The 110,268-nt window shown below is 34.5% G+C and overlaps 9 protein-coding genes across 16 annotated transcripts; 5 read left to right on the top strand and 4 right to left on the bottom strand.

Moving 5' to 3' along the window:
* Positions 1–516: 516 nt before the first annotated feature.
* On the top strand, positions 517–10,124 carry LOC127807669 (bet1-like protein At4g14600). The gene is made up of 4 exons (XM_052345699.1): positions 517–786; positions 5,793–5,916; positions 8,887–8,943; positions 9,815–10,124. The coding sequence occupies exons 1-4, from the start codon at positions 728–730 to the stop codon at positions 9,974–9,976; spliced, it is 402 nt and encodes a 133-aa protein (XP_052201659.1). The 5' UTR covers positions 517–727; the 3' UTR covers positions 9,977–10,124.
* Positions 10,125–13,695: 3,571 nt separating this feature from the next.
* On the bottom strand, positions 13,696–18,206 carry LOC127807668 (pentatricopeptide repeat-containing protein At5g27460). The gene is made up of 4 exons (XM_052345698.1): positions 17,904–18,206; positions 17,569–17,824; positions 14,528–15,817; positions 13,696–13,838 (listed from the first exon to the last, which is right to left on the bottom strand). Exons 1-3 carry the CDS (start codon positions 17,936–17,938, stop codon positions 14,585–14,587), a joined length of 1,524 nt encoding a protein of 507 aa, XP_052201658.1. The 5' UTR covers positions 17,939–18,206; the 3' UTR covers positions 13,696–13,838; positions 14,528–14,584.
* A 2,403-nt stretch (positions 18,207–20,609) lies between these two features.
* Positions 20,610–38,082, top strand: LOC127807665 (chaperone protein dnaJ 1, mitochondrial). 2 transcript variants are annotated; one of them, XM_052345696.1, is made up of 19 exons: positions 20,610–20,900; positions 20,980–21,073; positions 21,712–21,804; positions 21,951–22,042; positions 22,877–22,960; positions 26,284–26,322; positions 26,476–26,586; positions 26,676–26,717; positions 26,819–26,906; positions 28,606–28,670; positions 28,832–28,894; positions 29,027–29,099; positions 29,750–29,841; positions 31,249–31,320; positions 33,409–33,465; positions 33,678–33,726; positions 33,835–33,904; positions 36,265–36,354; positions 37,288–38,082. In XM_052345696.1, exons 1-19 carry the CDS (start codon positions 20,838–20,840, stop codon positions 37,313–37,315), a joined length of 1,365 nt encoding a protein of 454 aa, XP_052201656.1. In that variant the 5' UTR covers positions 20,610–20,837; the 3' UTR covers positions 37,316–38,082. The 2 variants fall into 2 exon arrangements, with proteins under 2 accessions (XP_052201656.1, XP_052201655.1); XM_052345695.1 differs by having other exon boundaries at positions 20,611–20,900; positions 37,324–38,082.
* Positions 38,083–38,192: 110 nt separating this feature from the next.
* On the bottom strand, positions 38,193–41,267 carry LOC127807667 (purine permease 3-like). The gene is made up of 2 exons (XM_052345697.1): positions 40,419–41,267; positions 38,193–38,980 (listed from the first exon to the last, which is right to left on the bottom strand). Exons 1-2 carry the CDS (start codon positions 41,136–41,138, stop codon positions 38,633–38,635), a joined length of 1,068 nt encoding a protein of 355 aa, XP_052201657.1. The 5' UTR covers positions 41,139–41,267; the 3' UTR covers positions 38,193–38,632.
* Positions 41,268–44,940: 3,673 nt separating this feature from the next.
* Positions 44,941–56,032, top strand: LOC127807664 (protein DETOXIFICATION 27-like). Of its 6 annotated transcripts, XM_052345691.1 has the most exons (9): positions 44,941–45,348; positions 45,520–46,061; positions 46,169–46,255; positions 46,353–46,409; positions 47,761–47,892; positions 49,523–49,761; positions 49,891–50,009; positions 51,137–51,223; positions 51,311–56,021. In XM_052345691.1, exons 1-9 carry the CDS (start codon positions 45,028–45,030, stop codon positions 51,359–51,361), a joined length of 1,635 nt encoding a protein of 544 aa, XP_052201651.1. In that variant the 5' UTR covers positions 44,941–45,027; the 3' UTR covers positions 51,362–56,021. The 6 variants fall into 6 exon arrangements, with proteins under 6 accessions (XP_052201651.1, XP_052201650.1, XP_052201649.1 ...); XM_052345690.1 differs by having other exon boundaries at positions 47,791–47,892; positions 51,137–56,021; XM_052345689.1 differs by having other exon boundaries at positions 51,137–56,021.
* Positions 56,033–64,588: 8,556 nt separating this feature from the next.
* LOC127807663 (protein DETOXIFICATION 27-like) lies at positions 64,589–70,388 on the top strand. 2 transcript variants are annotated; one of them, XM_052345688.1, is made up of 8 exons: positions 64,589–64,944; positions 65,283–65,824; positions 66,091–66,177; positions 66,288–66,344; positions 68,928–69,166; positions 69,296–69,414; positions 69,510–69,599; positions 70,119–70,388. In XM_052345688.1, exons 1-8 carry the CDS (start codon positions 64,651–64,653, stop codon positions 70,179–70,181), a joined length of 1,491 nt encoding a protein of 496 aa, XP_052201648.1. In that variant the 5' UTR covers positions 64,589–64,650; the 3' UTR covers positions 70,182–70,388. The 2 variants fall into 2 exon arrangements, 1 of the variants encoding a protein (XP_052201648.1); XR_008024775.1 differs by lacking the exons at positions 69,510–69,599; positions 70,119–70,388 and adding an exon at positions 66,966–67,122.
* Positions 70,389–75,669: 5,281 nt separating this feature from the next.
* LOC127807662 (E3 ubiquitin-protein ligase ATL15-like) lies at positions 75,670–77,199 on the bottom strand. Its single transcript, XM_052345686.1, has one exon. The coding sequence runs from the start codon at positions 77,022–77,024 to the stop codon at positions 75,780–75,782; it is 1,245 nt and encodes a 414-aa protein (XP_052201646.1). The 5' UTR covers positions 77,025–77,199; the 3' UTR covers positions 75,670–75,779.
* Positions 77,200–84,941: 7,742 nt separating this feature from the next.
* LOC127807661 (endoglucanase 10-like) lies at positions 84,942–97,249 on the top strand. Its single transcript, XM_052345685.1, has 6 exons — positions 84,942–85,387; positions 85,817–86,100; positions 89,281–89,718; positions 90,335–90,476; positions 96,357–96,523; positions 96,650–97,249. The coding sequence occupies exons 1-6, from the start codon at positions 85,168–85,170 to the stop codon at positions 96,977–96,979; spliced, it is 1,581 nt and encodes a 526-aa protein (XP_052201645.1). The 5' UTR covers positions 84,942–85,167; the 3' UTR covers positions 96,980–97,249.
* A 1,462-nt stretch (positions 97,250–98,711) lies between these two features.
* Positions 98,712–101,524, bottom strand: LOC127807660 (probable cytokinin riboside 5'-monophosphate phosphoribohydrolase LOGL10). The gene is made up of 7 exons (XM_052345684.1): positions 101,171–101,524; positions 100,620–100,717; positions 100,500–100,530; positions 100,290–100,389; positions 99,846–99,916; positions 99,271–99,414; positions 98,712–99,049 (listed from the first exon to the last, which is right to left on the bottom strand). The coding sequence occupies exons 1-7, from the start codon at positions 101,309–101,311 to the stop codon at positions 98,954–98,956; spliced, it is 681 nt and encodes a 226-aa protein (XP_052201644.1). The 5' UTR covers positions 101,312–101,524; the 3' UTR covers positions 98,712–98,953.
* Between the last annotated feature and the right edge of the window lie 8,744 nt (positions 101,525–110,268).

The following is a 110,268-nucleotide window of genomic DNA, read 5'->3' as shown; positions in this document are numbered from 1 at the left end:
TTACCAACCTACCATTTCAGTCGGTTTTAGATGTCATCTAGACTAGATACCTATACTAAAAATCTATTTTTCAATATAGTTGAAATAGTATTATTCATATTTTTAACAATTTCACTCATTTTCACGCTAATTAGTAACTTCAATAGGTTGGTTGATGGACAACTCTTAAATTTTGTAAGTTTTTTTTTAATTTTAAAATCAAAACTAAAAAATGTCATAATTGTTGATATATTTAATTTTTTTATTTTATTAATTATTATAGTTAAAATCACTAAAACTATTAGACTATAATTTGGGTGGTTTCAAATATATTATTATTAATTTTTTAATATATTATAGCTTATTTGTTATTATCAATGGTAAGTAAATGAAATTGTTGAAATTAGCGATAGGGGATTAATGTCTTTTTGTCAAACTTTAGGGGGTACGACCTCGGCCGAAAGATACTTTAGGGTCTAGATGTAAATAATCCTCCCGCGTAACGACCCTAAATAATACTTTAGGGTCGCGTATATTGTTGCAGTTTGCACCCGTTGGTTCGAATTCGGATTCGACCCGACTCCTTGAATCAATTGAAAAGCAGCAGGCCAGACGACGATTCTCACCGTCCGGTTTTCTTTCTTCAATTTGTCTGGTGACTTGGACGGTTATCTGATATCTTTATGGATTAGGATCTCTTGCAGTTCTGATTTCAAGCCCTTGTTTGTCTCAATTTCTTCTTTCGGCAATGGCATCCGGTTCGCGTAGAGGCGGTGATTTCTATGGAGCCTCTCCGTACAGATCGAGGTATTCATGTAATCCCCAGCGATTTCATCTCAAATTCTTAAGTTCTGTTCGATTCTCGAGAATTTGGAAGAAAAAGAAATATAAACAAAGAAACCGGAGTCTTAAATCGAGATTATCATTGAATTTCACTGTTTACTTCCTTTCTGGTTCCCTTTTGTTGATTTATAGGGTTTAGGCTTTCAGATTTAGGTAATTGCACGTAATATGCATTCAGCAGATGTAAAACATTTAAAATCATTTTATCGCGAAACAGTTATAATGCGTTGAAAATAGCTAATGGATTGAAATAGTTAAATTAAATAAAATTAATGAAAACTAATTCATGTACTGATAGTGGATTAAGTGATAGCTAGCATTGGCATTTTTTCCCTCTAGCTCCTTAGAATGTTATGCAATATTCAGGTCAGTGTATGCACTTGTGCATCTTAACATCCGCTGACCAGTTCAGCAAGCATACTGGGCAGGCTGTCCCGTGTGGCGCTGGCATGGCGGAGTTGTATTTTACCAAACAGTTTTTGATTTCAGTAATATTTTGTTAATTTTTTTGTATAGTTTTAAGAACCTCTAGTTGTGTACGTAATAACATGCCAGGACCCGAGATTTAGAATGGAATTCAGAAGAAATTGAGGGAGAGAGAAATTAGAAGAACAAGGGAGTCAGAAAGAACAGAGAGAGAGAGAGAGAATAGGGAGAAATCAGAGAGAATTTGGGAGAGAATTGACGAACTAAAAATCTGTTATCATTCAACAGTTTTCTCGAAACTGTGGCATAGCTTTATATATAAAGCTATTCAGCAGTTATTTACATCTTTACAGCGATTACCACTTCCATTTCCACTACTCCCAGCTACTCCTAATTCATAACTGTAAGAAATAACTACAACTGCATTAAACTACGGTTACTAGTATATCCTTGGGGTCGTGACAATCCCCCCTCCTTGAAAGATTTCTCGTCCCCAAGAAATCCAATAATTGGACCAATATTTCATCATCCAATCCCTGCTTTCACTATCTAATTCACCCATCTTAGATTCTTCACCATCTATTTTTCCTCCTTTTCTTTTTCTGCTCTTCCTTTCTCCTTCTTGACTTTTTCCTTGGCAAAGCTCTCTTCTCCATTTGCACAATATTGATAATCTTCTCGCGTTGCTTGTCTAAGACCGCAGGTTCTACAATGACTGAAACATGACCTCCATATCTAGGTTTAGACCACCTGTAGTGATTTTCTGGAGTCCGTTGGTCCAAAATTCCTAGTCTTAGGACACCATCAGCCTTACAATCAGTTTCCTTCGGGCCAATATAAGATTGTCCCGGTCCGAATTGCCCAATCAGAACTTCTTTGGCTGCACGTGGAGCATCAAAAACTTGATCCAACCTAGAATAGATGCCAAAGGCATACATCTCACCAGATGCATGAGAGATCTCTTCATTGCAACTTTCATCTCCGACATGATTTATAGCCGAATTATCTAATGGATCAATATTTTTTTTCCAATTTAGATTGTTCATGTCACGACCCTAGGGTAATCTTGTAATTACTTATCTCTTGTAAACCGTTAGGGGGGTAGAAGGCGGGAAGAACGATTGTAACAGCTAGCATTAGGCTGTTAAGTGGTTAGGAGAATTGTTGTATGGCTAGAGGTCCTTTTGATAGAGACCTATGGCACACAAGGAGGATTACCAATTGAATGAATGAATGAATAATCATCCTTCTCTCTCTCTCTCTTACAATCGGCATTACCAAAATTGCCAACCCTAATCCAAGGGTTGGACAAAGTGGTATTAGAGCCGGCAAAGTGGGTTCGAAGGTGAGTCAACGGAGTAGGCACAGTCAAACCAGAAGGGCGTGATCGGAGCGGGAACCAATGCCAAAGGAATAGGTGGTGGCTTGTGGGTGGCATCACGGTGAAGGGTGAGCGATGGAATTGACGGACGAACCAACTGTGGGGTAATCACTGGTAGCAGTCTTGATTGAAATTCGGAAGCGAGGAGCCTAGGCTTGGGTAGGCGAGCACAGGCAACGACACTCAGTCCAATCTGGAAGTGGTAGTCACAAGCAATCAAAGAAGCAAGTTCAAGAAAACGGACACAAGCTTGGGTGATTGGGTAAGAAGTGGTCGGTGATTGGGAGGCTATGACTATGAAGATTCTTGGGGGTCGGAAGTAGAAGGCGAAGCAGGAGGTAGTATTACGGTAGTGAATTTCGAAATTTTCTGCCCACAACTGTGATTCCAACAAGTAAGGGAAGCAGAGCCAGATGATCTGGTTGTGGGAAGACCTGCGGTAGCCGTGCCATGGCGGAAAAAATGTCAGAAGAAGCAGGGTGCTTCGGTGTGGGAAGGACAGAACGCACGATTGAGGAATTCAGTGCATCTGGGGATCAAGGTGCCATGGCCGAGGGAACACACTTGAAGCAACTAGAGATCAAGCTGGAGTCTGTGGAGTTTGGGATGACCCACACCCAAGAAGCCATACGCCAAACACGAGAGGACTTGGTAGAATGGAAAGAAGCCATGCAAGCGGCCACAAAGAAGCACCAAGAAGCCATGCAAGCGGCCACGAAGAAGCACCAAGAAGCATTGGAGAAGCAACAAGAAGCGATGAATCAATGTCAAGAAATGGTGGGGTTGTAGAGACGGAAGATCGACATCATGCTAAGCATGTTGTCTTCCCTACCCCAATTCCAGTTACCATCGAAATGTCCCCCAAGATAGGCCTCTGACCCGATTTGGCCACACTAGGGCAACCATTCGAGCACACAAGGAATTCTTGACAGAGTAGATCAGACTGCAGCTCAAGAAGTTCTGGTGAAGAATTAGCAACAATGGACTCAGACACATGTTACGATGCCAAGATTGGAAATTCCGATGTTCGAAGGAAAGAAACCACGATGGTGAATAAGGAGGTGCGAAAGATTCTTCCAATTTTACTGGATCCTTGAAGATCAAAAGATAAACTTGGTGGTGGCCTACTTGAATGAAGGGGTGGATTCTTGGTATCAATGATGGGTCCAATATGAAGGGATGCAAGGAAGCGGGGCAGAATTTGCTGATGGTTTATGTGATCGCTTCGAGGAGAAAAACATGGCAGATGTAGTTGAAGAATTCAGCAAGTTAAGGCAGGAGGGGACTATGGTGGAGTACCAAGCTCGATTTGTGGAGTTGAGATCTATGGTGTGCATGGTGTAACCAGGACTCACCAAGCAGTATTTGGTATCATTCTTTATTAGCGAATTAAGGGAGGAATTGCGGCCCATGGTGAAGATGATGACCCTCACTTTTGTGAAGCAAGCTGCATAAAATGACTTTAGAGGCCATTTTTACGAAGCATAATGTTCCCTACAACCCAAGTCTGTTGGCTGGATGGTATGGGGAAGGGAGTTCAAGGCCCTTGCTTGCAAGGCCTAATCAACCAGCAGCTAAGGCAATAGTAAATAATAATGGCGGTAAAGGAAATTTGAGGGAATAGAGAAGGCAAATGGGGCTATGTCTCAAGTGTGGAGACAAATATAGCCCTAGTCATCAGTGCAACAAACAGTTGATGAATATGGAGGGTTATGATAGGGAAAAGGAAGAAGAAGAAGAAGATGTTTCCCACGAGGAAATAGATGAGTGTAGGGTGATCACTTGAGAGGAATCACAGTTTCATTCTATATAGACTGAAGTGTTTGAAGGAAAGGTTGAAGCAACAGAAACAGTCAAAAGTGGACGATGCTATGCTTCTACTACTCAAAGGGGAAAGGCAAAACAGTAAGAAGAAGAGAAGGCAACATCAAGTGTTGAAGGTAGGAATTGGTTGAACCATAGCCATCGCTGTCAATTCTTGGGGACAAGAATTGTTTAAAGGGGTGAGGATTGTCATGACCCTGGGATAATCTTGTAATTACTTACCTCTTGTAAACTGTGAGGGGGTTAGAAGGCGGGAAGAACGATTGTAACAACTAGTGTTAGGCTATTAAGTGGTTAGGAGAATTGTTGTATGGCTAGAGGTCCTTTTAATAGAGACCTACGACACACAGGGAGGATTACTGATTGAATGAATGAATAATCATCCTTCCCGCTTGATTTCTCTCTCTCTCCCTATTCTCTCTCTCTTGTTCTTACAATCGGCATCTCTAAAATTGCCAGCCCCAATCCAAGGGTTTGACAGTTCCTCAGTTTCCTATAAGTCAGAAGTCTAAGGAAGACTCCAGCACCAGTTTTCTTGCAGATGAATGATCTTTCAGTCGAAATTACATGATCCAGTATAGGTAATTCATCATCTTCTTGCAAACTGGAAGCATTAGGTAGGATTCTAATGCCTGCTCGAATCAATTATACAGGGGAATTTGAAAGAAATTCCACTGGTAGACTGACTTGAAATCATAATCATTAAGTCGTCTAGCTTTTTATTAAATTCTTCCTTGAATACTTTCTCCAGCGACTGCATTCTCTCAAGAGTTCCTTTGGCCATCTACACAGTTCAAATTCTTCAAAATTTACTCCGCTCACCTTCAATAGGAATCGCCTAAATCAACAGCCAAGAATCGCCTGCTCTGATACCAAATGTCAGGAGACCTTGCCTAGGGGAAATCGGAAGAAATCAAGGGAGAGATAATAGAAAGGGAGGGAGAATTCAAAAAGAACAGAGAGAGAATTGACGAGAGAGATGAGTGGAAATCTGTTATCATTCAGCAATTTTCTCGAAACTGTTGCATAGCTTTATATAGAAAGCTATCCAGCAGTTATTTACAGCTTTACAGCGGTTACCACTTCCACTACTTCTAATTCATCACTGTAAGAAATAACTACAATTGCATTAAACTACAGTTACTAATATATCCTTGGGGTTGTGACATAACATCACTTCGACTTCAACTAACCACAAAGTTTATTAGTTTAGCAGTCCTTATGTTGTATACTATGATATACATATTTGAAGAGTGGCATATGAAATGAGTGAAGTCAAGTAAGATTATGAAATGGGTGACATATCTGAATGTTTCACTTATTTGCCCTTGAATTTCAGAGATGGACTTAGCACAAGACAATCTGCTAGTTCTGATGAAATCCAGTTACAGATTGATCCGATGACCGGGGACTTGGATGAGGAGGTTACAGGTCTTCGTAAACAAGTTCGACAACTGAGAAATGTATGTGTTATCAACTTGGTGTAGTATTTCTTGCTAATTCTGCTTGGACTACAGGCATGTAGGACATGTATGTATCTGTGGTTGTCAACTTCTTTAGAATATGCACTTTGAGCTCCATTTTAGTTGATTAAAATACTTTTATCACAAAATATTTGTGTTTAAAAACTTTCTTGTTAAACCCCCCCCACAAAACTATAAAAAGGAAAATATTTTTCAGCCAGATTCATTGGAAATTGCAGCAGAGGGATAACCATAAACCAGTTGTTGCACACATGGTGCTCTGGTAGCCTGTCCAAGTATCAGTTGGCTGCTTACCACAGGGCCATTTCACACACGGCTTTGATTCAGTTAACCATGATGGAATCTCTTGTATCCTCTATTCATGGGATATATCACGCTAAGGATATGGGATATATGTGTGAAATCCATTCCCAAATTGGATATGAATTTTACATCTAACAATGTTTGAATAAAGAAGCTTACGTTTGACAGTGAGAAAATATTTCAAGACTTTGAAGTTTGAAGAGGGAGAAATCTAAATTTTTCATGAGTTCCATTGATGTTGCTGCAGGGAATATTTTATGCAAGGATTATGGTATGAAATACAAACTGGAAATAAAGTTGTAGCTTTCTACAGAAATCATTTTGTTGTAGACCAATTAAATGGAAGTGGCACATTTTGTTAGAGCATTTGCTTTACGTAAAAAAATGTTACGATCATCTAGAGATTAAACTTCAATAGAAACTAAGCCTATAGGTTTGGAGTGATAAACTTAATAAAATATATATAGCATAGCTGGTAGGTGGTGAGACATGGATTTACCACAAAATTTAGCATCATTATAAATAATTTGGAGAGAAATCAATAAAATCATGATTAAGATATAGCACATAATATCAACGTGCCAAGGTTTTGAAAACATTGATGTATCAAAGAAAATTTAGTAGATAATATCAATGCACCAAGGTTTTGAAAATAAGGTGCGCAGCAATTATCTCAGATCCCTTATTCCATGAAAGAACCATTACTTATAAAATAAAATATAAATGAATTACTTCTTTTTATTTTTAAAGGAAACATATTTGTTATTGAAGTAGATTGATTAGCAGATATTTTGACTTGATATGCTACTTTTTTTTTCCATTTGTGTAATTATATTATATCATGTCATGATATAAGTTACAGTAACCTGACAAAAAATATGGTCATGGATAGAATTAGATAGAGATCTAGAATTCATGCATCCAACACTGCCTAGTGGGATTAAAACTTGTGATTGTTGTTGCTGTTGTAATGCTAGTTATATCATGTATTGTTTGATGAACAACACGATCATGGTATATTACATTCTTTAAGCAATTATAACATGTAGGGTAAATTATACCATACCCTTACCTCTGTAGAAAAGACACAATCTAACCTATAATTTAAAAGTCTATAGATAGCCTCTATGTGTTTGGACTAAAGAGCAAAATGAATGTCGTGTAACAGATTTTGGAGAAATCCAAGAAATGGATGTGTTGAGAATCCCACATCGCCTCCACAAGGGAGATCTGGGCTATATATAAGGAAGAAGATCCCTCCACCTATTAAGCTAGCTTTTTAGGTTGGAGTTCTACCTCTAACTTCTCACATGGTATCAGAGCTAACCCTTGGCTGTCGTGGTCATGGACCAGTATCCTGCCCGATCACCTGGGCATGTATTAGTTACTGGAGAAGTTTCGGCGTGGGAGGGAGTGTTGAGAATCCCACATCACCTCCACAAGAGAGACCTGGGCTATATATAAGGAGGAGGATCCCTCCACCTGTTAAGCTAGTTTTTCAGGTTGAAGTTCTACCTCTAACTTCTCACAGGATGAACACATAATCCCTATAATATTCACTAAATACACTTAACTCCCGCATAATTCAAATATTTTTTGGCAAAATAAGTGTTTGAAAAACGTGCTTTGTTGAATTTACAGGTTTTGTTTTAGCTGCAGCTAGGTGAAATTATGGGTGGAGTGGAGTGGGGTGGAGTGTTCATGTTAACCATTAGAAGGTTGTCTGTTTTAAATGCAAAGGGGAGTAAGTAATATTTATACTAGAATTTAATATGATGTGCAAGAGACATGATGTTAAGGAACAACAAAATGGAGCCTTTCTTTGAGCATGCAAAAGTGGCTTCAAGTGCTTAGATAATGTGTGGCAAGTGTATTCCTTATGTAGACTTGTAACTTTATTGCAGTTTTGGCGTCTTCTCTAAGAAGCTCTATCTGTTCTAATTCTGAAAGAAATCAACTGTCTAAACTCCATATATAACCATAACTGGCTCCGTTCCCAAATAGTTGGGAATCAAAAGGAAATTAGGGTTGTCTTTATCTTGTGGATTTCTTTAAGTATGGAGCAGAAAGTTTATTCCCTAGGAAATTATAAGTTTCTCCCATAGGAAATTATAAGTTTCTCCAAAGGAAGTGGAATAATTTTTCTTAGATATGAGACTTAGTTTTTTGTTTTCTTGATATGATAAGTAGGAGTCAGATTATTCTAGACTGCTGTTGTTTTGTTACATGGCCTTCGATGCCATGCCAAGATCAGTTGGTACTGGAAGATTTTTTTTTGGTTTTGTTTTTGTATTGAATTATCTTCAAGACAAGGGACTTATGCCACATGAAGATGCTTCGTGGTCTTTTTTTCTATGTTGGATTGAGCATAATGGAATAGTTTTCTGATTTAGATCTTTCAAGTTCATTTTGGACGGCATGAAATATTATCTTCGTTCTTAGTATTTATTATTTATATAGCCATCTCCATGTAGGGGATTAAGGCTTGGTATTGTTGACGTGCAAACTCGCATTTGCAGCATCTTCATATGACTTCAATTTTCATTTCTACGGATTTTAGTGTTATTGTCATTTGTCTATCTTTTTTTTTTTTTTCCTTTCTAGTTGTTCTATTCTTTAAGCTCTTATTCAAGTATGGCATTGCAGGTAGCTCAAGAGATACAATCAGAGGCAAAGTTTCAGAACAACTTTCTCAATGAGCTGGTAAACTATCATCCTTGGAGCCCTTTGCTTGATATTTGGTTTATGACTTACATAATTGGACTATAAGAAACTCTAAAGTTGGATACAACATGGACATCTCAAAATTGTCACTGCGAGTCTTTGGAGACACATCCTTAGATAAATATTTCTAATTATATATGGCAATATAGATAGATTGTGAGGTCTGCAACTATCAATTTGGATTTTCTTGGAATTCCATTGCTTTCGGGTGAGCATAGTGTGGCCTCTCTTCTTCTTATAGGTTTCCCTTTTTTTTTTTCCCCCTTTTTTCCCCTGCGTTTTTCTTTTTCTCTACTCTTCCATCAGCTGTTCCTACATTTTTCTTCTTGTTGAAATTTATGGATATCATTATGAGTGTTAAGAATAGTGTTACTGTAGCATATATTAGATAAAACAAATATTTATAAATATGAAGAAAAGCTTGGACAAGTATCCCGCATGACTGAGAAATGTCTGTCGAGCATCAATGTCCGGCACAGTAAAATACACCTTTGTTAAGGTGTCCGTACTTAACAAGTCAATAAATCATGATCTTTTGTACAATTTGTGGTAGTTTATAATGCTAAAATAGGCAGCAATTGCAGTTGGGATCAACAAATAATCCTACTCTCAGAGATGTAATTGTTATAATTTAGCATTGAATTTAAATTCTGAATTTAGGATTAACTGGGCAATCTTGCATAGATCTCTCTCTCAGCTTTTTTTTTTTTTTTTATGAATGACTTTCTCTCCTAATTCACATCAAGATAGGGCACTTTGCCTAATTTATGAGGACAAAATGCAGTGGCATTTTGATGAAGTAAGTTATGGGTTTCTTAAATGTTGTTGTATTTATTCTCATTTGTAACAGCAAATGACACTGATCAAAGCTCAAGCAGGGGTGAAGAACAACATGAGGAGACTGAACAAGCGCATCATCCAGCAGGGATCAAACCACGTGGTTCACGTTGTTGTTTTTGCCCTTGTTTGTTTTACAGTGGTCTACTTCTGGTCCAAATTTTCACAAAGATAGAGAGCTCAGCTCTATACCCTCCACAAAAAATCATGTGGCCTACCTACCACTTCATAGAAAGACCTGGAATATCAGTTCCTTCCGTTAACATCCATGTTCAAAAATGAAAAACCTTACCTTCTAAATTGTACAGCACTACTGTCAACTACATCCTGAACTGAACAAAGGGCACATAAGCAAAGTCAGAATTAGTATAAACTACTGTCAACTACCATTCATCTATCTTTCAAATTATCTTGGCTTTAATCCAAAGGAGTTCGCATTTCCCCATGGATATATCCTCATGTCCCTAGGGTAGCTAATGATTTCTGACAAAAATAAAAAATTAAGTTATATATTTTTTTAATAAGAAATTCAAGTTCTAACCAATAACCATTCAATAGAAAGTTAAAATTAAAAAAAAAAAACAAACTATTTTTATAATTGAATAGGCCATGTGGTTTTCAATTACATCAATTTCCTAGGAGTAATTGATGTAAAAAAATAAAACTATTTTTAACAAATAAGAACAAATGAAACTTCAACTATTAATTCATTCCAAATAAAAGTTTGTGAAACGTAATTAAATTTTATATTTTAATGTGTAAGAATTATTTTACAAATTAATTCTAGAATCCAAATTCCAAATTTTGAATTTCACTTAATCCAAAAAATTAGAAAAAAATTTTTATTAAAACCCTAGTTGAAGATATGCAAGGGAATTGGAATAATAAGAAGTTAAAATTCACTTCGCGCATTGTGATTTATCTAAAAAAATAAAATCAAACTTGTTCAGCGAAGTGTTTAATTTATCTAATAAAGAACATTTTTTATATAGAATACGTACAAAGTAATTATATTTCTCAATAATATGTAAAATACGGTTTTAAATTAAATTAAATAAATTATCTTTATTAAATTAAATTTTTTCTCTTTAACAATTATGGTTAAAATTATTATTATTATTTTCAAGGGATTGAGTTCACAAGCTGTCAGAAATTGTGAGGAAAGGAAAGAATAAGTTGAGGACACAATCATCATTGCAATTATAATGGGCAGCTTGTAAGAAGGATGCATCATTCTCATGGCTCCCAGGGCTTCAAGAATCCTCTTCCAGTTGGTTGAACAAAATAAGTTCAATCCAAATATTTACCAAATAGCACATTATACACCACCTTGATAATGATAACCGCCCAATAAAAAGGGGTCATGTGACACTAAGCACGACCCAACAAATCCCTTATCCCAACTCGTTGTGATAACTAACATCTCATCCCCGCATGATCCCTTCTACATAAAAGAGTCGACTTCTACCATATTTATATACTTGGTCTTGGTTTCCAAATAGATTTAAGCTGTGATCGTTGCCCTGTCGAACAATGTGACAACGGACGCACAGGATGTCACCATCCTCATAGGCCTTTTGAGTTGGAGGACAGCCCAACTTTGCTGTCTACAAGTAGACCAATAAGGATGGCAACATCCTGTAACATGATGCTAGCCGTGCCTCTTATGGTAAGGTGGAATGTGTGCCTGCCTTCATCACTCAACTAAGACAGTGATCAAAAAGCCCACGATAAGGTAGAAGGTGCGGCTTCATCGCCGCCTTGGTAGAGAGATGGGGGCAAGAAACACAAACCTTTCACCTTATCATAGTCGAGGTCACCATCATGCTATAAGATGTCACCATCCTCACAGGCCTTCAAGCTGGTGGGCAGCCTTATCATGCCCTCAACTTGTAGGCTCATGGGGATGGTGACAACCTATAAGATGATAGCAGTCTCGCTCATGATAAGGTGAAAGTTGTGTGTTTCTGTCCCCACCGCTCGACCTAGGCGGTGATCAGAGCCCAATTCATCTAGAACCCAACAATGACTATGAACATGGTAGAAGCTGGAATGCCGGGTTTCTTTGGCTGACGAAGATTAGAGAGAAATTGGTTTTGGGGTTTAAATCACGAAACAAAGGAAACAGAATCGTTTCCTTCCTTCCACTGTGCTCTGCATCCCGCTCATCAATAATGCTGCTTCGGTCTTCTTGCCATATTTAACTGCAATTTGTAAATTTGCATGGAAATAGCTCAGTATTTGATAATGAAAACTCAAGGTATAAAGTTCTTTGAAAGACAAGATACGCATGTACACATTAGAATCTGTTAACACTTTCATGAGAATCAACAAAAAAAGGCTCCGTTATAAGTCAAAAACAATGGTTTCTCTGGAAGGAACGAGATCAATACGCTTGTGAGAATATCATTACCAAGTTGATGAGATGTGCCAGAATCAGATCTCTTAGTAAAAAGGGTACAGAAAGAAGAACAAGTTTTAGCATACAACTACTCCCCCTACTATCATCCTGAAATACAAAGAGTTCGCCTTTTATTTTTCTTCAATGAAAGTTACTGATTTCTGTGACATAAAATTTCGGCAATTTAACTTGGACTTGGGGATGTTATCCACCTGGGCAAAGGTAATAAGTTAAATCCTTGTGAGAAAAAGTTATACCTTTGTGATTAACTATCACACCAGGAAAAGCCACAGCAGCAGACATATTTTGAAATAATAGGTAATGATTTTGAAATAAATGACAGGTACTAGCAAAACTTCCAAGTTTTTTTTTTTCAAAATAATATTATTTTTAAAAAATTACCGTAACAATATGGGGTTGGAAATAATTACCAATTTAGTATCAGTCACCAAACTTAAAATTTGTGTCTAAGTGCGGGAAACAATAAACGCATTTGGCAAGCGCGTTTATTGTTTTCACAAAAAATCACACTAGTCAAGTGCATTTTTTTGATAAAACAATTAACACTCTTGGCAAGCATGTTTATTGTTTTGTTAAAAAAACGCAGTTGCCAAGTGTGTTTATGCATTTGCTTTTCCAATACTGATTGGTAATTATTTTCAACCCAGCACAATTTCAGGACTTTTAAAAAGTATATATTATTTAAAAAACTCCAAAATTTCCAAGCTTCGACCTTTTCTGGCAGAAACAAACTCTGGCTACCAGTGACAGGACACCTATCTAGGATCGTTACATCTTTTTGGACAGAAACATCTGTTCAAAATTCTTAAGGTTAACTTCACAAGAGGAAAAAATCTTATTATCAGCAAACTGAAGATGAGACACTCGAAATCTATTCCTATTGCCTGCAGTCTAAGGTTTACGTATTGGCGTACAAAGGACATCCACCCTCAAAAGTGAATTACAAATGTATTTGTGGTATCCTCATTTCAAACCTGTAGAAGTTTAGATCAGCCTTATTGTGAACCATCACCAGAACATCCAAAGACAACAACCAATTGATTATCCACGACCTCCCACACACCAAATCACCTTTTCTTCCCTAACAGAGTCAAGGAGTTCATAGGTCCATTATAACTTTTCAAAGTCCACTGCACATTTAGTTCCTTCTTAGAAAAACTGTCTGATGGAGAAAGTCTCTTAGAAAAAGAAGACAAGTTTTGTTCTACTAGAATCCTGTAAATATATTTTCACCCCACTACACTATGGTGGATATATGGAGTGGCAGGAATTAGGGTAGGCGGATGACAATATCATCATCATAAACTTATTTGATGTTGAGATGGAGAAATTAGATATTGATGCTTATCATGCTATGTTAAGGTTGTGGAAATTTCAGCAGGAGAACTACTAAACTTATTTTGGGTCACAATATCGTACATGGGATGGTATATGATAAAAAGAATTACGGGATAACATATCATGAGGCTTACTTTTTCCTGTGATGAGATCTCGGCTAGCCATTTATTAGAGTATCCTTGTGAGCCCTGAGGAAAACGTCTGCCTTCGCAGCTGCTTGGTTGACTTCCTCCTCCCTTTCTTCTATCAACTTCATGGAAAGTTTATAAACAGAAATCTATTCACAATACAAAAAGGTAAATTAATATCCTTTTCCCGGCAATGAAAATAGGTAATGATAAATGAAGAGATTGAGAAAAAAAAAAAAAAACACGGTGATTCACAACAGTTCCTCCTGCTGTTTCAGAAATTCATAAGAATACCAATAACCCCAGATAGAAAGGGATATTTAGCATCTTAATATATGGCCAGACTATGATTTAATTCTTAGTGTTGTGGATCAAAGAGATGACAGTCAGTGAAATGTAAAAGATAATGTCAATGGTATTAATTGGAGGAGGAAAATACAGGTAGATCCCTATTTCATTCATTTAATAAGTACCACACTATGTTATTCTGAAGTGAAATATTTAAAAAATAGTACAAGAAAACAGAATTGTTGTCATATATGCACACCAAAAAGCCTTCCTTACTGCCTATCGTATATGCTTAGCAACAAAATCGTTCTCATTATCTGCATTCTTATATACTTTTTGTTTAACATTTAAGCATATATGTGATCTGGTAGATTAAAGTTGCCAAATTTTATTTAATAAAGCACAAAAAAAGTATGCTGTGCACAAATTGTTATTTTGTTCTCTTTTCAGCCAAAAAAAAAATATTGTATAAAAATAAAAACCGCACTTAGTTGAAACAACTACAGTTTTTACTTGGTGCCTGTCATTAACAATTTCCTCAGATACTAACCTTTTATTTGAAGAACATCTAGAAGCCGCCAAGAATAAATCTAAAGCAGAGTCTTATTTACACCTTGAAGGGCTGAAGTAGTGCAGAAGTCTCATCATCTATTTCTATTCCATCCTCCTCCATCATTCTAAAAATTTCTTGAACTGGCTGTTGAGTGGAGGCATGCATTCTAAGCAATGATTTATATACCGGCAAATTAGCAAGACCAAAACGCCTAGTAACCTTGAGATAGTGCTTGGCATCTTCAAAATTTCCACTCTTTTGGAAGAAGTCTGCAATGGCTACAACAATAGTTGGCGATGGCCTCCAGTCACACCGTTTCAAGAGAGCAAAGCCTTTTTTCATAGCATCTATGGCTTTATCCATATTCTGGCTTCTTACCCAACCTTCCATGAGTATCTCCCATGTCTTATAGTTTGGAGATCCACCTTTCTCCAATGTGCGGTTATGTAATGACTCGGCTTTCTCCATTAATCCATTCCTCATGTATGCACCTAAAAGAACATTGGAAACTCTAATATCATATTTCCTACACTCCGATTCATATTGCATGAGAACCTTCTCAGCTTCTCCAATATCACCAAGCTTTACCAAACATAACAAAATGCACATGTAATTGGCAGAAGTTATTTTCCCTTCCACGGCTTTGGAACTTTCCCAAAGGCGAAGAACCCCATCTTTATTTTCTGCAGAGGCATAAAGTGTAATGAGGAAGAAATAACCAAGGCGCTTAGTGGTAGATAGCTTTCTTTCTGCATTTTGAAGGGCCAATTTAGCCTTCTCGAGAAATCCTGATTTTAGGTAGATATCAGCCAAAGTAGACAGAGTGCTCCATCCAACTTCAACATCCTTGTCACGCCTCATTTCTTTATAAACCATCTCAGCTGACGCAACCCCAGACACCGCATAACAAGCACCCATCCAAAGGTTGTAAGAGAGGACATTTCGCAGTATATTCTTTTGCTTCATTTCCAGGATTACAGAGGGCACTTTCCCAAACTGAGATGTAGCCATATAAAGCTTCATCATCTCATTAAACGGATGAGGATTCACAGTCAGACCCAAGCCACTCATCCTTACCATGAGGGCCTCAGCTTTTTCAGTGTCCTTTTCTTTAACACAAGAGCGAAGAAGAATCGGATAGCCAGCTTTCTGGGACACATAAGGCATGTTTGCAAAATACTCCTCACCTTCCTTTAGATTACCCATTTTAATGATCAATTCCAGCTTCATGCCATGATCAGTAGCTGAAATACTATATCCATTGTGAACTTCCATCCATGTAATTATCTACATTGAAATAGCAAGATATTTTAACCACCATTCTATTGGTCTGTCAACTTAAATTGTCAATTGGCCACATGCATGCACACACGGTTTTTTTTTTTTGGGGGGGGGGGGGGGCGGAGAGAGACATTGTAGTAGCAGTGAAAGATCTGGAATTATTAAAAGAAAAAAGGCAGTACGTCACAGCATTTCAGTAGTCAATGCATTTAACAGAGAAACCAACAGTTGCACAGCAGAGTCACAGCAACAACTTTAACACACAGACATAAAGCATTTAGTTAATAATCCAACACACAAATTGTATGAAATCAGTCAAATATATTTGACTCGGAAATTCTCTCTAAGTCTGTCACAGTATAAACAAATTCAAAGGCAAAACATATTAATAAGAATGGCTAGTCAAGTTATCCTCAACAAATCCACAATCAAAATAACCAAGCTTAAAGTTTAATAAGATGAAATAGTTGTAATTCAATATATCTCATCAACAATGCACATATATTGTATAAGGTGCGCAATTTGATTGAGAAGAATGCATATATAGCTAAAATTATCGAAACATGGAAAAAGAATAAGAATTTTGAAGAATATCAACATTAATAAGGGAGGAGAAAAGGCAAACAAACCAATAAGAGGATCTTCGAACTGGATCAGTAAACATTTGATGTGAAAGAAAGGGGAAGAAGCTTCTTAGAAGTGGTGTAAAGGGGATCATAGGGCCATTGTTTCTGTTGGCACATAACCTACCACGGTGCTGCACAATCTTAAAGCAGGTCTCCTGTTCACCATCCATTCTGTGTGTATGTATATATTGATGAGTATTGAGTATCTGTATTACCAAACTATATTCCTTCGAGCTCTTCCTACAATCTAAGGCTTTCATACTAGTCAACTTTAATCAATTATCCACCATAATTGATATCATCATTTTTCTTGCCTACACACAATTAAAGCACTTTGAAGCTCCATTCATCATTTATTTGCCATGGTGTCCTTTAATGAATGTCAAAATCCTAATGATACTGACTCCATCATCCAACAAGTCCACTCACTTTGTTAGTCTTCCCAGTATCATTTGACCATATTACAGCCCTCATCTTGATTTTACTATAAACTTGTGCTATTGTACTATTATTCATAGCTTCTCATAAGTAGATAAATCTAATCTATTTTAGGATGCTGGAAGAACAAAATAAACTTTTGCAAAGGAGATCAATGCACTAGTTAGTCACAGGAATTAATTTTGTGCTTTGGCCATAGTGACCCCCAATTTTTATTTTGTAGTGTATTTGACAATCATCCCATCCTGCACACTCAACAAGAGGGAAAAACACTTTATTCTCTTACTTATTAACTTCTAAGCAGAGACTCAAATCTTTCTAGCAACAATTTAGTGTATAAAAATAGTTTCCTAGTATTTTAAGTCAGAATCTTCACCAAGATTAATAAATTCAGTCAGATTTAACATTCCCTATAGTCAATCATCTTAAACACCACTCCAGCGACCCTAATCTGAAATTGGTGCTCATTTCAATTTCTGAAATTCAAATTTTACAGCAAGAAATCTTGAGAACTCTTAGCAAAATGAACCACTGAGCAATTGATGACCTTGAATCCACCTTTTTCACAATTTATAAATCATAACAGCCAAAACAAATTTCCGACCTGGGTTTGCTTAACGGATTGCTCAAGAAAATGCTAGTTAATTTTTATATCCATAAATAAGTTCCGAAATATAGCATGAAAATCCAAACCTCGAAAGCATGTTTATAGTGGCGGCGGCTCATGAGTTGCCTGGAGATACGGCGAAGCTCAGAAACCAAAACTTTGCGGCCTTCGTCGACCCAGTTCTGAAGCACGGTCGTTGCGCTCCCTCGGGAAAACGGAAGCCCACAAATTAGGTCCTTAAGATGGAGGCCTCGGCGGCGGGAGATTTTGTTAGGCGGCGATGATTGGCGATACGACGATATGGACCTCCACCAGATTCGGCCAATAGTTGGACGCACGTTGCTGCAAATTAGGTCTACAATTCTCAGAAATCGATGAGATCGTATTTACGTGCATATATTAGACCAGAAGATGAACTTACCGATTGAGATTGTGAAAGAACGAACGCATAGCCATGGCCGATCGGTTCCCAACACAGGCCCCAATTGCCACTCTGCAGCCTTTGCTACATCTTCCCCTTTTCGGTTAATTACGCCGCCCCTTCGCCAATTTGATGCAACGGACGGGAAGGAGTAGCAAAACCAAGTGAAAATTTGGGCTAAACAATATGGAATCGAATAAATATTTGAAAATTAGGGTTTAACGAAAACCCCAAATGTCATTTTACCATGTGTTTGTGAGTTTTCCAATAGAGGGGAATTAAGAGTTTATAAATGTAAGGAAATGGACGAGAAGGATGTGGAGGTCCGGTTTGGGATTGAGGTTTGAGTGAATAATAAATTTATTGAGTTAAATTTATAATTTTAAGTGACTACAAAATATGTATAAATATATAATTAATTATGAGTCAATACATATGTATATATATAAAAATTATAAAACCTTCTTCTCCTAGTTTGAGAATTAAAAAAAATAAAAATAAAAGGGTAAATTATTTAAAAATATTAACTTTTTGACTTTGTTTCAATTTTATAACAAATTTTAATATTTTCAACAATATACCAAACTTATTATTTAAATTTAATATTATAATGAGATAAATTGTTCTTACTACCTCCATATTTATATATTTTGTGTAATCATAATTCATATATATCATAATCATATAAATGCATAATAAATATTGTAAATTTTATATGATTTCGTACTAAATTATGTAATGTTAAAAATAAAATTGGGTACAATAGATAATTGATGATAAGAATGCTATCTTAAGATTTAATAACACTTAATCTAAATTTAATCAGTTTTCTCTTCTTACCTTAATTGCATAAATTATTATGATTGTTTATTTTTTTTGTGAGTTTTCTATTAGTTTATAGAAATATAAATGATCGATAATTGCTTAATGTAACGGTTATAGGTAGTTCATTTCGGCGAGATAACTATTGTCATTCAGTACTCTACTATCCCACTTGATCAGATCATTTAATAGATTTTTATTTTACATTTTACACAAACACCCATTAATCTCTTTTTAATTAACGATTATGTATAATTTCTCTTTATTACTAAGACATGTCTCCATTGCGTTTTGACACTAGTATGTAAAATACAATTTATTAGAATTAAAATTAACTTATTGATCACTATATATATATATATATATTTTATAAAAAAATATCATATTTACAAGATTATTACCGTTATAAAAATGAATTCAAATAACATATAAACAACAAGATATGAGTTATTTGGTGTCTCCAAAACACTAGCCAATTAACTTGGTGTCAAATCATTCGCAAAATATCACTTAATTAAATTTTGATATATATTTACTTTCACAATAAATTGTCCACTTTAAGATAATTCACTATAAAATATACTTTTAACAATTTTTGATTAAATTATATATTCTGACTAATATGTGACACTGATATTATGTGTTTAAAAATTTAGAATTTAAGACTTAAGATTATTGACATAATATGACTTACACTTTGTTTGGAATTAATGAATTTTATAAAATTTTGTGAAATTGTATGTGTATATTTATTTGTTTTTGGATATTTTATTATATTTATATTTTGTTAATTTGAAGAAGATTATTATATCATGATATTTCGAGTAATAACGATGAATAAAACTTAAATTTTGTCCTTATTCTATCAAATTTTATATTTTAAATTATATAATTGCAAACATAAAAAACAATTATGAATAAATTATAAATTAATTAATTCCAAACGGATCTTTAGCTTATTTGATATATCAGGTTATGGGTGTGCAATCGATTATAATTGAATCGTATCAACCAAAATTCATGAACAAAACTGAACCCAACCAACTAACTAATCATAACAAAACGAAACCTAAATTGTGATAATTTAATTGAACCGAAAATCAAATTGGAGCACAGTAAGCAAGAGATCAAACATTAGGTCGGCCTTACTGTTGCCATCGGCCACTTAGTTGGGTAATGATTTCGATGATTGGAATCGATCATTGAATTCTCCCAACTACAATGACCCGCATACTAAAAAATAAAAAGCATATAATAGTTGGATTTCAATAGATCTAGATTTTAAACTTTCAATGTAAAATATAAGTAATAGCAAAACTTATCGAAAAACCATCGCGTCGTCTTTGTCTTTGCCATTGGCGACGATGAGGGATGGTGGAGGAAGAGATAAGGGATGAAGATATGATGATGTAGTGCCATCGGCTAGCCAATACTTGATATACGAAGAGTATGGAATTATGAGAAATAAAGAAATAAGGACTATTCGCCACGACGACGAATAATGGTGGAGGGAGAGAGAAATGACAAAGAAAAGGCAGTACTATCAATCGGTGAATGCTTGATCTACGAATAAAATGAAATTGCGAGAGAGAAAAAGAGGACGAAGAGAAGACACTCAAGACAAACATCATAGGGTGCCTGGAGGAGAGTCCCATTAGGTTTGGGAGAGGGGTTATGACTATATGATTTGATTTAATTTTTCGGTTATTTATACAAAAATAATTTAACAAAACTAAATAATCAATTTTTAAGAAAAGAAATAATTGAATCGAAGTGCTCCTTTTAAAAAATTGAATCGAAACGATCCAATTTGTCAATTCGATTCCAGTAGTGCAATTTATCCAAATTTTTGCTCACCCTTACGTCAGGCACCAAGGCATATGGCCCCCAGTTGCCGTTACTCCTTCCCTTCAACATTCTTGGCTGTACTAGAAAGTCACAGCTGCAAGAAGGGGTTGAACGTAAAACCCTAAACGAATATTTTTCGGTTCGAGGACCGGAATTGATGCATGGAGTGAACTTCGTTCGCCACTTCGTCGATTGCTCGTCGCTTCTTCGCTCGCCTTTTTTAGAGCCCAAACTTGGTTCCTGTTATCGGGATTTTCACGTCATATGGGTAGATTGAAGTTCAACCCCTTAGCGTTTGCCCACAAATCTTTGTTCCATAGTTGGAGGGTAATGCGAACAATGATTTTTGTTTTTACTTCTCTGTTTCCGGCGGCGAATATTTGGTAATTGACTGGCGATTTTGTAGTTTCGACAGCGGTTTCTCGCGCGGGGCACTGTGACATCGCCATTTGATCAAGCACATTTCAATGGGATTCTTTCAACGTTTCGTCATTGTCGCAGTAAGAATTAGAACAGAAGCGTGTAAATGTTAAGAACCACATGTAATCGAATTTTAAGTTGATTTCGTATTGTATGTATGATGTTTGCGAAAATTTAGGGTTTTAAGGCAATTGTGTATAGCAGTTCGCCTCCCCTTTAACTTTGACGGACTATGGTGCGATGGTTTCGACGCCAAGGGTACCAAGAAGGAACATTTACTAAGCAGTGAGCAGGAAAAGAAAACAAGAGAGTCCTGGAATTTCTTCTTCTCTTTCGTGCCCTATTTATCTCCCCATCCCATTTCTCTCTTCTTCATCCCTTGTTTTTGTTTTCTCTTGAATTTATTTAACGAGTAAGAGCCGAAGCCCGATGCGTTTGAGTGCATGCCCCGAGCTGATTTTCCCTGAAACAAACCAAAATGTCACCAAGTTATACTCATGCGACGTGTATTAAATATCTCATGCCCTGTCTGATATGGATTTTAATAGTTAGATGCGCCACTCGTAACATATTAATAAAATTCCTTTTATATATGCACCAAAAGTTTGAAGTGTTTTGGTTTATATTTGTGTTAATCATAAGTATCCATTGAAATCTGCGATATATTATTTGATGGTTTTTTATTAAGTACTGAAGCGTTTGTGCCTTATCGGAACAGATTTCTACAATTTCAGTTCTGTTAAAATTGAGCAGCATGGTGAATTTCCAATGATAAGAATGCTGCAGTTGAAGCATTTTATTCATTCCACAGGTTTCCCTCCTCAAAGCAACAAAATTTCCTGTATTGATTCCACAATAGTTTGTCTTTTAATTATTTTTAGTATTACTCTCTTCAACTTGTTACCTATGTTGCGCTTTATATTTGACTGCAAACGACTTTTTTTTCTTCTTTCCCAGTAAGTTGTTACTATCCAGACCATAATTATTATGAGATTCTTGGTGTTTCCAAAGATGCAAGTCGAGATGAGATTAAGAAGGCTTTTCACGCAGTAAGTGCATTTTATCATTCATATTTAGTCCAGAGGAGGGATGTTATTTGCTTTTCTAAGATAAACAAATTAATGCTAATAAATCTATCTTGTTGTTGGTCATGTCAAAGACAGGTAAGGTAGGACCATGGTCTAAGAAGCATACATGCTTCCTCTACGGTGCCAAATTGTGTCAGACACCTATGTTGCATGGTTCTAAATGCATGTCATACATTTCTTTGGATGTATGCCGCTACTTATTTTTAATTTTTCATTATTGGACCTTTTGTTAACATTTGTTTACTGCCGAGCTTTTGTTAAGCCTAAACACTAGCTCAAGCTCACTCTTGCTTCTTTAATTCTAATTAGAGTTGCAAAGATATGCATGCATGTGCACCTGTGAACTTTTAGGGTCAAGAAATGCATAAGCTACTGTTGAATCGCATACCACCATGAGGCTAGTAATTTCTCAAGCTAATACTAAATATATAAATTGATGCCTAAGCATAAATTTTTTAATGTTCATTGCATTTAAGGTTGAAGAGGATCAAATTTGATGTTCTTTGGGTTTTACCATTGAAAGTTCTTTTGTTTTTGAATTATCTTCTGAATTGTTGATTTAGCTTGCACAGACACACCCCGGTTCTTTTGGTTTTTGCGTGGACCTTTCAAAGTTTTTATCATCAGAAAGTGGAATCAGCAGTGTTGTTATTGTTTTTCCAGACTGCTTTGGGAATTTTGGATGAGCCGAATAAGTTTAGAGATTGGATTTCATTTTTCTTCCACTCAACTTTCACGATATAATCACTACGATATAATCACTTAGGACCATAATACTCTGTCCTTGTTATGCAGCTTGCTAAGAAATACCATCCAGATGCAAATAAGAACAATCCTTCTGCAAAGAGGAAATTTCAAGAGATAAGAGATGCCTATGAGGTTTGTGCCTGTATTTGTGTCTGTTATGAACTTTCTACTGTCTGTTGTTGTAATGTCTTCAGCTTAGTCTTCATATGTTTTAGTCTGTGCATATGTATGTCTTGTGTCCTATTTCTTATAATCTTTTTATCTTTATAGTCTTACACAACAACATATCAATATATCAAGCCTTAATCCCTCTAGGTGGTGGTCAAGTACATTAATTATAACTCGCCAATTATCCTTATCTATGGTTATATCTTTTGCAAGACCCTTACCACTCACATACCTAAGAGTTCTTTACCAAGTTTTTCTTAGTCTTCCTCTTATCTCTTTTGATAAAGAGTAAAGGAGTGAGGACTTCTTCCATTCTATCATTATCCTTATAGGATCCTCTATTGGTCTTCATTTCACATAACCAAACTATCTTAGTTGTGTTTTGCACATTTTATCTTGACTTTCATAGAAGCCACTTCAATCTTATTACAAACGACCTCATTTTCAATTTTAATCTTTCTTGTATGACTACTCGTCCATCATGAGATCCCTATCTCTATTTTGTTTGTATTTTGCATATATTGGTGTTTTACTGCCTAACATTTCATGCCATATAATGAAAGTTTTACCATTGTCCTATAAAATTTTTCATTTAGCTTTAATAGAATATTACTATCTCTAACGCCTGGATACACTTTTCCTTTTTAACCACCCTACTTTAGCTCTATCAATAACATCCTCATTAATCTCTCCATCTTTTTCAAAGATTGATCCAAGATATTTGACTAACTTTTTCTTGAGATAAGATAACTTGATCTTCAAGTCTAAACATAACATAATCCACACTTATATTTTTGCTAAACTTACATTTTATATATTTGGTTTCTAATTTGCTCATAGGGATGGCAATTGGTACCTGCCAAACCCCTCATTATATGGATGGGTTAGGGTATGAAGAAATACCCATCTGGGTGGGTTTGGGAGCGTTTTAAGAATACCCATCAGGGACGTGTCCCTGACCTGGGTATATATATTTTAATATATTTTTATTATTTTATATATTCATAATTCTTTTTAAAAATTGAAATTAAAAAAAAGACCAAAGAAATAAACCCTAAACCCTGAACACAAATACACAATTTGAAATCTGCAGCTGCATACCTTTTTTCTCGTGCAGTCTTCAACCTTTGTTCAATTATTTGCCTTAACATTTCGTGAGCAATTATTGGGCATTGTTTATCTTTTGATTGTTCTAGTGTTGTTGTTCCCTGTTGCACTGTTTTATTTTGCCTTTAACATTTCATAAGCAATTTCTTTTGATTGTTTGTTTCTGTTCCCGTCTGTTGCTTTTCTTTCAATTGTTTTTATTTTCCTTATAATTAATTAATGAAATTAAAAGTAACCTAAAAGTTTGTTATGAAATGATTTAAGCAATAAAAATTTTTGCTATTTTTTAGAATGAAATTTACTGAGGGTATGGGTCACCATTACTCAGCGGGTACCGGGATGGTGGTTAAAACAAAATACCCATTGGGGATAGGAATGGTGGCAGGAATAGGGTTGTGGGGGAGGGGGAAGGGGGAGGGGGAGGGGGAGGGGTCCCCCACCCAGACCCTCCCCATTGCCATCCTTGTTTGCTCAACTTAAAATCTTTAGATTCTAAAGTATTCCTTCATACCTTGAGTTGACATATTCTTTTCTTTCATCTACCAAAACTTTGCATTATGCAAATAGCATACACCCAAACAGCTCTGCCTGGATCACTTTGGTGACTTAATCCATTATTAGGGCAAAGAGATAAGAGCATAAGCAGATCCCTTATGCACTCCAATTATACTTGGAAAAGCCTTAGCATCTCCTTCCTATATTCCGACACATGTTGTTGCTCTATGATACATGTCTTTAACAACCTGTATATGAGCAATTTGGCCCCTTTCTCTGAGACTCTTTATAAGATTTTTCTAGGAAAATTGTAATAATTTTTTTTTTCTTAAATCTTGTATGCAAATCTTTTTGTTTTGTCTCTAGACCTTTCCTTTAGGCGACTTAGTAAGTGGGTTACTTCTATTGTTGACCTTCTAGGAACAAAAGATTGGTTTCCAAAGACCTCAGTTACCATTCTTAACCTTTGTTCAGCTACTCTCTCCCAAAGTTTCATAGTGTGGCTCATGAGCTTTATCTCTTTATAATTTTTACAACTTTGAACAGCTTTGTTATTTTTATACATAGGCCCTAATTGTTCTTCCTCTACTCGCTCTGATAACTTTTTTTATTCAAGGATCACATTAACTAATTTTGTTAACCAAAAAAGCCTTCTCATCCTTTGTATTTTCATGGTTTTATTCTATTGGGATATTATTTGGTGAAGCTGCTTTAAGTTCATCTTTTTTTCTTTTTTTTTTAATGCTTCCTTTATTTCATTTGAACAGATATGTCTATAGAACATGTAATTTTATCTTCTTCAGAGTTACTAAAATGCTTCAAGATAACACTTATTTCTTCACTTCGAGAAACATGCCTTCCATCTCTTCGTGGTCACTTCCTTATTTATATTACCTTTAGTCTTTTATGCATGTCACTTTGCTCAATTATCTTGTTTTTCTTCTTCTTTCTTAATTCGTTTATATATTTCATCATCTTTTTTGTCAAGTTGTTGCTATAAATTTTTACAAGCTTTTCGCTTTGCTTCACTAACTGCATCATTTGTTTCGTTTTTCTCCAAATGTATTTAGGTCTTCTTCATTACGACATGGCATGTAAATCTTGTAGTAAGCTCTTTTGGTTTTGATTTTTTTTCTCATGCCTCTTGATTCCACCACTAAGTCTTTTGGTTTGAAAAGTTTCCCTTTGACTCTCAAATAACCATTTTTTGTTTATTTTAAATAGCAGTAGTCATCTCAATTCACATTTGGTTAGCATCTCCTTCTAGAGTCCAATATCTTCTGCCACATTTTTTCCTTGAAGATAAGTAGCTTTTCAGCTTTTAGATCCTGCCATCTGGTTATTAGGCTTTGTTTTGTATCATTCTTCCCCCATTTTTTGATATGGAATGGACATCAAGGACCAGAAGTCCTTGTTGAGTGGTTAGGCATTCTCTCAGCAGAACTATGCAATCCTCAGAACATACGCTGTCCTCTTGTCTCACAGGAAGTAGTCTTCTGAGTCTGCACATTTTCCAAAAAAAGAAGTATTGCAGTAAAATAAATTTCCTTTTGGTAAGTATACATAAACAGATAACCTTATGTATAAGTAATAGAAAACTAATTATCTTTTATAGCTTTGCATTTGAATAATTATTTCTACATGATAACATTGTACACACCTCTATTGTGGATGGTGATTTACAGACACTGCAAGATCCTGGACAGAGAGCACAGTATGATAGGGTAACAACTCTCCTTTGTCTTCATTGTCCATATTAGTCTTTTCGCTCTATTTCCATTTTCTTTTATTTGCTTTCCTTTTCTCTTCCATGCCCAGCGCAGGGGACATGCCATGTTTAAAACTAGCTAAGTTTCTTCTTTTTCTCCAATATGAAGGAGCTTTATAGGAGTTCTGAGGATGTAAAATATGCTGCTTATGATGCAGAGGGATTTAGAAGTGCTCGTAGAACTCATTTCTCTGATTCATTCCATAAAATTTTCTCTGAGGTACTTTTACTTTAATCCTTAATGTTTAAACTATTTATTGTGTAGATTTATTTGATATTGGAGTTCTAAAGGCATTTTATGTGATCCAGATCTTTGAAGATGAGGCTGACAATTTTGCAAGTGATCTTAAGGTCTACTTGTTGGAACTCTGGTCAGTATATGACCTCTAAGATTGGTTTTTATGACTCTGAGCTAAGATGCTGGTACCATATTTTTGTTTCCAATGTCATAGGTGGAACTCACACTCTCATTTGCTGAAGCTGCAAAGGGATGCACGAAACACCTGTCCTTTGATGCAACTGTTCCTTGTGATTCTTGTGGTTAGTAAAATTTAGTTGTCTTAGAATTCTGTCGTTTTTTTGGAACATCTTCTAGCTAATCTTTTTTGTTGTTTGTCAAAAAATTTGATTTGACTATTTTCAAGGCATTAAAAATTAAGAGTTTCTGTTTAGGTTACTAATATGTTTGTGTGGGTTTCTTCTTAGTTGTTTTGAATGATTTTGTAGGAAATAGAATGCATAAGGTGAACCCATGATTATTTTGTAGTGTATGTTCATTCTTTTTTGTATGATAAAGTTACAATGGTAATAAATTGTTCTGATTTTTTTGTGTCTTCTTGAGTTGGGAACTGGAGGATTTTCCCAATCCTTCTCTATATGTGAAGCATGCTGGGTGGTAGACAATTGCTAAACCTCAAACAGATTGTTCTTGTCAAAATTCAGTTTCTGACTATTGTTCTCACGAGTTCTTGAAACATTAACATGGTTGCTGAGTGCATTTGCAACTAGACATGCATATGCATACCCAAGGTTCAATTATGACATGGGTATTTGATGGCTCACAAATTTAGAACTGTTTTACATGATCCATAGGAACTTGATGATTGTAGTTTTTCTATGATCAAGGGCTGTGGAAGTGTTGATTGATACAGGCCTTGAGAAGTTGTAATTTATTTAAAGGTTCATTATTATACTTCTTACACTCCCCTCCACTATTTTATGAATTTAGGATGCCCAAAATGGTGGTTGACTTTGAAAACCAAGTTATTTAGTTTTAAAAAAATCTTATTATTTCACAACCTTGTCACCTTTTATTAGACTTTGAGTTACAGGGGTTTAGGAACAATTCAAACAATATTACATAGGAATAGATGCAACTAGCTTTTTACATCAAACATTCTTCCCATGTTGGACAACAAGAATGGGTTAGAGGGTGTAATTTATTGTTTTATTGAAGCCTTCTATGGTCCTAATGCCATGCTGGTGGGTAATCATCATTAAAAGGATTATGGCCATCTTATAAAAACTTAGGTTTGCTCTTCTGGTGGACTAGGGAAGGAAGTAAATTATGATTATGTTAAGCTTGCTATCCTGGACTGACGTATGTCCTCGCCTCCTCGGGGGAGAAGCCTTTTCTTGCAAGTGAAGTGGGGAGAGCATTTTGGGTCTGAGTCAACCTTTTTAGAGCTTTTGGGTTCTCTTTATCAGATACTGTTTAAAGTTCATAAATAATAACTTATCTGTTCTTTTTCCAGTCCTTGTAAACATCCATTTATGTTGCCACATGGGTACTCTGAAGATAATTTTACACTGTCCATTTCAGGTAGTTCAAAGGAGAAATATAGTGTAAAACTTTTTGGTTCTGATGCACATGATTGATGGTGGTTAATATTATTAGCTCATTGGACTTTTCTTAAATATTTATCACAGTTAAACAATAGATGGAGATATTTCTCATGTCATATCTTTTTCTTGGAAAATTTTCATCCATATGTGTGTGTCCTAAACAAATACCTTTCATCACAGTGGAAAATATTTATTATTATCCCTCTTATGAAGAAAGGGACAACTTGATTGTCAGTTTTGTTGGCTTTGTTAATTCTGACACTGTATGGTTGAAATATTATATGTATACCTTTGTTTTATGTCCTATCAATGCCCGTTTTCATCTTTTGACAAGAAGTTGCATTGCTGCCATTATAATTGAGCTTTACCTTACCTTTATGATCTTCTCATGCAGATGGGCTTGGTTACCCATTGAATGCCAAGGCAAAAATTTGTCCAGCTTGTGAAGGCATTGGGAGAGTAAGTACTTAATTCAGATGAAGTCATGTGGATAACCGACTTCCTTCTGAAAAATAGTGCTTTGTTTTCGGGCAATTCCCTTAAATCTATCATTTTGAAATGTGAAGAATCATTTCTTCAAGTGCTTCTTTGTATTCAGTCCTATCCGACTCTTCTATTAGGTCACAATTCATCCATTCACGGCAACATGCAGTGCTTGTAAAGGCTCAGGGAGAATCATTGAGGTCTGATATCTAAACACTGAATAGCCCATTAAGTTTGATGTGTGTATCCAAATAAGTTTTAATTGCTCCACTTAGTTTGATGTTGCAAATAATACTCATAATGTTTAGGCTTTTTAATGTTATATGGTGCAGGAATACTGTAGGCAATGCAGAGGATTGGGGGTGCTTGAAGGAGTCAAGGAGGTTAAAGTTACAGTTCCAGCAGGTCAGTGTTAGGTGTTTTTCTCGATTCAATGCACAAGGGATTAATATTGTCCCAACATTTTTCTTTCTGAAAGTTCCAGTACCATGGTTACTTCCTTCTACTGAGTACTGATATCAGTTATCAGGGATGTATCTTATTCATATTGAATAGCTTTGTTATGTTTGGTTGATCTGGAAACTGAAACGTTACTTGCTTTGTAAATTTTGGTTGATTCATGGTCTGAATGGTACTTTAGTTACTTTTTTGTGTCCAAGCTGGATGGGTTGAGTCAAAATGGTCGTCTAAGTATCTGGAAAATTAAAGAACAAACACAGAAATGTGTTTCTGATACCATGGTGCCTAAAAGGTGAAGATACTGGATTCTCAAAATTGAAGTGTGTTTCTGGAAATTCTGTGTCTATTCTTTTTCTGGGAAATTTTTTTTTCTTTGGTACTTTCTCTGTATTATCCTAGCAAAGGGACCAGATCTTCTATTATTATGAACTTAATATAGCAGAATAGTATTGCCTTTTACAGAGTTGCCCCTTACCCTCTTTGGCAGGTTTCTGTAGTTATATATTAATTTTTTTTTATCTAAACCTGTAATTATATATTATATATGAAAAAATGATGAGCTTACCTCGGGCATTTGTTTATTATAAATTGTTCAGGTGTGGATTCTGGGGATACCATCCGTGTTCCAAAAGCTGGTAATGCTGGAAGACGTGGAACTCCACCTGGCAACCTACACATAAAACTAAAGGCAAAACTACTTATCCTTTAAAAGATATTTTAGCGCTTGAACAAAGTTTGGATGCTATGCAAGATTTTTGATAACCCTACATATTTAATTTTCACAAGATTTTTATTTTTTGAAAGTTTATTGATAATCTGGAGGTTGACTTCTGTGGCTAGTCATTGTGATTACAATGTAGCTAGATATGTCAACTTGCCTGGCCTGCCCCAGAAACCTCCCCCCCTCCCCCCCCCTTCTCTCATCTCCCCGCTGCATAGCTGTTGCATATATTTACATATCTTCAATAAGGCCCATGTAAATAATATCAGACCTAAGTATCTCCCACCTAGTTTTTCCCAGTCTTTCTCACTTTTGCTAAGTACTTTGTTCCATTCCAACCACTCTCCTTGTAGGAGCCTCTATTAGGTTTCTTCTTACGTCCCCAAACCATCTTAATCATGTCTTATGCATCTTACGAGTTGAACTGGTTGGAAGAACATGCCTAGCTTTTGATAGGAGAAGTTCAGAACTTTATTCTTAACCAAAAGCTGTCGTAATGACCAATATAATAAGGCTAGTCATAATTTTCCAAATCAAATTATTGGTACCTTGTTTTGCTTTTGACTTGTGACATCTTTCCTTAGAAATATATTCGCGGACTGGAATAAATGAAAGAGAGAATTTTTTCTGGTACCTTCCCTTTGGTTTTTCCTTAAGCACTCAAGCGTCTAGACCAAATAGCAACTTCATTTCCTGTCAATCTCAGGGGCAACATCTGGTACAAGGTATTAAGTAAAAGGAATTGAGCATAGCATTGAAGAGTATCTGAGGGCATAATGTTTGAGGAAGCATCTACCATATTTTTCTGGTATAAATACTGGATAAAAGGCTTGTAGTATTGTTTGAAGAAACATTTGCTCTTCTTATTTATTTTTTCTTTTTTTAATCTTTTGGTATAAGCATATCCTATTGTTATTGCTCAAGTTGGCTTTTGTTGTATTTCTTGGATTTATTCTCAATGCCAGTCTGAGTTCAAGTTGATCTGCGCATTTAAAATATTTGTATTTACTTAATCTGCCCCAGGCAAAAAAATGCTCTTCCCATTCTTTTCTTCTCATTGACTTTATATCTTTATAGTTATTATAACTGGAGCATTTCAAGATTTGGAGGGTTTGAATAAAGTGAACTGGAAGCAACTGCTCACATAAAGCTTGGACTGTGTGCTGTTGTTTGAATTATTTCCTTTTTGTTCAGACTGAACTTTTTTTTTTTTTTTGCTGACATAGCTAATTGCCCTTCTTCAGTTTTTTTTGCTTTTTTTGTTGTTGTTGTCATCTGTTGTTTATCCACTTGGTCTTTAGTTCCATATTTTGCAGGTCTGCAATGCTTATGCTCAATGGCGCCTTCTGAATTTTAATTTGTTTTGGTATTCAGGTTGCTGAAGATAATGTTTTTGCTAGAGATGGTGCTGATGTTTATGTAGATTCTAATATTAGCTTTACACAAGTGAGAATCATTCTACTCCTTTAACATGTTTCGTGTTTGTCTGCTTACCTGATATTTATGTATGCTATGTTTGGCAGCATCCATCTTTGCTGATGTGAAATGACTCTCTCTCTCTCTTTTATTTTTCTTTTGACGCTCAAAAGGTCAAGTATGCATTTTTGCCTTGTTGCTTCACTAAATTAATAATCACAGGGCTACAAGAGGCAATTTTTTTGTTTAGTTCATTGATATACCAGATACTAGGTTCTCTTTGATTTTTATTTTTTTCCTAATGGCCTAAATCATTACGTGTAAGAGGACTACGTAGTAGTATAGATATTTTTTCTTTTTTTGGAACAAGTAGAGAACTGTATGTCTTACATGTTCTGTACAAAAAATATGATGTGCATTTGCTTTATGGATTGCACCCTGTCACTTGCAAATGGTAGAAGGAAGGAAGCTATTATAAGATAGATGTCTAACTCTGTTGCCTTAATTTGCATCTGTATGACTTTTTCTATAAATTTCGTGCTCCTAAAGTGTGCAGCATAAATACCATGGATAAATAGTGAAGGACCGAGAAGTCTTGTAGTGTTATATAAATCAGTGAGGGGGGTTAACTCCATTGACTTCATTTTCATTCTAGCTCTGATTGTGTTACTGTTCTGCGGGTAAGGTTTATCATTTATGGTGTAGTTAATGCACTGGGAAATTTCTTTTTGGAATCAGATTGATCTTAAAACTTGCATTTTTCGTTTCTTTTCTAGTTTTTCTTTGTATTTCTGCCATGTTTTTGGAAAGGTGGGGGGAGTTGATGTGTGAAGGGATTGACTATTTTCATTCATGTGTTTGTAACTAATATTGTTTGAGGTAACTTGCTTCTAAAAGAAGAGGGGAACAAAATGAATATATACTGTAAACAATTGTGTTTTTTCTTGTTTATTTATTTATTTTCTGGGGAAGGGGTTGGGCAGGGATGGAGCAAGAAGCTAAATGTTATGTACTATAAGCTAGCTAGTTACCCCTGATATTTGGTGAAGTCTAGCTGAAAGCCAATTTACTTTTGTAACTCTGAATGAATCTGAACAACATAGAATTTCATTTACTATGAAAATATGGTTCAATTATTTCTGAGTATAGTTTGACATTTATCCTGTTAATTACACAGGCTTTGAATATTTAGAGATTAATATTTCAAATGTATTTGGTATTTTAATTCACATCTATCCCTGTGTAGATCTAGTTGTTACTTAAGTAGAAAGCATTTGTTGGATTTTCCTGTCATATTTCTTTGTCAGTGGCATGAATAGCATTGAGTGGGTATGCTTAGATTTTTATTCATGGTGTGGAGAAGTGGATGTAGTTGGTACAAGAAGCAAGCTCATGTCAAGAGCGGAAATCTTGGGATAACTATTAACCTAAGTGTCAGCTGCAAGGTGCTTTGAGTATGGACAATGGTAAAGTCTGCATCACCATGACTTGGGATGATAAATGGGGTCTCAACGCGATTGCTACTATTTATTTTCAAGTTTTTGGCATCTGATCCCTACAAAATGAGGTCTCATAGCTGTCTTTTTGTTAGTGTGCCACTAGATAATTGGTTATTATACTCAAGAGGCATTGGGAGTAAAATTTACTCATGCTTTACAAAGTACCTTGTTCTAAATGCCCAGAAAATAAAGTCTTTAGAAAAGGCAATGATAAAAAGAAAACCTTCTCGAATCATTTGTTGGCAGATGTGTTCGTTATTTTTTCCTGAGGCTCTTTCTTGTTATTTGGCAAAAGAATTCTCTCCCACTTGAATCTGTAGTTTATTTTGGAATTAAAAACTTTATTTGTAGTTGGAACATATACCCCATAAAATATTATCTTAAAATGAGTGTCTTCAATTGTCTGTGCAATAGGACCTGAAATTTTCTTCAAGTCCATTTTTGGGCCTTGTTCATTCATATTTATGTTAATTATTCAATTATGTTATCACAGTTCACGTCTACTTCATTAACAATTTAACAGGTTGCTAAGTGATTTATTTATTTTTATTCTGCCTTCATAGCTCACATAATATTTGGCGCAGAACTAATTGTGTAGTTTAATTTTTTTATTTTTCAGGCTATTCGTGGTGGCAAGGTTGATGTACCAACTTTGTTTGGCAGAATGCAAGTGAAAGTATGACATCAATCTCTACTTTCTACTGCCTTTAGCATGTGTAATTCTGTCATCTCTAGGTTTACTATTTTGAGCTTCTTCTGGTAGTTTTTCTGGTGAAGGTCGTGCCTGATTACATGGCACAAAAAAAAAAAAAAAAAGTGTCATACCTGACAGTTTGAGCAATTTCATTCTCTAATTGCTACTTTGTCTTTGAATTATGGTCCTCTTAGATACCGAAAGGGGTTCAGCACGGACAGCTTGTAGTACTTAGAGGCAAAGGTGAACCAAATTTAAAATCTTGTGCTGCTAAATATACTTTGAAAAAGTTCTTGCTTTTATCCTAGCTCTGTACTTTTCAAAAGCATTTATTCTGGAAGTTGACGGCAGGCTTGCCCAAGCATGGCCTTTTTGTAGACCATGGAGATCAATATGTTCGCTTCCGCATTAACTTTCCTACGTAAGTATTTCTCTTGCGACACATTTTATTTACATATCATTGCTTCAGTCTCCATTTATACTCTCAACATCAGTCTCTGTCTTGCATTTTCAATTTTATGTTATTTGGTTTGAGGATCTAATTTCATTTCAATATGTGGTTTCAATTAGCTTGGAAATTTAAACATAAGGGCAATAGTAAAAGAAATTGGAAATGTATAGAAATGCTCCAAAGTAAAAATTAAAACCTATTCTAATGTTTATACAATTGCAATAACTTAAGAATTTGACATTCTTGAGGCCTGTGCATCTTTTTGCATAGAAGTACAAGTGCATATTTTGGAAGTAAATCTGCGTGAATGAGTAATTTATATAAACGTGGAAAAATCACTATTATCACACTATTGATCCTAAATGTCCATATGACTCTACTAAGGTTGCGTTTGGTGACTTCCCAGAATTCTCAGGAATGTGATTCCTGGGAATTTAACATTTATGTGTTTGGTATATATGGGAAAGTATGGATTAAAATCCTGGGAAAGTAGTATTGATGTGTTTGGTATTTTAAACTTCCTGGAAAGTACTTAAAAATTCCAGGAATATCCTTATGACTTAAAATTGAAATTTTATATGCATAATTGACATTAATTAAGTATTAATAATTAAAAATATCATTTTCAAATTTTAAATAAATATATACTGGAATATAATACCAAAAATTCATAATAACATAATAGCATATTTAAACGAAAGCATTGAAAATAAATATATACCATAATATTTGCTGTATTGATTGTAATAATTTTAATTGATGGATCAAACTTTTTGGTGATTAAACTAACTGAAAATGGCAACAAATTAAAAATGAAAGCACCCAGCGAATTTTCCAACTTTTTTCGGCAATTTTAATGAACAGAAATGAAAATGCACAGAAGGTAAGAACAGAAATAACCCATATAGAAGAGAGGCAGGGAGGGGAAGCAAGTTTCTTGGCAATTTTTTGGCCGTGAACAGAGAGAAGCAGCAGCTGCGTTTTGTTTCAGGGAAAATGGAGTTTTGTTTGCTGATACTGAGGTTGTTTTGTTCTAAAGGCTGAGGGTACATTTGTCAAAAAAAATTGGGTCAAATTCTCTCACTTGGGAAAGTAACTTTCTCAAGTCTGATGGTGGGAAAGTGATTCCCACAAAACATGGGAAAGCTACATTCCCGGGAATCTAATATACCTAATGTGGAAATCACTTTCCCCTCAATTAAATTCTCAAGAATGTGAGCCACATTCCACATACAAAATGCAGCCTAAAGGAGTCTGGAGATTTACCATTAAGAATTTTAACATGTTTTATACAAGTACTGCATAAGTATCTAAGTAGAGATGTAATGAAAAATAACAAGAGTACTTCGTTTTATACAAACAATACAAAAGCATCTAAGCAACCAGTTATTGAAGATTAAAGTGTGTATCCAATATGTGGGTGATCCTTTGGATGAGGGTTTATTTTTTTATTTACAAGATTAAAGATAAGGTAAATTATATGAAACCTCTCTGCACTTAAGGTCATGTGCAACTTACTTCTCTGTGTTTTCGATTGCATAAAAAAATCCTTTTACACTTTCAAAATGTTGTAATCAACCATAATTTGTTAAAATTTTACATAATTTTGTGTAATCTACTGGTTGACTAATGTAAAATTTTGTATTTCTTTCATATATTGAAATTCTGTATGTAAAATTTTATATTTTGTACGTAGATTATTGCACAAAATTATGTAAAATTTTAACAATTTATGGCTGATTGTAATATTTTGAAAGTGTTAAGGGTTTTTTTTTTTTTTATGCAATTGAAAGTACAAGGGGTAACTTGCATTTGACCCTAAGTGCAGGGAGGTTTTATAGAATTTACTCTGATATTGTTCAATAAATAAAAGTCAATGACTATGTAAAAAGTATTGTTTTGTACTTTCTCTTGTTTTTGTTTTCTTTGACTTTCTCAGGTTCTCATTAATTGAAGCCTTGTTTTTTTTTCTTTGACTATGTAAAAAGTACTTTTTTTTTTATTTACAAGATTAATCAGGTTTTCTTTGATTTTCGCTTATACATTTTAGTAGGTCTTGTCTGGAGACAGGATATTTTGATTAGTTCCAATGTGTTTCCTATATGTTTTGCTGGAAATACTGAAATACCATTTTTTTTCAGCAATGATTTTTGTCAGTCACCTAGGAATGGAAATACTTGATGGAAATGAAACGAAAAAGCAGTGTGCTATAACTTGCTGCAACTGGTCTTAAATCTTGGAAGCAGTGTTTTTTTTGGCTAAGTTTGGAAGCAGTATTTTTCAATTGGACTACAAAAATGAAATCTTCTTGTGTTCCATTTTTTTCTCAGAGTGGTAAATGAACGGCAACGTGCTATATTGGAAGAATTCGCGAAGGAGGAAATAATTCAAGAAAATGACTCGTCAACCGAGAGAAATTGGTAATTGTTCTTCCTCTGTCTTGGATGAAGAAAGTAAGCATTCAAGGCCTTCATCATTTGGTGTCACATATACATATGCCAGTTCTACTCTAATGTGTATGGGGAGATGTCCACCAGTGTCTCTGTGGAATCTCTGCATCACCAACTCCTCCCCAAGTGGCCATCAATGTCCCTTAGTGATCACCCTTAAGACAAGCTCGAGCTGGCCAAAGATAGCATATTCAATGCTGCATCTCTGGGCATTAGAGCACCTTTGGCTTGTCACGGCAGACTTGCTGTCACGACCCAAACTAGGGTTCCGTGACTGGCACAGATTCCTAGGCAGGTAATGGGACCCACTAAGGACCTGCAAGCTTGATACAAGTCAATATCAACAACTTCGACAAGATGAATGAATGACCGGATAAAATGCTTACATAAATAAAATCTATAAATAATTTGAAGAGGTTGAATAACCTTAAAAGATAACATAAGAATATGTACAAAAAGACAGAATATATAGATATATGAATATATATATATATATATACAAAAAATTGAATTCTTGATCCTACTAAAATAAAGTGTTCCTAAATCAATTAAAGTTCAAAATTATGTCATCCTCACAAAGAGTTGTGAAAGCAAAGGTAAGGCTGAATATGAAAATGACACTCCCCTAACCCTTGCAAGGGGAGAAACTTGTGCACTAGGGACGGCCTTTATAGAGTAGCAAACTCTGTTACAGTTTGAGTTTGTTTTTAACATCATCATAATTGTCACATAGGCTGGTTAGTTTCATCTAAAATTGCCTGCATTTCAATTCACCTACAAGGTTTGTTCAAACTTTTCAGTATTCTCATTCGGGATGACAATCCTTTGGTAAAAATTTTGACCTTATGATGTTACTAGTGCCACCATTCTGAATATGGTGAACATTCTGGAAATGGATAACAGGCTTTATCAGCAGCTATCTACTGGTTGAACTTACAGGTGGGATCACGTTTTTGGTCATGTGAGGGCTCCCCAGCTTATGCTCGAAGTCTCTGTAATCCTAGTGATCCTTCTGTTGCTTAAAAAAATTGTGGGATGAGGGCCAGCACCTGGTTATTTTTGATGAAAAATCTGGCTTCTGGCCTGCTGCTCTCATCCTTGGTGCGGGTTCCACTGATATGGCTTCCTTAACATTGTTTTGCTTTAAAGAGACAAGTCTGCTACGGGTTGAAAATACCTTTTTTCATACAAATCGGCATGCCTTCTTCAGTCGGCATTGGTGATTTAATTCCTGCGGCACTGCTTCTCCTTTTGATCAGAGTATATATTTCCTTTTTACATGGATCCGATTACATGTATACAAATGGTTCTCTCGTGAAAGCAACCTTCACTCATTCAACTTCGATCCGAGTTGGCTGGTGGATTCTCTCTCTCTCTCTCTCTCACACACATTTTCCATCTGGATTTCTCAACAGGTACTAGTAGGAGCCGAAAGAACAATGGCTGTAAAGTTGTTTTTAGTGAGCTGGAAACCTCAAAATTAATTGCATTTTTATGAACCCTTAGGTACCTGCACATTTACTCCAGGTTTCTCCTCTATGTTTATCTTTTTGAGTTCGAGTGTTGTTATTACTAGATGTTCTGGTGAGCTCTGGGTAATGGGGTATAGAGTATAGACATCAAACCGTCGGCTTGGTGAACCTTAAAGTTGAAACTGTATGATAAAATTGAAAGGGCCTGGCCTTTCAATCTTCCGTTTATAGTTTTTATTTTTAAATTTGTGTTTAGACTTCATTTTCATTTAAAGGATGACAACTTAACATTTTGTTTGACAAATTATGTATTTAATAGATGACAACTGAACATTTTTAATTTTCATTTTGTTTGAAAAAGGAAGAAAATTAACCACTACAAATCGGATAAAGAAGCTATATATATATATATATATATCAACATCCTTGAATCATCATATCATATGTATATCAAAGGAGAATTAACCAAAGCCATTCCACCTCCACCAACACCAGCAGCGGCGGCGGCGGCGGCATGAAGACCAAGAGTAGGAGGAAGCAGCCTGCATTGATAATTTTTTGCTCTTTCATCAAACCGATCCCTTTCTTCCCACAAATCCAGCTCCATCATCATTACCAAGTAAAACTAACTCCTATAAGAAGATTATTCTTAAACCTAATAAATAATTAATTTGATGGCCACCGGGAATGGTTCAGGTTTCGGTGCTCCGATTCATGAGCACTGCGTATGACCGAGTTATATAGACAGGAACGGCGGTTGGTTGGCGCGCTCGTCGTCACGGGATCGTTACGATCCTCTGCATGTCCGGGTCAGGCGACCGGGTCTTGCCGACTTTATTGGGGTGCTGAAGCTCGCCATAGAAGTAGGAAGTGAAGCCCCAGAGGGAGAGGACGAGGGAGAGGCCTTTCTCGGCCTGGAACTTCTCGTGGTAGAAGATGACGGCGAGGACTTCGGTGACGGGGAGGAGGACGGCGATGATGATGGCGGAGAGGAGGGAGGAGTCGGAGAAGATGACTCCGATCGCTCCCATGTAGAAGCACTGCCAGATTATGCCGCTGCACACTAGTATCACGTAGTATGTTGTTGTCCCCAGCTCGAATGCTTTCGCTTCGATCGGTATTGCCTGCAAAAGAACCAACGTATTATTAAACTGAAAGGCACCCCCAGTTGGAAATAAGATATCGGGTACAAATAATTAAATGGAAAATGTCTTCCAATCCGAAATCAGACTGAAAATCCTACGACACCACCTCGTTCGACAGCTGCCCTACACGGATAGTGTTCTGCATGTGTGTAAATTGGGCCAAATTCGTACGTTGGTTCATGTAATTTTACTTTTTTTTTATTAATTTAAAATTTTAATTATATTCATATACTTACATTTTCAAATTAATTTAATATTTATATTTTAATTTTTTTTATATATCAAATTCAACTTTTCATTCGTCAGTGGTTTCAAACGAAAAATTCAACTTGCCCTACGAATAAAAGATTAAAATAGAGAGATTAAATTGACTTAAAATATTTAAATATTACAGTATAATTGAAATAATAAAAAATTTAATTAATGACATAAAAAAAAAAGATGAAAGTATAGAGAAGAAAATATAAATTTTGACATGTAAATTTTATTTGAATTCATTATCATTTGACACTGAGTTCCACTGTCCTAATTAAATATAAGTTAAAAAAAAATAAAAGTATAATTGTGTTGATGAGATTAAGATAATAAAGAAATTGTTATATTATTTGTATTGGACAACATAAGATTTACCTAATATAAACAACAAAACCAGACAGCCCTACAAGTCGGCAATACGAGCAACATATCAACTCTCCCTCCCCAAGTTAATAGTTTGGCCATCTAATAGTAAATAAATTAGTAAATTACAGTCCGCACTCAAAGTTTCCTTAATCACATCATTTGTGTTTTAGAAATTACATAAACTTCTTTGTTGGAAATTAAGAAATTCGTGCAAGTATATAAAATGTCAGCGTCCTATGTAAAATAAATCTACTAATAAAGGGTTATCATATACCACTTTCGAAGAGCATAAATTAAGATGATATATATATTCCATGTATTTATATCAAATTAAACTGTAGTGTTATTTTAATAATTTTATTGTTTTAAAATAAAATAAAAAAAAAACTGAAAACATTGATGTAAACCAAAGTAAAATCAATGCCTGCCATGCTTGTGCGCGAATTGGTGGGAAATGAAATGTGCTAATTATTGCAGGATTAGATCCCAGTTGCAAGCGCCAAGCGCTGTGGTCGACGGCTTGTGGCCTTTCTCTCTATTGAATCAATGATAATTGCATATAACGACTTGAATCGATGTTCAATGGTTCACCCCAATAATGCAACACCGTGAGGTTAAATATCATAATCGTGCATTTAAGTTCATGATGTGGACATCGATGTGCATTCATGAAGGATGTACGGATTTGCAGGAATCAATTTTGTAACTAACTGAAAGCAGGATGATCAATGCGACTCCTGTAAATTTGAATCGAAAAATTGATTATGCAAAAATTTAGGAGAACTAGAAAACATACCTTGAAATCGTTGTTGATGAACATTCCGACGGTGCAGACGACGGTGGCGAAGAGGCACATCACCATTTGGATCTCGATCACTAGCGTGTAGGTTACGGCCTGCTTCGTCTTCACGTACGTGTATTCCACCAATGGCAGGAGTAAACCGTACAAGACGGCCGCGGCCACCGTCATCAGAAACCCTGTGTAATATTCCCGGCTGGTCTCCCCGGCCGGCCGGTCGTTGTTGGTGTGCATAGCCAGGACGCCGGCTCCGATGGTGAGCAGCACCACGGCGTTGATCGAATACGCCGTGAACTTCTGCTTCACCAGGAAGTAAGCGAACACCGCTGTGAACCCTAGCTGCGCCGCGATGATCAGCGCGGCCGTGGAAACCGGCAGCCGCGAGAATCCGTAGGCGTAGAAGTAGTCGTCGAAGCCGGTAATCACGCCGAGGCCTGCGGCGGCGAGGAACAGCGGCCACTTCATGAAGAAGAACTTTGCATTCGCCGGGCCTTCCTTCCGGCGCCGTTGCCAGTAGGTTATGGTGAGAGGAATGAAGATCAACGGCCAGGCGGCCGTTTCCAGCCAGCTCGATAGCCACACTCGCTCGCCGCCGTGGATGTAATACAGGCGCATCACCAGAGGTCCTACGCAATTTCCTATCGTTAGAAGGATTGCATTGAGAACGAGAAGACCTTTCTTCGTCTTCTTGCTTGCGTTCGGCGTCTCTATCTCCATTGTTGATCGATCTGCTTAATTACCCTTCCTCCATCTCTCTCTGTCTCTCTCTCGATTTATACACGTCCCTCTCTCTCAATACATCTCGATAGTAATCCATATCCGTAAAGAAAATAACAAATTAAGATTCAAACCAATTTCTAACCATATAAGATTGACCTTTCATATTAATTTCTAACCATGTATAATATATGAGAAATTATTATTATTATTTTCGTAATTTTGCTATCCCAATGATAATGTCTCCAGAAATTTGTGACAGTTTGGTGGGGGCTATAATCTTAGTCGAAGTTGACTCTGTGCTCTAAGTGGAGATACAGTTAATATGAGTAGTCTTCTTGGCTGAGTTTCACCTTCGTACGGTGACTTCTTGTGGGTATTATGCATTATATTTCTTACTTGATGTACCATCGTATATTGTAATTAAGCTCTCCCACCTGTGAGGCAATATGTGAGGTCTTAAGAGAGAAATTTTATTTCTTTTTTTTTTTTTTTTTCAGACAAATAGTGTTCTTGGCTATCTAGATTATAGTGTTGTTGGCATGCCTCGAGGTGAGAGCCCACATCTATTATCCCCTTACCTGTCCTGTCCCATTAATGAGGGTAAGACACTTCACTTAATTGTTTTTTTATAAGGAGGACAGAGTTTTTAATTATTTCTAGATTGTTTTTTCTGACCTGTAAGGAAAACACTTTAGAGGTAACGGTTTGAATTAATGTGGGGAATACCCCACTGGAAATTACCTGAGGGAGTCTCTCGAGACCTTCTTTGAGGGCCTGTTGAAAAAGTCTCCCAAGAGAGTCCTTTTGCTCGGCAGATTTGTTTTTCTTTTGCCTTTGGGCTTTAGCCTTTGTGGGCCTTTCAAAAATAGGCCTTTGGGCCATGAACTCATTAAGTAGATAATTACGTTACGAGATATTTTTTGATATATCCTATCACTAAATGAAGTCAAATTCTGATAAGATTATAATTATTTAGATTCTTCAATCAAAATAAAATCTTATTTATATATATATTAAATCTAATTAGAAATAAACCTTATCAAATAAACATCATCATTCCAATTATAAATTGATTATGTAGAATTTGAATTTGATTTGATTTCAGGTTCTTTTAATATGGATAACTCTCTCTTTTTTTTTTTTTTACACTTTCATCAATTATTTTTTTTTTATCAAATATGTTACAAACTTGGGCCTCAAAGAGCAATTCCAAGAATGTTTCGGGTGGTCTTAACCCTCAACTTATAAGTGTGAACCCCATGACTTAATTCTCTAGAGACCTTCGATGCGAATTCATGGTCAATTGTTGCATCGCATCTAAAAATAATTTAATGGCTGATTTTTGCGTTATCACCCTAATTAATATATTGTTGTCAACTAATCATATTTACTAATAAATTAATTATTTCGTAATGAAATGTATTTACTAATTTAACCTTATCAAACAAGATGTAATATGATACCATTGGATTTGAGCATCGAGAGATCGATGATGAGATATTCTTATGTATAAAAAAGATTAGGGTTGAAGTTTGTTTGTTTTTTTTCTAAACTTATTTTAGTGTATTTATTTGTATATATTTTTTATGAATTATTATTACATATATTTGATGAACTTAGATAATATACATTTAAACCATAATGATTGTAATCTTTTTAATTTGAAAAAAAATGATAACATTTGAAAAATATAGATGACGTTAGGACAATTTTGGGCGATCTATAATTTTGATGCGATCTAGGTTGGTTTTGGCAAGATCATCGTCTAGGGGTTTTGGCCCAACGAGAAAAGGCGTAGTTGGAGGTTTCAACTTTCAAGTCTTGGTTGCAGTCAAAATTGAGGACAAGAAGATCCGGTTCTAACCTAAGCAACCATGTCGATGAGTTCCTCGCATTTCTACTTTGATAAACGTGTATGGAAATTCAAATTCGGAAAAGATTAACCGGGTCATTGTTAGTAAGGATGTTTGTAAGATTTCTGATGACAATGAGATTTTTGTTGATGTTCATAAGGATTGTTTGAGTAAAGATAATATACACTTACTTTTATATCTTTAATTTGTAGTAAAAAAATACTACTAAAATTATGATCATGAAATTTTATAATTATAAATCTATTAAATAGACAATTATTATAACAAGATATTTATTTTTTATAAATTTTTATTTCAATATATGATATTAATAAATTATGTTATTTTTGTAAAGATTTCTATTCATATATCTGTACGTGTCTAAGAACATGTAAATTGTTTGTCTCGATATAATTTACAATATTAATCTATAATCAAAACCAATTAATTCCTAATCATTTAAGGTATATTTTTTATTAATTTATTTATCTAAAAATAATTTATTACTGATTCTACCATCGGTGCTCGTGTTTGTAGATGGATTTGGGAATTGGGTCGAATCAAATTAATTCGGTTTAATTTGATTTTTTTTTAGTTCAATTTATTTCAGTCTAATTTTACAGATTCAATTAAAGTTGGTTAGATACTAAATTTAGCCTATAAACTCAAATTGAGATTAAATAAAAAAATTAAAATAGACTAGTTAATTTATTTTTGGATAAATAAATTATTATGTTGGAAAGAAATCTCCTTATAAAAATTTGGAAGATATTTAATTTGTTTTCTTTTCTAAAAGTGTAAGGTAGAGTAAAGTCTATTGGGTTGGGTTTGGATTTGGATGACAGATTTTAAATTATTTTTTTTAGTTTTTTTTCTCAAAACAAAGAGTGAATTAAAATCCAAATTTAAATACTTTCTAGATAATGTACCAAATGTGATGCTAATTGGATTAAAAAAAATTGCACACAAACCCCAGACTGACTATAAAAAAAAAAAAACGATTGTGCTGAAAAGATTTGTTTAATTTCAAGATAGACTCAAGAGAAATAAGTTTAAATAAAGGATACCTATAAACTTTCATATCAAAATAGTCATTGGGAGACCCTCTCAGGAGGTTCTCCAGAGTATCCTCGAGAGATCTTCTAAGAGTTTCTCTTGAATACCCCTAAAAAACCTTATTAAGAGTATCTCTTAGATATCTCTCAGAATCTCTCTCAGGTCTTAAAGATATAATTTTTAATGGGCTATTTGGATTATTATTTATCAAAAATATGTCAACTCACTTTCTAGATCTTTGTTTAGAGATTAAGAACAAACAACCTTATAAGATACAAATCTTTCTCTACTTATTAGTCTTAATCTTTATAAATAGAGAGTTATATCTCTAATTGAGGTATACAAGAATTCATCCACAAATTATTTAAATAATTTTTTATTTTTAGACTAAAATTAATGTAAACATCGAAAGGTCTATGTAAGAGATATCTCATATCCGTGATTGTCTTATACTTCATTGATCTTCTAAAAACTAAAAATTAAAAACAAACACTATTTCATAATTATAAATTTATTATTATATTTCGACAACAACAAAACTAAGCAAACTCAAATTAAGCTTTTAAGCTCTTGCAATTAAGGATCACAATAACCCTTTACATGAATAACATTTAAACCAACTTCTAATATCATTTATAGTCCTTTAATGAATAGCAAAGCCTTAGATAATTCGTTTTTTTGATTTACAGTAATACTTAAATGGGCCCACTGGGTCGACCGACCCAATTGGCCCAATAGAAGCATCGATCCGTTCTAACATCCGAATACGGAGTCCTGAACAAGATCCATTTCATTTGTCGGGTCAAATTTATATAAAAATGATTGGTACTTATTAATATTATTATATAAAAAGATTTACTGGTACTTAAAGATTCATTTGTCGGGTCGAATTTTGGATCGAATTTTAAGTTCATCTTTCGAATCCTTCCGCTTTATGTCAATTGCGGCTGCGTTCGTGCGGAATCCGGGTCCTAGCGATGGGGCTTGGAGTTGGAGACGGCAACAACCAACAGCCACTGTTGATTTCATCATCATCAGCAGCAGCAGCTGAGGAAGAAGAATACCTGGGGCTGGGGCTTCACAATGAAGAAGAACCAGAGTGTGGAAGTATGATGATTGGGATATGGTCGGAATCGAAGAAGATATGGCACATTGCCGGTCCCTCCATATTCACCCGCCTCGCCATGTTCTCCATCACCACCATCACCCAGGCCTTCGCCGGCCACCTCAGCGATCTCCACCTCGCCGCACTGTCCATCGTCACCACCGTCATCATTGGCGTCACCTTCGGCTTCATGGTAACAATCATTATCCAGTTACCCCTCCAATTTCAACCTCTTTACTTAGTATTGTAATTAAATCTTCTATGTAAAAATTAAGTACGGTTTGATGATCATGAATACTGAATGTGAGGATTATAAGTGTTTTTCATGCTCCATTTCATACGAATTTTCGACTTCTTTTGATAGCTAGGAATGGCAAGTGCGCTCGAAACTCTTTGCGGCCAAGCATACGGAGCGAAACGGCACCATTTGTTGGGAATCTACCTGCAACGCTCCTGGATTGTCCTGTTTCTAGCTTCTATTTCGTTGCTGCCTCTTTTCCTGTTTGCGGGGCCGATACTTAAGCTCGCAGGACAACCGACGGCGGTGGCGGATCTTTCCGGAATAGTGGCGATGTGGCTGATTCCGATGCACATGAGCTTCGCGTTTCAGTTCTCATTAGTGAGGTTCTTGCAGTGCCAATTAAAGATGGCCGTGATTGCTTGGGTTTCCGGTGGGGCACTAGCACTTCATGTGTTCGTTAGTTGGTTCTTTGTGTATCGGCTCAGAGTTGGCATAGTTGGCACTGCATTGACTCTCGATTTCTCGTGGTGGGTTTCTGTTTTGGGGCTTTTTGGGTACGTTGTGCTCGGTGGGTGCCCTCATTCTTGGACTGGTTTCTCCGAGCAAGCTTTTGTTAGGCTGTGGGAGTTTTTCAAGCTCTCTGTGGCTTCTGGGGTCATGCTCTCGTATGTGCTTTTTTCTCTCATTTCGATTTGATTTACTTTTAGATGAGACATGGTGCTTGATTTTGTATTCAATTTGATTTTGAGGGTCTAGTTGTGATGTTTTTCAGGTTGGAGAATTTTTACTATAGGGTGTTGATTATAGTCTCGGGGATTATGACAAGAGCTGAAGTTGCAATTTCTGCCCTGTCCATCTGGTTGGAATTTTTGTTCTCTTGGTTTTATTTATTTATTTTTCATTAGATGCTCAATTATTTCTTGTTCTGATCACTTTAATGTTCTATGTACCAACAGTATCAGTATCTTTGCCTGGGAATCCATGATTCCCCTTGGATTTCTTGCAGCAACGGGGTATGTATAATTATCTTCTATTAGTTAGTAAAAGGGAAAAAGAGAGAAAAATAAGTCCAAAATAAATAGTTCATGGCAGCATTTTTTTGGGATTTTAAACAACAATTCCAAGATCACAACAAAAATAAATATGCAAAAACAAGTACATGCATACCCTGAAAGGAAAATTTGACACATAATAATTATGTGGTTCACCACAACCTACATATATTTACGGGTGAGAGGAACAATTTCGTTAGGGCAGAAGAAAATTACAGGCCTCTGATTTTTTTTTTTTTAAATACTCATAATTTGACACTCAAATTAGACTACACCTCTCTCTCTCTCTCTCCCTCCCTCCCCGTTTTATTTTTCTTCCAACCTTGCCCATGCTCTTTTTATCATTCAAAAACCTAATGTTTTTAATAAATTTAATAGAGGGATATAGGATCAATGCAAAATTAAATCAAAATTTTTACCTAAATTTCGTTCCTCAAGTGGCTGAAAGTTATTTGTGTAGTGTTTTTATGATCCGTAACCTTTCATTGTAGTACTTACTACTTACACAATATCATCTGCATTATCTACGCTTCCTTGTCCTACATCATCATGCCAGTGTGTTCATACCCCTCATCTATATAACTCTTATAATGTGTTAGTATATTTTTGTAATTTTTATTCTTTTAGGATATGATAGAGATATTTTCTACCTACCTTTGTGGAGAGATTATATGTTTACCTAACTTCTAGAGAGATTGTACAATCATTATTTTAGTGGTGGAGTTCATATTTGCCTTATAACTTTTTTCTCCTAACTATTATAGGGGTTTCAGAAATGAATGGAAATCTAGAATTCATGTAGCTGACCCCACAAAGTTGAATAAAGGCTTGACATGTTGTTTTAACTATTAGAGGGTTTTCCAAGTAAATTTGGGGCCATAACAGTACTTGTCTTCTTTCAGCATTGTTGATAATTAATATAGTTTTAAGTTTGCTCAGTAACAACCAACAGTCTCAGAGCAATTTTCAGATTTTATATGATGATCCCATGAGAGTAGAAAAATAAATATAATAACACAACACCACCAAGTCTTAATCCTAGTAGTTGGGAGCAGCTACATAGAATCTAGCTGGCCAGTCTAGTGTAAAGAATATAAATATGAAAATCAAGAGAAGATTACAGACCCAAAACTTTTTTCAGAAAATGCCCAATAACTTCTGGCACCAATTCAAGAGTCTTGATGTTACACCCATTTCCTTGCTTGTTGGTGTGCGCTGGTATTTTTTTCTGTGGCTTTCTTTCCTTGCTACTTTTCCTGTCAATGCTCTCTGCACGCTTTTTGTACACTGAAAATCTATAAAGTGATACAAGGATGCAGAATCAAATCAAAATCTTTCACAGAGATTTCGTTTCACAAATTCACCAAAAGCTGTTGGGAAATCTACGTTTGCATTTGGCTCAAATCCATGTGAAGAAGACTTCATACATACACCATTTAATAAGGTAGGTCCGCCCGTATGGGGTTGACATGCCTCACATCTTTGGCCTTCTATAAGAAGGAGCAACTTTAGCACAACTTTCTCCCATTCCCATTCATCACCATCACCACATTGTCCTTCACTTGGAGTATGTTATGTTAAGAAATAACACTCTCTAAAATCTAGGCCATTAGTCTCCATAATCATATCCTTGCATACTGTTTTCTGTGTGCTGCTTAAATTGGTTTTGCCTTAAAGTTGTATCTCATTGAATTACATATGCAGATTGATCACTGTAAGAAGTCAGGCTTGAATAAGTTCAAAATTTTGGTTTACATTTTATAGCATTCTTGCAAATTATTCCTGCTGCAATTTATACAATCCAAGATTCTGAATGTATTTTTAATTTGATATGCATGTTTATAAAAAGTTTTTAAATTGTCCAAAATTTATAAACTTTTAAAAGGTTCAAACTAGAATGATAAATTTAAATATATACGATGCTAATTGAGAGGTCTAAATACTAAGACTTTGTGTCCAAATTTTATAACAATTTGCTAATGTATAGATAAGAATACATATGGCTACATATCCTTGAAATGTTATCCATTGATTCATCTTGTTCTCTGGGGTTGATCAGCAATGTCCATTGGTGAAGAGTTCCTTTTTTTTTTTCTTGCAATCATTTGAGTCTTTTGGAAATAGCCTTTTAGTAAAAAGCAAGGAGAAGGTAGCATAGAAATATGACCTTCCCCCAATCCTCATAAAGAAAAGAGCCTCATGCCCTAGGGAGGCCCTTTTATCATTTGTCCTAATTTTTGTTCCCTAATTTTTGTTCCATGGAGAATGAGTTGAATGTGCTTCTCTGCTTTCCTTTATTTAGTCCTAATTCATTACATTGTCAACTTTTTTAATCTCATGGGTCTTTCATTTGCTTATCCTTTTCATTTTCAAAACAAAAAAACGACTTCTTAGTAGTAAAGTCAATCAATGTTGGTAACAGTTTGGCTGCATACAAAAACAGGAGCCTCGCACTGGTGAGGCCCCTTTTTATTTTGAGATCTACTCCCTGAAAATGTTTTGTGTCTTCAGACATTACAATAACCAGAATGCAGTAATCTCAGTTTCAAGTGCATATAAACATGCCATCATTCTTAGCTGTAATGTCCTTGCTTTAACAGGGGCTTCATATCTAAGTTCTCTTCATTCTGCTTTTCCATCTTAGTGAATGAGGGAGGAGGCTAGTTATTAAATTACAGGGTGCAGAGTGAAAAGTAAAGAAGTCCTAGCAGCATCCTATTTTGGTATTGAACTTTTAACGTATCTGCTACTAGCTGATTTGCAGACCTTTTGTAACCAAGCAATCAGTAATAGGTGGCCTTCAGTGTTAAGCATCTTCTTGCATATTTTGTTAATCATAAATTCTGATGAACTGCAAAAGCTTGAAACATTGTGAATTTGATCTTGATTAATTCATGACACTCAAAATCCAGTTTATGAAAATTTACTTTATAATTTAGGTCAAGGAACTGAATTTTTAGAAAGCATCCAATTTTGCATCATCACAGTTGTGTAACAATGGTAAAATGATTTGGTTGTAGCAATCTGAAAAATAACTAAGCAAGCATTGTAACCAGGTGATGCTTGAAATGCAGGGTGCGTGTAGCTAATGAGCTTGGAGCAGGCAATGCAGAAGGTGCTAAGTTTGCTAGCATTGTCTCCACATTCACCTCCCTACTCGTGGGTATTTTCTTTTGGGTTCTTATAATAGCATGCCCTGACAATCTTGCTATGATCTTTACATCAAACACCTCTGTGATTAGAATGGTTAATGAACTAGCACTATTGTTGGCATTTACCATTCTCCTCAACTGCATTCAGCCGGTACTCTCAGGTACAATAACTATCACACATTGGAGTTTTTGGAATCCAAATTAATGACCAAGTGCTCTCAGTCTCAGGTTCCTTGCTTTTCTTTTTTTTGGTTTTTGTTTTATAGATTCTTTTTCCCTTTTTCCTTCAGGTGTTGCAATCGGATCTGGTTGGCAAGCACAGGTGGCAATTATAAATATCGGTAGTTACTACATTGTTGGAGTCCCCTTGGGAATTATCTTGGGCTGGTTGCTCAATTTTGGCTTTAAGGTGTGCGTTACCCTGCTCCATGCTATCAGACTATAATAATAATCACAAGTTTTGATCCTCCTAGGTGGAGTAGACTCTATGGATTCTAGACCTTTAGCTATCTTTATTCGTGACCATGTTGAATATAAGTTCACTATATTTTACATCATATTTAGGGTTTACCACTAATCCTTTTTTTCTTGGGCTCTCTCCCCCTTTTGCTACAAAATTTTTCCATTTCATTCACCCATTTCATTTCTTATTCTATCTTTACTTGTATGGTCACACATGTATTATAATATTCTCATCTCAACCATGTTTTTTTTGCATATGTGGTACACTGTCAAGAAGTATATATTTGACTGCTAGACCCTTGTTACTTTAAGCTAAGGGTTCCTCAGAAATAGCTTGTAAAGATGACACCGTGGGCTCATTTTCCACACCCACTAAAAATTAAAGACGTTTTTGAGCAGAAAATGCAGTGTGCATAATCATTTTGAATAATGCTATTTGTACAGAGAGGTTTTTACAGGTGGCTTGAAGACTATTTTGCCCTTTTCTCTACTCTCTTAATGACCATTTTGTCCCTTCCCCCTCCGGCAACCTCTCCTCTCTCTCCCCTTCCTCTCGCTGCTGCTGCCGCATCCTTGCCGCTGCAACCGACCATCCGCCGCCGACCCTCTCGCTGTCGTTCTTTGCCTCAGCCCGCCTCGCCTGATCTGGCTGCCTTGCCGTCTGGCCTCCTCACCGCTGCATCCTCCAGCAACTGGCTTGCCCCTTGCCGTCGCCTCGCTGCTGCCCCGATACAGCGGTGAGAGGCAAGCTGGTTGATGGAGGATGCAGAGATGAAGAGGCGAGGTGGCAGTGGGAGAGGAGGAGAGGCGGTGGTGAGAGCAAGCGAGGCGGCTGAGGCAAAGAACGGCAGCGAGAGGGGCGGAAGCGGGTGGTTGGTTGCAGCGGCAAGGGAAGGGGAGAGAGAGAGAAGGGGGTGAACAAAAATTGCGATATATCTCCCTGTACGCTCACCTGTCAAACTCTCCCCTTACAAATAGCATGACTCAATTATTTTTTGTTTCGTCACATCACAAATACAGGCTTGCAGTCCAAATGTGTTCTTAGTTTGACAAGAACAATTCGACATGTTGCAGGGTCTCTGGGTTGGGATGATCAGTGGCACTGTGGTCCAGACATTGATACTAATATGCATTACAACAAGACGCAACTGGGAAGAACAGGTAAGTGGCGTTCACCATTTCATTCCTTTCTATCTTCATTCTATATCCGTAAGGACCTACAATCATTTTCATGTGGGTGTACATTAGGTAAACGCATTGAGCGCGTTCCATAGCCTACAAACCGCGCGCATCAGGTAAACGTACAAAAATTTGTATATGGGTTTGCTCAAAAAAAGTTTGAACCTTGATTATGGAGAAGGCTATTGCAACCACTTTTTACCAGGCCAACCCTAGAGCATTTCCCTTTGCTATTCTTCATAAAGCCATGACTATCTTGCTGGAACTGAGGTGCTAAGTTAGGAAACTACAGAGATTATGAGGGCCAGTTTTAGTAGCTAACAATAAAATTATTTATTTGTGATCGAAAAATCAGAGGCCTGTTATATTGCCCGTATCGGGCAATAGTATGTTACCCGATGCGGGCTTGTAAGGCAAAGGGGGTGTGTGGGCGTGAGTCTCCCTCCCCCCCCCATCACACACACACTCTCGCACGTGTTGGGCAAATTTTATGGACAATAGAAAATTTTCCTGAAAAATCATAGGATTGAGTTGTGAAAATCACCTATTTGCAAAGTAAAGATAAAATTGCCTATAAAAACTACAATTCCCAATGAACCCTATTATAGATTGTTGTGCTATTATTGTGTTTTTATTGAAGACGAGTTCAGGATTGATATGGAAATGTGTTTCGTGGACTCATGCTTGAATTGGAGAAACATTGTAAAACCTCTCTTGGCATCGTTCAGCTGCAAGACTACTTTGATTGCACTGTTCATTGTTGTAGCTAAGCAATGCAAAAGTAAATTTATTTACACAGTACATAATATAAGCAAAAATGTTGATTAAAAGGCACTAGGACTTTATGTGATTTGGTAATTGGCCGAAACACCTATCACCATCATCAACGTCATTTTTTTCATTATGAATTCCATCAATATAATCATCTTGATTGAAGCTAGTTATGGACCTGCGTACCTTTCCTCGCATTGTGATGTTACCAGTGTCGTCATTACCAATTCTATCAATATGATCATCTAGATTCTGGACCTACGTACCTTTCCTCGCATTCCCATATCCCATAGGTCACCTCCATTACTATTCGTAATCTCTTCTGATAACACTTGATCAACATTGATTCCATATTCACGAGCACTTGTAACAATTTAGGCATTGGGGTTACCTTCATCATCATCAAGGTGTAGTGGACAAACTTATTAAGAGAGTTGATTCTGATTCTCTTCTCCTAGTTTCACTAAAATGTCAAAAAGATCCAAATACTCTGTTTCTGCAACGTTATCATTTGCAGTCTCCATGTCTCTTATTTTAAGCTTCATATTATAGTAGCAAAACGCAAGTTTTTGTAGTTTCTTATATGCAAGATGATTCCTCTGCTTTGTATGAATGAGTGAAGAAGTACTCCAATTTCTCTCACATGCTGAAGATGAGGCAATCTGAGATAAAATTCGCATAGCAAGTTTTCTTAATGTAGCCGTGTCATTTCCATACATAAACCACCATTTAGCTGCAATATAAATGTCGTAGTATAAGAAATAAATAAAGTAATAGATGCAAGATAATAATAAGTTTATGTGAAATAAAAAACATACCAGGCATCATAGTAGTTCTTGCAGTAATGGTAGCGCGATGACCAAATATTTTAGTTGCATCTCTAAAATATGCGAGCTATGTACAGAGAAAACTTATCTCAAACAACTAATATAAGGCAAACATTTAATTAAAATAAATTCTCATTAAACAATTTACCTCATTTCCAAATTGAGCAATTCCATCAGAGTTTGGATCTGGCGTTGCAAATACTTCATGAACTATACTTATGAGTTTTGTCTTCACACCAACACTTTCTCTGGATCTGGCGTTGCAAATACTTCATGAACTATACTTATGAGTTTTGTCTTCACACCAACACTTTCTCTGTATTGGTACCTTGGGTTAAGGTTGTAGACTTTAAGGGAATAAAATATATAAATACAATTATTAGCAAGACAAATTTTAAAAAATAGGATATAAAATTAATACTTAAAATATTATACATGCCGCATAAAGGGGATGATTAAGCGTTCTATTCCAACGATCATTGATATTTTGAAGAACCCATTGTACTACTCTTTGTTGTTGAATGAAATTTTTCATGATATGAATGGATTTGTATACTAGCAGCTTCGTTGAGACAACTTCTGTATCAACTAATCGAAGGACTTTGTATAGCGACTCATAAATAGCTACCATATGTGCAGCTTGATTCTAAAATCGATATTTAATGACTTGTTGCTCCATTTTCTTTCCCAATGGTGTGGTACTCAATCTATTTTTAGCCCATACATCACTAGTAAACAATTGCTCAAGGTTAGAGTTCTTTTTCAAAAGACTGTTTAGGCAGAGATAATTTGTGGCTAATCGAGTTGCTCTAGGGCGGACTATTTCCCTTCCACAAAATTCTCTCATTTGAGCTAGTAACCACCCATAATTGTAGATGTAATTGGTAAGTGCTCTAGTTTGTGTAATAATGTTTGTCATACTATCTTTCTTCCCAATACTCTCAAACATCAAGTCAATACAATATGCAGCACAAAGAGTCCAATAAATATTGAACTTCTCCATCATTCTTTTTCCAGCTTTAACAAATGTAGAGCCATTATTGGTGGCAATTTGAACCATATTTTGTTTGCCCGCCTCATTTACAACTTCCTTTAACAAATCATAGATATGTTTGTGATCCTTGATCTTGTTTGATGCATCTATAGATTTAAAAAACACCATGGAACCCTTTGAGTGCACCATGAAATTGATAATACTGAGCCTTGTTGGTCTGGTCCAACCATCTGCCATTATAGTGTTATGTACACCATTTTTCTCTCTGAGAGGCCACATATTGTTTCATATCGTTGTGTTCCATTTCCAAGTACTCGTTCTTGATCTCATATGGTGATGGCAATTCAATTCCATTTCCTATTGATTGTGCATCGAGCATCATATTCGTAAAATGATGTGACGATGCCTTATTGGGAGTTGTATTATCATAAATAAAGAACTTGCTAACCAATTGGCTCATGGTTTCCTTTATATTACTCCATTTGAACATGCTTTTGATACTCCATTGCTTTGATCCTGTTGATTTGTATAATGAAGGTGCAATCAGAGCTTTTAGAATTAATAGTCTCACATTTTGTGTTCGGCGTAGGTGTTCTGATTGTTCACCTTTTTTAGCTTATGATGACCCCTTCTTTTATTGCTTCAAAAAAATGATGTTTTTTGTTTTCGTTGCCACTCACTTTCCTTTGAAGCTCTTACATCATCTTGATAAGCTTCCCTCTCTTCAATATTCATGTATGTTGGATACACATATGGATCGTCTTCATCATCGTTGTCATTACCATAAGACAGTCCTCTATTTCCACTAACTGTCCTCTCAATTCAATTTTGATATTTTCCACCGCAATCGATTTCTATTTCAGGGTTACATCTTTCCTTTGTATCCATTCCAATATCTTAGCTTTTACTTCTGGTGGAACATTTGAATATTTTCTTGAATTTTTCCTTTGATCTATGTGATAAAATGGAACTTAAAACCTGTGATATCTCCATTTTTCATGACTAAACTACAAAAGCTGCATTAAGTTCCATTTTTATTCCTTTCCAATGGAAAACAATACTTCCATTTAGGATCTTTCGGGCTATCGCTAGCATCTAAGGCCTCACATGAAATCAATAAACAAAAATTTTCTAAATAAAATATATTTGTAAGGCCTCACATGAATTCATTTGTAAATCATATATCTAAATGAAATATTTAATTTTTTGTTTTCTCTTATTCTTTAAATAGTAAATAATTAATATTAGTTGACATGAAAATTTCATATACATACAACTTATCTTTAAATTATGGGTACAAATATTGTCACTCGTCAAAATGATTTATACACTCAAATTTTATTTTAATTTTATATTACTTAAATATCCCTTTATATAATTATTAATAAGACCATTTATTCTTATTTATTTTTCTTTCTCTTAGAGGAAAAAAAAAAAAAAAAAGAATTGAGCAGTGTTTACCATCCTTCATTACATATTTTAAATCCAATGAAATCTGAACTCAATGATCTAAGAAAGTGCCTAAAGTTAATTTCAGAATATAAAGTCCAAATACTCCACCTAATAATATTAAACTAGAATTCAATTAATTCATCTACTGGTCCCAATATCATTGTAGATTTGTCCCATAAAATTGGGCAAAAAGAGCAGGTTTAATTGTTTATATAAGTAGACAAAGCTGATGAAGTAGAAGATGAAATCAAACATAAGAAACTTGAACTGAACTCTGGAGATTTGGAGGAGAAGATGAAATTTAACAATAATATAATAATCATTAAAAGAACTAATTAATCAAATATATTACCAACAATTATGTAACTTTTGTATAAATGAAAAAAAAAAAACAACAATCGAATTACCTCGACAGTAGATTTTGCATTTGCTTGTAACAAGTTGCTAAGCGGGTAGAAACAAAATCTTTCAAATTACCTTTAATAAAAATATAATATCAATCAAATCATTAAAAAACTAAATACTCGATATAATTTAATGAACAAGGTAATTTTTGACGAATTAGGGAGGAACCTTCAAATTACGTTTTGTGTTTTGGTTATAATTTGTTAAAAAGTTCCTCAAATTAGCTTGTAATTTGAACAAGACTATAAGTGACATGAGAATATTTAATCATGAAATTTTTATTTTTAAATAACAGTTCAAGATTTCAAGTGGCATGAGAATATTCAATCATGGAGTTTTTGTTTTTAAATAGCAGTTTAAGGCTTCAAGTGACATAGTAATATTCAATCATTAGATACTTGATTATTAAAATGAAATATGAATAATGAGATACTTGTCTATTAAAATGGAATATGAATAATGAGATTCTTAATGAGAATGAAATTTCTCATGTGGGTTGAAAACTTATTTTATTTAGTTAATAAAAGTTTAATAAATTCTTATTTGAAAAACTTAAATTTCACCTTTTATTTATGAAAATTTAATCGATATTTTATGAATATTTTAGATATTTTCTTGATATTTTGTAAAATTTATATTACAAGTTCACGGAAAGGATATTTTACGAAAATATTGCGAATATTTTTAGAATATTTTGATGGATAGGAGATTATACTCGCTATCTATATCGATATCCTTGATTTACGAAAATATCGACAGAAATATCACAAAAATTATGAATATTTTAAGCTATGGATGAACAGACAAATTTGGAATTATTGGACTCGTGAGGTTCATCATCTTTTTTTTTTTTTTCCCATGTCAAATGCTTTTCTTTTTGTCTCGCTTTAGTAGAACCGATGGTAATAGGCTTGTTGCCAATGGGTTTTGCACCCATCAATAGTGGAACCCATTGTTAACCGTTGTCGAGATGGGTTCCAGACAAACTAAACCACAAGGATTACTACTAGTATTTCCAAATCATTTGAGGTGTATCAGCTAATGACCCAAAGCATAGGGGTCTAGGTGCAATTTATCATTTTTTTAATATATATTTTTAACAAAAATAAGAATGTAATTGTGAATAAAAACAATCATTTTGTATATTTAGCATTGATGTGAGTCATCTTTGGTCCAAAAATGTTGGATTCAAGCTAAAATAAAAAATTAAGGTTTAAGATATTCTAAAGTCTAAATTCTAAACCTAAATATCGGTTTCAAACTTTGTCTGGCTAATTTTTTGTAAATGCATGCGGACTCATAAACATGAATCGGGTAAGATTTCACTTAGGGGATGTTTGTTAAAATGAGCAAGATAAGGTGGTATCAAGATAAGATTGTGATGCTTTTCAGAATAAGATATGGAATGATCAAGATAAGGCCGAGAAACATTCCAAGATTTCAATCAGACTATTTGTTAAATTTTTTTTAGAATCCACTGATAACTGTATTTTTTCTTTCCATGTGTTTGTTAATATATATGATAAGCACTAAGATAAGGGTTTTTTTTACCAAAATATCCTATTATCAAATTTATGATTAAAATAATATTTCATGATTAATATGAATTGTCAAAAAAATTAAGATTAAAATTAAAATAATATTTTATTTTCTAAATTCATGTTCAAAAATAAATTTAAAAAGAGTTGAAAAGTATAAATATAAATTTGTCAAAATATATAATAATTTAAAAATATATTAAATAATATTAATTATAAGAGTTAAATAAATAAGTTTTTTTAATAAATTTAAATATTTAAAATGTATTAAATGATATTAATTATCTTACAAGGGGCAGATAAGTAATTGAGTCTTATCTTGAAAGATTCAAATAAATTTATCTGAATTGGGAGATTGGATAAATTTATCTTGAAAGGGGGAGTAAGAGGTCACGTGAGGCCTTTTTTGAAAATGGTCAGATAAGTTTAACAAACACGTTGGAAAGATCAAATATTCGGAATGCTTTCCATATCTGATATTTTCTCCCTCTTATTTTGGTTAACAAACACCCCTTAAAAAAAAGTGACCATAGTCTTGAAAATAACTCCATGTAACTGACGATATCACATCATTATATTAACATAGGGTTATAGAAATGTTAAATACGTGATAATTGGTAAAAAATATATATATATATTTTAATTTTTGAATTTATACAATTGCATGGAATATTTTATTTAAATTTAGGATTCTGGATTCTGCCGACAGACAACCTGAATTTCATGAAACATAAAGAAACAAAACAGGAAGATCAACAGTCGAATTCCCCACTTGGAAGCTCAGAATGAATTGCAGAGTTGTTGTACAACTTCTCCTCTGACTTTTGGCTTCCAAATTAATCCACGTTTAAATGATTGAACTCTTAGGACAGTGATAAATAATAGTATTTATAAATTTAAATTTTTTGTATTTGAATCTCATGAATTTTCAGTAAAATTTTACTAAATTTTAAATTATATATGCTCAAGTGGTGTTTGTTAATGATGGAAAAAGTAGAATATGAAAAATATTTTAAATAAATGTGAATTTTATTCTTTGTTAAATTTATTTAAAAATTACTTTTTATCTGCATTATTTAGATAAATTTATCTTAGATCTTACAGATAAAAAAAAAACACATATATCTCTCAATGCAGAATCTTAAAATATTTTTTAATCTTATTTTGACTATTTTATATCTTAATTCAGAAAATAATTTTGATACAATCTTATATTATTTATTTTAATAAACACTAAATTAAGGAAAATGTTATATCTATAAATAAGTTTGATAAATAATCTTTACAAACTAATATTATTTATATAAATTCATAATAATTCTATAGTGGTGTTAGTTAAAATTAATAATAATTTTATTTGTGATTGTACTACTATTTCAAAAATAAAATTCGTTGCAAAAATATATATAAAATTCGTATTTTCTTCGACCTTCAATTCAAATCTTGGATTCTCCAGGCTGGCCGCCCTTGCGCCGCCTCAGGCTTGGATCATTCATGACTTTTGCGGAGTAGACTTAAAAACTAGTTAAATTACAGAAAGCCCCTCTAAGCCTGTTTTTGTCTGCAAGGTAAATTGAATCTGTATAAAATTTTTAATTGAATCAAATGAATAGATTTTTAAATTTAAAAAAATTAATTAATTAAAAGAAATTGAATTGATCGAAAAAATTAAGAAAAATTAAAAAATTAAAATACAAAACTGATAATATATTTAATATTTCAGTTAGTTGGATTACGTTAATTTTTTTAATACAGAATTAAATCGAAATAATTGAAATTATCAAAACTTAGAAATTGAATCAAATCTACCCACTCCTTAAATTGAATTAAACTAATAGTTTTGATCAATTTAATTTAATTATTTTAATTTAATTAAAATGTTACTTACCGAATTTGATTCAACTTGTGCTTAGGATACAGGTCAAGTGATTGAGCCACGATAAGTTGGGATTTGTATCAGTAAGTTGTGAGTTTGATTTCTTATTCTGTGCAATAAAACAAAATCTCCATTTACAATTTAGTTCATCTGTCGAAATTAAAAATACGAGCAGCGGGAACCTCGTAAGGAAAACAATTCCAAGGAATTTGATCCGACTCCTACCAAACCAAAACTAATGACTCCTGTCAGCATATGGACCGAAGAACTCGTTATAAATATGAAGTACAAAGTATTAAATTTAATACCCTTTCATTTATTTCAATTCTCAACAACCAACATTAATTGTACCTAACGCCCATTTTAGGCCTCCTAATAGAGACTGGAGAGGCCATTTGTATCTCTTATATCATAGAAACTCAATTCAATGTTTGGAACGGCACCTCATAACAACAGAAAAGTTAGGTATGATTCGGTTTTTGATTTCAGAATTTATACAATCGTGTGATTCGGGTCGGGTTAAAATATTAAGATTTTTAAAATTTATTTTTATGTAAATCATAAATTATAACATCTCAACAATACATATAAACTATTTGTATTTTTCAGGTTACCACTATAGTCAAATGTTTTCTTTTTTAATTAAAGTGAATTAAAATTTACACGTTTGTGGATTATGTGATATAACAATATTGTTGAGGGGCATTTCTATCGTAAATTATGAGAAAATATTTTGTACTTTCAGGTCTCTATGTTTACAGAAAATTTTGGTAACACTTACAAATTTGGTATAAATTCAAAGGGTATTCCTTGTTTTTTATAAATTACACTAACTACTACTACTTTTTAAAGTTACATTGGCTTATATTTGGATAAGGTATAGAGAAAAGGTGGAATCATAAATAAGTTGAGTTTTTTGTGAATTACTGCGCGTTCGACTCGATAAACTCGTGTTTGGTTTCATTTGTTAAGATAAATGAGTTAACCTTGAGTCTAACTTTAAAACTAGATTTGTAAACGAGTTAAGTTTAAGTTCAATAAAACTCAACTCATTAAGAATAGTAAATATATTTGATTAGAATTTCGTGAATAGGCTTGTGAACAAGTTCGTTTTATAAATATATTAATAAATTAATTTATAATTATATTATTTAACATAAAATTAGTAAGTTTTTAATTTAAAATTATGTCTGTTGCCTTTTTTGACTATGTTATTCTTCTCTATCATCATTGGTGCTCTTGTCGTCTCTATCATCAGCTTTATCACCTCTACCATTTATCAATATCGTAGCATCCACCACTATTAACATTGACAGGGCCGACCTTGGGCTAGGGCCACCAGGGCTACAGCCCGGGGCCCATAATTGAAAGGGGCCCAAATTCCTTTATAAATTTATGAATATATATGTATATTAAAAAAAAAAAAAACAGCAGAAATTGCTCTGCCAATGCCGCCCTCTCACGCAACCTAAAAGTTGAAACTCTGTCCAATGCTCATTTTTCCTCCCTTCTTCTTCTTTTTCTTCATTTTGCTGGTTATTTCTCCTTCATTGCTGACACACACTCGGTTAAGTTGCTGCTTCATTTTAGTGAGTATTTTCATCTATATATATGATCTGTTCTTTATATATATTAGAGAAGCAATAGGGTAGCAAGTTGATAAATGCATAAAAGAGGAAGCAAAGATGATGAAATCAGTGTCATGGCTTCCTGGGTTTGAACTTTGATTGGTTGTTAGGAGTATTTAAATCATATTATTTAAACCCATTATTATTATTATTTGCTATAAGCTGATGATTAGAGCATTAATTAAGTTTGTGGCTTGTGGCCAGTCGTTGAAGTTGAAGTTGAACTGTTGAAGTTGGTGTCATTTAATATATATATATATATATATATTACTATTACATTGTATCTGTATGTGTGTGTTCTCTGCAATTACTATTACACTGTATCTGTATGTGTGTGTTCTCTGCAACTGTATATATATATATTGTATGTGTGTGTATTCTGCAATTGTATATATTGTATGTGTGTGTGTTTTTCGTGAGCGTGACTGTGTATAATATTATATGTGTGTGCAGTGTGTGTTTTGTGACTATGTAAGTGTAATGTGTATATAATATATAATTGTATATACATTGGAATTATATGTGTGTACATTGGAATATATTATATAATATATTATTATATATGTGTGTGCAGAGTGTTTTGTTTCTTTTGTAAGTTGTTTAAAACAATGAATTCTAGAAGTCAGTTAATTAGTGAAGGAACTAGAGATTGGAAACATCTTGGTGAGAAGCTTAAACAACATGAAAGCAGTATTGAACACCTCACTAACTTGAGGTGTTGTATTGAATTGCAAATCAGATTGAAAACAAATCAAACAATTGATACATAATTACAAGAGTTAATCAAGAAAGATACACTACACTGGAAAAATGTTATTGTCAGAATCATTGCTGTTGTTAAATGTCTTGCTACACATAATTTAGCTTTTCGTGGAACAAATGAAAAAATTTATGAAGATGATAATGGTAACTTTTTAGGCATACTTGAAATGATTGCAGAGTTTGATCCAGTAATGCAACACCATTTTCAACTCATTCAAGATAAAAAGATTCATTATCATTATCTTAGTCATAAAATTCAAAATGAGCTGATAGCTATTTTAGCATCAAATGTTAAACATGCAATCATTGAAAAAATAAAAACGGCTAAATATTTTTTAGTCATTCTTGATTGTACTCCTGATGCAAGTCACAAAGAACAAATGACTTTAATATTGAGGTGTGTCGATGTTTCAAGTACTCCAATAAATATAGAAGAGTACTTTCTAGAGTTTTTAAATGTGGAAGATACATCTGGATTAGGAATTTTTAATGAATTGCAAAATGTAATTGAGTCCCTTACACTTAATATTGATGATGTGAGGGGACAAGGTTATGACAATGGCTTTAATATGAAAGGAAAAAATTTAGGTGTACAAAAAAGATTACTTGATATAAATCCTAGAGCATTTTACATGCCATGTGGTTCTCATTGTCTCAACTTAATAGTTTGTAATATGGCAAATTCAAGTGTTAAAGCAAAATCTTTTTTTGGAGCATGTCAATGCATATATACGGTATTCTCTAATTCAACAAAGCGATGGAATGTGTTACTTGATTACATAGATGGTTTGACTTTGAAATCATTGTCAACTACACGTTGGGAAAGTCATATTGAAAGTGTCAAAGCAATAAAATCTCAAGTTTCCCAAATTAGAGAAGCTTTATTTAAATTAACAGAAATTAGTGAAGATGTCAAATTGAGTAGGGATGCTCAAAGTTTAGCATCAGAAGAGCTTTCAAGTTTTGAATTTATATTAAGTTTGGTTATTTGGCATGACATTTTACATAAGATTAACTTAGTTAGTAAAAAATTACAATCTGAAGACATGCGTCTTGATGCTGCTCTGAGGTAATTAGAAGGACTTGTTTTATTTTTTGAAAACTATAGAATAAATGGGTTTATTTCTGCTATGATTGATGCTAAAGAAATTTCCCTTGATATGGGAATTGAGCATGTATTTCCCAAAAAACGTCAAGTTTGTAGAAAAAGGCATTTTGATGAGGTTTCCAATAGTGATAGGGAACAACAATCAGCTGAAGAATCATTTAGAACTGATTATTTTCTTGTTATAGTGGATATTGCTCTTGGTGAATTGAAGAGTAGGTTTGAACAATTGCATTGTTTTGAATCTATTTTTGGGTTCTTATTTGATGCTGTAAAGTTGACTTCATTTTATGATGATGAATTGAAAAGCTTTTGTGTGAATCTTGAAAATGCTTTAAAACATGGTGATGTTTCTGATGTTGATGCAAGAGACTTATTTTCAGAATTACAGGTGTTGCAAGTGATGTTACCAAAAGAAGCATATGAAACAGATAAACCATGGACATCCATTAAAATTCTTGAGTTTGTAAAGAGTGTGGATATGTTTCCTAATGTAATGGTTGCTTATAGGGTATTATTGACTATACCTGTGACTGTGGCATCTGCTGAAAGAAGTTTTTCTAAATTAAAATTATTAAAATCTTACTTGCGGACCACCATGACTCAAGATAGACTAAATGGATTAGCGATATTATGCATTGAAAAAGATATGTTAGAAAACATTAAATATGATAGTATAATTGATGATTTTGCATATAAAAGTGCAACAAGAAGACATTTTAAATGATGTTTTGTGGTTGAGATTTCATTGTTATTTTTATTTTGTAGGTACATTTGATGATTTTTTTTGCTTCGTTTAATTGTGGAGGATGAAAGGAAGATTGATCAAATCAAGAAATGTTTATGGAGATTCAGGAGGAAGTATGTAAACTCAAATATATAATTTTTGTTTTTTAATGCAATGTTTACAATACGGGGTATTCTTTTTCCTTCATTTGAGGTTTTATCCGATTGAATTTTTTCCAAACAAGATTTTAATGAAGTCTCAAAGTATTATTTCTTATCTTTTGTAATTTTTTATAATTTTAATAAAATTAATTAATTAATAATTTTTATTTTTTATTTAATTTATATAAAAGGGCACATTTGATAAAATTTGCCCTGGGCCTTAAAAACCCCAGGACCGACTCTGAACATTGTTGTCTTTTTATGTCGATATTTTCATTATCTGTTGACTTGCCAGCAAATTACTTGTAAGTCGAGCTTGAGCTCGAGCTTGACTTTTGTAAATTGAGCTTGAACTGGAGCTTAATATTTTTTTATCAAGTCGAGCTTAAGCTCGATTGTATCACCAAATAAAAGGAAAAAATATCTTTTTCTTTATTTGGATGAAGATTTCATAATGGAATAAGAGGGAAAATGATAATGCATGGTATTCTTAATTTTTTTTATACTCTTATTTTGTTTGTACCTAAATTTGTGGTGTAAGTGGAGGGAGAGAAAGAAATATATTTATAAATATAATTAATATTTTTATTATCATATTTTTAATATTTTTATATTTATTTAAAAATAAAAAATATAAATATCTGACCTTGAACTCATTTTAATGTCTTTTAGTTTGTGGGGTTTAAATTCAAATTTGGGTGCTTTTAACAAAAATACATTTAAATAATGAACTTAGAATTTCAGTTTCTAAATCATAAAAAACAAAGGTTCATACAAGAATTAATAATTTTTCCATAAATATGATATTTATGATATTTTCAAAATATAAATGTCCCCACTCTCATTTAGTGAAATCTCAGTTTTGAAGTAAATGTATTTTGAAATTCTAAATTGAACGGTCAAATGATCGTGTGCAAATAGATCCCTAAAGTTCTCAAAATTACAGAAACTTCTCAACAATTTTTTATCAATGTTATTCCCAAGATGTCGATATTCCATTGTAATTTAGTAAAAGCTCAGGGGCGTAGAGTGCAATTTACCGAAATAAATTCACACACACACACACACACATATATTTATGGTAATATATACAGTTATCTTTTGTGCTTGTCACGAGAGCAACGTGTAGCCTAAGAGAGGCTGAGAGCTCCTCTTTCGTTCCGATGGGGAGCGCTAGCAAAGACGAAGAAGTGAAGCAGGCCTTGCTCGAGCATTCCGATTCAAACGGCTTGGGAAATGGACAAGTAGTTGTTGAAGATGATGCCGGTAACCTGAGAAGGATCTGGATCGAGTCCAAGAAGCTATGGCACATCGTCGGTCCCTCCATTTTCAGCCGCGTTGCCACCTACTCCATGAACGTCGTCACCCAAGCGTTCGCCGGCCACCTCGGCGACCTCGAGCTCGCTTCCCTCTCCATCGCCAACAACGTCATCGTCGGCTTCAACTTCGGCCTCCTGGTATCTATTTACCTTTTAAATATATTGTCTAGCTACGACTTTAATCTTAAATAATTCTCTCGCGCGAACTCCGTGTGTATATATATGTATATTAGAGAGAAAGTGATTGTTAAATTAAATTCATATGAATCTTCTGTACAGAAATCTGTATGGATCAATCTGTGTATGATGATGAGTTATGCTACGAACAAGGACTTTTGCATAAAGTTTTCGTGCAGATTCGCGTATATTTTTTGGCTATCGATCATATTTAATGAAAATTAATATGAATATCACGTGTTTTTAGTTTAGTTAGATCTATTGTATAAAAGTTGTCTAAATTTTTTGTTGTGAATCAGCTTGGAATGGCGAGTGCATTGGAGACGCTCTGCGGGCAAGCGTTCGGGGCGAAAAGATACAACATGCTGGGGATATATATGCAGAGATCATGGATAGTTCTGTTTCTGTGTTGTTTCTTGCTCTTACCGTTGTACGTATTTGCGACGCCGATTTTGAAGCTCTTAGGCCAGCCGGACGACGTGGCTGAGCAGTCCGGGCTGGTGGCGGTGTGGCTCATCCCCTTGCACTTCAGCTTCGCGTTTATCTTCCCTGTGCAGAGGTTCTTGCAAAGCCAACTAAAAACTGCGGTGCTGGCCTGGGTTTCTTTGGTGGTTTTCGCGATACACGTGCTAATGAGTTGGCTCTTTGTGTATGTGCTTCAGTTCGGAGTTGTTGGAACCGCCATCACATTGGATGTTTCCTGGTGGCTTTTGTTTCTTGGCATGTTTGGGTATACCATGTGGGGTGGCTGTCCGGAGACCTGGAGTGGTTTCTCTTCACAAGCTTTCGCTGGGCTCTGGGAATTTATTAAGCTCTCCACTGCCTCAGGTGTCATGCTCTGGTAATCTCTCTCTCTCTCACTAAACTCCCTTTGAGGTACCGATGGATACTTTCGCGGGAGTCATCTGTGTACCAAATAAAAGATATGAAATAGCTAGGTTTTTTCTGCTTTATTTTAAAAAACTTTCAAACTCTTGTAAACGAAAAAAAGGGGTGAAAGTGTCAAAGGGGCAGATGCGGTAGTCGCATGAGCAACTTTTTTTTCGTTTCTTTCCTCGATCGTCTGTGGTAATGGCTAGCTGTTTCTGACAATCGTGATCCTTGCAGCTTGGAGAACTGGTACTACAGGATATTGATACTAATGACTAGTAATCTTCGAAACGCTGAGATTACCGTGGATGCCTTATCTGTCTGGTACTTCAACCAATTTCAGTTGCAATTCCATTACCCTTTATCTTTTCTATAAATACAAAAATGGGATAAATTATATGTTGGACTTGACGACTTCGATTTTGATCGGACAGCATGAGCATCAACGGCTGGGAAATGATGATTCCTCTTGCCTTCTTCGCAGCAACAGGGTATGGTCTCCTTATTTCTCTTTTCATTTTAAATTATGATTTTGTTTTAAGGGTAATATTTATTCATAGTATAATATAATAACTTCTAATCTCACTTATAATTTTTAATTAGTTAGTCTTTCCCATTTAAGTTATAGACGCTACCTTGAAAAGATAAAATACTTCGTTTGCATGTATCATTTTCTCAATGGGGCACGTCAATGGACGTATACAAACACAACTTGAAAACCATTATGTAGCTGCAACTCCGCCCGATTGGGTTAAGCGGATAACTCTCACTCACGCTTGTTTGGCCACCAAGTGTCTACACAGCCTCTCTACACCTCAGACGGCCACTGGGCTATAAGTTTAGCTTAATTAATCAACAGAAAGAGCTGCTTTAATTTACGTTATTACGACGATAAAGCAAATGGACCACAAAAGGCCACTTTTTGTCTTCTGGTCAACTGAAATGCGAGAAGGGTTGTTGTTTGTCACTGTTTCAGCTTTGGCGGTAACGTGTTTCTAGACTCTCCGTGAAAATTTATAGCGTGCGATAGAGTTCACACGCCTAACAAATAAATTAAAAATCTTGAAACTTTCTGATTTGGTTAAATGCCACGTACTTCTTGGCTTATGCAGCCTCATCACTACAATCACACAATATAAATCATCATCGTATTGGCTCTGTCCAGAGATTGATAACGATAGGATAGGCCAGGCGTTACAGAATTTGTCATTGGCTGTTTTAAAGTGGCTCCCTCCCTACTGCTGGCTGCAACGGGTCAATATTAGACCGGTTAGTCTTGTGCTTTCTTTTCCTTATCTTTTTGCTTTTTTCTTTTTTGCTGTGATAGAGCATTCTTTTCCTAGAGTCTTGATCTCTTGCCCGGGCAATTCTTATCTTGAAGTATTCTAAACACCCCCCCCACCCACTAAACACGAGTGCAATTTTGTGCACCCTGGGTGACTTTACCCCAGTGGCAAAACAGTCATTTTGGGGTGGACCCCAGTTGGTCAAATCCATATTTTTTACTCTCGTACTTTATTATTATTTTTCATATAATCACTTAAACTTTTCATTTTTTAATTATTTATATTTATTATTTTATTTAATTTTTATATTTTAATTTATTTATATGATAATCTAAATTTTCCGTTACACATCAACAAAATATAATAAAATATTTTTGTATAATAAAATATAAATTAAAAATATTATTATATTAATATATTATAAATTAATAATAAAATATCAACAAAATTAATAACAATAATAAATAAAATACAGCAATTGTTTGGGGGATGCTTGACAAGTCTGTATTGGGCAAGATAAGAAATATCTGACGCGAGCAAGAGATTAAGACTGTCTTTTTCTAATATCTCTATTTTATCTATATTAAAATTTCTTATTTTCTATTAATATTTGATATAATATTATTATATTCACATTATATTCTGTTCCATAAATTTATCCTCATGGCCTACTTGGGACTGAATTGGTCAAAGATAATCAAGTGTAGAAGTGGGACTGTGGGAGTAGTATAATGCCCGTATTAACACAATATATTAAATATTTTTTGTAAATAAATATTTACTTGAATTATTTTAAAAAATAATTATAAATAAAATATTAGTGATTCTTAATCAAAGTACTTGGATGAGCCAATCCCATATATGGTCCATAAATTTTAAGAAAAGGGACCTATAATGCCTTTGCTCGACGTTATATTGTTGGGTAAATTTAGTAACTTTGATTAATTCACATTATCTTACCTTTTCTTTAAAAACCATAAATTATACCAAACCATTACCTTACCTTTTCTTTATAATGAAAATGGAAGAAAAAGAAATACAAAAGTCTAGATTTCTAGGTTAGACCTCTGACCCAAGAGTAAATGGCTTGTTTAGTCGGGCAAAATAGCTTTTAGTTTTCATTTTAGAATTTTTTTTATGGAACTTTTAGTTTTATTTTATAGAGGGTTTAGAAACTGTGTTCAAATATTAAAAACATAAAAAATATTTTATAATCTAAAAAATTAGAATATACGTTCAATAGAGAAACAAAGAGATTTTTCTTTCATGTAATTGTAATTTGTGTTAGAGAAAGAGAAGGAGATGATTTGAAAAAATCATGTAAAAAAAATCGTATTTTTCAAATCTCAAATTAGTAAGAAAAATTTTGAAAAACTGATCATTTTAGGAGTTAACACTTCAATTCAATTTTGAAAATTTGTGTTTTTAAATTTAGAAAAAAAAATGCATGTTAACAAGTTTTTTAATTTTTCATTTTGTATATAATTTCTTAAAAAACTAAAGCTGTTTTCCACAACTAGAGTCCCTAATACCCACAACTATCAGAAGTAGATTAATTTTACCTGTGAATTTAGTAATTTTTTCAATATTTTAGGTATTTTTTCTTATCATACAGGAACAAGGTTCCATCATTAGGTAGCCACAGTAGTTAATTTAGGAATTTTCAAATGTTTTAACAGAAAGCCACCCCTCATAGTGAAGTAGAGATTTCTCATGTTGCGTGTATCTTCTTCCCCTGGTGTCTCAACCAACTTGCTTCCAAAATTAACCGTGGGAATTAATTGGCAGAGTAAGAGTTGCCAACGAGCTAGGCGCCGGCCGGGGAAAGGCAGCAAGGTTCGCGACGCTTGTGTCGGTGGTGCAGTCCACAGTCATCGGCCTCATCTTCTGCGCCTTCATAATGATATTCCATGACAAGTTCGCCTTGATCTTCACCTCCAGCGCCGACGTGCTCGATGCCGTCGATAACCTCTCCGTCCTCCTCGCCGTCACCATTCTCCTCAACAGCGTCCAGCCTGTCCTATCTGGTTCGTTTCACTACACCACAGCACATATATACTTTTTACGTTTTCAAAGTACATAAAAACATTAAGGTACCCAGTTTATAGCATAGGGGAGATAATTTGGTATAAACTTTTGAGCCGTCGTGCATGTAGGGGTGGCGGTTGGATCGGGATGGCAGTCAAAGGTGGCGTACATAAATTTAGGATGCTATTACATGGTTGGGCTTCCCATCGGAGTTGTCATGGGCTGGGTCTTTCATTTAGGCGTTGAGGTGAATTCTCTTCATAATTAAGCTTATCTTATATATATATATGTATACGTTGGTGATGATCAGTTTGTTAAGATGAAAGGCATGTTCATGAACAGGGCATATGGGGAGGCATGATCTTCGGTGGAACGGCTGTGCAAACTGTGATACTGGCCATCGTAACGATGCGAACCAACTGGGACAAGGAGGTACAGTTATTCATTGCTTGAAGTTTTGAGATTTAATAGGTTAAAACTGACCTTCCAAACCAAATCCATTAATTTCGATTAATTCAGTTTGGTTTATAAAAAAATTACGTACTTTCCAATTCTTAAAACTGAATTGACCAAAATATCTTATTGTTCTGCAAGAAAAACCATTAAAATTTAATTTGTTTACAATTATGAAATTACAAATGCTATAAAGCTAATTAAGTTGATTTAGTATTCAGTTTGGTTTATTAAACTGTTTTAATATTGGCTAGTTTGAATAAAAATTAGTTATTTTAGTTAATTTCAATCATTCCAGTTATTTCTTGTTAATTCGCCTTTTTAAGATTTCGATTCGTACTTTATTATATACGCACACATATAAGTTTACTTAATTTAAATCAATTATTAAGTCACTCGGTAATCGACCAAATTAGCCGAATGTTCAACCTTGTCCACATGCCATTCCTGTAACTCAATGGTGATCTTGATCTCTTCCTCTAATGGGTGGTTTTGCAGGCTGAGAAAGCTACCATGCATGTCCAGAAGTGGTCTAACGGGAGTCCAGATAATATATCATAGTTCTAGCATAATTTAGAAATAAAGGATCATCCCGCTTGTCCTTGGGTATGGTTTTTTTCTTTTAATTCTAATTGGGTCTGGAAGGATGTTGGATTAATGGGGAAACCGTAGAAGAAGCTCTCATTTTGTCGAAGTAAACTTCGCCCCATAAAGTAGTGGGCTAGGGTTCTACTGCCAAGCACATGGGCTTAGCCCGTATCTCGTTCCCTCTTGGGCCTCAGACGGTCAAAATCCTTACTCGCTTGGGCTTAATCAGAAATGTTTTTTCCAAATAAAAAAAAGCAGAAATGATTTTGCGTCAAGTCTAATAGTGGCTAAATGCATATTTTTGCCCCTAAATTTTTATATATATTTTTTTGGTGGGATCCTAAAGTCTTTGAGATTTCAAATGTAATCCTTAACTTCCAAAATCACTACATTTAAACACATTTTAAGCATCTGTGACACATGCGCCTTCTTTGATCACTTGGGGGGTAAAAATCGACCTGCAGAAATTGCAGACGAAACATAAACCCACCCAAGAGGCACACGAAACATAAAATCAAAAGAAAAAAAAAAAAAGGAAAAAAATGGAAAAATAGAGTGGGTTTCATCCAAAATTGGGGGAGTTGATGGGGTTGGAGGCGGGGCGCCACACAGTCGGTGACAGTGGCGAGGTGGAGCCCCCGACCACCGAAGAATCGGGTGGAAGAGGAATCTTGGTGAAGCCATGGAGGCGGTGGCCAGAGGAAGGATGGAGACTGATTTTCTTGGAGTTAGGTTGGAGGGGAGAGGAAGACGATGGCGTGGGTTTCTTCATGGTGTCTACCACGGTGAGAGAGGAGAAGTTGTTGAGGCGGAAGTTAGAGAGGAGGTAGATGGCAACGGCAGTGCCTATGCAGGTGTCGAAGTCGTCAGCTTCCTCAGTTTCTTACAAGTCCATGGTCGATTCTCAAAAGTCATCGTCAGTTCCCGATCTTTGGAAAGCCATCGTTGGCTGCTTTTCCTTTGTTAGCTTGAAGCAGATTGATTTGAATCGATTTGAAGCAAAAAAGCAGCAATTCAAATCGGCAATTTCATCTGCTTTTTTTGTTTTTTGTTGGCTGACTTTTTGTCTTCAAGTGCTCAAAGAAGGTACGTGTGTTGTAGATGCTCAAAAAGTGTTCAAATATAGTGATTTTACAAATTCAGAAACACATTTAAAATCTCGAAGAGAATAGGGTTTCATAAAAAAAAATTTAAGTGCAAAAATATACATTTGGCCAGTGATTTTTTTAGTTTACCAGGAAACACCTATTAATTACTTAAGTTTTTTTTAAATTTTTTAAAATATTTTTTATATATCTTGGTTAAAAAAAATATAACAACCGAGAAAACTATTTTTTGATTTGAATTTATAATTTATAATAAAATAAGAATAATTTTACGTTAAAGATAAAGCTAAACTAGTGTTGTCTAAAATCATCGCTTCTCTTTGAAAATTCCTTCATTTGGAAACTTTATTAAATTATTGCATGACAGGGATAGCCACCCCAACATACATTAGCTAATTAAATTTTTCTAAAATATTGTTTAAGCTTTGGTATATATATATATTTCTCAATTTGGGTTAAACCTCCCATTATTATTGATTTAATTTTAGAGTGTTTGTACGAACTTAAGATTGAGAAAACAAAATTATTACCAAACAATCAAACACGTAAAAAGATTTATGTGAAAATTTTAAATTAAAATAAATTTCTTGTAAAAAAGAAAACATCATTTTGATAATATTAGTACACTAATTCTAGAGTATTATATATGTATTTATAGGCTTAACATTTAGATATATATAAAAAAATATTATTTTATGTATATTTATATTGAAATGAGCCATGAACATAAATATTTAATTACAAATTTTGTAAGCACCCCGCCCGGATATTCCTAACCACCCGGTCTATCCGAACGAGAGCACTTACGGAAGGAGAAAATAATGAAACACACAACAAGAACCACCCTGGCATGCGTACACAAAAAATAAGAACAACGGAAGTGAAGCTAAACACATGCATGCACTATGGGTACCCCGCTAGCATAGCTGTCATATGATAAATAAATAAACATAGACTCCTGTGCTGACATACACGAGACATAAGAAATGACCTGGCACAGTAAACAATAATAGAGTAAATCCTACTCAACTATCAGAATTGACAAGGATTGACGGGACTGTCTGTACACCATACCGACTCTACCGCTAAAAACTGACTCCCTTGCCCATGGCCCACGTTGCCACTAGCTGGAATGATGGAAAAACAAAGTGAGTCGGGAGACTCAGCAAGCATAAGAAAAGAAAGGCTGAAGGCTGCACAAAGCCAATAAACTTCTCCTAGAACACCAACCCCCAAATACACACAAGTCATGAGACGCTATAACACGATAATATAACATAATAAAAACATATATCGGTCCTTGAGGCCCACATAAGACACCTGGCACCCAAGCCTCATACCAACCTGTCGTTGCCTTGGACGATAACAAATACCTTCAGCATCCTGTGCGCGTCATCCCGGGTCAGTACTCCCGCCACCCGTGTGTCCGTGTCGGTACTCCAGACACCCGAGCCATAGGCTCCCTCGGAATGGTACTCTCGTATGAGAACTAATAACTACCAGTAGTCATGCAATGCACATAGAAATACAATGGCGTTGTGAGTATCAACGTGATACATGGCGCCCATACATCTAGGCATCAGGCCATGCTCCGCCCATATAGTAAACCACACGCGATGCATATGCCCGTGCTGGATGCAACCTGACCAAGCTAGCATGTCCGTGTCCAAGCATACTCAATAAATGAATATCCCGATATGCAACCCGTACCCATGTGCATATCAAATCATGAATAATAATATAATGAATCTAAACGTGCAGAGAGTCTCATACTGGTAGAGCTAGTCAGTAGTGCCCGGCACCGGTCAACGGCCAGTGACTAGGAGTGTCCATCCGACGGTCCATTTCAAGGCCGTACAATAGTCTACCCCAACGTCACCAACAACCGACCCCTGCCCCACTGCTCTATAGCTCTAACCGAACCATAAATAAATCCAAGAAAAACCGTAAATAAATCCGCACGTCTAGGAACCTAGTTCCCAAGCTGGGTCCGACATCATTCCGAAAGGAATGGGGGCGGTACAAACCCCATAGGCTTTTAGGAAATAAAATTTTAGAAGATTCGGATTTAATTTAAATTAAAACAAATGAACCATAATTCAACAAATAAGGCTAGGCGTCGAATTAGGGTAAAGGAGGGTATAAAATATGAGAAATCACGGAGTTTCTCACGGGAATTAAAGAACACGATGAGAGGGTTAGGAGCTTACCTTTTACTAGCAGATTCCCACCTCCTAGCTCAACCGCTGCACAAATTAATACATTTTACTAATAAAACTAAGCTTCGATTTAAAATCCATACGCATATTTCCGACAACCTAACTAAATTGGTATAAAATCGAAGCTATTACAGGAATATGAGGTCACTAAAAATTAGAGAGTAAAGAGAGTTTGCCTTATTTTGCAGATTTCTGGCCTTAAATGACGGCGCACTGCAAAATAATATTAACACTAAAATAAACTAAAATACAGCTTAAAAATTATGATTTAATCCGTAGAAAATGTATAATACAAGCTGATTAATTTACCTCGCCCTTCAAATCTTTACTTGCACGAAGAAAAATCAATTTTCCTAATTTTTTTCTCCATTTCCTCCTTTTTTCTCGCTGCCTTGCGCCATTTTTCCTTCTCCCGAGCTCTCTGTTCTGCTCCAATTTTAACTCAAACTTAGCTTCAATTTGAAGCATAAATAGTAGTCAAAATGGGCAAAAATTAGGGCCAATTTGGCCTTAAAATGAGTGAAAAATAGAAGGCGTGGGAGAGTGGCAGCGCAGGCGCACCAGTGCGCGCCACGTGGCAGCCAAGGGCTGCCCACCGCCTCACATGAAACGACGCCGTTTTGGGCGCCTGAGGCTTGATAAAAATCAGCAAAAACCCCCCCCAACGCGCGCGAACCACCCAGCTAGCTGCTGCCTTCAACATATAAATGCGTTAAGTTAATTTTATAATGAATCTCGGCCACTTTCGAATTTTGCACCAACAGCCCTAAACTTTTGAAAATTATCACATGCACTCCCAAAGTCCAATTTCTCTTATTATAGTTATACCTCGAATTTCCAGAAAATCCTCTAATTCAATTTATTTTCCTATTTCGTAAATACCCCAATTAAATTAAATAAACCTAAATTTCCTATTTCCTCAAAATTACATAAATACAAATTTTTTCCTTAACTCTCCAATTAATTTAATATTTTCTTTAAATTCCAAAACAAATAATTATTTCTTTGAAATAATAAATACTCAATAATCACCGAATAAAAATTAAATCAATATTTCATTTAAACCCACAAATATTTGTTAATCTCCACAAACACAATAATTATTAACTATTAATCATTTTTAAATTTCAGGATATTACAAATTTATTATAATCATACTTAAATTTGTATTTTAAATCACAATTATCACAATGTTTTTGAATTTACATAAAAGCTAATGGAAACTAATGTAAGGTGATTTTAATTTATATAAATTCTAAACCAACTTTTATAAACATTCCTAATATAATCTTTCAAGTTTATTAAAAATGAATAATATTAAGAATCATGATTAATGATCATATTTTTACTAAAGGAGTGTTATGTAGAGAAGATAATAATACATAATTTCCTTAATTTCCTCTAATAAGGATGCATCACATAACTGATGATACCGTTATCAATTATGACTCAAAATATTATTTATTAAAAATAAGAAGAACTCAATTAAACAAAAAAAAAAACAAGTAGTTTCGGTTACACTCCTGACCAAGATGTATGTATAAAATAATATGAATCTTCTCAATTAACTATAAATACAATAATTAAATTTTACAAGTAATCGTAGTTTCATAAATTTGAAAACTATGTGCGTTTGTATTTTACTAATTTGCAGTCGCAATGTGAGTGTAACGTGCGTGTAGTCTTATATAGTTTATATATTATTAGAGAGTAGCTTATCCACGTACCTATAAAAAATATTATAAGTTTTGAATAAACTTTTATTAAATAACATGTGATAGTAACAGTTTATTTTTTAAGTTTATTAGATAAAATTTTAAATAAATGAGACTTGGTATAATTATAATCTTGGGAGTATCGTTCTTGTTCTCGATTACGTCAAGAGAACTACATCATAAATTGAAACTTTAACTCTTGTGGGACGAGAATCAAACTCGCAATTCATTAAATTAATATTAATATATTGTTCATCTAATCGCTCGATTTATGTCTTGACAATGATGGTATAGTCATAATCTTAAGATCACCACAATAAGACATAATATTTTGGGGGTTGATTGAAATTTCAATTTCACTAAATGACCAAAAAAGAAAAAAGGCCACTGTGGAATGTCGGTGACTTCACATGTTATTATATACAAACACAAGACATTTTACTAACAAATCCTCAAATTAACGAATTTTCGTCTCACGTGACCAAACTGGAGATTTAAATTTAACTGTAAGAAACGGTGTTTCCAACTCCGTTAAACTTCACCATCCAACGGCCGTAACCTGTCAAACGACCGTTCCCCAACGTCAACGTCCCCCCTCGGCCTACCATCCGGCGACGACCCAAACAGCCGATTTAACGGCGACCTAACGGACTTCAACAGCGTCCTCGGTTCCGCCGCCGACTGCTCCCCGCCAACCACCATTTTAGGCGATCCGGCCCGAGGAAAAATCGACGGCGTCATTGCGAGAGCCCAACGGTCCGGCCGGTTCTCCCGATCGAACCGCTCGTAAAAGTTCCTTCCTAGGCCGGATCCTCCTCCGCTGCTCCTAAAACCCTTTCTCGAGCTCCTAGCCATGGGGAGCGCCATGCAGCTCTTCGTCCGCTTCAGACCTGACCCGACCAACCGGATCCGTACCTCCTCCGGTAACCTCAGGGTGAACCGCTCGCAGTCCTCGCCAGGTTGAACCAGCGAGTGACCGGTCGAGAAAGACTTCAGAATCTTCGCCGTCAGTCTGTCTCTTCTCGGAGTGGACCGACCCGGACGATTCGGACTCGGCGTATGAACAACGTTGACTATCTCTGGAGCCTCAAAATTCACATCGGAATTATCAACCGCGGGTTCCAAGGTTATGCTTTCCGTTTCCGGCTCAGCTGAACCACCTTCGATATCCGGGTTCTGACCCGATAGAGTTGCCGGAGTGGGTTCGCCGGGTCTCGGGACGAGGTTGGCCCGGCAGACCGGGCAAGTGGAGTGAGCCGCCAGCCACGAGCCGACGCACTCGGGGTGGAACACGTGGCTGCATTTGGGAAGCAGCCGGAGAGTCTCGTCATCTTCGAACTCGTTCAAGCACACGGCGCACTCCAGCGCCGCCTTCCCAATCTTAAGTTCCTTTACCTCGGAGTAAACGAAAGTTGGGAAAGCTTCGATCACGGCGAGGTCGAGCCCGCGGGCAACGCGCCTTCGGGAGCGGCGCCCGGCCCCCACCCCGTCGGACTCGAGCGTGAAATTTCGAGACATCCGATGCTCGGCGCACTGGCGGATATAGACTGAGACGCAGCCCATGAGGAAGAAGGTGCTTACGAGGCAGATGAATATGATAGCCATGGTGGGGTTGACTCCCACCTTGGATTCAAAGGAGTAACCACCCAGCGCCTGCGGATGCTGCGAACTGTCGGCCTTCTGCCCTGCGACCCACGGCGGGGCGGAAATCGACGATAAGGTGGCGGCGAACAAAACCCACCTGGCTCCATGATAAAGCCTAAAATTTCCCGTCATCTGGTACAAAAACTGGGTACGGAAATTACGAAATTGGAAGAGAACATTCTATTATTCTTCTTCTTCTCGGCAACGACAAGCGGTGGGTTCTTTGTCAACGACTGAAAGAAATATAAATAGAAGGGGATGGATGGCGGTGAAGCTACGAGCTAGGCGGCGGGCGTGGGGATTGGGATTGGGATTGGGATTGGGATTGGAGTAGCCGTGGGGTTGAAGATAAGTGATGATCAAAATTGGAGTTGTTTGACTGAGCAAAGGGTCGAGGGGCCCCACAAAGACATCAAAATGATTATCGTTGAAAACTCGCGCCACGTTGGCTTCATCTGCTTGGCTGCCTCCTCGTCTGGCCGTTGTTGGCCTTTCGTCGAGGTTATTAGTTAGTTAGTTGCCCCCATTATTTTTATTCATTAAACCCAATTTTTTTAAATAAATTAGACATAGTTGCTTAGACATAGATTACTAAATTCCCTTCCCACATTTAATGTATTCGCTATTTGGGTCTATTATAGTTAGCATGATCTTCACAATAGCTAGGTAACATTGACTCATTTAGTAAATTAAAGGTCATGACTATTGATGATGGGTATATTATAGTGGTAAAGTATTTAAAATTTTATACGAAATATCAAATTTAAATCAGTGCGATAATTTAAAAAATAGAATTATTGCTGGAATGTAACCGTAAGATTGGAAGACAAATTCTGCATAAATTATACTGAATGTTTAATTTTGATTGTGTATAAATTGTGTCTGCATCTAAATTTATTCGAGATGTATGAGAGGAAAGTCACTCACTTCTAAAAGTTAGTCGGACGAAACTCAAACACCCCAAATAAATTAAAAAAGAATTAAAGGTCACGAGACTTTATTTGAGTTGATAATTTCTTAGAAATGACAATTGAAAAAGTCTATTTTTCTCTCCTATATAATGTTGTTTTTACCATTGGCTGGTGACCTTCCTTAATTTTCTTGAGTTCAGAACTCTTAAAAGATTGGCTTAACGATTAGAAATTATAATTTTTTTTGTTTCTATATACTTTTGCAGTACTTACAAATTTATTCAATGAGTTTTCAAAATACCTTTTATATATTTTATTTGAAAAATAAAAATAAATGATGCTATTAAGAATTAAACTCATGACTTTTAAATTATAAATTAATTTTTATTTAAAATTAAATTACAAGTCTAAAGTGTGTATGTTACACACATATATATATATATATATCTATGCGCTAAGCGTGGACTCTGTGGAGGGCCAAATTAGAAGGGCGGGAAGGCAGCGGTTTCGCTGTTACGCGGCTCTTTATTTAGGCATATTTGTCGCTTTTGGCGATTGAACCAATGCCTTTTAAGGTTGTTGGAAACTTGGAATGACACAATTTTTACCTCTTTTAACCATTTTTAAGGATGGTTTTGGTGGAATATATATATATATATATCAAAATTGTTATTTAGATATTCTTTTGTAATATACTTTCTATACTTATCTATTAATGTATCGTATTTTATATTACATCAATACATATAAATAATAAATTAATGCATAAATATCATAAAAAATGTCACTGATGTATCATAGACAAAGTCCATTAAAAATTTAAAAAACTCATTAAACACCCTTATTTCAAAAATTGTGTCTTTGATTTGAATTTTCTTGCGCCCTTTAATTATTCTCCTTCTTACAGAGTTTAAATAATTTGACGATGAAATTTTTAATTAATAAATTATTATTATATTTGAATAACAATAATCATGAATAAAATATATCTAAATAGCATTTTTTAACCTATGTTACACGACAATATCTCATAAAAGTCGTTACATTTTTTATTTTCGTTTCAGATCTTATTTATGTTTATTTTTTTAGAAGAATGTCTATTTTCACGTTTTCGTTTTCTATCAAAAATATTTTTCATTTTAGTTTTCGTGCATCGAGGTGTTTTTTAATTCAAAAACTACATATTAGTTTATATAATGCAAGGATTTGTATCCCAAAGGAAAGTCTGAGCTGAGCTGTTGACATGGATGGGCTACCTGAGATAGCCACGTGGACCCTACCATGAGACCATCGCTGAGCAGATGTGTGCTTGCAAACACATTGGCAAAATTGCTATTAAAAGGGTTTGAGTATTTGCTATTTATTCTCCAAAATAGAAAATCCATTCTCAAACAAAACCCATAATCAAGAGTTCATTTTTGACTAAATTCAGAAGTAGAGAAGGACAGCTTCGACAGAATTATAGAAAAAAAAAGAGAAGAAGTTGTTTAACATAACATAAAGGTTTTATTTTTTTTATTTAAACAATTATTCAGTCGATTTAATTTAATTTTTAAAAAATATTAGGTTTATTCAATTTAAGTAATTCTCTAACTGATCAAATGATCACCCTTATCTTTCACCATACCTTCTTAATAAGAGGTTAAGTATTTTACCAGTTCTTACACTTAATTAGATCAAAAAAAAGAAATGACACGTATCGTTCGTTAAATAAAAGACAAGAAATTATTTTTCAAGAGACGTTATGTGTCAAGTATATACATAATACCTAATTTTATGTAATCAATACAACAATGAAAGATTTACAGACAATATTACTTTCGTTATATATAAACAAGAGATACGAAATTAATTAAGAATTTTAACACATGATAAAAATTGAGTTTAAGATATTATTTGTCTTCATCGAAATTATCACAAAAACAACAACAAAAAAAATATATATATATATATATTTTTGTTACTTTACAAAATTGGCCCTCAGTACAAAGAAAGGCATGGTCCCAACCCAATTCCCAAACCTACAGTTACACTCAAAGTAAGATTCAATGCAAAAGCAAGGGATGAATTGGTTAGTTAAGAGGCTTGACATTGAAGCCATTTATTTATCCATTTTGCAATCACTGCCCCATGGCATGGGTTATAAGTTACTTAATCCATTGCAATCATCTCAATTGTAATATCATTGCAAAGTGTCATATCAATGTATTAGATAGATTTTAAATAATAGTAATAATAATTAGAGAAAACATCACATAATAAAATATAAAGCTCAAGTCAGATTTTAAATGTCTTAATACTTTTAGAAAGTGAGTCTATTTTATATTGTTATTGTTATTGTCTAACTCATAATATATATATATATATATATATCAACAAAGGGTTGAATCTGAATAAATTAAACATGTATAAAAAATTCAATTGAACCAATCGCATAGATTCACAAATCGAACAAATTGAAAAATAGAAAAAAAAATAAAAAAATTGAGCCAACCCAAAAAATTGAAAAATCGAAATAACACAATGCAAAAATGATATTATTTTTGATATTTCAATCAGTTTAATTATTTCAATTTTTTTCAATACGAAGACATAATTGAGTCGAAATTGTCAAACTCCAAAATCAAATCAAATTAACTTACAATTTGAATTGAACTTAACCAATAAATTTGATCAATTCAATTTAATTATTTTGATTTAATCAAATTGTTGCTCAAATTTTCTTACAAAATATTAATATAGTGTCAATGTTTGCATTAATATTCTGAGCTCCTGAACAATAACACTTTATTATTAATATTTGTTAAATTATTTGTCATATTTAAGTATGATTTAAAAGTAGGGCCGACAATTTTTGACACGACTTGATTACATGACACGACATGATACAAAGTTAAGTAGATTTGGGTTGGGGCTAATCGAGTTCGGGTCATGACACGATTATTTTCGTGTTTTAGGCGGGTCAACTCGTCTAATCAGTTTAGATATGCAATGACCCGTTTAAGATCCATTTATAAGATAAATTAAAAATAATTATAAGATTAAAAAAATATTTCAAAATTCTAAAACAGCCCGCCCACCCCCCTCGCGCATCTGAAACGGTGAAACCCTATACTCCCTCTTCCTCTCTCATTCTTCCCCCCGCTCTCTCTCTCACTCTCTGAACTCCCGTCGTCGGCCCCTCCACTCTCGGTGATTCTCACAGCCTTGAGATTTGCTGCCGGTCGCAATGCCGCATCTAGATCGGCCTCGGCCTCCGCCTTCGATCGTTGTTGGTCCCTCCACCCCACCACCACCGCCTCTATCTTCGTCTTCGGTGGTCCTCGCAGTCTCGAGATCTGTTGCCAGTTGTCATCGTCGCCTCCAGATCGATCTTCAGTCGTCATCCACCCTTATACCAGTATAAATCAAATGTTTGATTTTTATATGTTGAGGAGAGTTAAATGACTGTATTTAGGATTTGGATTATTGTATTTAGAGATTTGGATTAATTTTTTTATTGCATGGATGATAAAATGTGAGATTTTATTAGACTTTGTTATTAATATCTTATATATGTATGTTTACAGGTTAAATATAAATTATATTGATAGGTTAAATTATTTGTTTGTGCGTGAATAAAATTTTGTATGTGTATTGAATAGGTTTTTACATGTTACAGGTAAACGGGTTGGATGGGTTAATAGGTGACACAGCACGACTTCTTTAAATTAAATGGGCTAAACAGGTTAATAGGTGACACGACACGACACTTTTAATTAAACGAGTTAAACGGGTTGTGTCGTGTTACCCGTTTAATAAACGTGTCGTATTCGGGTTAGCCTGATACGTGTTATACGTGTGTTTTGACACGACACGATTACGACCGCACCAGAATTTGTACCCTATTTAAGACTGACTGTGTTTATAGTATTACCACTAAAACTTAACAGTCAATTGTCTAAACAATATTTGAGAGCAACGAGTAATAAATAAGTTGAAACGAGTTAAGGGTCGACCCTTCAAACTAATTAAATTTATTTATAACAAAATATAATTTAATCAAATTTTTTAAAAGTTAATGGAATCATATTAACCTAAATGACTAAAATGATCAAAACTAATCAAAATAACTTAATTTTATCCAAATTAATTAATGTTAAAAACAAATTTAGAATAAATTTAAAGCATTTTAGTAAATGCAATTGTGATAGGTATCAACCTGACTTTATTATTGCACTGTCCATTTTTAACAATTTAAAGTTTATTATAACTATTGGTTAATTTGAATAAAAACCGAAAAACTACGACACATTTGGTTCAAGTATGACAAACCGATAATATTTTGATGGTGACTTAAACCTATGTTTAGTTCGATCCAAGATTAAGCTTGAGATAAAATAATCATGAGAATTGGGGATGAGATTATTTAATTCCACAACCCCTTGAGATAGCTTAATTCGATTGTAATTTTTGATGGTGACTATACAACTGTTATTAAAATATGACTTAATACATATGTTAGTCTTTCAATAATTAAAAAATACGGCGTTTAGTTCTTAACGTGTAAAACATTAAGATTTAATATTTTAATTATTAAAAATTATTATTTTAAATTCTTACTATAAAAAATTATTAGTGTGTGCATGAATTGACCTGTTTTTGCGATTGAACGCTATGTCAACGAGACATATTAATGATCCCTTAATAATTAAAAAAATTGACATTTAGTACCTAATATGAAAAAGATTAATTTTGATTTAAAAAAAATCCTAAATGTTATAAAAGACATAAAAATTTCATTAAAAACCCTAAAATGTTAAAAAACAAGACCTAAAAATATTAAAAGGACCTAAATTTTATAAAAGGACCTAAATTTTTTATGAAAAAGATCTAAAAATATTAAAAGAACATAAATTTCATAAAAAAATATAGAAATTTCATAAAAACCTAAAAATATTAAAAAAAAACCTAAATTTCATAAAAAAACCTAAAAATTTCAATGAAGTTAGAACCTGGTTTAAAAGGTTTAGAATGAATAAGCTACAAACTAAGCATGGATTATTGTACATCAGGGACCAAACGCTATATTTTTTAATTATTAAGGGGTCACCATATATATTAAAATTTATAATATCCCTAATAACAATCAAAATATTAGAGAACTAAATTTATTTAAGGGTTATTATTGTCTTTTCGTGTACCCATATCTCATATATCAAACAAAATTTAACATTTTTTAATTCATTACTAATTTATCCCATCCCTTAATTCTTTTACAAAATAATCTTTGAACCAAACCGTTAAATTAAACCCATAATAGACAATCAAATCAAATGGGAGAATCCTTAGTATAAAAATTTAATTTTAATCAAATAATATTGCGTGACATTAAAAAGGGAGACTATTTATTTTTAGTAGCATTATTTCATAGTAAATAAAGAAAAATCCATTTCGATGGAGAGTCTCCATCAGAGCAACCGCCAATTCGTCGGTGGGTCCTCACCGCGACACCAGACCCGGCCCAATTCGCTGGAGCCCCCTAATTTTTACACGAAATACCAATTTTACCCTTTTATTAACTTCACAGTCTGTTAAATGCTCATCATGAAATGGCGAATATACCCTCAAGTGTTCACCTTATTTTCTTCTCGCTGCCATCGGTACATTTCAATTGCCAAATCAAACTCGTTTAGGATTAAAATGAGATGAAGTTTAGTTACATAAAATTGTTTTAGTAAATTAGTTGAATTGAATTAAGTTTTAATTTTGATAATTTGATAAAATAGTTAAACTTATTGTTAAGAGAAATAAAGTTAAAAAATATTTAGATTATAATACGCATAACCTATCTCATGTGTCCTTAATTAAGGTTATTGAAAACACATTTAAGATTACTCCATCAAGTCAAATGGGATAATATCGTTCATAGAAAATCGATTTAGGTATCTCATAGAGAAGGATATGGATATTTCTCCTTTTGAAGAATTGAATCTTCTTAAAAAATAAAAATATCATAATAAAACATAGATTCCTATAGAATACAAGGACAATAGAGATTGTGTGGAAGATGAAGACTCTGCATCTAACAAGACAGATAGCTCCGACTTTGAGCATTTTCCTATGAAATTGAAGTCTCAATTGAAGACAAAAAGGAAGAAGAATAATGCATTTGAGCGAGTAAAAAGAAAAATTCTAATACAACGGGTCCAAATTTTACTGATCCAACTTGATGATGTTAGTCTTTTATATATTTTATATGAATATGCTCTTAGGTTAGCATTGTGTTAGATTATTTTTATTTTGTCTGTGTTAGCAAGAGAGATGCCTGTAACGTGTAGATATTTTGTGATTTTTTTTTTGTTAATATCTTTCACTTACCAAAAAAAAAAAAATATGAGTTAAAACTCAATACCAAATGAACCCTTAACTAAACCAAAAAATTGTCTCATATATTATGACACATTGTTACCCCACCATTCAACCACTAACCCATCATTTTGTCATATCCCTTTTATGTTAAATTTATTATTACCTTTCGAAAATATATTAGATACGTTCTAAAATAATTATAAATGACCAAAAATGTATTTTTACTATTGTATTTTTGTATTTTTTCATGTGATCATTTAAGTTTTTCATTGTTTTAATTATATCATTATATTTGTATTTTCAAATCAATTTAATTTATATATTTTGACATTTTTTTTGTGTGACAATCAATTTTTGAGTTGAATTGACTCTAAAAGATCAAAATATATGAGTTAAATTGACTTCAGAATATAAGTTTGTGAGTATAATTGAAATAACAAAAAATTTAGACGATAACACAAGAAAAAAATCAAAGTATAAGAATAAAAATATGAGTTTAGCCCTCACAAGTTATTATTACATCTTTGAATATTTAAAATAAATAAATAAATAATAATAATTGAAAAATCTTAACCGGTTTCAATCATGATTTTTGTAAAAAAATAGCTAATTTCTAGACAAACAATTATTTTTTTACATAAACTAAACTAATTTTCTAATTAATTTCCAATTCCAATTCTACACAGCAAAATATCATTACTATCCCAAAATATCAAGGAAAGGACATTTCGGTAATTCCAAACCGAACGATGTGCTGTAGACAAATTCGGCCCCCTTCAGCTTGTCGGCGGGCAACTTATTTACAGAGAAAGCAAGCAACCTCTGCTTCTTAAAGTCGGCGACGCACAATTCTCACTCTCAGATCCCATCTTCCACTCACATACAGCAGATACATTGCTTTCTAATCCTGTTGCATTTCAAGGAAAAATTGTTTCTAATCAAGAGAAAGATCCAATTGACCGAAACCTCGTGCTGGGTCTGAGCTAGATCTCGAAGCTCAGCCACTTTTGACAATGGGGGAGCAGTCGAAGTCGAAAGGGATTTGTGGGTGGCTCTTAGTTTTGGTAATTTTGGGTCTCCTTGTGATGGGCATTGTACTGGCAGTGAAGAAGAAGACGAAGCATTCCCACTCTGCGCCGGACCTGGGCCCTGTTCCGGGGCCGCCCGGCGCGGTTGTCAAGAAATATGGCGACGCCCTGAAAACTGCAATGCAGTTCTTCGACATTCAGAAGGGTAATTTTTTCGTCCTCTTCTTTTTGGTCCGTTTAATTTTTCCTGCAATGCCCTTTTTCTCACGGTACAGATCCATAGCTCATTACTTCTCTTTCTTTCCTTTTTTTGTTTTGTTTTGAGGTTTCTTTCTTTCTTTCTTTCTTTTTTTTTTTTTTTATTTATGGGTATCAGTTAATTTATTCAGAAATGGGTGAATTTTGATTGACACTGCCATCTTAGCTGAGTCCTAGAATTAACTGATAGTGTTTAACGCGGGCCTCAGAATTTGATTGTATGATCCAATCTAAATTTGGTTTTGAGTGCGAGTGGATCAATTATTCAATAGAGTGTGTGAACATTCAGGAATAAAACAGCTTCTTCCTCGACGTATAATTCATGTGCGTATTTTGAGTTGTTGATCCTAGAGGAATTGCTATTTTTGTCTTGCAGCTGGTAAGTTGGTAAACAATAAGATATCTTGGAGAGGGGATTCAGCTTTGCAAGACGGCAAAGAGGCGAATTTGGATCTTTCAAAAGGAATGTATGATGCTGGAGATCACATGAAGTTTGGATTTCCAATGGCTTTTACTGCCACAGTATTGTCCTGGGCTATACTTGAATATGGGGATCAGATGCAAACAGTCAATCAGTTGAAACCTGCTCAAGAGTCACTTAAGTGGATCACAGACTACCTTATTAATGCTCATCCTGAAGATAACGTGCTCTATATTCAGGTTAACCTTAATCTTTGATTTCTGTGGATTGCTCTTACCTACTTGTGAACCCACTCTTGTTTGTCATTGCCCTTTGTAATTTTTCCTCACTGCTTGTGACATTTCTACATTCTGAAGCATTTGCTGAGTTTATCAAATGCGTCTCAGGTTGATTTTAGGCCATTTTGGCCTTGATTAGGTGTAGTCACGGTTTAAATTTTGTAATTATGATTGTGCTTGGTACTCAAGAATATTTGGTGAATCCTTGACAGTTCTTCATATATTTTTTACTATCTTTTTGTAGAGATATTTTTAAGTATCTTTTTCTTAGCAATACATTTTTTTTTTAGTATCTTTTGTATCAACTAGTGATAACTGCAATACTAAGCCTGTACTGAAAGATTATAGGAGAAAAACTTTTTTTTTTTTTTTTTTTAGTGGATTACATTTCACCTATGAGTTTGACAAAAATATTCCCATCCTGGTTTTGGAAATGGCCTTGGGCCAAAAGCAGAGTTGGATTGGATTATTACCCCCCTAAGTCCTCCATAATGCAAATAAATAAGAAATGTCGAGTCCTTACTCTATTAATTGTCAGAAATAGCATACTTGGAAAACTGCTCGACTCACTTGATAGGATCTTCCTTAATTCAGTAAACTGATATGCCTATTTCAAGATTAGGTTATTAATGTTTGCAGCCTCAAGTGGGAACATGAAGACATTTGTTACCTGAACAGTAAGTGTGTATACAATGATTTCAAGTAGTTAATGCTCCCTTCCTTGCTTTAGTATTGGCTCAGGAGGTTTCAAAACAAGTCTCATATTTATATTCAGTACATATCGGAGACATACTCATCAGATGTGTCAAAAAATATGGTGGATGTACCATGTGGGGCGTAAATGGAAATGACTTAGTTAAAGTAGAGTCCAACATTAAGTTGAATGTTGGGAATTGGGAATGCTACATCTTTATGTATTGGGAAGATGGGATGCCTTTCTATTAGTTTAATGATGTACAGCATACAACAACATATCAAGCTTTAATTCAACTAGGCGGGGTCAGCTAATAGAGTAATTATGTTTTTACTGATAATCTCTTTTTGACTTGTGACCCTATTTTCTTTCTGGTGCATGATTAGTTCACTATTGAATGCAAATGCTTTAACAGTTATGGTGGAACAATATATGGTACAAAATACTTTTAATTTGTAATTATGTACATTTTTGGATAACAAATACTCTTTTATGTAAACATAATCTTAATCTATTGATTGAATGTTTGCTTTCATGTTGAATTTTATATGTATGTTTTTTTTGGTGGTTGTCTATACCATATTTATAGGTGTATCCAATAAAATTATATATAGCATATTATTCTTTTTGCATTATCCCCACCATATTTGTGCTTTCATTTTTTTCACATTCTCTTATGATATCCATGTTTGTATGCTTCTCTGTGTCGACATTCGGATTTTGTGCTTCTTAGGTCTGACTCAATCTATGACTGCACCTTTCTTCCAACCAGAGTTGCTTGGAAACTCTTTTTTCCCAACTATTTCCCTTCTAGGATAAAGATGAAAATCTTGATATAATATTTTTTGACGCACATTTCTCAAAGGTTCTACATTTTTTCATACCTGAAAATCTCATCTTTCAAGAATAATATATAATACTTCTTTCAATTTCAAGATAACCTGAAACTATTATATAAGTATTTGTATTTTTAATGGATAATTCATATTATAATTCTATTATATTCTTGTGTTATTTAGCATTTTTTATTTCTGCTGAACCAAGTTTCAGGTTTCCAGTTCCTATTCTGACAACTATGCTCCCACATCACTCATCTCTTTCACCTCTACCTCCCTTGTCTGGAACTCACTATCACCCTTCCCCTTTTTTCTTCTCCCTTAATTAGCCCTTTCACTCCTGTGAGCCTACCCCGCCAAACTAGGAGGCCTATAATCTGCCTCTATCCCCTCTTTCCTTCCAAGTTCCAACCCCCACCCACCCCCAATGGCTAACCAAAATGTCTATACATATATGCATTCAGTTCAACTTAATGCCACTATCAATTACACCTTGCCATATTGGTCCTAATGGAACAATATACAATGTGGAAATCAGTGGCTGCCATGGCATTGTGTCATGTCATGGTGCTAGACATAAATTTTTGCTCCATGACATGATGCCATGGCATTGTGTCATGTCATGTTAAGATGTTGCAAGCTTTCATTCAAGCTTCGTGTACTCAACTTCTAATGCAAGAAACTCTTTTTTGATCTTATCCTCTCTTTTACTTTCTTGCATGTGCTTTGTTATATTGTAGCTGTAAATTGTTTCTACCCACATTTTAGCTGAATCCTTGTCATTGGATTAAGGCTTGATATATACTTGTTGCTTGCCACGTTTTTGTGATTGAGCAGCTTGGCTGGCTCATCAAATGGGATTTAGCAGGCATCACAGATGTTGCATCAGGAGTAGAAAGGTCATGCCCCACATGGCCATAGGTGTTAGCGGGTTTAATCTAGATATCTCCAGGTCTTTTACATATATAACCTATGTATGTATATGCACACTCAATATAAGCTGGTTTGTAATTGTTTTCAGGTTGATTTGGGAGAGATTTTATTGAATTGATGACAAAATGCTAATGATTTACAGGATCAGTAGTAGAGGAGTTTTGATGCTTGGTTCCTTTGGTACATGTGGTTGATGAGTGATGAGTATTTTGTCTACCGCCACACCAGCATGTGGCGATTAAATACAGGACAGAGAGGGCACATGGTTTTGGTGTTTAGGTAGGGTGTCGTGGTGGTTGTGTATGGTTAAGGATGGAGGTTGGTGAAGGTGGTAATTCAGAGTGGGGGATATGGTGGAGGGGGATTATTTCTTTTTCTCACTCTGCATTTGAGACCCAGACTCTCCTTTTGTTTTTGCATAATTTTATAGAAAAGAGAGAAACTTGAATGCAATGGGAAAGGGGGTGGGATTCTTTCATCTTCAAACCTTGTGGGGTGGAAATGTCATCTATTTTTTTATTCTCGGCCAAACTTTAGAAACTGTATGTGGTTAGCAAGTTTGCACAAGTGAGTTTAAGTGGTTAAACGTTAATTATTTGCAATGATAAGGGTGAGCCCTCATATATATGTATATACTATATATATATATTCTGCTAACATTCTTTAACTTTGGTGTAGGTGGGTGATCCTGATATAGATCATAAGTGTTGGGACAGGCCAGAGGAGATGACTAAGAAGAGGCCTCTCACTCAGGTTAACACTTCTTTCCCTGGAACAGAAGTTGCTGCTGAAACTGCAGCAGCTATGGCATCAGCATCCCTGGTTTTTAAGTCAATAGATTCCACATATTCAAGCCTCCTTCTCAAGCATGCACAGCAATTGTTTACTTTTGCTGATAAATACAGAGGCTCTTATAGTGAGAGCATTCCCCAAGTCCAGAACTATTATAATTCAACTGGTTATGGAGATGAGCTCTTATGGGCTGCTAGCTGGCTCTATCATGCTACTGGTGAAAAATCATATTTTGACTATGTGACTGGAAAAAATGGGAAAGAATTTGCCAACTGGGGAAGTCCAACCTGGTTCAGTTGGGATGACAAGCTACCAGGAACTCAGGTATATTTCAACTTCACGTGAGATGAATTTTAAAGGCTACTCCATTCCACCCTTTATTATCTGATTTTGTAATTTTGAACTCATGAACTTCATATTGTTTAGGGTTACATGCTTCTAATCAAGTAATCATGGTAATTTGATTTCAGTTATAGACATCCAGAATCATGATTTACCAAGAAAAGTTTCTATTGAATTTTTCAACTCTAAACTGCTTAAGTATGTCTGAGATTCTGAAGCCAATATATTGAGTATCAGGGGCAGAACGTGCAAGGGATGGGGGGCATGTCCCCCCAAACTTTCAGCTCCCTTTTGTTTAAACTGTCTTAGCAAGCTTGAAGAAGATTAAGGAAAAAGTAAATAAATTCTGTTGCTCCGGGAAGAATTATGGGATCTACAAAAGCAGATCTCAATCAAGTTAATTATTCACATCACGTGCAGATGGCTGCTAAACACAATATGATTTGATAATGCAATCCATCAGCTGGTTGCTAAACACAGATTAACTTTTCTGATGGTCCAAACTCCCTTTCTTTATATATTAACTCTTTGTCCCCCTCCTCAATAAATGTCACCCTCTACCTCTCTTGAGTATCCACCTTATGAAACTATGATGCAGGTGCTGTTATCCAGGGTAAGTCTTTTTGGTGCAAAAGAAACTTCCAACTCAGAACGCCTCAAGAATTACAGAAAAACTGCCGAAGCTGTCATGTGCGGGCTCCTGCCAAAATCTCCAACAGCCACGTCCAGCAGAACAGATGGTAAATGTTTACAAGTTGCTTGTTGATCTGATTAATCGTACTGAATTCTCTTCTTACCTCCTTATTCTTTCCCTCTCACTAAATGAATATGTTGCTGCTGCATGTTTTGTTTTTCAAAATTAATGAAAAGTTGAAAATCCTAACAACAACAACAACAATATATCTAGCCTTTATCCCACTATATGGGATCGGCTACATGAATTCTAGACTTCCATATATTTCTGTCTTTTGTCACATCTTTATTTATGTCCATACACTTCATATCAAACTTTAATGTCTCTCCCAAAGTCTTCTTGGGTTTGCTTCTACCTATTTTTTTGACTAATTGTTCCATTTTATCAACTCTCCTCACAGGAGCGTCTCTTGGTCTCCTTCTCACATGACCTATCTTAGTCTAGTCTCTCTCATCTTCTCCTCGATTGGCACTACTCCTACCTTATTACGAATAACTTCATTTCTAATTTTATCTTTTCTTGTATGGTCGCACATCCATCTTAACATCTTCATTTCTGCTACGCTCGTCTTTTGCTCATGCTGGTATTTGACTGCCCAACATTCTGAGCCATACAACAAGACTGGTCTTATAGCTGTCCTATAGAATTTTCTTTTCAGTTTTAATGGGATTTTACCATCACATAACACCCCCGATGCATTTCTCCATTTTAGCCAACCTGCCTTAATTCTATATGTGATATCCTCGTGAATTTCTCCATCTTTTTGAATCACTGATCCCAAATATCGAAAATGGTCTTTTCTTTATAAGATTTGGTCTTCCAATTTTATTATAACATCCTCCACTCTTGCATTCTTACTAAATTTACATTCCATATATTCTGTTTTCTTTCTACTTAATTTAAATCCCTTAGATTCTAAATTGTTTCTCCACAACTTAAGCTTAGTGTTCACTCCTTCTTTTGTTGTCGTCTGCAAATAGCATACACCATAGCATCTCTGTCTGAATATCTTTAGTGAGTTCATCCATTACTAGAGCAAATAAGTATGGACTTAGTGCAGAACCTTGATGCAGTCCTATTGTAATTTTAAACGGTTCAGTATCCCCTCCGCATGTTCTGACCCTTGTCTCTGCATTGTGATACATGTCCTCAAGGGCTTGTATATAAGTTATTCAGGCTCCTTTCTTCTCTAAAATCCTCTATAATACTTCTCTAGGGACCCTATCATAGGCCTTTTCTAGATCTATAAACACCATATGTAGGTCCTTCTGATGATCCCGATACCTTTCCATTAGGCGCCTCAGTAGGTATATAGCTTCCATTGTTGACCTACCACGCATGAAAACAAACTGATTTTTCGAGACCTTTGTTTCTTTTCTGAGCCTCTGCTCTATTACTCTCTCTCAAAGTTTCATGGTATGACTCATTAACTTAATTCCTCTGTAATTTTCACAGTTTTGAACATCTCCTTTGTTCTTGTATATAGGAACCAAAATACTCTTCCTCCACTCATCTGGCATCTTTTTTGATTTAAGGATCGCGTTAAATAATTTCATTAGTCAGGAGATGCCCTCTTCTCCCATGCATTTCCATGCTTCTATTGGTATATTATCCAGTCCCACCGGCTTATGATTTTTCATCTTTTTTAATGCTTGCCTTATTTCATTTGAACTTATGCGTCGATAGAATGTATATCTCACGTTTCCTTCGGAGTTACTAAGATGTCCCAACCTAACTCTTGTGTCGCCACTATCAGTGAATAATTTTGTGAAATACTCATTCCATCTCTCCTTAATTGCTCCCTTATTCACTAATACATTTTGATTTTCATCTTTTATGCATTTCACTTGATTTAAATCCCTTGTTTTTATTTCTCTTGCTTTAGCTAATTTATATATATCCCTTTCTCCATCTTTTGTATCAAGTTGTTTATATAGATTCTCATATGCTTTTGACCTTGCTTCACTAATAGCTTTTTTTGTTGCCTTTTTTACTTTTTTATAATTTTTTTGATTTTCTTCATTGTTGCACTGATATACAGGCTTATAGCAAGTTTTTTTATTTTTAATTTTCAATTGTACCTCTTCATTCCACCACCAAGACTCCTTAAGGTTAGGGGCTCTACCATTTGTCTCTCCAAAGATTACCTTTGCCGTGCTTCTCAGGGCATTAGCCATTTCTCTCCACATTTGGTTTGTCTGTCCTTCTCCATTCCATTCCCTTCTACCTCTTAATTTTTCTTTAAAGATTAGTTGTTTCTCCCCTTTTAAATCCCACCACCTGATTCTTGGATTTTGTTTTATGTGATTTTTTCTCTTCCAATTTCTCTCCCGGTATCACCTTACAATCCCTACAACATAACCGATCCTCTTGTCTCATGAGGAAGTAATCTATTTGGGTGCTTGATGTGACATTTTTATATGTGATTAAGTGTTCGTTCCATTTTTTGAACCTAGTATTGGTTATGATGAGCCTATATGCCATAGCAAAATCTAGAATAGACTTACTCTCATTATTAATTTTTCCGAATTCATATCCTCCATGTACCTCTCTATAGTCGTTTTTGTCTCTACCCACGTGCCCATTTAAGTCACCTCCTACAATCACTTTCTCTTCTCTCGGTATCATTTGTATGAGTCCTTCTAGATCCTTCCAGAATTTTGCTTTTATCTCCTCACCTAACTCCGCTTGTGGTGCATATGTACTAAAGATATTTATAGTCATTTTTCCTAGACTAACTTTCACCACAATAATCATATCCCCTATTCGCTTTACATCCACTACCTCATCTACTAAGCTTTTATCCATAATAATCCCCACTCTATTTTTCGCTCTATCATTTCCTGTGTAGTGTGTACTATATTTTATATCCAGTTTTTGATAAAGTTTTTGCTTTTTTCCCTACCCATCTCGTCTCTTGGAGACACATAATATTAATCTTTCTCCTAATCATCACATCTACCACTTCCATAGCTTTGCTCGTTAATGTTCCTATGTTCCATGACCCAATCCTTAATCTATGATTTTGTTTTTGGCCTTGACTTTGAATTTGATTTTGTTTTTGATTTTGATTTTGGACTAGCTTCTTTACCCACATCCGTCCAAACAAATGCGGGGACCCTTGCTCATTTGTCACTACATCCGGGCGTCGATGCAATGGCCCTAGCTCACTTGACACTACATGCGGGCAGTGTAGCGCGTCGCTATAAAGGGTGCCCACGTCTCAATAATTTTTCATAATTTGTCTAGAGTTCATGTTTTGGATTTGACTAAGTTTTACGTTGGTTGTCAGCTAATTTGTTTGAACTGTCGGGGACCCTTGCTCATTTGTGACCATTCAAAAAGTCACAACTATTAAGTTCTTTAGGTAGTTAATTTGGCAACCATTCAAAATGTCGAAACTTTCCAGAAAAGGCGTAAAAAATGGTAGTTAATTAACTACTCAAGGTAGTTAATTTTGTGAATATTCAAGAAAGTCCCAACTTTCAGAAAAGGCATAAAAAACCCTATAAATAGAGTTTCCTTCAGTTCAAAAGAGATAGACATTTCATACTTTAGATGATCCTTAGACATTTCATACTTCAGAAAAAGGCAGGTTTTGCTTAGATCATACTTTAGATAGAAGACGCAACGGCTTGAATTCATTTTGTGTAGGACATACTTAAACATAGGCTTCTTTGTATTCTAAAGACCACTTTGGGATATCTAATGCACACCAGTTCAGTTTTTAGAGGGGGCGGATTAAGTTTTAAGGAAAGTGATTAGAGTCCTACAGGTGTCAAGTGGGATAGTTGCAATGTATGGGCTTTGAGCTGGGTCATCTGTGCCAACCCTTCATGGGGGTTCGCCCAGGGGCGCAGCCCCAGGCAGGCAGGTCCTGTTGACCAAGCCTTCTTTTTTAATATATAATGTAAAAAGAACAAACATAATACCTTAAATTTAAAGCATAATGTCAAAAATCTACATGTTGAAAAATACCTTAAATTTATAAGCATGGCGTTGCCAAGTTTCAACTTGCAAGTAGAAATCATATAAGCAAAATCTCAAAGAATTCTGTGATTGTGAATAATGCCTCAATTGTGATTGTGACATTGTGCCAAAAGTTTCATTAGTAAATATTAAAATAATGAAGTAATGATAATGAATAATATGGTATTTACAATTTGTCAATTAGCTTTTGAAGCCTGAGGTGTAGACTATAGATTAGATTCATGCACTTGCTACAGGTTTGCATCTTTTGGTGGGCCCATATATGTAGTGGTTGTGGATCCAATATTTTTGCTATGTGAAGTTAATGAAGTTCTTGCCTCGTTTGCTTGCGAAATGTATTGTTTGCAATCTTTGAAATAGATGCACAGTCCAGCGCTTTCTGAGTTGTCTCAACCTTTTAGGTTCCAAAACCTTTTCCTTGTAGAAAAAGCAAAATTCAATGGCACTATAGACACCAGGAGATTAGCATATCATGACCAAGGCAGCCAACACCAGATATGTGTGTTGATTTTGACGTCAACGGGCTAAAATATCAAAATTATTAAGTTAATCTTCTGAAAATATTATGTCTATTTATAAAAATTTGAAAGTGTTAAATTTGCTGCTGGAATATGGTTGGAATGCTAGTCTTGGCTTTCTAATTTTGATGTATTTCAGGCTGCCATTAGATCTTTCAGATGTAGAAGGGCCTTCACTTGCATATCCATTCCCAAATCATTACTCATATTTACTAGCACATTTTTTAAACTAAATTTCTTTCATGTTATCTAGTTGGTTGGTGTGTCAACATTCATAACAGTTGAATAAAAATCTAATATATTTTGATAGATTCTCACTTTTGCATATTGAATCTAAAATAGTAGCTATACAATAAAAAGGTGGACTATTCTCTCAATATTTTATAAATTTCTCATCCATATTGAATAAATTCTGTACAAGCAGAAGAATCCTAAACCTCTCAGAAAAATCAACAATATTGTAAATTTCACTTATAAAAAAGTAGGAATTTGGATAATATGCTCTAGAAATGCTTTAGTTGCATCATGGAATTTTTCTAAAATACGCATAATTTTATCTACTTGTTCCCAATCATAATTATAAATTTGATAAGCTTCCGTGTTGTTATTATTCCAAAATAGTGTAATCTGTCATTGATAGGGAGACACTTAGCTAGTAGTATATATGTTAAATCCCAATATGCTCTAGAAATGCTTTAGTTGCATCATGGAATTTTTCTAAAATACGCATAATTTTATCTACTTGTTCCCAATCATAATTATAAATTTGATAAGCTTCCGTGTTGTTATTATTCCAAAATAGTGTAATCTGTCATTGATAGGGAGACACTTAGCTAGTAGTATATATGTTAAATCCCACGTAGTTCTAATATCAGCAAGAAATCTTTTATATGGCAGATCAAATCCTCATCATTTTAAATTCTCTTTTCCTACTTGGACTAGCAAAAAGAAACCACTTATTGTTCTAATAATACTTTTTGTTAGTATACTCTTGTCAAAATCTCACTAATATCTAAATGTCATACCTAGTCCCAGCTGAATTTGCCTTGTCCTTGCCACGCTCTATGCTCTGATTTGTGCTTGCTTGTGAAGAAAAAATCTTTAATTTTGTTTTTTCAAATTCATGGATATATCCTGTCTAGTAACAGATTACCTGTACCCTGTAACTTGTAAATGGACTATCAAGTTTTGATACCAAATTCATTAAAATGCACATATTTTAATGAGATGGCAAAGTAGCTAAAAATTTGGTCGGAAAGGAAGATGACCGACAGGAAACTCTCAGACATTCAAGGATATGGACTTCGACATTACACAAACTTGTCTGGATTTTGTTAGCTTTAATTTGATACTCACCATTAGCGAATATGTCAAACTGTTCATATTGTTAACACCACATTCATAATCTGTTACTGCAGGTGGACTAATATGGGTCAGCGAATGGAATGCTCTGCAGCATCCAGTTGCTTCTGCTTTTCTAGCTGTACTTTATAGTGATTATATGCTTACCTCCCGGACTGCAAAGCTGTCCTGTGATGGAGACTCCTTCGGACCATCAGATCTTCGTAAATTTGCCATTTCACAGGTATGCTTTCTGTATTCATTCATTCAGCATTAAAGTGATAAACTAATCGAGAGACATGGTAGGCATGATGTTATTGGAGCAAATGTATCCCTTTCCATTATATAACACTACACTATTTTTTCCTAGGCTGATTATGTTTTGGGTGATAACCCGATGAAGATAAGTTATCTTGTGGGGTACGGTGATAAGTACCCGCAATTTGTACACCATAGGGGATCCTCAATTCCAGTCGACGCAAAGACTGGCTGCGATGGCTGGCAGTGGCTCAACTCAACCAAACCCAATCCAAACCTTGCGGTTGGAGCACTCCTGGGGGGTCCTTTCCTCAACGAGACGTTCATTGATTCACGGAACAATACAATGCAAGCCGAACCAAGTACGTATAACAGCGCCGTTGTGGTAGGCCTTCTCTCCGGTCTGGTCACCACCTCCTCTGTGGTTGCATCTTTTACATGATTCATTGCATTGTATATGGAGTTCTATGCATGGCCATTTCCTTCTTGGAACTTCTTTTTCTTGGTATTATGCTCTACATGTACGTATTGATGTATCCCGCTGTAGGCTTATCTGTTTTAACTCTCAATCTTTCTTCTCTCCTCCCCCTTTCCTTCTCTAGATGTTTTGTAGCCATTTATGCTTAGTACAAAGCTTTGTTTGTCATAATCTGACTGCAATTGATGTTGCAGTGTCATTATGTATATATGATATGTGATGCAGTTGATTCTCTCTCTCTCTCTCTCTCTCTCTCTCTCTCTCTGATATAGTTTGTGCCACTTATTCTGTACGGAAATCACTAGTTGGATGGTCCAGATTGATGGCCACTTCTGATCTAACAAAAGGGACCAGTTTGAAGTACAGAAGGAAAGGCCACCATCTTGGGATAGTAACATAATTTGTAATATTGGACCAAATTGGAGTGACCACAGCCAGTTGGAGTGGACTGTTTGGCCCTATTCCCCTCGCAAGTGAGATAAGATCACCACTCAAAGCCCCATGTGGGCATGCCGGAACATGGTAGGTGGACCGCGCGTCTCAATCGACACTTAAAGGATTAGGCTGGTTTCGCCTCAATCTACAGCCTAGGGTGTGACCCAAATGAGGTTTAGGCTCAAACGATCCACTCAATCACTTTGACATCATATAGGATATAAAGTTTGGGGTCAATCGACTTAGGGGATTAGAAGTGTCAGTTCACGTGTGCTTACGCTAAAATATTCCTTGTTGAAATTGGGGGATGTGACACAATGGGAGTAGGCAAGGGATGATTTTAATTTGTAGTGTTGCTCAACGAAAGATGCCAATGGCATAAATGGCTGAGCAAGTGTCCCACAAAGCTCTATCATGATCATGTTAACCCAAAATTAGAAAGAACGTGGCAGTAGGGGCTAAGCATAGCCAACAACAAACAAGAACAAGGAGGCAATGATTAAGGGGTCTTTACCACTTTTAGGGTCCAATAATATGACAATTTCTAGGGCAAATGCAATGCCCAGGTGCACCAGTCTGGAGCACAACCTTGTCCCTGTGCCTTTATCTACAAACACCACCACCCCAACTCAATAATAACCCTTATCTGCTCGCATGGGCAGTCCAGTTGGTCAAGAAGGGGACACAAAGTGCCTCTTGGGATGAATCTTGGACAATGATCGGGGATCGAGTCTCGTAAGTGGCAGTGTGGGGGTATTTCTCTCCAAAAGTGAGGGGGGCTCCTTGTGCGCGGTGAGTACGGGTCTAGCCCCTGCGTCCGGCTGGATCACCATGATTAACCCCCCCACAGTCTGTCGGGCCGAGTGTAGGGATGCCCGAGATGAGCGTTTCACCTTTTGGACAACAATAACGCTTATCTTATGGAAAGGGATGGGTCCATTCTCACTCACCCCCCCCCCCCCCCCCCCCCCTTCCCAAGACGCCCTCCTTTTGGACTGGTCAATTGCACGTGTCTCTTTATAACTTTGTTCAGTTAGAGTCGGTACTAACCCACATCTGTTTTTCTAATACTTGCCTAGGTATAGAGAATTAGATCATAAAAATAATTACTCTTTTTAAGTGTTACAAACCCAAGATCTTATATATTATGTGGTTTAATTTCTTAAAATTTTTAGAGTGTAGGGGTCAATTATGGCCTGGATCTACCTTGACTATAGTGTTCTTAATGGAGTCAACAATGATAATTACAAGCCCAAATTAATTACATAAAAATAATAAATATATATATATGAACAGTAATCACCACTGTGATTAACCAGGAAGCCAATCACTTGGCCCTGTTCCACGTCAGCTTCTACTGCACAAATTAAATCAGGAAAAAAGAGAGGGGGGGGAATAACCAGTTAAACTAAAAAACTTTAGTGAAACCATCCAGTGGATCACACAACTGTGCGGTCGCTAGACAGTTGATTAGATGACCAAAAATCTACGGTCAGGATTAAGTCAACGGGCAATGTCTGACTTTGAGATGTAACCCAGTTGCTGCTCCATCTCCCAGCTCAGCTTCGATGCTACCCCAGCGTGCTTCGGAACGTACTCCTACAAGCATACGGCATTGACAAGATGGGCGGTTGAGATTCATTCTGATCATATATACTCCAAACACATCACGATGTAATATATTATCATAGTTTAATTATTATATATTATTATTTATTTATTTAAATAGTAGATATAATAATAATAATGATAATTTATAAAATTAAAATTAAATTATAATATTATTATTTCAGACATAATCAAGCATGACGACTAAGTACCTCGAGCTTGGACATGAGTTCGTGGGCGGTTTGGGCAGAGACGATGATGTGGCGGGCAGAGGGGGCAATGAAGCCTTCATCAACGGCCTTGTCTATGAAGGACAAGAGTGAGTTGTAGTACCCATCAACATTCAGTAGTCCCACCTGCACCAGATCATAACCCTAAATATTAAAATCCCAATTTTAGGCTTTCTAAAAGAATAAAAAAATGATATATCTACAAATTAAATAATATATAATTTTAAATTTTAAATTATTATTAATTCATAACAGTTAAACGGTGACCAGATCTATTGTTAATTTTAATGCAAAAAAATTTATGTAAAAAATCTAAATTAGAAAAAATTATGGACAAAAACAAAAATATCACTATAATAATTTTTAAATATTAAGTATTTATTTATAAATTTACTATTCATCTATAAATATATATATACCAAAAAGAATCTGTATTTTGATTAGAAGATAGATTATAAAAGATAAATTTTCAATTATAAATGTATTCCGGTCGCAATTAACTTTGAATTTTGAATCTTAATTATCACATAAATAAATAAATAAAAATTAATTAATACCGGCTTATCATGGATCCCCAATTGAGCCCATGTTATGACTTCCAAGAGCTCCTCCAATGTTCCATATCCTCCTGCAAAGACCAAGAAACGGACACTCAATTACGTACGTTTGATATTATTGTGAAATTTTTCTAAACTTAATAATTACTTTTTAAAATCCCTTTATCGTGACAAAACGTGTTGATACTATTAGTCGATACCATGTAAAGTACTGAAAAATGCTTCTTTTTTATTTTTTATTTTAATATTTTAAGGGAGAACTTGCAAATTGATAATCTTAAATTTGATAGATCGAGACAAGAGTGTCATGAATCAAGTGACTTTGTGGGATGAATTATTGCCCTCAATTTGCATGTAAATTAACATTACATGAGCTTGCAATTATTTGAGGATGATACATATGTATGTATGTATATATATATACATATACGTGTATATATATACCTGGCAAGGCTATGAATGCATCAGCTTGCCGGGCCATTTCGGCCTTCCTTTGGTGCATGCCGGCCACCGGCCTCACTTCTCCGACGGTCTCTCCGGTGATCTGAAAATCATCATCAATATTCCTCCCCAATTAATTCAAGGCACATATAATCATGTATAGCCGGCCGGCACTAAATAATAATAATACAAAAACATAAATCAATCGCTTACCTCTCTTGGCATGAGAGTTTTGGGAATCACCCTGCCAAAGTAAGAAATTGGGATGATGTAACAGTGAGTATATGAGAGAGAGAGAGAGAGAGAGAGAGAGAGAGGTGGCGAGGTGGGTACCCTAACACGTGGCGGCCACCATCATAGACAGCTTGAGAGATTAGACCCATCAAACCAATGCTCCCTCCTCCATACACCAAGTCTATGTTCCTCTCAACCTGGATCATATAATGTATATATATATATGTCAAAATATATAAGTATATAAATGATGCGACTGATTTATATTCGACTTAATTTGGAGATGAAAAGAATTATCATAATTAATATTAGCTCGTATCCGTTAAAATGGTTGTTTTAATGAAACGTTGTGAATTGGAGGCTTTGTCACGCAATTGAGATCCAACAATGAGAATTAATTAATTAATTGATTAAAAATAATTCTCTGGCCCTCTCCCAGTCCCCATCACGCCTCACATATATTTTAATCCACTCGAACCCAACCCAGCAAGAAACCAATTAAAACAACCCGGAATTGCTCCAAGGACTCGCCGGGAAACAACTTTGCTGTTTCACGAATCGCAAGGAGTGGTATTCAATTCCGAGCTGATCATGGAAAGAGAGGACCAATCAATTAACTACTGATCACACAAGAAAGCGCAATACAGTACCAGTTCTTTCCCTAGCTGGATGGCGGCCAGCTGGTAGGTTGGCTTCTTCCCGGGGCTGCTGCCGCAGAAAACACAGACCCTATTGAACCTGGACTTCGCCGGCGACGGCTGCTGCTGGTGGCTGCGGTGCTCTCCCTCCATTTATGACCCCCCGGGCCCCTCAGAACTAAACTAGTGACTGACTGGAATGCTCGTTCGAAATCCTGCAACCACACCCGGTGTTTTTTGAGGGTAATTCAACTAGGGATATATGTACATATATATAAAGGGATGGGATTGGGACAGAATGGATGGGTGGTTTTTGTGGGTTGAGCAGTCAAACAAGTAGTTTTCCGATTGAAAAATGAATGGGAAGGCGAAAAGGTGGGGAAGAAAGCCATTGGTGGCCCTTTTATATGTGCATAAATCAGTGTCAATCCAATTCTTCCTCGGCATCTGGCGGGTTTTTCTCTTTCTTTCTTTTAATTATTATTATTAATTCCAAGGTTTTTTAATCCAATTTGATATCTAAAGATGAGTCCCTTTCAGTCCAAAGCTTTGGCACCGGAAGCAGCTTCCCATCTCCATCCAACCTCTTCTCTATCTTAATTACCCTTCAACTCATTTTCCTACTAATTTTCCTTTCCTTTCCTTCCAATTTTTTCCCTCACATTCGACCCCAACCATCACTTGATATATTTAGATGTATTAATTAAGTCTCTCAAGATTATTAGATTTTATCTTTAATTAGAAATAATATTTAGTATACTAGAGAGAAGTTTTTCATATAATTAATAAGTTTGAAAAACCTATTTCAATTAAAGATATCGTCTTCACAAGCACTCCTAGTTCAATCACCTATGGACCAACCATGCTAATAATAACTAATCTACGAAAAGATATGGTCAGAGTCTTTAGAGTGTTTTATAATTAAATATATAGTCTCCGTAATGCATGTGACAAGTTATATATTTATTATAGTGATTAGGATAATTTCATAATTTTAAATATAAAACTACAAATTGTGAATTATGTTAGGATCATAAAAATAAACATTTAGGTTGAAAGACATTTTCTGATATACACGATTCGATTCTAACAACTGATATCATAACCATCCAAAACATAGTGTCGTAGACTCGTTGAATCGTCAGCATGGCTTATCTTAAAAAATTGGTTATTCAAATAAATGATTCATCTTTTTTTATTATTATTTACTTAATTAATAAAGTAAAATAAAATTATTTATGTACATTTTAAAATTTTTACATTAATTATGATCCATGCCTTTTGTTCTACCAAAAGTTAAAGCAACAAAATAAGTAATCAAAACTCATCACTTTGATAACGTCAAAAGATATTTGTTCAACTCTCTTTCTTCTCCCCTGCTTTTGGCTAACGATCAATGTGAATTCACAAAGGGTGCAAACACACATGCAAGAATATCCAATTTAATTGCCTTCACAACATGTCAAAAGCTAATTTCTTTTCCTTATTCTATTTTATATACTTTTCCAAAAGATAAAAAAGCAAAGATAGAATGATAATACAAAAAATAAAATCGAGTTGACACAAATTTTATTGTATTTTTACGACAGAAAAAGGGTTTTGTGTGAAACCCAATGATTATTCTATTTGTTGGAGACTATAGTAGTCTCATGTGTCTTCATATTAAACCTTTTTTGAGATTAATTTATATATATATATATATATTTTTATATTTTTATTTAATATGTAGATCAATAAATTTATCCAATGCATACTTGAAGATTAGTGATTACAAGTCTCATACACACATACAAATTTAAAGTAGAGAGAAAAAAATTGGCTCAATAACACTTAAAAAAATTATAAATCATATTCTGGGTAGATGATTGATCTTTATGTCCCGACAAAATGTCATTAATTCTTAATGAAATTATTGGACTAAGAATTTAATCCACGAATTCAAACTCTCGATGTGATATTTTCGGTGATGTTATTTTGGAATAAAAATTTTGTAAAATTATCACAATGTGAAAAGGGAGACAATAGATAAGAGTTTATCTTCGGATTCATGTCATCTATTAATTGTGATATAAAGAACAAAAGAGAAAGAAAAATGGAGGTAAGCAAGGAAGAGGTGATGTTAGCTCACCAATTGAAATCTCACTTTCAAAACGGAGGAGAAAGGAATCTGATGGGGCATGGAATATGGGCCGACCCGGTGATGACGGGCCAGCCGCTGTGACGGTGCCTCACTTTTATCAGTTGCACGTGTAATCGGTGGGCCCCAACTTGCCGGCCCCACGCGCTTTCTCTGCCGCCGAATATCCAATATTCAACGCATTATCTGAACTCCAATAATAAATAATAAAATGACGGCTTCCGACCATTTAGAATTATTTGCTATTTTTTCGCTCAAAATATTTATTCTTATGTCACCCATGTTAAGATAAATTACACTCGGTACGCATGTTGTTTGACATAAATACAATAATATCCTTTACTTTTTAAAAATTATATTCGCTACCTTGACTATTCAAAAGTTATATTATTTTTTTCTTGATATTAAATGGCATATTACGTATTTTTTTAAATTTATAAAATTATATAAATTTCTTAACAACTAGTTAACAGGGATCACTTTCAAAATATGAGAGGTACAAGTTGTGATTTAATGAAAATTTAGATCTGTCGAGTGCAATTTTGTTCTTTGTATAATTTTCAAGGATAAAAAATATCGTAAAATAATTTGATTTATTGGTGTATCCTTTTAAGCCTAGAAATAAGCTTAGATGAACTATATCTATAAACGTAATGTTACATGAATAACATAAATGAATTTAGCGTCGCATGTGTACTGTTTAAATAATAATTATTATCGTAATTATATTTGACTTCATAATATATATATTATTATATTTGATTTAATGAAATAAGCGAGTTTGGCTTCATAATTATATTTGACAGAGATAAGTATGAGTCACACTCGTGACTTTTTGGAAATGACACTCACCCTAAGCTATAATGTTTAGAAAATATATATTTTTTAGATAATATTAAAATGTGACACTTTTAAAGATTATTTTATTTTTTCTTATCGACTGTATATTCATTTGTTCTTTAATTGTTTTAGTTTTCTTAGTTTTTTATTATGAAACTGAAGATATGTCTTAATTTAAAATTATAATTTTATAAATTTTTTATTTAAAAAAAAAATGACATATTCAAAGTCTGAGTAATTATAATGGATAATTTTTTTTTAAAGGGGTCACTCTATAATAATATATATTATTATAGATTGGAGCAATCCATGTTCGCAGCTAGCATCGAGTCTTGAGCAGAAATAATTTAGTTATATATATATAATATAAATAGATTGTAATGATATTATATTTAAATATAGCCAGGTGGCCCACTGCTATTGGATGGTGGAGGTTGAGATTGGATGGGACAGGTTGCACGTGGACGCCCCTATGTCCCAAGAAAGCAATGTTTCCTCCTTGCCAGCCGTCTCTTCTTTCTCGCGGGGCTAAATAATTAAGAATGTCATTTTTATGTAATTTTTTTTACAAAATCTGTGATTTCTAATAATTAACAATTCTTGAATTTTTCTATAAAAATAAAATAATTTTATTGTTGTCATATGTTTGCTCGTTTTTTTTTTATTAATTATTATAGTTGAAATTGCAAATCTGTCAAAACCACTAAATCATAATTTGAATAATTTAAAATATATGATAATTTAATTATAATTTAAAAGCCCAAAAATGACAGATAAAAATTTACTTCAAAAAATGCATTCTAAACCCAAATCCAAATTTTTTGAAGTTGTATTTGTATTGTAACAGGGGAAAGTCGAGCGGTCCCTCAATCTCTATTAGCTTTTGACCCAAACCTATTTCTTATTTTTTAAAACTCATGGTCCGCATGCTCGATCTGTGATTATTGGTGAACAAATAAGTTCGTTACGATTTGAAACCTAGAGATCTAACCTTTCGGATAGACATAGTTGATTGTGCATTTCTTCAGAGAAGTAAAATTGAACCCACAACATCATAGTATCCCAAACTCATAGTCGATTCAACCAATTTGGAGGCCTTAGACGAAAAAATTTGTCGAGATCTTCTCAAGAGTATTAATTTTTTTTGTAAAAAAATAAAAAGTACACATTTTCACAAGAAAATTTTATTATTTTATTAAATTAAAAAAGAAAAAAAGTTGAAATTCAATTAACTACAAAATACAACAATCTTTTAACGATAGTGAATTTTTAATTAAAATATTATGTCTCAGAGATCAAAAGATGCCAAACAATCTACCACAAAAAAAAAAAAAAAAAACTAATTTTTTCTTAAAATTCTAAAAAATCAAAACGTATACTGAACATAGATGTTGATTGCTGAAGCCTGAAGACTGAAGTGAGGCTGTAACCTGAAAGAGAGAGAGAAAGAGAGAAAAGAGGCCAAAACCCAAAAACACTAAAGTGACCGAACGACAAACGCGAATAATACGCAGATGATTTACATATAGAAAAAAAAAACGCTATACAAATGCTAAAGCAGTGAAGCTTGAAGTGAGAGAGAAAGAGAAAGAGAAATGGGGGGCTGAGAAGAACACAATGAGTGAGAGAAAGAGATAGAGATATAGAGAGAGAGAGAGAATTGGGTAAAATTGGGAAGGAAAAAGTGGGTTTAATAGAAACAAAATAGTAAAAAAATTGGGTAGAGGATGGGGAAGATAGATTGTATTTTGTATTTAATTTTTTTAATAAAATATTTATATTAATATATATATATCTATAATTACAAACTTTTCAAATTCTGGGGCCTTGGGCGGTCACCTACCTCGTTTCATTATTAAATTGGCTTTGTTCAAACTCTCAAACGTATGTAATGAACTGTCTGTATTATTGTAAAAGATTATCAGAAATCGTATTATACAACCATAAAATCCATGATATAAAACAAACTATCTTGTCCTACCTGTTGATCCCTTAGGGTATGGCCACTTAAGAGGGGGTGAATTGAGTGATTAAAACTTTTCTTAATTTTTATAAATATTCTTAATTAATGATTTTATTGAAAAATATATATTTGATAAATATAATAAATTATATTTGAGATTAATAATAAATATTAGGCACAAGATATAACAAAAATAAATATAATGAAACACAGGACAATTTATAGTGGTTCAGTATCTTCACATACACCTACTCCACTTTCCCAAGGTCTAACCACTCTTGAGATTCCACTAAATCAAAATCACCAAAGTTTTCACACTATCTTATCTTGAAAACTAGATACACACTTAGATTATAATGGGTTCTAGACAACCACTACAGAATGGTTTTCTCTCTAACTTATCTTGAAAACTAGATTCACCTAGATTTTAACGGTTCTAGAAACCTATACAATCCACGATGATAATTTAATTGTTACAAATAATTTATCCACATTTGGACACAAATAAGCAATTAAGCACAAAATATACAAGGCAATAATGTTTAAATAAATAAATAAACAGTGACCTCAGTTTGATTGAAGAAGATCGGATTCGGTTTTGCGATCTCTTTTTCTCCTCTTGCCTTGTGGCTCTTCGATAGATGAACAATGAACCTTTGAGAGCCTTGGAATGTTTGAAAATTAGCTTGAGAGCTTTTGGGAGCTTTGGATATACAATATGTGCGATAGATACTCAAAAAATAAATTTGAGGGGGTATTTATAAACATTTTAGCCACTAAAAAAATGATTAATATGAAATTTGAAATTCAAAAAATATTTAAACTTTATCAAACAATAAGAAAACATGTTTCACCTTTAATTTAAAATAAATTTACTTTTTGCATAAGAAATCAATATTTGAAAATTCAAATATAAACTTTTGAGACATAAATGATTAAAACAAGAAAATATGTATAAAAGCAATTTCCTTTAATTTAAAATAAATTTAATTTTTACGTGACTAAGAGAAAACATGTCTAAAACCAATTCTCTTTAATTCAAAATAAATTTATTTTTTGTATGAGAAAGAGAAAACATGTCTAAAAGTAATTCTCCTTTAATTCAAAATAAATATACTTTTTGCATAAATAATAAAAGCATTTATCAATAAATAAAAATTCAAACATAAATTTTTGAGATATAAATTATCAAAAGTAGGAAACATGTCTAAAGACAATTCACTTTTAATTCAAAATAAATTTACTATTTGCACCCACATTTAATTCAAAATAAATTTATTTTTTATATGAGAAAGAAATACATTTATATCATAAAAATATTTTTGTTAATCATCAAAACTTAATTAATATGAGCAAGTTGGCTTAACACTACCCTTAGATAACGTTTGTTAAAATGAATACAATAAAATTGTATCAAGATAAGATTATAATACTTTTCAAATCAAGATATGAAATGATCAAGATAAAGTTGAGAAGTATTTCAATATTTTATCAAACTATTTGTTAAATTTTTGAAATGGATGGGAGGACATACGCATTATTTTTTTTATTTATAAGATCTAATATATACTTATATTGAGAGAATGAGAGATAAGCATATCTAAAAAAATGACAAATAAAAAGTCACATGATTTTTTTTTTAAGGGTAAATTTAATAAATGTATTAAAAAAACAAAAATATTAAATATTTTTATATTTTATATATATTTTACTTAACAAACCCTAGAATATATTATCATCCCTGCACATAAATCAATTAACTATATCCACTTGCTAACAATCAGCATTCACTCATTGCTTGATTCCCTTTAAATATCAAAAACGAACTTTTTTTTCCTAATAATAACAACAATCATTACTCCATAGTGTCAACTATTTTAAGAGTCAATATTCTATACGACATAAAAAATTTAATATATAATACTGATTATGTATTATGTATATAATTTTTTTTACATAATAATTATATAATATACTATTTATGTGTATAATTACTATATTATCCAAGGTATAGACATCCATAAATACCAAGAAAAAATTATCATATTATTTTAGTGATGTAACAATTTAACCCACATAATTGGAGCCAATATGTGTAGAATATTGTTGATGGATGGATCCATTTGGGTGGTTAAAGAATTGCATGTTGGGCATCTGATTTGCCATTTGTGGCATAGAGTGCACCACATGAGCCATATATAGGAAGGAACCCGTGTCTAGTTTACATACAATACATATAATTATATTAATGATATTCGTATAATTATATATTATATATTTATATTAATATAATATATTAATATATTGTCATTAAAAAAATGTGTTTATAAATACCATTTTTGATGTATTATATATATATATATATTTTCAATAACTTAATATTTCTGTGTCAATCATCAATGGATGAGAGTGAATGACTCATTGACTCAACCTCTGATGTCTCCTCATGGACCAGCTTTTGATGAATGGATCTATGAATGACACTCTTAATTCTTTATGTCTTTTCATCCATGGATCTCATTCTAATGCCACATCCATCCTTGGCGCCAACCTATTTTTGATGGCATCTTTTTTCTTAGTAAATATTTTTTTTAAAAAAATAATATATTTGTACAAGTTTTGTGATCCTACAAGGGTTGAATCGATCACGAGCAAAGATTAAGAGAAAAAATACACACACAAATTTAACTTATCGTGACAATAAAGAGATTCATTCAATGTTCGATAGTGTGGTTTCTGAATAAAAAATTCATTATTGTTGTAATTTTTGCAACTCTAGATAATTGATTACTCTATTAGATGACATTATTTTGTCGAATTGTGATAGACATAATTGATATTGATATTGAAATAAAGGACTAATCACCACAGTTCTATCTTACCAAACACCTATAAAAAAAGGCGAGGTTGGTTTTTATAGTATAGTCTTCGATACTTAAGTCAATATAATAAATTAATAGTAAATGTATATAAACTTGGAGTCTAGTAATTAACTTGTGGAGAGTTTCATGCTTTTATATTGGTGAGAGGACTGGGATACTCAGAATTGTCATCTTTGATATTTTCGAATTTGATTATCCTGAGATAAAAGCAAATCTTTCAAACATGATAGAGATAATGCTATGTTTGGTTTCTCCATATATGAAGAGATGAAATATTCAAAGTTTATCTCCAATTTTGTTGTGCTCAATTATCTCAAGCATAGTAAAGAATTTATCGAACCAAATAAAAAAAGAGATAGAGATAAAAAGCCAATTTCAAATTCTTTGGAGATGAGGGGAGCCAGATAGAGATAAACGTTGGCCTCAAATTTCCCAACGATGAATGAAAGGACAAGTGGTTGGATGAGATCGGTTGATCCTCACATGTAGCTTAGTAACTTTTTTTTTCGGAGAGAGTAATTCTCCCATTAAATTTGTCATCTCTTATATTATTCTATATAGTGTTGAGTCTGCTATGTATCCTAACTTATGTTCAATATTATTAGATCAACTATCAAATTATTGAATTTACCAGATAAATTCATGCTTATCTGTATCTCATTTAAATTTGAGTAATTATCTAATGATTAACTTGGTTTAGATTATTACTTAATTAATTAATTAACTAGTATTCAATCTCATAATCTAAATAAAATTTCTCTTTATTAACCATCATGTAGATGGGAGAGTAGGCACTATTAGACTGCCAGCATGAAATTGTAGGGTTTCTAATCATTTGACCAATCATAATATCATTGTGAAATAGGGAGCCTTTGATTAATTAATCAGTGATTAAAGAGGTGTGATTATGAGTGTGATAATGTGGCTTAGAGAAGAACACATAGATATGCATGCCCAAATTAGGGGAGAAGTGATGTTTTTGGAAGGTAGACGAAGAAAAAACCTAACCACTCCCCCACCCCCCACCACCCCCACTAATAGAGAGCTTAAAGATAAAGTAGGATTGATATTTTTAATTAATGAATTGGGATTTGATATTAATTGGAGGGTTAATTAGGGGGAGGGGGGGAAGGTGAGGTTAGGGACAAAGTGGTTTTGGAGCTTTGTATGACCTTTTGGATTAGTCTCATAGTCTCATGACATGTCATCTTTTTCTTTTTTGGTTGGTTAATTAGATCTCCCTCCCTATCCCTTCTCTACTATTTTTCTTAAATATATAAATATCAAT

The sequence above is a fragment of the Diospyros lotus genome, chromosome 8, assembly GCF_014633365.1.
Source record: "Diospyros lotus cultivar Yz01 chromosome 8, ASM1463336v1, whole genome shotgun sequence".
Lineage (NCBI taxonomy): Eukaryota > Viridiplantae > Streptophyta > Magnoliopsida > Ericales > Ebenaceae > Diospyros > Diospyros lotus.
The sequence above is the reverse complement of the archived record's forward strand: the minus strand, read 5'-3'. Positions and strand labels throughout refer to the sequence as shown.

Excerpts from the sequence above, each read along its gene's own strand:
- LOC127807669 (XM_052345699.1), top strand. The coding sequence starts at position 728 with ATGGCATCCGGTTCGCGTAGAGGCGGTGATTTCTATGGAGCCTCTCCG. Across the intron at positions 787-5,792 it reads GCCTCTCCGTACAGATCGAG|AGATGGACTTAGCACAAGAC; the intron begins GTATTCATGTAA and ends CTTGAATTTCAG. Across the intron at positions 5,917-8,886 it reads AAGTTCGACAACTGAGAAAT|GTAGCTCAAGAGATACAATC; the intron begins GTATGTGTTATC and ends ATGGCATTGCAG.
- LOC127807668 (XM_052345698.1), bottom strand. The coding sequence starts at position 17,938 with ATGGCTATGCGTTCGTTCTTTCACAATCTCAATCG. Across the intron at positions 17,825-17,903 it reads TTCTTTCACAATCTCAATCG|CAACGTGCGTCCAACTATTG; the intron begins GTAAGTTCATCT and ends CCTAATTTGCAG. Across the intron at positions 15,818-17,568 it reads ACTATAAACATGCTTTCGAG|ATAATTACATGGATGGAAGT; the intron begins GTTTGGATTTTC and ends ATTTCAATGTAG.
- LOC127807665 (XM_052345695.1), top strand. The coding sequence starts at position 20,838 with ATGGGTAGATTGAAGTTCAACCCCTTAGCGTTTGCCCACAAATCTTTG. Across the intron at positions 22,043-22,876 it reads TTAAGAAGGCTTTTCACGCA|CTTGCTAAGAAATACCATCC; the intron begins GTAAGTGCATTT and ends CTTGTTATGCAG. Across the intron at positions 28,895-29,026 it reads GCTCAGGGAGAATCATTGAG|GAATACTGTAGGCAATGCAG; the intron begins GTCTGATATCTA and ends TATATGGTGCAG.
- LOC127807667 (XM_052345697.1), bottom strand. The coding sequence starts at position 41,138 with ATGGAGATAGAGACGCCGAACGCAAGCAAGAAGACGAAGAAAGGTCTT. Across the intron at positions 38,981-40,418 it reads TCATCAACAACGATTTCAAG|GCAATACCGATCGAAGCGAA; the intron begins GTATGTTTTCTA and ends GTTCTTTTGCAG.
- LOC127807664 (XM_052345689.1), top strand. The coding sequence starts at position 45,028 with ATGGGGCTTGGAGTTGGAGACGGCAACAACCAACAGCCACTGTTGATT. Across the intron at positions 46,062-46,168 it reads GCTTCTGGGGTCATGCTCTC|GTTGGAGAATTTTTACTATA; the intron begins GTATGTGCTTTT and ends GATGTTTTTCAG. Across the intron at positions 46,256-46,352 it reads ATTTCTGCCCTGTCCATCTG|TATCAGTATCTTTGCCTGGG; the intron begins GTTGGAATTTTT and ends ATGTACCAACAG.
- LOC127807663 (XM_052345688.1), top strand. The coding sequence starts at position 64,651 with ATGGGGAGCGCTAGCAAAGACGAAGAAGTGAAGCAGGCCTTGCTCGAG. Across the intron at positions 64,945-65,282 it reads GCTTCAACTTCGGCCTCCTG|CTTGGAATGGCGAGTGCATT; the intron begins GTATCTATTTAC and ends GTTGTGAATCAG. Across the intron at positions 69,600-70,118 it reads GAACCAACTGGGACAAGGAG|GCTGAGAAAGCTACCATGCA; the intron begins GTACAGTTATTC and ends GTGGTTTTGCAG.
- LOC127807662 (XM_052345686.1), bottom strand. The coding sequence starts at position 77,024 with ATGACGGGAAATTTTAGGCTTTATCATGGAGCCAGGTGGGTTTTGTTC.
- LOC127807661 (XM_052345685.1), top strand. The coding sequence starts at position 85,168 with ATGGGGGAGCAGTCGAAGTCGAAAGGGATTTGTGGGTGGCTCTTAGTT. Across the intron at positions 85,388-85,816 it reads GTTCTTCGACATTCAGAAGG|CTGGTAAGTTGGTAAACAAT; the intron begins GTAATTTTTTCG and ends TTTGTCTTGCAG. Across the intron at positions 90,477-96,356 it reads CACGTCCAGCAGAACAGATG|GTGGACTAATATGGGTCAGC; the intron begins GTAAATGTTTAC and ends CTGTTACTGCAG.
- LOC127807660 (XM_052345684.1), bottom strand. The coding sequence starts at position 101,311 with ATGGAGGGAGAGCACCGCAGCCACCAGCAGCAGCCGTCGCCGGCGAAG. Across the intron at positions 100,531-100,619 it reads GGTGGCCGCCACGTGTTAGG|GGTGATTCCCAAAACTCTCA; the intron begins GTACCCACCTCG and ends TTACTTTGGCAG. Across the intron at positions 100,390-100,499 it reads AAACTCTCATGCCAAGAGAG|ATCACCGGAGAGACCGTCGG; the intron begins GTAAGCGATTGA and ends GATGATTTTCAG.